The sequence below is a fragment of the Crassostrea angulata genome, chromosome 3 (genome assembly GCF_025612915.1).
Source record: "Crassostrea angulata isolate pt1a10 chromosome 3, ASM2561291v2, whole genome shotgun sequence".
Taxonomy (NCBI): Eukaryota; Metazoa; Mollusca; class Bivalvia; order Ostreida; family Ostreidae; genus Magallana; species Magallana angulata.
In genome coordinates, this window is record NC_069113.1 from 45,295,461 (window position 1) to 45,417,255 (window position 121,795).

General features: G+C 30.9%; 8 protein-coding genes and 3 pseudogenes across 11 annotated transcripts; 1 reads left to right on the plus strand and 10 right to left on the minus strand.

Moving 5' to 3' along the window:
- Positions 1–5,490: 5,490 nt before the first annotated feature.
- On the minus strand, positions 5,491–9,353 carry LOC128175982 (arylsulfatase J-like; annotated as a pseudogene).
- Positions 9,354–14,904: 5,551 nt separating this feature from the next.
- LOC128175980 (arylsulfatase B-like) lies at positions 14,905–34,893 on the minus strand. 2 transcript variants are annotated; one of them, XM_052841921.1, is made up of 18 exons: positions 34,604–34,893; positions 34,320–34,431; positions 34,086–34,137; positions 33,573–33,676; positions 33,236–33,342; positions 32,843–32,904; positions 31,785–31,886; positions 31,563–31,626; positions 29,809–29,906; positions 29,451–29,587; positions 29,020–29,078; positions 28,596–28,719; positions 28,256–28,404; positions 28,100–28,172; positions 21,771–21,775; positions 15,630–15,753; positions 15,324–15,472; positions 14,905–15,227 (listed from the first exon to the last, which is right to left on the minus strand). In XM_052841921.1, the coding sequence occupies exons 1-18, from the start codon at positions 34,707–34,709 to the stop codon at positions 15,055–15,057; spliced, it is 1,800 nt and encodes a 599-aa protein (XP_052697881.1). In that variant the 5' UTR covers positions 34,710–34,893; the 3' UTR covers positions 14,905–15,054. The 2 variants fall into 2 exon arrangements, with proteins under 2 accessions (XP_052697881.1, XP_052697880.1); XM_052841920.1 differs by lacking the exons at positions 21,771–21,775; positions 28,100–28,172; positions 28,256–28,404; ... (10 more) ...; positions 34,320–34,431; positions 34,604–34,893 and adding exons at positions 15,974–16,032; positions 17,813–17,949; positions 18,180–18,277; ... (6 more) ...; positions 20,617–20,728; positions 21,289–21,564.
- A 1,994-nt stretch (positions 34,894–36,887) lies between these two features.
- LOC128175981 (uncharacterized) lies at positions 36,888–39,613 on the minus strand. Its single transcript, XM_052841922.1, has 8 exons — positions 39,528–39,613; positions 39,309–39,398; positions 39,084–39,200; positions 38,816–38,948; positions 38,046–38,195; positions 37,858–37,925; positions 37,712–37,767; positions 36,888–37,613 (listed from the first exon to the last, which is right to left on the minus strand). The coding sequence occupies exons 1-8, from the start codon at positions 39,582–39,584 to the stop codon at positions 37,568–37,570; spliced, it is 717 nt and encodes a 238-aa protein (XP_052697882.1). The 5' UTR covers positions 39,585–39,613; the 3' UTR covers positions 36,888–37,567.
- A 2,026-nt stretch (positions 39,614–41,639) lies between these two features.
- Positions 41,640–45,407, minus strand: LOC128176343 (arylsulfatase B-like; annotated as a pseudogene).
- Positions 45,408–50,068: 4,661 nt separating this feature from the next.
- On the minus strand, positions 50,069–56,668 carry LOC128176338 (arylsulfatase B-like). The gene is made up of 14 exons (XM_052842589.1): positions 56,395–56,668; positions 55,720–55,831; positions 55,498–55,549; positions 55,041–55,144; positions 54,685–54,791; positions 54,464–54,525; positions 53,962–54,063; positions 53,734–53,797; positions 53,283–53,380; positions 52,915–53,051; positions 51,076–51,134; positions 50,758–50,881; positions 50,457–50,605; positions 50,069–50,358 (listed from the first exon to the last, which is right to left on the minus strand). The coding sequence occupies exons 1-14, from the start codon at positions 56,498–56,500 to the stop codon at positions 50,186–50,188; spliced, it is 1,449 nt and encodes a 482-aa protein (XP_052698549.1). The 5' UTR covers positions 56,501–56,668; the 3' UTR covers positions 50,069–50,185.
- Positions 56,669–61,691: 5,023 nt separating this feature from the next.
- On the minus strand, positions 61,692–71,183 carry LOC128176340 (arylsulfatase B-like). Of its 2 annotated transcripts, none has more exons than XM_052842593.1 (14): positions 70,653–71,183; positions 68,876–68,987; positions 68,642–68,693; positions 68,129–68,232; positions 67,792–67,898; positions 67,399–67,460; positions 66,341–66,442; positions 66,119–66,182; positions 64,379–64,476; positions 64,021–64,157; positions 63,587–63,645; positions 63,211–63,334; positions 62,872–63,020; positions 61,692–62,784 (listed from the first exon to the last, which is right to left on the minus strand). In XM_052842593.1, exons 1-14 carry the CDS (start codon positions 70,693–70,695, stop codon positions 62,612–62,614), a joined length of 1,386 nt encoding a protein of 461 aa, XP_052698553.1. In that variant the 5' UTR covers positions 70,696–71,183; the 3' UTR covers positions 61,692–62,611. The 2 variants fall into 2 exon arrangements, with proteins under 2 accessions (XP_052698553.1, XP_052698552.1); XM_052842592.1 differs by lacking the exon at positions 70,653–71,183 and adding an exon at positions 69,160–69,459.
- A 268-nt stretch (positions 71,184–71,451) lies between these two features.
- On the minus strand, positions 71,452–74,177 carry LOC128176341 (uncharacterized). Its single transcript, XM_052842594.1, has 8 exons — positions 74,092–74,177; positions 73,873–73,962; positions 73,648–73,764; positions 73,380–73,512; positions 72,610–72,759; positions 72,422–72,489; positions 72,276–72,331; positions 71,452–72,177 (listed from the first exon to the last, which is right to left on the minus strand). The coding sequence occupies exons 1-8, from the start codon at positions 74,146–74,148 to the stop codon at positions 72,132–72,134; spliced, it is 717 nt and encodes a 238-aa protein (XP_052698554.1). The 5' UTR covers positions 74,149–74,177; the 3' UTR covers positions 71,452–72,131.
- A 2,026-nt stretch (positions 74,178–76,203) lies between these two features.
- On the minus strand, positions 76,204–79,971 carry LOC128176342 (arylsulfatase B-like; annotated as a pseudogene).
- A 3,438-nt stretch (positions 79,972–83,409) lies between these two features.
- LOC128176339 (arylsulfatase B-like) lies at positions 83,410–103,855 on the minus strand. Of its 2 annotated transcripts, XM_052842591.1 has the most exons (18): positions 103,713–103,855; positions 103,429–103,540; positions 103,192–103,243; positions 102,688–102,791; positions 102,351–102,457; positions 101,958–102,019; positions 100,915–101,016; positions 100,693–100,756; positions 98,952–99,049; positions 98,594–98,730; positions 98,161–98,219; positions 97,777–97,900; positions 97,438–97,586; positions 97,278–97,350; positions 91,438–91,442; positions 85,322–85,445; positions 85,021–85,169; positions 83,410–84,922 (listed from the first exon to the last, which is right to left on the minus strand). In XM_052842591.1, exons 1-18 carry the CDS (start codon positions 103,816–103,818, stop codon positions 84,750–84,752), a joined length of 1,800 nt encoding a protein of 599 aa, XP_052698551.1. In that variant the 5' UTR covers positions 103,819–103,855; the 3' UTR covers positions 83,410–84,749. The 2 variants fall into 2 exon arrangements, with proteins under 2 accessions (XP_052698551.1, XP_052698550.1); XM_052842590.1 differs by lacking the exons at positions 91,438–91,442; positions 97,278–97,350; positions 97,438–97,586; ... (10 more) ...; positions 103,429–103,540; positions 103,713–103,855 and adding exons at positions 85,640–85,698; positions 87,479–87,615; positions 87,847–87,944; ... (6 more) ...; positions 90,284–90,395; positions 90,959–91,232 and having other exon boundaries at positions 84,633–84,922.
- A 2,206-nt stretch (positions 103,856–106,061) lies between these two features.
- LOC128176337 (uncharacterized) lies at positions 106,062–115,319 on the minus strand. Its single transcript, XM_052842588.1, has 17 exons — positions 115,230–115,319; positions 114,003–114,478; positions 112,938–113,733; positions 112,564–112,806; positions 110,457–110,666; positions 110,176–110,295; positions 109,747–109,869; positions 109,591–109,665; positions 108,916–109,040; positions 108,639–108,728; positions 108,411–108,500; positions 108,182–108,298; positions 107,914–108,046; positions 107,149–107,298; positions 106,961–107,028; positions 106,815–106,870; positions 106,062–106,716 (listed from the first exon to the last, which is right to left on the minus strand). Exons 1-17 carry the CDS (start codon positions 115,282–115,284, stop codon positions 106,671–106,673), a joined length of 2,973 nt encoding a protein of 990 aa, XP_052698548.1. The 5' UTR covers positions 115,285–115,319; the 3' UTR covers positions 106,062–106,670.
- Positions 115,320–117,091: 1,772 nt separating this feature from the next.
- Positions 117,092–120,321, plus strand: LOC128176792 (uncharacterized). Its single transcript, XM_052843331.1, has 6 exons — positions 117,092–117,239; positions 118,373–118,499; positions 118,666–118,773; positions 119,185–119,439; positions 119,579–119,659; positions 119,776–120,321. The coding sequence occupies exons 2-6, from the start codon at positions 118,400–118,402 to the stop codon at positions 119,808–119,810; spliced, it is 579 nt and encodes a 192-aa protein (XP_052699291.1). The 5' UTR covers positions 117,092–117,239; positions 118,373–118,399; the 3' UTR covers positions 119,811–120,321.
- Positions 120,322–121,795: the final 1,474 nt, after the last annotated feature.

Here is a 121,795-nt window from a genome sequence, read left to right on the forward strand (position 1 = left end):
ATGTAAATTAGGTTCAAGACTGTCGTTTTAGGCGCGTTTGATCGATACTATTATATATTCGGAAAACTTCATTTTTCATTCTTTTCAAAACAATATTTTGGGTTTGGTATACGGGACATACTAAAGACCTGAAATACTACAGACCTGAACGACATAGAATTTTGTATGAATGATATATTTGAATTTCTATGTTCTGCATCAAATAAAATGACTGTGTGTGTATTTATTTATTTAGATTCCCATGTGAAATGTGGTAGAAAAATATGAAAAGACAACCATATCAATATTATTTGCGCATAAATATGAAGGACCTGAAAATTTGAGCTGACCTGATTTGTTTTTAATACTTTTGAGAACCTCATGCAATTAAATAACAATGATTATATCTATATAAACTGAAGTGTAGATAAGATTTATAACTCCATTTAGGAAATCCATATAATAATCCATTTTAATTTTATAATGTGGTCCCTTGAAATTATATAAACTAATGCATTTTTATTCAATACAATGTAATAAAAAATAAAAATGGTTTGAAATACATAATCTCCAAGAGGATAATGATGATTTGAACTTTGTATTATGATGTACAAATTAATGCATGTGTTCTCAATTACTTTATACTATGGCAATGGTGATATAATTACCGTTAGAAATGCTTACAGTAACGAACCTATTCTTAAAAATAATAGAAAGTTGTTAAACTTCAAAACGAGTTGCTGAAAATATATTAAATTTACCTTAAGCTTTACATTAGTACAACCAACTCGTTACTTTCTTCGATGCGGTGTGTGTTTTTTATGTAAACAACCAATGATGATTCATACAACAATTATATTTTGGCGGCCCATTTGACGTTTGCGTCAATATGTTTTCTTGTCTGTATTTAGAATAGTTACGCACATTTGTATAATACAAATTATCGGACTTTTCCGACAATAATATGGAGAAAGCTCCATACAAATCATGAATTGTTATATTCAAAGATAGAATTAATTCCATCAAACTATGTATCAGTAATAGAAATATTTCTGAAAATTGTATGGATCCAAACAATATTAAACTCTATTTTCGTTCAACCAGATGCTCTGCTGCCACCGTTAATCTTCGACAAGCGAGAAAGACTTTCCGTTTGTCGGAAATTTACGGAGACAGCCAACCGTCTGGTTGAATGTAACTATATTGAACTCTGCCGTAGGAATAGATACGACTACAAAAATATCTAAATTGTTCGTACTATTTGAAATCTGACTATTTTCAAGGTAATCATAATTAGTTTCTTCGAAAAACAAAGCTTCATCATATATTACAGCAAATTTATTGGTTATCTTCAAGAACCACATGTAATTCTTGTTTGCGGTGATGATTTTTGTTAGGTCCAAACACTGTTTCACATCCGGTTTTCCAGAGTAACTGCATGATTAAAATCAACTCCAAAAAATGTTTTTCAACAAGCTACATTACTTTTAAACTTTCTACCGGTTTGTAAAAGTTTTGTATACTTTTTGGGGGTAGTTTTCATTTTGGTACGAACTGTAAACGTCTTCCAATTTGAAAAATTCAATATTACGTGATGTCGTAAGCTTTATCAGTATGAAAACAGAAAACAAAAAATAGCATTTATTTAGAAGTTAGATTGAGCCAGGACGTCGGAGAAATCTGCTAAAAAACAGATGGCATAATAACCCATATTTGTAGATAGAAATATGAAGAGAATGTGTCGAAGCTTACTAGTAGTTTATAACAGTTTTATTTCCACTGTGTTGTAAAAATCAATGCAGTGATACTTTAATATTTGTGTACCATGTACAGTTGTATGTCTTACTGTTTATTTAATATGTATATGTTCACACGTATAACCTATGAGATATTTGTCTCTTGGAATTAAGAACTTGAACTTGAATGTTTAATTATGGTCAATTTAGTTGCTTTCTTTGATTTGAGTTATATCTCATATAATTTTTTTGCAATGAATGCAACCTTAATTATTTATAATTACATACTAAACGCATTTTTCTAATTTGAAGGAACTGTTTAATATAAAATAAATATAAATTGTTCGTATGAATTTAGATTAGAGTTTGACAGTTTGTCTTACCAGTGAGAACAAATATGTAAAATGACTCTCGTTTCTGCAACAGTTCGTTTCGCATTATTTAATTTGATAGATGACAATAGCATGTCAATATGATGGTTTTTTCTTTATCTACATATATGTATATATTGTTGGTTATAATATTAATTTTTGATATCCTAAGAAGAAAATATATAAAACTAATGTATTAAAAATTGCTGCTGGTGAATATATTGGATAAAAATTATTATAAAAAAAAGAAAAGAAAAGAGAAATTCCTATTAAGAAAACTTTCCACTTTCCATTTTTCACAAAATAATATTACAAATGAGACGAATGAGTTGTTCTCACCTTACGATATAAGTATTTTCTACTATTTCATTAGTTTCCAAATAGAATCAAACATCTTCTTAATATACCAAAGCAGCGTTAGAGCTTATCTAAATAATTGATATAACCCTTTTTTATCAAAGTTCTTGTACCCAGTTGTACTTCGATAATTAAAAAAAAAATTCAAAAAATAATTAATTTACCATCTCGATTTCCTAGGTTGTTATCTCAAAATTGAAAATTATTTACTATAGGACCTTAAGAAAATTGGCTAAAAATGCGCTAAATTTTCACATTTTTCTGTATCGTTCTGTATTTCCGCCCTAGGAATTCCCTTTTCTTTCAAATATATGAAATTAGTATAATCAGACGTCTATAAGTGAAATTTAAAAATTGTTTATCTCTTAATTTGGTCCAAGGGGTTAAACCAAGGTTGATTTTTTTTTCACCTATAATGGTAATATTGCAGTATTTATTGACTCAGAAAATTTCATTTTTAACGAAATACGAGGGTCAATAATAATATCTAATTTTTTTTTTTCATAAAAATCAAACAGATTACAGATTATTGTATTGATATACGGTAATTCATTCCATTTGATGAAAAAATATTTTTGTTATCCGATTTTTAAAACAACATGATTTGTCACCATGGCGCACGGTAACGTTAAAAAAATGACGTCAAGATGACGCGCGTACAGTTTATAGAAATAGCCAATCTTTATATCACGCTGCGTCTTCTATGCTTTTCATCTTGCAACTTAAAACAGCAATATATTACTTGACATCTGATTTGTTCATATGTTTATGAGAATCTCTAGTCACTTACAATTTTTTTTCTAAATTTTGCAATTAGGTTTCTTCTTTCATTTAAAATTGTGTACATTGAGCGGATCAAAATCTTCACTGGGTGGATCAAAACTCTTAGCGTCTATTTCATCATCCGAATCGGCCTTCTTGGGCTCCTTGAGCTCGTAACATAAAGGGTACTCAAATCTAAGACAGTGCTTAAGTAGGACTATAGAACATTATCAGACATAAGTCCGTAACAAGAAAAGAGCTTAGCAATTTGCCCAAAACTTAGATAAAGGTGAGTTTAATTTTAACAATTTCACAATTTAGAAGTTTATTTGTTATCTATTTTAATTCAGCATTTAAATTCAGTGTATTAATCACATAACTTACCCAAAAATATTTTCTTGATATTCACCAATATCAAAGTTTTGGTTGAATTTTTATAGATATTAACAGTGTTGGTAATGAACTGTAACATTTTCTGTAGTATGCAAGTGACTTGCTGAACAGATTGTACATTGTGCATACGTAATAGCCAGTTTACAAGAAGTACATTTAATTTAACCTGTAAACTCGCAAATCTGTAAACTTGAGAAATTCAAAAAAGGACGTATGAAGACATAAAATTCCTCAATAATGTTAAAGACAACGATAGCCTCAATTCAATGTCGGCTTAATGAAGAAATTATACTCAGTGTATGTCTTCGAGAACGACTAAACTAGTGAATATTCATCAAAACAAAGAAGTAACAACAGTAGACTGAATGAATTGCCTAAGATCCACTGCTATGAGTCATGCAACCTTGAACCAAGCATTTGTATCTATAAATAAAAGCAGATATTAACATTTGATTTATCATCATTCGAATTCGATAAATGAAACGAACAGTTCGTTTTTACTTTTTAGAATAAGCATTGCTTAGCTAAGACAGTGCAAAGTTGGCTTTATATTACGGTATTAAGACATACCAAAGGTTCTCCTTTTAACCCTTCTTAAGTTCTTAAGTCTAAATCTTAGCATGCTTTATGTTACGAGCCCCTGGAGCCGGGATGATGGCGACCTGTACATACAATGTCAGTATCACCCTGTTCATAAGAACTTTTATCTTCCTATGGATCAGACAAAGCACTGCCGTTGTTATAACGATATTTCATATTAGTTCTCTTAGAGTCTTTGCTCTTATTTTCTTTTGTATACCATAACCACCCTATGATTATTTTGGGTTCGTCATCATGGCTGCACGTTTCATCTGCCTTGACAGAAATGTCATCTTGGCCTAAACTTGACCCTTCGGGGCTACATTCTGGACTATTCAAGTCCCAAAAGTATTTCGCCACATGATGCGAGTCTATTCTCGGGAGAAAACAGTTCAAATTCCAAGGATTTCGATTTATGGAAGAAGGAGAAGAAAAAAAAAACTTCCTCCGCTTGTCTTGAAGCCAAATGGACAGTAGACCAGGATTACCGGAAGAATACATTGTTATACCTTACTTTACTCTTATGTCAAATATCAGTTAACCACATTATTTTCCCTGATCATGTTTTATTTTTTTTAAATCAGTTGTCTATGATTTAAAACATCGAAAAATTAAAATTAGAAATCAAGGCTTTATTTATATTTTATTAACAATCAAAAGGAAACATGGCATATACTATTCTGGGTTTTATATATTGACCATACTAAATTGACGGTTCTTGGTTTTTACATGCATCTCTATCAATAATCTTTATAAAACGGCGATACATTCTCAAGATTTCTTTTAAAATGCAAACATATGAAAGAATGCAAACACCTGCAAGAGTGGGTTTTGAAAAGTCTAACATAATAAGGGTGACAACCTAGTAATTTACCAGAACTTGTGTTCTAACCTACTGATTATGTATACAATAAAATATGTTCAAGTCAGCATAAAAAAATCCACCACTTATTATGTTAGGAGATTTCAGAGTTGTAGTAAAAAAATTGTAAATCCTCAAATTTAAAAAGCAAGCGCCTTTATGTGTTTAATATGTGAAACCATTTTTTATGTTGTTGACTGATAATTTCTTATAATAAAGCCAATAATGTTTATCAGAAAACGAAAGGGACATTTGAGAACAAATGATTTTCCACTAATTCCTAGTGTCTTTACTAACCCAAACACACAAACACATTTCTGTAAAAAAACAATGTGGAACACTTGTTAACCTCACATGCCAAAAGATGTAATAAGAAAAAGTAAAAGTTATTTACTCTGCTTAAAATTTATGCTTAGGAAACATATGACCAATCAAACAATCCTTATGCCTTGTAAAGCTCCATAAACTAGTATTCATGATAAAATATGTAAAAGAACGAAGTCACAGTCACATCAATTAACACCAGCCTGGTGACCAAAATCCTCCGTATTTGCTCGGAGCTGAAAAAGGCGAAATATTTGGATAATTTGCAGTAACATTTTGCTTGTGAGAGTACTCGAGTCTCGACTTCAATTTTTTCACTATATCAGGGTACTTCTTGGACAAATCTACATGTTCGTTAGGATCATCTAAAACAAAAACAAAATATGTCATTTAACAAATCATTGTCTACTTAATAAAGATTTTTTAAAATGATTTTATTTACCCTTTACGTTGAGAAGCATTATTTCGTCGACAAATGGGCGAGTGTAGTTTATCGATACATCTTCATACAAGTCAGACACGACCTGGTGTGGCTTGTACCAGTCTTGGTAGGCCCCAGGATAACCATCGATCAACATAAAGACACCCATCCTACATCAAGGTACACTTAGAGTTTTAAAAAAATGTTTTCTTAGAATCTATCTAGTAATAAACATCAACCTTTAAAACTCAGACAATTACTTGTACGCTTTGCGTAAAAAACAATGTAAACAAATTAAAAAAAAAACAATTCTGTTAGAAATACAAACTGCAACGGGCATACCTAATAGCAGCGTGGCCACAATTCTCCAGCTTTAAATCATCGATGCTGTAAATAAACTCGGTTCGTTTCGATTCTCCTGCTTTTCGAAGACTATCCCTCTGATCAATACCATCCAATTTTGGGTCTGTTAAAAAATATATTTATTAACTCATGAAATTGTTTTACCAAATTTTTTATCAAATCAAATTATCTCTCTTTTTTTCATAAATACCCTTTACTTTCCACAACATTAAAAAATGTCGTTTTTAGGGGTTTCAGAACAATATAATGTAATAATCGATAATTCTTAATAAAAAATGAGATTTGGTTTCTGATGAAGTTTTACAAATGACAAATATCAAATCGTGTTCTTTTCATCATGTTTAACATGTAAATTACCTGGCGTTCCTACTGCGGCGCTTAGCACGGTTGGCATCCAATCTACTGCATGAATTATCCTATAGTGCAAACATTGTTAAGGAGGTTTATTCTTAACGTCAATTCATTCAAAAAATTTAAGTAAAAGCAACAAAATCCATCGCATTATAAGCAGTCCTAAAAAATATTAAAATATTCACTGGAAACGTTTATAGGTGAAATCATAGAATGCTTCATTTCATCAGACTCCTGGATAAATGTAAAATATTTACAAAGATTATACCTATACAAAAGTTGTGATTAGTTACGTGATCAGTTCCTTGATTATTTAATAGTGTGCCAACAATCTTTACATAAAAGTAAAGTTTTATCCATGATTTAAGCATTTAAGCATTTTAGACTTATTACATACAGTCTGAATTCGCACTGAATAATACTGAAGTCAGCCTGCGCAATAAACAATACAGTTTCCGATGAAAACAAAATTCGTCTCTCAATATAAATGAAAAGAGCAAAATTATACATGTATTTACAGCATTGTTTGTAAAAATAAAATTTTATGGAAATAAAAAGGGGTAACACTGATGCATTGCTATGTATTTATTGAATTAGGCAGCAAATCAATGTTAAATTATTCCTATTCGCCAACTTTTTGTGAAAAGGGCCGTTAAGAAGCCTTTGTTGGAGAAAAGTTGAATTATTGTCGTCTTGTACAAAAATCAACAATTTGTTTATTTTGCACTTATTATTTGAAAAGTAGCCCAATTCCTTTAATTCTCATGCCAAGAAGGAGCCTGTTTGATAAAAACCGAAACTGATTATTGAGCGCAGCGCATTTTGATATATATACCACAAATTAAACAAAAATGTCGACAAAACAGTAATCAACAATCAGTCGAAAATCTAGTCGATTAGATGACCACTACAGCCGATCTTGATCTATACCTGGTTATTGATAAAAAATTAAAAGTTTTAAAAACATACTTTGCTTATATGTTTATATTAAGTGATAATGTCATATATATATTATATTGATTTAATCTACCACCAAATTACCTACCCTGGGTCAGGGATGGGGTCAATTACAATGGAAAGTAATTAATTAAATTACAATTACTTACTTAAATTCTTCAATTAAATTAACATTACCATTACAGGAGTTTTCAAATGTAATTAATTAAATTACAATTACTTTGCAGATGTAATTAATTAAATTACAAATTACATTTTCATCAAAAATTTACTACAACCATGTTTTATCTACAACACATACGGTAAACATTTAAGGAGGTATGTGAATAAAATTTCGTTATAATCAAAAATACTTTCACTATTTGAGAATTTGCTTATAATCAGTACTCTGATAAGTAAGAGTTTTTGGAAAGAAAAAATATATTTGGTTTTATTGTTTATTTCAAAACGCAGGTACCGGTAGTGACAATATATATGAAGGTGTCACATATCACCTTGATATTCAATAAACATTTGAAAGTCATATCCCCTAACCTACACCTATCATGTCAACTAAAGTATTTCCTGCATGCAAAACTATTATATGAAAACTTTCTCCTTTGCTTTTTTATCCACTATTTTTTCCCTAAATTATGAAAACAATACCAAAATACAGTTTAATCTCAGGAAGAGGACAGACTATAATTGTTATCAAAACACAATTCATACCTGTTGTTCTGTACCTACTTGTAATTATCAAAGTATCATTAAGAGAACACACCCTGTGGACACGTTAGGCATCAAAAACTTAAAACCAATTTGAAGCCATGCATTCAGCTCTATCTATTTTAGACTATCAATTACAAAGCATGACTTGATAGGTTATATAATTTAGGTACCGGTAACACTGATATTGTTTGTAAATTAAACAATGATTCTTTAAACTAATTCAATGATAACTGTCCCACTAATTATTCTAATAAGAAGGGCAATAGGTATTTTATGAGAATAAAAAGAGATCAAGCTAATCATCAAATTCATGTATTTAATTAAATTTGGGAAACTTATGATTAAATATTGAATCACTACAAAAATTCATTTTGAAAAATATTTAGTATGATATATATATATATATATATATATATATATATAACAAAAGTTCAATGCTTTTTAGCTTTTTAGCTACTCTTCCTATCTTGACCTTATACCATTGATAGTGTGGGGAACAATGGGTAGTAAACAGCTTTATATTTATATGTACATCAGTGTGTAATTGAATTTAATTGAAAAGTAATTGGAATTATGTCTTTTTGAAAGTAATTAATTAAATTACCATTACATGTAATTGAAAATTTGACCAATTACACATTACCTTTAATTACATCAAAATTTGTAATTAATTACACTCAATTACCATTACAAATTACCATTACCCAATCCCTGCCCTGGGTATACATAGTCAGACTTTTGTACTCCTGGCCCGTCATAAAAGCAGTAGCTTTAGTTCCTCCTTCAAACAAGGTAGCCTTTCCTCCTCTCAAAGGGTAGTTATTTCCAGCGTAGGGAATCGAACCAGCATTCTATAGATAGCCGTAACATTTACAATTATATCAATCTTACCAAATTAAATAATTTTTAAAATCATAATAAATTCATTTACATTATTTGATCGTTTTCGGTAAGAATAAACAAGGAAAGATAATGTAAAATGTAAAATACATGTTGTTCAAAAAAACTTTGAGTAAAAATATTGTCATTAATTACCCTTTTACCAGAAAAGAAACTGTAAAATGGTGAGAAAATCTTCTCTTTAGAACACTCACATCAGTAGTAAAAATAATAAGAGTGTAATTAAACATTCCTTTGGTCTTTAGAGCTGTTGTAATATTGCCGATAGCTTCATCCATTGCAGTTACCATATATACCTGATGATGGAAAACACGGTCAGAATATGGTAATGTCAAGCAAACTAAAATATTGTGCAGTACTTAAATTCATTTTTCTGATTTCATTATTTGTAGAAGAATAGCGTGCTACAATTTGTTCACAACCTCGTAAAAAATATCAATACAATTGTTTGAAACAAATTTCAAAGAGGTTTTTGTTTTGTCAAATGCACATATCAGATAAAAAAACGTTATTTAGTAAACAATGGTTCAAAATAATTAGTTTCATGTCTTTATTTTAATAGGCGTCTTATTTTGCTGAGCCGCTCAAAAACAAATCTATACTTATAGATTGAGTTAACTGCAAGTCATGTGAGTATTAATAAACCAAAGTGGTCAAAAACTGGGGCACATTTTATCAAATATCTTTTAAATGTTTTGTACGGTCAAAAACTGGGTCTGTTTGACGTGATGTAAATAAATAAATTACCTATGCATCAGGCGTTTCGATAAATAATTTTTTTATCAAGTTTCCAGAAGAACTAGAATACACGTGTTATAAGATGATAGTTTGTTTATTTGCTTAAATCGATAAAAGTATTTAGTGTACAAAAGTCGTGCTTTTATCTACATGTTGAAGAAGATTTATTTGTTTATGTGTTTTGTATCATCAAAATCAGCCGTATTAGCTCGTGATGTATGATGCCATTTAGATATTCAAAGTTATGACAGTAAAATAGGATAGACAGTGATATTTATCAGCACACTAAGATACAGCTCTTTATCTATTTATCAAACGCTTGTATATTGCAAAATATATATAGTTTGATCCAAAGCAAATGATTATATAAAACCATACGTTGAACTAGTGTTGCGTAAAATCTTATTAATGAATGACATATATCAGTTTCACTTGGAAAGAACTCCTGATATATGGTAAAGAACTAAAAAAAAAAAAAAAAAAAAAAAACAGCGCTACATGAATTAAAATATTTTCATTTAAAGAAAATTGAAGCAGTATATGCTGTGTTCAAAGAATACATGAATTAAAAATATTTATTTTCAGCACGCAGCATCACGTTTAAACTTTCTGGATATTAATTCAACGCATAAAAAAAAAGTTTTGAGGTAGTTTACATTTCGGTACGGACTGTAAACTACTTATATTTATTTATTTATTTATTCTGCAGTTGCGTTCTTGCATGATAGAAGGTCATACCCACACAATCTGCAATATTCAACATCAATATTCTGCAATATTCAAAATCAACTATATCTGAAAACTTCTGAAGTTTTCATTTGACAAGCAGCTTGTCATATATGCTCAAAAGCACAATTTCATTATATCGGTTTAGCCAATAAGTACCTTATCAAGTACTGACTACCTCAACCATACACTTTCCCTTGCAAAGTTTGAACTCTGAAATGAATACTATCCGAACAAGACTGAACGACAGAACCTTAAGCCACACCCCCTACCCTTATTTGCGTTTCCACAAAAGAAAACAGTTTCATTCTAATTTACCGAGTTCAACCGAAATAAATTATATCTACATTGAGACCACGAACGGACTTAATCATACTCAGCTGCATTCAAGATAGTAGAAACTAGTCAGTCACAAGATTGCAATTGTCTAGGTAAATTGAATAGACAACTTGTTTAAATGCTAGGTCTCTGATTTGAGTTTGATAATATTCAACTAAAGATTTACTATATTCATAAAATTTGTTGACTTCGAGCAAAATATATATGTTAAAATTCATAGTAATTAATAAAGTAAGCAAAATGTCACTATAAATTTCATATTCGTTACAAAATGGCTACTAATAATAAGGTAGCCATCTTGAATTTGATACTTGGCATTCAAAATTTAGGCTTCGAATATGTACGTAGCGGCTAAATTAGCTGGTCGTATAACAGCGTAGGTAACAAGGGACAGTTTCAAATAAGATACACGTTAATTTTTTTGTAAAATTGAGAGTTGCTGTTCTTGAAGCAATTCAAATGATTTTTATTGATTATTAATACATGTAGTTAAAAGGATGTCTCTTGTTTAATTGGCATGCAATATGTAGGCCCTTACAGTTAATTACATGTACATGTAAATCAGAAGTAAAATGCAAAACTCGCAGCTATGAATGTTGTGTTGACTTTACACAGTAAATTTGCAAGTTACAGACGAAAGGTAAAATAACGCGAAAAGAAGGTGGATGGGGCATAGTAAACTATACACTGTTCCGTCTCCGACATGTGATGGTGCAGCATGCACACGGTGCGGAGTGTCAACATATTACAGGTAAATATCTGCGGGAGGTCTAAAATACTGAAACATCATGAAAATAGGTGAAATATGAAAGGGTCAAAATCTCATAAAAACCAGTATGTAGAAAATTTTACACGTTTTGACTAATAATTTTCTTCAGAAAATTGGTGATTGGCCTTACATAAATAAGGAGTAAATTAAAGGTATTTGTGTAGAATGGGACTGAGGAAATTCTAGCTACAGAGTTCCAAAGACTCACATCCCCTGGCTACAATGAATTGTAGCAAAAAACGGTCCCGTGTATAGAGTTGTACATGTATGTCCAGGTAAAATCCTTAAATCTGCAACAGAGACCTTTCTAAAATGGCGGCTTTTTCCCTTATGTTGTTTTAAATGTTTACTATGAAATTGGTTTCAAGAGATTGCTATAACACTATCCTATAACCACAAATGCTAAATCAGTGAAACTGTGTCCTTTTGAAATGAAATATAATGGTATTGTCACATTCATCTTATCTTAATTTAAAACAAATAAAACCTCATTATAATTCATGTATGTACTTAATCTTTTCGATATTAGATAAATGTAAGCATATGTAAAAGATTCATCTCGTTTTCTTTTGACGTTTACACATACTATAACACTTTATTGTATCATCTTTGACAAATGTGACCTAATCCATGTTATGTCTTTGCCTCGTGCCCGGGCGTGCCTAATCAACGATGAAAGAGAAATTGATATTTAAAAAATAAGATGATTATTGATATGATCAAATTCTTGATTAATCAAACATCTACCCCTATAGGTAACTAATTGGAAGACACAGTTTGTTCTCATTAAGTATATGTCCGCCTAGGTAGAAATAATGAAGAGAAGATGGAAGTGGATAGGGCATACACTACGCAAACCACAGGATAACATCACAAGGCAAGCCCTATCCTGGAACCCCCAAGGAAAACGAAAGAGGGACAGGCCAAGAAACACCTGGCGGAGAGATTTAGAGACGGATATAAAGAGAATGGGTAAAAACTGGAAAGAGGTAAAAAACATTGCACAGGATAGAGGGGCATGGAGAAATCTTGTCAGCGGACTATGCCCCAGAAGGGGTAGCAGGCATAAGTAAGTAAGTAATATGTCCGCCTATGTACTTCTATTCAAATCTATAATTTGATCTACAAAACCAAATGAGATCAATTATTGACCGCTCAAAATATACACTAGGGGCAAAATGGAATAGGGTGAAATTACGGATCAAACACTCCGTAAAAGTTAACTGTTATTTTCCTTCGTAGCATAAACACTTCCGCCTGAAGAAAAAATATTTAATGTGATAAAATATTTTTTTCTTTATAACAAGGATTGACTATGAAAAATTTAGTCGATGATTAGTTTAACCGAGCAATTGTCAAGTTCTCGTTGACATCCTAATCATATACAATTAAAGCATTTACAAAAAAAACAAAGCAGCTGTTTAATTTAAAGATAGTTTTCTTTTAAGCATACTTTGATGATAATAATCATCGTCATTTTGATAACTCACGGCAGGTTGTATGGATGAGTGACAAAAAGTACATGTTAATCAAACTATGAATCTGCAAATAAATAAATGTGAATAAATTCTGCATCATAATCTTAAAAGCTTTAAACTTTAGATTTCCGCGGTTTTGAGTAATGAATTATAAAACTGCTGCGTTTTCATTTTAAACATGCTGCGAAATTAGTTGATACAACATCGATTTTATTAGACACAGTTTGCAAAATCGAAAGGGAAACTTTGAGAAACCATTGCATATATCAATGACATGACTATTAAATTAAACATGTTTTGAATATCTAGTTCACACAACACATTCATACTCCACGGCTCTGACTCTTTTAGAAATTATAGAATATGCAATATATTTCATACATAATCGTCTGCACTATGATAACATAACTCATGTGGGTTTTTAAATAGTCAATACAGTGCAGATTTTTTTTTATACTTTTAAAATAATGAGTACATCTTTGTCCAAAATAACGTCGGGTATTATAAGATGTTTCTTTTTCATTGAACCAGCGAGTTCTCTGCTGTAAACAAACAATATCATTGGAAAACAAAATTTTATTAATAAAAGTTTACAATTACTATTGACAATTAAATCTAACTTTTCTTGAACAATAACGTCTCATTTCCTGTAAAAGTGATATGGTGTATTTTCTCTAAATTCACTATGATTTTTAATTTCATGTTTCATATCAAATACATCATCAATAATCTATAAGTTACAAAAACTTTACAGTAAAAAGAGCCTTAGGCCTATTTAGATTGAATTTGTTTAACAATCAAAACTGAGAAAACTGAAAATCATCGAAATTAAAAATCAAAGTACTGAAGTACTGACGAGAGTTGATTTTATCGATTGTCATTTATTGTAAAATCAACTTATCTTGCGTGGGAATTAATTTCTAGTCTGTATTTAAATTATGCATTAATATGAATTTTAATTAGACTTTTCAGACAAGAATTTAGAGAAACCCCATATGAATCGTGTTGTGTAATATTGATGATAGATTTCAAACTATGTATTTGTAATCGAAAATATTCTAAAAATTGTATGGATCCAAGCACTATTGATATTGAACTCCAGTCTCGTTAAACCAGACGCTCAGCTGTCTCCGCTAATCTCCGACAAGCAAGAGAGCCTCTATGTTTGTCGGAGATTTACGGAGATAGCCGAGCTTCTGGTATATTAAACTTTGGCGTAGGAATACATGAGACTACATAATTATCCAAATTGTTCGTATTATATAAAATCTTACTATTTTTAAAGTGTTTATAGATAAGTTTCCTTGAAAAACAATGCATATCGAATTTTTCTATTATATTCAAGAACCAAGACTTGTCAGCGGTGATGATTTGTGCTTAGATCCAAACACTGTTTCACTTTCGTTTTGCCAGAGTGACTGCATAGGAGAGTTGATGAAAATCAACTCCCCAAAATCAAGTGCTTTTATTTTTAAAAGAAAAAATGTGTACATATTACATTTGAAATGTGAGCTAAAGGCATAACCTTTACATGTATATAAAGCTTGAGGGGGTTTGTTTGTTTGCTATTTTTTATGTTTCGTTTTCGGTTTTTTTTCTTTTGAGTGATAGAGTTTCACACATTGAACATAAAAATATGTTTTTTAAATCGAACGAGTATTGAATTCAGGTATCAAACAATTATGATTAAATCACAACTGCTGGTGATTTGATAAACCAAAACACACATTTTTTCAACACCATAGTGATTTATTTGATTAAACAAATGTAATGAGAAATTAAAACGAAACATAAATACATATTGCATTTTACTTTATGATTAACAAATTTATGTATATGCCCAATCAAAAAAATTTTATTGTCTGTTTAAGCTTTATATTTTTAAAACAATTAAAATTATTCAAAAGAACAACACTAAAGACCTTTTTAGTCTACAACACATTAACACCATCCTGGAGACCAAAATCCTCCGTAACTGGTTGGGGCTGACGATGCCGAATTCTTAGGGAAATTTGCAGGAACAATTTGATTATGATAGTACTCGAGTCTCGACTTCAATTTTTTCACTATATCTGGGTGCTTCCTGGATAAATCGACATGTTCATTAGGGTCGTCTAAAATAAAAAAAAACCCACAGAAATATGTTATAAACCAGATAAAAATTATTATACTCTATAAAGACTGTTTATACGCAACAACAATTCACTTACCCTGCAAGTTAAAGAGCATCATTTTGTCGAAAAAAGGGCGCATGCAGTTTGTCGAAACATCTTCGTTCAGGTCATAGCCTACATGATCTGGCTTGTACCAACCTTGGTGGAGCCCAGGATAACCATCAATCAACTTATAGTCACCTATCCTACTCCAAGAAACAATTTTTTCTTAAAAACTTTGTTTTATGAACTCGACTTAATAATCATCAGCAAAATTACCGTCAAAAGCTAAATGTAATTAAAATCTAAATCAGCCTATTCTATTTAAAAGGTTCAGTGCCATACATCCGGAAGCCGGCATACCTTATGGCTGCATGGCCACCAATCTCTGGCCTAAAGTCGTCAATGTTGTAGATAAACTCGTTTCTTTTCGATTCTCGTGCTGTTCGAAGACTATCCCACTGATCAATACCATCTAATTTCGAGTCTTCAAATATATATATATATATATATATATATATATATATATATATATATATATTTCGTATATATTTACATTCCAAATGATTCTAAATATGCGTATTCGTATGCTTACTGACAATATTTGAAATGTTATATTTTGAATACAGATTTAGGCTTTGATACATTGTTGCGAATGACAAATATCAAAACGTGTTTTTTTTTCACCACCTGTACCATGCAATTACCTGCTGTTCCTCCTGCGGCGCTAAGCACAGTTGGCATCCAATCTACTGCATGAATTAATCTAGTAAAGAATAAAATTGTTTTAAAAATTTCCAACGTCTAATGATGGTTCATTAAAATAAAGAAAATAAAAAATTCTATTTTATAAAACCAGTATTTTTTCAGAAAATTCCGTCGATAAAAATGAAATGATTCATTATATCAAACTTCTTGAACTTATACCAAAATTGTAGTTACGAATGTTAAAATTCTACACGAGGCTGTGATGAACCTTTCACTATATTCAATCATGTTCCAAACTTGACATATAAGTGTTTAAACTATGAATTTTATTTTTTTACTAATATAAGCATTTTAGACATTTTCAATTTGTTTGACACAAGTATTAATCGCCATGTATACTGCTAAAATTGCAAAGAACAACACAAGTTCTGATGAAAACAAAACGCCCTCATATTAACATCTTAAGATTGTGAGACTGTGTGCGATATATTTCAATATAACATGGCTTTGATGAAAAAGTAGCGTGTTTCGAATATCACGAGCAGTTTTTAAGATGTTTTGAATTAAGAGGGGAAAAAATGCAAATCAAATAATTTTTAGGGTAAAAAATTAGATACAAGATATTAGACTACACTGTCAAGCATTTCTTAAAACTTTCAGCTTAATAATGTCAAATATTTTTGTTAAATGCTATGTGAACATATTTTGACTATACATATATACCAGTTAGCATTGCTTTAATCTCTCAGTGAAAATGTCATAATTTTTCCTACATTTGAGGAGTAGTTCGATTTCATTCAACCATATGTCAAGTAGGAGCTTGAACGGTAAAGAGTCATAACTGTCCAATGGAAATGGACGGCTTATTGTGTAGTTCGATAAGGCAGTGTTACTTATATTACGATTATAACTGACTACATAAATATATTGGATTGATCAATCTCATAGACGGCGAGTCGAAGTATTGATCAATGACTTATATGATGCATTTAATATTTATTTACTTTCTAGTTGAATAAGTGATGTATATATACATGTACTTTGTGGACTACTTACATAAGTAGTGAGAAATAATGAGGCGAGGTCGAGCCGTCTATGAGATTGATTAACTCGATTTATTTCTGTAGTTAGTCAGTAAAAAGCCCTATAAATGTTTGTTTTCCCGAAGATCAAATGAGACAGTTATTCACAAAATCGTTGATCTACGCAAGTTCATGTAAAAATGGTCCTACATCTCGTTTACTTTTTCAAAGTCAAATTCTTCAGAATTCTCATTCTCACTTAAAAATCTTCACTGCCCCTTAGTTTGCTTCATATGTTTGGTAGTGATTTAATTTGATCTCTTTTCTATGCAGAGGTTTGAGCAAATCTCGACGTCATTTTAGTTACTCCAAACACAACGAGACATCAAATTCAAAGGTCAACCACTCTTATCTAAAATTATTTTCTAAGGCAACTACTCCGAACATTTTAAGAAATGAAGAACGCAGTCTTTGTATTACTAGAAATTATATTGAGATTTCGAGATAAGTACATAAGCGTCGGCCATGTTGCCGAATATTATTTCTTCCTAGATGAGCATAGAGATATATACAGCAGTCAAGTGTCATTTTTAAACCAATGAAAGTGACATTTCAGTCCGAACTTTTAATTTCAGTCATGCAGCTATTAAATGACCATTATTGCCTTTCTGTGATACATGGCCAGTTACTTTATAAATATAATTTGGTAGCTATTTAATCATTTTTTAATTAAATAAATGTGAACTTCATTATTTTAATATTTTGTGCAAACATCGTGCATAATGTATTGGTTTACCCTAGAGCCAAATTACCTACCCTGAATATTCATAGTTAAACTTTTGTATTCCTGCCCCGGTCACAAAAGCAGTAGCTCTAGTTCCTCCCTCAAACAAGGTGGCCTTTCCACCCCTCAAAGGGTAGTTATTTCCAGCAAACTTAACAGCACCACCATTCTATAAATACCCGGAACATTTACACTGATATTATTATTATCAAATCAAAGAATTGAAAGCATTATAGATTCATTTACATTTGTTACCATTTTTTCAGTAAAGTGCACAGTGGAAGATAGCAACACAAAAGGAAATGACTAACACTACAGATAAGATTCAATTAATACCCCCTTTAACAGCTATAAGTTTTTTTCATTGATATTGGTGAATTTATTATGTGGACTACTTACATCAGTAGTAAAAATAATAAGAGTATCATTAAAAATTCCTTTGGTCTTTAGAGCTTTTGTAATGTTGCCGATAGCTTCATCCATTGCAGTTACCATACCTGATGATGAAAAACACGGTCAAAATATGGTAATGTCAAGAAAAGTAAAATATTGTGCAGTATTTAAATTCATTTTTCTTGTTTCATTATTTGTAGAAGAATAGCGTGTTACATTATGAAGACATGTTCACAACCTCGTAATAGTATCAATAAAATTGTTTGAATGAAATTTCAATGAGGTTTTTGTCAAATGCTCACATCAGATAAAAATACGTTATTTGATAAACAATGGTTGATTATGGTTCAAAATAATTAGATTCATATGTTTTCATTTTAATAGGCGTTTTATTTTGCTGATCCGCTCAAAAACAAATTTTCCAAAAAAAAAAGGAAACAACGGCAGAAGTAGTTACCCATGTAAGTCCGGCGGCTTTTGGTATGTACATTGGTGTACATGTCAGTATACCTATTAGGGACCTATGGAATGCATGAATAAAAATAATATTGATTTTAAAAGTTGGAAAAGTACATTAAGTAGATTTAATTATGGATTAAAAAGTATTAGTACGGTTCAATCAAACTTACGTGATGTGCAATTACGTTTAAGCTCATTCGACTCATTTGGACGATTAAAGACTCACCTGAAGGGGTGCGTGTACAGATTGGAAAGGTAAGTACATGTATATCGGTTTGGATGCATCATGCTCCTTAATAATTGACTCTGCTCTCCGGGAATACAAAAACTGGTTGGCAAATAAAGTTAAAGAAATTCATTTCCAATGAATTAATGTTTATTTATCACTGAGGCAAATTAAAGGATTTGCAAAAGTTATTTTTCATGACCAGATAAAAAGCTCTATATTTATACAACCAAGAGTGTTTAATTTCGTTTATTTTCTCAGGTATGAATTACTATTTCATCATACTGATTGTTTTTATCATATCCTGAATATTTGTTTTTCCTTGATCTGAGGATATGCATAAAAATTTATCAGTCCCATTGAAATGCGTATCAACCCGATGATACTAACTAAATATATTATAACGCTTTTGTTGATTTAAAAAGCCCAACAGTCTTTTTCTTAAACTATTTCTATTATCTATTGACAGTTTTCTTAAACGAAGAGTAAATAAAATACTTACTGTGGAGTATTCACCTGTTGCGTTTACAGGTACTTTATTGTCTCTGAAATCTTTACCTCCAGCTGTTAATGAAAGAAGATTTTTTGAAACCTTAACATGAATTAAAACTTAAGTTATTTCTTTGCTTATGAGCTATTGTCCGTTCACAACGTACATGGTATAGTTTAATTTGTTCAAAATTAAATTATGTTTTTATTTTGAATCCACATGATGTTCATTACCGACACTGAGAGTATAGTAGTCTTCTTGGCCATTGTAAAATCCAAAGAATGTGTCAAATCCTCGATATGTAGGGGTACACTCCCATTTACAAAATCCCAAATGCCACCTTCAAACAAACGTTTTCAATCTATGCAGTAATTTGCTTCATTTTATTGATATTCTTTTCACTAAAAATATTAAATCACTTGTGGTGATATGAAATGTATACATGTAACTTGTGAATTAGTAATTAATAATAAGTGTACATTTACGGAATCTTATTGAAGACGTCCATTTTTTAAGTTTAGGTATAAGCACAATTTTGTTAATCATTTTAGTTCGCAAAATGGTAAATTACATGTAAATAACTACTTACTTTCCAATTGCATGAGTAGCATAACCAAGTTCCTTCAACTTCTGAGGTAAAAATGTATAGTTTAGAGGGGCACAAGTGGCTTGTTGTGGATTAATCGCAAGATGCTGAAAAGTCGTTCGAATTAGTTCTTATTAAGATACATGAGTAAAATTGCTAAAGAAAATACATCATGATACTATTTCCAAATGTATTACGTTTTTAAAATTGATAAGTAAATAATTTAAACCATGATATGAATTAAGCTAAGGTATCTTTTAAAATGATATCTTTTTTTCCTGGCAGAGCAAAGAACAATAGAATATGCTATTGTGAATATTATTTTGAATTCCGCTATTTGAAATCGATTCTTTAAAAGTAAATTTGGTACAATACATTTTTCTTTACGTTTTTCTCTTAGTTACATTTAATATATTAACTCTTGTTTATACATGATGGTGTTACATTTGACAATTTATACCTGTAATCCAGATTTAAAGGCATAATGACCTGTCATGAATGAATTCCTTGATCTAAAATGCACAGAAACGTAAATAGATCCATAAATCCGTAGCGTTGAAGATATAAAATCATGATGAAATCTCCTCTTAAAATTCTATCTTTCGGATAAAAAGACTTACCCGGGCTATATTGTTGATGATTGTTGATTACTGGTACTAATTAATGAAGCATTAAAACTCACGGTGTGCAGACTGGCATTACGTAGGATGAATTCAGGATCATCCCACTGCGCGCCAATTTATCGATGTTTGGGGTGAGGACATCGGGGTTCCGAAATCCGACATCGTTCCAACCTTAAGAAAAACGTTTATATAATTTGCAATAAATTTAATTGTTATTCTGAATTTAAATAGTATTTTACATTTCCTGTATTTCCAAACAACATTATTTCTTTCCCTTAACCACACAAAAACTGATTTTAATCAACTTTCACACATCCAAAGCAAACTTTTTTATTATTATAAATTTGTTTCAAATTAAGTGGAGCACTATGTTCCTCTGTGTTCATGCGACCGCAGGGACATCGAAAACAATTTTGCTTTTTATATGATTAAATTACGTTTATGATACAATATTTTTATGCTATAAGTTTACAATTATCTTACGTTGTTAGACTAAATAACGATAAAAGGATATAAGCGACAACAACGGGTACTTGTCTTTACAGGGTTTATTTTAAATCAGAAGAAAGTCAACATTGATGAGAATGAATTAAAAAAAAACTTAATCAAGTTAAACAAATAAACAGTGCAAAAATTAGCAAGCATTGAAATATTTCAAAGAAATCTTACATGAAGAGGGTTAAAGGAGAGAACATGAATTTTTGGCAATAATGGGCAAAAAATATACTTACCAAGATCGTCTGCTACGATGAAAAGAATATGTGGTGGTTTGGCTGAGACACACAAAAGAAAATGGACGAAGATGCTACAGGTGATAAATGAGGCAAATGTCTCCATTGTTGTACATGAATTAATAAATCTGGTATCGAAATACCGACATTTTAAGTTAATTTCAAGTCATGTGAATTAACCAAGGGGGTCAAAACATAGAACACATTAAAGATCTCATGAATGTTTGAACGTTCAAAAACTGGGTCTGTTTGGCGTGGTGTTAATAAATAAATAAACAAACTGTGCATCAGGTATTTTGATAAATGATTTTTTATCAAGTGTCCATAAGACTAGAGTACTCGTGCTATAAATTGATAGTTTGTTATCTGCTTAAATCTATAATAGTATTTAGTGTACAAAGGTCGTGTCTTTATCTACCTGTTAAAGAAGATACCTTTATTTGGTTTAAGAAAATGATCATGTGTTTTTTTTATCAATAAACCCACACTCATGATGTATAGTGATATTAAGATATTTAAAGGTATGACAGTTGAATAGGATGGACATTAATATTTATTTTCACACTAAGATAGTGTTATGCATTTTTCAAACGCTTGTTCATTGCAAAATATATCCAAATTGATTTAAAGCAAATGAACATGTTAAACCGTACGTTGAGCGAAAACCTAAACCTATTTGTCAATTAAATTGTATTGATGAATAAATTTTCCAGTTTCACATGGATAAAAAACAAACAACAAAAAAACATCACAGTAAGGAACCTAAAAATGAAAAACTTACGAAGGTTAAGAAACAATATCAAAATATGAACTTTATTACTTCAAAAGAGATTTGAAGCAGTATATGTAATTTTTTATTAATGACTTTAAAATAAAAAAAAATGTTCATCCAGCTACATCATTCAGTAGAAAAAAACGCAGTTTGATAATTCATAAAAACTGCTAAAGATGCATTAGTTAGCTTTTGAATTTTACGATTTATTTATTTTAAATATAATCACTTTTACATCGTTGATTGTTGTATTTCCTACTTATTTTCGTGTTTTCATTGATCAAATGTATTTAAAAGCTAGTGTTTAGCCGGAAATTTTGACGAATGTCGAATTTTCTCGATCTTTATTAATCGCAAATAACTGAATACGCAAAAAATATATCCTGTATCATTTTATGTAAGAAAATTTTAAAATTGCAAAAAAATTCTACATGCATTAAGAGAACAAAAACAAATCAATAATGCATTACATTACAAATTTGTTCCAAAATTACAAATTTAGGAACACATGCTGCACGAGTCTATCGAGGATGCATCAAACAAAAAATGTTTTCTCTGTTGATATGAATTACCCACCATCTGGTTCACGCTGTTTAAAGATTTCTTTTGACAGAATTGTTATGCAGAAAATAAGATTTCAAATTACACAAATTAGATAATTATAAAGGTCAAACTTTCAAAATATTTAGTTTAATACTAAATTTGCATTGTTGTTAAAGCTGTAAAAATTTATATTTACTTGTTGCGAAAATCACCATCAGGTAATATATTCACAACAGGCTTTGGAGATGTGTCGAAAGGGCCGTCATTGTTCACTCACTCGCATTAGAACAGTGTCCACTCTAACAAAAATCCCCATGGAATAGAAACGGCTACTCAAAGGTTACACGAGCCCGTAATAATTCAGCACCCGAAAACTCTCCTTCCACGGGATGGAAAATTATAAAAAGCAAAAACAAGACTAAAGACCCTGATAAAATAATTATATATAATAAAGTGAAACATACTTCCACCCGAAAACTAACCAAACGCATTGCTTTTAAACTTAAATAAAAATGTGTTTTAAATACATGTATCTGGTGTTTTCTGAAACCAGGCCCCTGGAAGCAATAGATGGACTGACGACCATGTCTATCCGCTAAGATGTTATCCCGTAGTACCCTTTTCCGTCCCCATTCAAAGTGTTAAGGAGGGGCTTCCCGTAGAAGAAATGTCTTGAATAACCGGAATTATTCAAACAAAGGGCTTTCCACGGGTTTTATATAAAAATAACCGGAATTCTGTACCATGGGAATTATTAGGCAAAGTAACAACTAATTTCAGTTTTTACAATGTACTTTTTTATTCATTGATGATTGATTTAATGAGTCAAATGAATATAAACAAAGAACTGAATTAAAAAATGTTTACCGCGTGGTAAAACACAATGCTTTTTGTAGCAATGCTATTTACAAACATAACCTTATTAAGAATAAAAGAAAGCATATGATTTTTTTTAAAAAATAAATACTGTACAGTATAATTTTATACACTTACGAATATAAAACCAATTTACTTTGCGAAAGGTATGTATATTTATTATTAATCAGACCGATATCATGTAATATGTTCTTGCTCATTCTCCCGTTGCATTATAATGTATTAGATCATGTTCCACGCAAGCGGGGGAATAAACACTTCATATTTTTATATGATACAATGTCCTCTGTACAAGTGGCCTTAATTTTTATTTATTTATCATTTATTTTTTACGAAGCTTTTAATTTTAATTTTATTTAAAACCAGGGAGTGAGTGTATTTTGCGTCGTTTCTTTTTTTTTGTTACTTGGGTCTTCTTTTCACTTTTATCACTATGCCAAATAAGCAATTCATTGTGTAATTGGTAATGTATGTTGTTTGAAAACGCTAGCATTTATTTGCATATTTTAAAACAGAGTTTTAATAGATCCGCCAAAGCTGTCCAGCACCTTACTCACATTTTTGATACGTTAAATAGGGTGTAGTTGCATTAATTGGTCTGTTGGAAGCATTCATTTGCTGACAGTCACTTTTAAACATTTCAAACAAAATATTATGTCTATTTCTAAATGTCTTGCTTAATGAATTGGCGTTTGTTGAATATTGCATTTTTTAAGACATTGTATACTCTTTGTTAATGAACCTACGATTGTGATTTTCGAATGATTACAGATCAGGCAAGACAAAAATAGTACTGTACAAAGATTGGTCTATACATGTAATTATCTGTTTTAAAGAACTATACTTTTGGTAAGAGTTTTCTCTTTTTTCATGAAATCGATTCTGATTGGCTGATGGCGATCACAAGAAAACCATCTTTATCGTTTATGAAATTGATGTTTATATATTGTAAACCACCTTTATTCGCGTGCGAGAGTTTTTTGCGAGGTTCGCAAGGACATTGTCGTTCCAGAATATTTCTCACGCGAACCATTCGTTATCGTATAGTTGTTAAAACAAGACTGGTCTGGAGAAAGCTTGGTCGCGAACATTAGTCGTAGTGAACCACTATATCGGAAGTAAATCGCGAAATAAAGACTTGCGAATAAAAGTTGATTAACAGTATTAATCCAAACCTTCTTCGGAGAAAAAATCTGCCAACTGAAGTAACACTGAAAGAAAGTAATCGATCGAGTAAAAGGATTTATATATTGACATCCTTTCAGGAAAATTACAAAAGTGATTGTCAGCACTATAAATGTTTACATATCATTCTATATTTTAGAATATCATAACATCTTTAGTTTAAAGGGGCATGGTCACGATTTTGGTCAAAAATTATATTTTTAATTTTAATGTTAACACTGCTTCAGTAAGGCATTTTTAATAGGCATCCAAAATTTGGGTGTCATTTGAAGAGTTATAGGCGAGTTACAGAGCTTACAATTCTTCGCTATGTAAACAAAGACTTTGTTTACATTTTGAGTGTTGAAGTAAAAATTCCAGTTTTAGACCTAAAATGAATGTGATAATCGTAAGGAACTGTTTATTTATGCTTAGAATAAATAATAAGATAGACAAACCTGTTTAAAAAAGATTTTTTACTGGTATATTGAACCTATGTAAACAAAAAACAGGGCACGAGCCTTGTTTACATGACGAAGAATTGTACGCCCTGTATCTTGCTTAAAACTCAACGACTGGCACCCAAATTAGATTTGATCCTTAGAAATGCAATTCTAAAGCATTGCAAATAATAAAAACAGAAAAATAAAATTTGACCAAAATCGTGACCATGCCCCTTTAAATGGTTTAGCTTTAAAACTGAGCCATTGTAGTTTGCTCGTAAATAAATGCAATTCATATACCGGTATGCTATTATTTTCAAAACATATTCATCAAAGTCTTGCAAATATTAAACAAATAGAAAGAAACCATTTTAAATCGAGCTACTCTAATGGACGTTTGAAGAGGTTTTAGACGTAATTAAAAAAGAAAGACAATAGTCAAATCTAATACTTTAAAAACAAATATTAAATTTTACAATATGTCTTGAACCATAGTATGATATCCTTATTGATTTATTTTTTTCAAAAACATGAACTATAATACTTTTCCGTTACACGTCTTGAAAGTCAAAGGGACTAGAATCTTTTATTTAATAGGCTAGTACTGACATTCAGAGAAATGTTAAATGGCTGTAAAAACGATAACCACGAGCCGTCAGAAAGAGACTAAGGCAGAATGGCTTGAATATATTCTTTTTAAAGCACGAAGGGGAGGGGGTCATAGGAAACTTACATGTATGTTGATTCAAACTTTTTTAAGAAGCATTATTTGTAACAGAGCAATGTGCCCATAGTATCTGTATTAATCCTTAGTACTCTAACACAAATATTTGTAAAAGTATAAATAAATCAATAGTTGTTCATAATTTTATAACGTATTTTGTTTGCAAATATTAACAAAACTTTTTAAAAAACCCAAAACATTTATGATATTTAACAATTTAACCACTTTAAACAAGAAAAAAAGATTTTAGAGGAGAAATTCGAATTTAAAAAAGGTGTAGCGTTCCTTTTTAAGTGGAGTGTAATATAATATGTCTTCTTAACTTGTCATAGATTTTTCGTTGCATATAGATCAAAATAATTATATGTTTGCTTTAATAAAACGACACAATCTTATTTCGTTTAAAAGTGAAAAGGCATATTTTTTGTCCAATCATCATGAACTACACTTTTTCCTTATCGTGTTTCACTTTAAGGGCATGGTCATGATTTGGTCAAAAAATTAATTTTTCGATTTTGATGTTTACAATGCTTCAGTAAGTCATTTTTAATAGGCAACCAAAATTTGAGTGTCATTTGATGAGTTATTCGCTATGTAAACAAAGCGTTTGTTTACATTTCCAATGTTGAGGTGAAAATTCCAGTTTAAGAACTAAAATAAATGTGTTAATCGTTAGGAACCGTTTATTTATGCTTTAAATGAATAATAAGATAGACGAACCAGCTTTAAACAGATTTTTTACTGGTTTATTGAACCTATGTAAACAAAAACAGGTCACGAGCCTTGTTTACATGACGAAGAATTGTGAGCCATGTATCTTGCTTAAAACTCAACGACTGGCACCCAAATTTCATTTAATTATTAGAAATGCATTCCGAAAGCATTGAGAATAATAAAAACAGAAAAATAAAATTTGATCAAAATCGTGACAATGCCCCTTTAAGTAAATCAATCAGAAGTTTTGATTTAATACATCTGAAAAGTCAAATTACAAATTAAACCCTTATTTACATTTGATTAACAATCAGAATAAACTCAACAGATTTTTTTTATCTTGACCTTTACAAATGGACAGAAATATTTTTTTTCTATTAATAGCATTTGTAGGTCAAACGATATTCTTAGGATATCTTTCGTTAATGTAAAAACATGCAATAATGGAAAATCTGAAGTATAAAACATTGCCTTCTTTAATCAATCGCAACATTGAATTAAGGGATTTGATGTCAGAGAAAAGTGGATACCAACAAACTCAAATAACAAATGCCTTTATTGGAAATAAAATGTTAACATAGTATACATTTATTAGAAATGAGATCCAAACTGGAACCCCATATTTTGTACAGTTTTTTATTTACTGATACAATTTTTTAAAATGATGTTATTTGAGATCAAATAGTACTTTGAAAATTCAGGACTGCCAGTGACTTATGGTAAAACTCTTAAAATTATCTGATGAAAGTTGGAAAACCGGACTGATTTCAACTTAATAGACTTAAATTTCATCAATTGTAAGAAAAAATATACACGTCATCACACTTTTTGAGATGTCAGATAAACGTAAACTAAAGCATATTTTAGCATCAGAAAACCGTATTGTTTTGTTAAAAGTAAAAATTTTTAGGCAGAAATTTGTTTATCTTGTTTAATTTTATTGTCAACTTTATCAGAAAACAAAATCTACAAACACATTTTAAAATTAATTGTTGGGATAAGAAAAACTATAGCATTTAGACATACAACTGAGAAAAAAGTCAGAAAAAGAGTTTTCCCTTTAGCATAGATAAAATGTATTAAAAAAAATTGGAAATTTAGAATAAAATCAAACTGCGAAAATATCTTGAACTTAACAGTAATTCTAGTTACTTCCATGTGATTCTATTCACATAAAATATATTAAACTATCTTGTATAAATTTTAAAGAATTCAAAGTTTTACAAAAAAGTATGACATCATAAAACACTGGATCTACTTTTAATTAAAAGCTTTTAATTAAAAGCACCAAACAAATTTATCAAACAAACAAGTGCTTTACATGCATTCGAATGAAGATAAAGTAATATTTATTAACAGTGTAAACTATTTTTTGATAACCAAGATGAGACTAATCAAGTGAATATTCTGTGATGTAAAGTTTAGATGAAATATATAAAATAAGAAATTCACAGACTTATTCAGACTACATCACATTAACACCAGCCTGGTGTCCAAAATCCTCCGTAATTGGTAGGTGCTGACGATGCCGAATTTTTGGGAAAATTTGCAGGAACAATTTGTTTGTGATAGTACTCGAGTCTCGACTTCAGTTTTTTAACTATATCTGGGTGCTTCTTGGATAAATCGACATGTTCGTTAGGATCGTCTAAAATAAGAACAAATATATGTGATATAACAAATCTTGACCCGCTTCGTAAAGATTTTTACATGCACCAACAATTTACTTACCTTTAAGATTAAAAAGCATCATTTTGTCGAAAAAAGGACGCGTGTCGTTTAAAGATACATTTTCATACAAGTCAGACACGACTTGGTCTGGCTTGTACCAGTCTTGGTAGGCCCCAGGATAACCATCGATCAACTTGTAGTCACCAATCCTACATCAAGATACACTTATATCAAAAAAGAAATATTAATTTCATATAACCGACTCAAATATTCAGCAAGATTTCTTCGGAAAAGCGAGTGAAATTTCCAAAAACTTACGTACAAAACAATTCATAAAAATTAAAACAGTGAATTTTATTAAAAAAATCGTTTATTGTCACACAAGCTGAAACGAGCATACCTAATGGCAGCATGACCACAGATCTCCGGCCTTAAATCGTCGATGTTGTAGATAAACTCGGTTCGTTTTGATTCCCCTGCTGTTCGTAGACTATCCCACTGATCGATGCCATCCAATGTCGGGTCTAATATATATATATATATATATATATATATATATATATATATATATATATATATATATATATATATATATATATATATATATATATATATATATATATATATATATATATAAATATACATATATATATATATATATATATGTAATTCAAAGATAACGTTTACTTTATGCAGCATTCTGCATTAACATTAAAAACCAATACAACACAAACTTTATGCTTTGAATATAAAATTGAGGGTTTTGATTAATTTTTTCAAATGCCGGAAACATGGACATTTTAGCACGTGTTACATAGTATTACCTGGCGTTCCTCCTGCGGCGCTTAGCACTGTTGGCATCCAATCTACTGCATGAATCATTCTATAAATCAATATTTTTTTTTTAAAAACTAAAGTTCCATCATTAGAAAAAAAGATAAAGTAACAGCAAAATTATTATAAGTAGACTTGAAAAAAATTCAATGGCAAAGAAAAGATAAAAGAAATAATCAAAATGGTTCATGTCATCAAACTTCTCGAATTTATATCGAAACTTACAAGAAACCTAAATGATTGGTCAGTGATCAGATCCTTTTGATTATTTTTTTTATTACAGCCGAGTTGTGATTTATGCCTATTGATTTTTAAAGACTTTATGTGTAAAAAAAAAACCCATATATTTTTTATTTACATTTATTGATACCATGTTCAAATTTTTAATTGATGAATCCTAGAGTAAAATAAAATGACCTACCCTGGATAAACATAGTTTGACTTTTGAATCCCTGCCCCGGAAACAAAAGCAGTTGCTCTAGTTCCTCCTTCAAACACAGTGGTCTTTCCACCCCTTAAAGGGTAATTATTCCCAGCGTATGTAATCCAACCTCCATTCTAAAAATACCAGAAGATTCATTTACTTTAATTGCTTGTTTTCGGTAAGGATGATGAATATGAAAACAAGCCAACAACTATATGCTCTCTGAAACTGTAGGTATTGACAAACGTCTTATAACACTACAGATACGGTAAATCTATTGCCTTTTTAACAATTTTTAACTACATGTATTTATTCAGATTTATGGTGAAGTATATCTCCTTTCCAGAGAACTCACATCGGCAGTAAATACTATGAGAGTGTCGTCGAACATTCCCTTTGTCTTTAGAGCTTTTGTAATGTTGCCGATAGCTTCATCCATTGCAGTTACCATTCCTGATGATGGAAGACAAGGTAAAAAAAAAATGAAAGCTGGATAACTAAAAAAATATGTATAATGTATAATGATATTTTTTCTTGTTAAATCAAGCTATGCAACTTTTTGTCAAGCTCCGAAGGTTCAAGTGAGCTTTTCTGATCACCTGTTGTCCGTCGTCCGTCCGTCCGTCTGTAAACTGTAAACATTTTTTACTTCTTCTCTAGAACCACTGAGCCAAATTTAACCAAACTTGGTACAAAGCATCCTTATGGAAAGGGGATTCTAAATTGTTAAAATTGCACAACCCTTTTTAAAAAGGAGATAATTGCAAAACTGCGAAAATTGGGTGGGTGTCTTAAAAAATCTTCTTCTTAAGAACCATTGCACCAGATATGCCAATATTTACAACGAAGCTTGTATATATAGTGAAGATTCTAAATTGTAAAAATCGCGATCCCCGGGTCAATACTGGGGTCCCAAGAGGGGTTGTAAGTTGATTAAAAAAGACAAATTTAACATAGAAATATATGGGGGGAAATGATTTTAAAAATGTATTCTCAAGGACTACAGTGCTAAAATTAGTTAGATTACTATCATAGTACCCTAAGATAGTGAAGATTCTAAATTGTGAAAACCGTGATCCCCGGACTAATACTACTTTCGGCTCCAAAATATGTTTAAAGTTTAACATAGACTTATATAATGGAAAAATATTTTAAACTCTTAAGAATTACAATGCTACAGTTTGTGAGATTACTGTGCAATCATTCTAAGATAGTGCAGATTCTAAATTGTTTAAATCATTTTTTATTAAAAGAAGTATTAAAAAAAAGAAAAAAGAAATTTCCAGGATAAGTTTATCATAGTTAAATCATCTGTGAATGTTTATCGACTAGTTTTTTTGGGTTTTTTTGGAATTTCGATCCCGACATCAATTACTCACATATCGGGATCCAAGTGATCTGGATTAAAGATCATAAATTCAAACAACTTCAAAAAGGTGTGGATGTTAGTCTTCACGAAGTTTTGATTCACAAACACACAGTTAGGAAAGATAAAGGAACAAAAGATAAAAAATGGTTATGGAAAAAAGTAGGAATCATTGATAGACTTTATCAACTATATATATAGACTTTCCATGTTTTTTGAGTTTAGTCTATAAGACAGATGATCGATGAGAATGCAAAATCTAACATGCCTAATGTCCCCATCACACCTGCAATATTTTTATTTGATGAATCGATAGAGAAGCTTTTAATGATTGAAATACAAAACATATCATCTTTTAATTATTTAACGAATATATTTCAATTTTTTCAGTGAAATTGGATTTTTTTTTAACGCAAAATGGTATTTTAGAGCTTAAAATTCAGTCTCATTTGATGTGTAAAATAACTTTGAATAAAAACATGCCAAAGATAAAATTTTCTTCTTTTTATGTATTGTTTAATATATGGCAAAATCTTGAAATATATGAGTTTTACAATATTTATTCAGGGTTCACTTCATAATAAACCCTTTCGAAATAAAATGATACACGGACTATTGTTCAGGTGAGCGATTTGTGGCCCATGGGCCTCTTATTTCTTATTTCGATAGACATTTGATTTTGTGAACCCGTTCAATTACGATGTTTACATAATAAACATACGAAGACCCATATTCATAGTTACCTAGGTAGGTCCGGCGGGATTCTGTATGTACCTTAGAGTACATGTCGCTATACTTCTGAGGGACCTGCAAAAGGCATTCAATTCAGTTAAATAAAGTTAATTTCGAAACTCTGAAAAGTACAGTGATGGATTACAATAGATAAGTAAAGTTCAATCAATCGTATATTTGATGTGCATGTACTTTTACGCACTGTCGACTCACCTGGACGATTCAAGACTAACCTGAAGGGGTTCGTGTACTGATTGGAAAGGTAAATACATGTACATAGGTTTAGATGCATCGTGGTCTTTAATTATGGACTCTGCTCGCCTGGCATACAAAATCTGTTTGGCGAAATAAGTGCAAAACTTTAAATGAAAGAAAGTTTATGTTTCCCGGATAACTAACGGAAAGGCGAAAGGGAATTTAACAATTTAAAACACTTCTCTTCCTTTAATAGTGGTTTTATGTCTGTACGATTATTTTCTCCGAATCAGATGTAAAGAATATTTTCATAATGTTCGATACTTGCTATTTTTTTTTTACTTAAGGATGAAATACATATATGTCGCGGCTCTTGAGTTACGTACATTTACGTACATTTATGAACCTAAAGCTACCAACAGCCTCGTAAATTTAATTTTTCATCTGGTTTATGAAATAAAATCCAGACTGAAGAAAATTATTTAAAACAATTTAATTATCTTTTTTCTCATATGATCATTCAAAAATTGTTAATATTGATATAGACATAGAAAGGAACCTTCTTCAGGTGCAAGTCCAGTAGAAAAAAAATAATGGAACATTTCATTGAACTTTGATTCTAACATTACGTACATTTTTATTATTTTTGTACCAATCAATGTGCCTGCTACTTTTACAATTTCTACGGACATTGATTTAAGTTGGTATGGGACATTTCCATGTTTGGACGTACGTTCTATCGAAATTAACAATTAAGTATAATTTTAGAAATGTTCTCTTTCCCAATTTGGTTACATAGCAGCTTAGCATAATAGGTTAGTGCGTTACCTGCTGATTTGTAGGTCTTAAGTTCAAATCCCGCTTGGATTTTTATAATTTTTTACCTATCGATGAAAATTTAAAACATATTTTAGCCCAAATATTGTAAACTTTGAAACTTCTAAACCGGTAAAAGTATTAAGATAATCAAATAACCGAACAGGATTAAAAACAAAATGAATGGGTTTAAGATTGAAGCTAATCAAGTCTGCTGCTTCTTGTATAATTTACTTTTACCTACACTGATTTTCCCTGATGAAATACGAAGTTTACTTACCGTGGAGTATTCACCTGTTGCGTTAACAGGTGTTCTATTGTCTCTGAAGTCTTTACCTCCAGCTGTTAACGAAAATTAACTCCTTTGGAAACTTGTAGACACTTTTGAGTGAACGTTCTTTCTAAATAGCTTGTAAACTTTTGAAATTTTTTCAATATATAGGATCATATCTAATTTTTGGAAAACAAAAATGATATAGTTGTAAATTGGTTTGATGACGCATGATACTCAGTACCGATACTGAGAGAATAGTAATCCACCGTTTATGTTTATCTTTTTTGTATCATGATCTTTTTAAAAGTACCCAGAACATATGATAATATGGTTTAATATCTTTAGAATGATATAGTGTTATTAATTAAATACATGTACCATAATTATTATGGTTATTACCGATACTGAGATTGTAGTAGTCCTCTGCGCCGTTGTAATATCCGTAGAATGTGTCAAATCCTCGATACGTAGGGGTACACTCCCACTTACAAAATCCCAAATGCCACCTTAGAAGCAAACGTTTCATAAATATATATTTGTACGTTATATCTGACTAATAATTATTTCATTGACGAGAATGAGTTATTCGTGTTAATGCAAAATGCAAAGGTTAAAACAAACTGCACCTTAACTATAAGTAGATTCAATCCGTGGATGGTTTTGCTATCAATTGTGAATGTAAATGTTCTAAACCATATATCATTAGCAGAACGCAATCTAGTAGATTGTTACTTACTTTCCAATCGCATGAGTTGCGTACCCAAGTTCCTTCAACTTCTGAGGTAAAAATGTATTGTTAAGAGGGGCACAAGTGGCTTGTTGTGGTAAGATCACAATATGCTGCAATATAATTCATTGTAATTATTTTTGATATATTATTTATTCTAACCGTGAAATTGCTAAAAAAAAAATAACAATTTTTGTTTCAATTATATACCCTATAGGAATTGGGTTAAATGATGTTTTTTTAATAAAATTGAGGAGCGAATAATTCAAATTATATATAAAGTCGTAGTACATTTGAAAATAATGTTTGTGTATTACTGTATTTGCAAAACAAAACACAAATGATAATGTACATGCTTTATTTTAAAATCGTATATTTAAAATCGATTTTTAAAAAATTAAATTATGTAGTTGGTATACCATTTCTCTGATAATAATGTGTATTTCAATTTTTCTTCTACAATTTACAGTAATAACATTAACTCTGATTAATACATGATAGTTGTTAAAAATGTATGTATACCTGTAATCCTGATTTAAAGGCATATTGACCGGTCATAAATGAATTTCTTGATCTAAAAAGCAAAAAAATAAGTTATAAAACCAATATCTCTTAAGCTATAACTGGTTTAAAATGAATATGAAGATGAATGCTTAGGTAGGGTTACGATTTTGATAAATTACAGGTATTTGAATGATTTGAAAAGGACTAAATGCAAAAAGAATGTATTTTTTAAATTTATTTATTAAAACTCACGGTGTGCAGACTGGCATTACGTAAGATGAATTCAGGATCATCCCACTGCGAGCCAATTTATCGATATTTGGGGTGAGGACACTAGGGTTGCGAAATCCAACATCGTTCCAACCTGGAAGAAAACATTCATTTACTTTGCAATAAACTAAATTGTGATTTTTGTGTTGACAATTTTACACGCTTAGCTTTCTGTATGCTCTTCAATGTTATTCATATATTATACATCTAGGTGCATTACTAGAATCTGATATGATGCTTAATTAGTAATTAGAAAATCTACGTACCATAGTCGTCTGCCACGATGAAAAGAATATGTGGCGGTTTGGCCGAGACATACGGAAGAAAATGAATGAAGATGCAAAAGACGAATACTGAGACTGATGTCTCCATTGTTGATAATGTATTAATATATTTTGTCTCGGAATACTTATATATTGGCGTAAGTCATGTGAATAGCCAAAGGGATCAAAAAATGGGACACTGATTATTAAAAATGTCTTGAGTATGTACATACGTTCAATAACTGGGTCTGTTTGACGCAGTGAAGATAAAAAAAATAAACTGCGCATCGGGTATTTCGATGAATGATTTTTTTATGAAGTTTCTAGAGAAATTAGAATACTCATGCAATAAGTTAAGAGTACATATTTTTTTTCCAGTTGGTTAAAGTATTTAGTGTACAAAGGTAGTTTTTCTACCTAATTGTTGAATTAGATTTTTTTATCGTTATTTATCGATTTACCGCATATGATAATATAAAATCAATAAATAATGATCATATGTTGTTTTATCACTAAAATCAGCAGTTTTAACTCGTGATGTATGGTAAACTTTAGATTATTCAAAGTTATTATGAGCTTTGATATTTAATTTGCACACTTGAACACGTTATAATTGTTACTGCATTTCAAAACAGAATCAGTTTGATCCGAAACAAATCGGCAGGTAAAAGCGGACGTTGAGCCATTGTAGCCATAATGTTTAAGCTAATAATATAGCATTTAAAGAGAACAAACCAATTATTGAATGACAAGCCCCAGTTTCAAATTGACAAAATATGAAAGAAAATATCAAACTAACATTACAGTTAAAATATCTAAACATCAAATGGAGTAATTAAGGTTAAGAAACAGAATCACATTGTATAATGTGATGAAAATACTTGAATTCAATGAAGCTTGATGTATTCAATTTATAATACTTAGTAAAGAGTTATTGGACGATTTTGAATCATTCTAAATAAGTACGATATTTATCGCACAATAACGATGAAAGTAAAATGACTGATGACATATAAGAAGCCGACTATTTAGCAGTGAAAACTGTTTGAAGAGTTATCTTCCATTGATCAGAGGTATTTTTTCAAAATATATTTGTAGGTGAATGATCGCTTTATTCCATATTTGAAAAAGAGAGCGTTTATGAATGTATTCACTGAGTCATATGTATGGAATTCATGTTATTTCTTTTTACCAGATCTTGATAAAATATGCTTTGTCCATTGACTTTAATGAACAATTCAGTTATCGGATAACAAGAAGATGCTATGATTAAAAACATCAGAGCATTAATTTATACAGGTACAAAATCTGGTCCTCGTAGATTTAATGCTTTAAAGCTACATGTGCCTTATTCAATAACTGTTTAAATGGGTGAGCAATGTTTGTTCTTATTTTTCATCAAGCTTCATTCAGTTATAAACTCTTCATGCAATAAAATTTAATTTAGACGCATGTAAAGTATTGAATATAATTTTTCAAATATTTGATTTACATACCGGTACGGACTGTAACGCCCAAGATTGTTATATTCAACTTCATGTGATGTCGCAAGCTTTTGTGGTATGTAAACAGTTGACGCCTAAGCGTTGGTACGGTGTGGGCTTCCACATCAAAATAATAGACAAAAGAGACAAAATTAGCAATAAATATGTACGTACATTGTATTTAGCTTTAGTTACATAGAGCAAAATCCCATTCAACTGGATATTGGTGACATCTAAATAAAATATATGCTAGTGTTTCAATGACACCACAACATACACATGTAGAGAAAGAGATATGGAAAGAAAGTCCTCAAAGTCCTAAACATGTTTAGAATATTATTAGTTAATGACTGTGAGTTTAATTTCGTTATCCATCATGTTGGAATGATCAAATTCAGATTTACTCTTAAATTTGTTTTAATAACGTTACAAGCTGCTATCATATTGTTAGCATTATTCTCTTTTGAGCAGTGGACAGTCATAAACTTCATCCACTTTATTCGCAAGCCCTCAGATCTTGTCTCTGGAAAAGGTGCAAGTGTCGGAACTTCGGACGGTCTACGCTTCGACTCCAATTTCCTATATTTACTTAGCAGACGTATGATTTTTCACAATTTTAAATTTTAAAAATACTGCATATATATATATATATATATATATATATATATATATATATATATATATATATATATATATATATATATATATATATATATATATATATATATCACAAAAATTTCAACACCAACCCGCTGTCAAATCACCATCAAGTCACATAGAAAGTAATAAAAAAAACTGTGATCGATATTGTAAAAGGGTTTTTATGTAATTCAGGTAACGTGTATAATGTTAATATGTTTATATCCTTCTCATGAAAATGACATATGTATGATCAGCACTCGAAATCATTTTACAATATTTAATATAACGTCAGATTATTTGAACAAAGCTTGGCTCTAGAATTGAGTCACAGGTGTAGGTATTTATTAAGAAAACAAACACAAGTAATAGTTGTATATACATAAATGATTTTAATAAAAACGTCAGGAAACACCAGTCACACTGTCACTCCATTTTATCAAACTACACACAGACAGTAGTAACATTTACAACCAATGGACAGTAGTAACATTTACAACCAATGGTTATGAAAACAGTAAAGAGAGCAAAATACCAAAACAAGATGTTGCTTGTGGTCAGCTCTTAAAGATGGTAGGAAAGATATGACAAAATTTCATTTATTCATCTTACAACGTGTAATATTATTATGTTCTACACAATAAAATATGGTAATAGACGATATTATATAGACGAAATTATCATCAGCTGCTAAGAACAAAAGTTAGTTACAAACAAGTCATTTATGGTTTAAAATTTATAAATGAAGTTATACAAGTCATAGAATATTTTGAAATAAATTGTTATCTTTTAAATTTTATATAAAGTTTGGTTAAAAATACATATAATGAATCTTTCTTTTTCTTTATGTTTCTTTTACGTACATCGAATCAAACGATCGGTAACAATCACTACAAAGAAAAAAGAAAAATTATTAAATTAACTTTTACAGTCGATATAACCAATTTTTACTACGAAATTGCATGTGAAAAATTCATGGTTGACTTACTTTTTATATAGATCGTTAGCTTTTACTATGTCCTTTGAACCATCTTCCCATTTTACCTATCATGTGATAGAAACCAGTATTAGATAAAAACAAGTCACTACTTGATTTTTTACGCAAATCAACAATTTCAATTAATTAGCATTTACCTTTAAATATCCCGACTCTGTTCTGTCATACAAATACCCCCATCCTTTGATTTTGTTGAAACGATCATCTTAAATACAAAAAATGGCGTCATCATTTTCATTATCAAAATACCGGCAAATTTCATTTCTATGTTTATTATGCAACTGTTTGTCGTTTAAGATAAAAAACGATATTCATTTTAACTTACATTTGTATATAAGCAGTCCGACATATGCAGTAGAGCGAGTTTCCTGTCTTCGAGGGAGGTTTATTATTTGTAAACCATTATTATTAGCATTTGGTATGAAGTGAAAATACATTATTTCGTCATTTTCGTCAAAGTGTATTTTAATCCAATCTGAAAAAAAACAAGAGGCCAATAGGCCTTACTGGTCAACTGAGTACCATAGCCCATACACACGCTTGTCAAGGAGTCTTATATGTGCGTTTAATTAAGTTTCATTGTGGATAATCACATTTATACTCTGTTCCGAGTTTTTGCTTCCACCACTTATTGCATGATATTTCAATAATAGTAAATACCTTTGTGCTCAAACTACGTTCATCCACTAATATAAAAAATGTCCAGATTATCTGTTTTGAAACGCCCCCTCTACCGCTTCAGGTTTCAATAAACATCCCGAAATTGAAAGTCTACGGAGATTTTGCATTGCAACAGCCATTAATAAGCCCGGATGATAACGTTAAAAAATTGCGCGATGTATTCCGAGTGTATTCCGAATGGAGAAAAGATGTAAACATTCCCCATTATTAATCTCCGTAAGGAATCTGTTTTCGTTCGTGTGAATTTTTCTGAGTGGAAAGGGATAATCATTATTGTTCAATGAAGATATCTTGGATATATTCCCTTTTAACGATTTCAACTGTATTTCTTTCACAGGTATGTGTAATTTTATTAAAAATCATCAAAAAGCGATGGAAGCAATAACTTGGGACAGACTATAGTTAAATACGTACTTTGTTTTCTATGTCTTACTACAGTTCCACATCGGCCGTCCTTAGTTTGAACACGTGATCCAAGTTTTGGAAGCCCCGGGTACTCAGAATCAAACAACTCTTCTGACTGCAGTAAAAACTCTTCAATTCTTTCCTTAAAAATGATATGTTCTACTTGGTAACGTCTCATTAATTACAAATCATAAAAATACAAGATATTAATCTTATTTTATTTTTAATTTTGTTTAACATACTATTCATTTGTCAGAATCTGTTGTAATAAACATACTATATCTTCATTGTCAAGCCTAAAAGTGTTTGTGTTTAGAATTCTCTGTAACTCTGCCTTATAGTCTTCCTTCCATCCACTTTCTCTATGTTCATGTATCACTTTCCCAACAATGAACTTTAATCAAAAAACAAGTATTATTAATGATCTTACTTCACAAGTGTCAAGCGAGAGAATTCAATTTTTAGTTTGAACAAGTGTGAATGCACGAGTCAGTGTCATTACCTGGTCTCTGAAATATTTTGCAAGCATTGTAATGTTGTCCAATTCATGATATTGCCCACCTCCAAGATGTGCTAGTCTTTCTAAAAAGTCCTATGGTACAAAATAATTTGTCGTGGATTTGAATTCATTTTCAACTTGTTTTCCGATTTCGACGTAAGAACAATGAAATGCAATGTTGTACAGTTTTGTTTAATTTAAAATTTTGTTCGTTTTGTTCACCTTGTTTGTCTGTCTTCCTGTTCCTACAGTAAGTAGTTGGATTCCTTCTGATCCCATTTGTTGAACAAAAGACGATATATCGTCCAATGTCTAATATTTACTATTTTAATTCAGCATTTAAATTCAGTGTATTAATCACATAACTTACCCAAAAATATTTTCTTGATATTCACCAATATCAAAGTTTTGGTTGAATTTTTATAGATATTAACAGTGTTGGTAATGAAGTGTAACATTTTCTGTAGTATGCAAGTGACTTGCTGAAGAGATTGTACATTGTGCATACGTAATAGCCAGTTTACAAGAAGTACATTTCATTTAACCTGTAAACTTGCAAATCTGTAAACTTGAGAAATTCAAAAAAGGACGTATGAAGACATAAAATTCCTCAATAATGTTTAAGACAACGATAGCCTCAATTCAATGTCGGCTTAATGAAGAAATTATACTCAGTGTATGTCTTCGAGAACGACTAAACTAGTGAATATTCATCAAAACAAAGAAGTAACAACAGTAGACTAAATGAATTGCCTGAGATCCACTGCTATGACCCATGCAACCTTGAACCAAGCATTTGTATCTATAAATAAAAGCAGATATTAACAATTGATTTATCATCATTCGAATTCGATAAATGAAACGAACAGTTCGTTTTTACTTTTGAGAATAAGCATTGCTTAGCTAAGACAGTGCAAAGTTGGCTTTATATTACGGTATTAAGACATACCAAAGGTTCTCCTTTTAACCCTTCTTAAGTTCTTAAGTCTAAATCTTAGCATGCTTTATGTTACGAGCCCCTGGAGCCGGGATGATGGCGACCTGTACATACAATGTCTCACCCTGTTCATAAGAACTTTTATCTTCCTATGGATCAGACAAAGCACTGCCGTTGTTATAACGATATTTCATATTAGTTCTCTTAGAGTCTTTGCTCTTATTTTCTTTTGTATACCATAACCACCCTATGATTATTTTGGTTTCGTCATCATGGCTGCACGTTTCATCTGCCTTGACTGAAATGTCATCTTGGCCTAAACTTGACCCTTCGGGGCTACATTCTGGACTATTCAAGTCCCAAAAGTATTTCGCCACATGATGCGAGTCTATTCTCGGGAGAAAACAGTTCAAATTCTAAGGATTTCGATTTATGGAAGAAGGAGAAGAAAAAAAAAACTTCCTCCGCTTGTCTTGAAGCCAAATGGACAGTAGACCAGGATTACCGGAAGAATACATTGTTATACCTTACTTTACTCTTATGTCAAATATCAGTTAACCACATTATTTTCCCTGATCATGTTTTATTTTTTTTAAATCAGTTGTGTATGATTTAAAACATCGAAAAATTAAAATTAGAAATAAAGGCTTTATTTATATTTTATTAACAATCAGAAGGAAACATGGCATATACTATTCTGGGCTTTATATATTGACCATACTAAATTGACGGTTCTTGGTTTTTACATGCATCTCTATCAATAATCTTTATAAAACGGCGATACATTCTCAAGATTTCTTTTAAAATGCAAACACATGAAAGAATGCAAACACCTGCAAGAGTGGGTTTTGAAAAGTCTAACATAATAAGGGTGACAACCTAGTAATTTACCAGAACTTGTGTTCTAACCTACTGATTATGTATACAATAAAATATGTTCAAGTCAGCATAAAAAAATCCACCACTTATTATGTTAGGAGATTTCAGAGTTGTAGTAAAAAAATTGTAAATCCTCAAATTTAAAAAGCAAGCGCCTTTATGTGTTTAATATGTGAAACCCTTTTTTATGTTGTTGACTGATAATTTCTTATAATAAAGCCAATAATGTTTATCAGAAAACGAAAGGGACATTTGAGAACAAATGATTTTCCACTAATTCCTAGTGTCTTTACTAACCCAAACACACAAACACATTTCTGTAAAAAAAAAAAATGTGGAGCACTTGTAAACCTCACATGCCAAAAGATGTAATAAGAAAAAGTAAAAGTTATTTACTCTGCTTCAAATTTATGCTTAGGAAACAAATGACCAATCAAACAATCCTTATGCCTTGTAAAGCTCCATAAACTAGTATTCATGATAAAATATGTAAAAGAACGAAGTCACAGTCACATCAATTAACACCAGCCTGGTGACAAAAATCCTCCGTATTTGCTCGGAGCTGAAAAAGGCGAAATATTTGGATAATTTGCAGTAACATTTTGCTTGTGAGAGTACTCGAGTCTCGACTTCAATTTTTTCACTATATCAGGGTACTTCTTGGACAAATCTACATGTTCGTTAGGATCATCTAAAACAAAAACAAAATATGTCATTTAACAAATCATGGTCTACTTAATAAAGATTTTTTAAAATGATTTTATTTACCCTTTACGTTGAAAAGCATCATTTCGTCGACAAATGGGCGAGTGTAGTTTATCGATACATCTTCATACAAGTCAGACATGACCTGGTGTGGCTTGTACCAGTCTTGGTAGGCCCCAGGATAACCATCGATCAACATAAAGACACCCATCCTACATCAAGGTACACTTAGAGTTTTAAAAAAATGTTTTCTTAGAATCTATCTAGTAATAAACATCAACCTTTAAAACTCAGACAATTACTTGTACGCTTTGCGTAAAAAACAATGTAAACAAATTAAAAAAAAAATTCTGTTAGAAATACAAACTGCAACGGGCATACTTTATAGCAGCGTTGCCACAATTCTCCAGCTTTAAATCATCGATGCTGTAAATAAACTCGGTTCGTTTCGATTCTCCTGCTTTTCGAAGACTATCCCTCTGATCAATACCATCAAATTTTGGGTCTGTTAAAAAATATATTTATTAACTCATGAAATTGTTTTACCAAATTTTTTATCAAATCAAATTATCTCCCTTTTTTCCATAAATACCCTTTACTTTCCACAACATTAAAAAATGTCGTTTTTAGGGGTTTCAGAACAATATAATGTAATAATCGATAATTTTTAATAAAAAATGAGATTTGGTTTCTGATGAAGTTTTACAAATGACAAATATCAAATCGTGTTCTTTTTCATCATGTTTAACATGTAAATTACCTGGCGTTCCTACTGCGGCGCTTAGCACGGTTGGCATCCAATCTACAGCATGAATTATCCTATAGTGCAAACATTGTTAATGAGGTTTATTCTTAACGTCAATTCATTCAAAAAATTTAAGTAAAAGCAACAAAATCCATCGCATTATAAGCAGTCCTAAAAATATTAAAATATTCACTGGAAACGTTTATAGGTGAAATCATAGAATGCTTCATTTCATCAGACTCCTAGAATAAATGTAAAATATTTACAAAGATTATACCTATACAAAAGTTGTGATTAGTTACGTGATCAGTTCCTTGATTATTTAATAGTGTACCAACAATCTTTACATAAAAGTAAAGTTTTATCCATGATTTAAGCATTTAAGCATTTTAGACTTATTAGATACAGTTGGCACAAGTATAATTCGCACTGAATAATACTGAAGTCAGTCTGCGCAATAAACAATACAGTTTCCGATGAAAACAAAATTCGTCTCTCAATATAAATGAAAAGAGCAAAATTATACATGCATTTACAGCATTGTTTGTAAAAATAAAATTTTATGGAAATAAAAAGGGGTAACACTGATGCATTGCTATGTATTTATTGAATTAGGCAGCAAATCAATGTTAAATTATTCCTATTCGCCAACTTTTTGTGAAAAGGGCCGTTAAGAAGCCTTAGTTGGAGAAAAGTTGAATTATTGTCGTCCTGTACAAAAATCAACAATTTGTTTATTTTGCACTTAATATTTGAAAAGTAGCACAATTCCTTTAATTCTCATGCCAAGAAGGAGCCTGTTTGATAAAAACCGAAACTGATTATTGAGCGCAGCGCATTTTGATATATATACCACAAATTAAACAAAAATGTCGACAAAACAGTAATCAACAATCAGTCGAAAATCTAGTCGATTAGATGACCACTACAGCCGATCTTGATCTATACCTGGTTATTGATAAAAGATTAAAAGTTTTAAAAACATACTTTGGTTATATGTTTATATTAAGTGATAATGTCATATATATATTATATTGATTTAATCTACAGCCAAATTACCTACCCTGGGTCAGGGATGGGGTCAATTACAATGGAAAGTAATTAATTAAATTACAATTACTTACTTAAATTCTTCAATTAAATTACCATTACCATTACAGGAGTTTTCAAATGTAATTAATTAAATTACAATTACTTTGCAGATGTAATTAATTAAATTACAAATTACATTTTCATCAAAAATTTACTACAACCATGATTTATCTACAACACATACGGTAAACATTTAAGGAGGTATGTGAATAAAATTTCGTTATAATCAAAAATACTTTCAGTACTCTGATAAGTAAGAGTTTTTGGAAAGAAAAAATATATTTGGTTTTATTGTTTATTTCAAAACGCAGGTACCGGTAGTGACAATATATAAGAAGGTGTCACATATCACCTTGATATTCAATAAACATTTGAAAGTCATATCCCCTAACCTACACCTATCATGTCAACTAAAGTATTTCCTGCATGCAAAACTATTATATGAAAACTTTCTCCTTTGCTTTTTTATCCACTATTTTTTCCCCAAGTTATGAAAACAATACCAAAATACAGTTTAATCTCAGGAAGAGGACAGACTAAAATTGTTATCAAAACACAATTAATACCTGTTGTTCTGTACCTACTTGTAATTATCAAAGTATCATTAAGAGAACACACCCGGCCCTGTGGACACGTTAGGCATCAAAAACTTAAAACCAATTTGAAGCCATGCATTCAGCTCTATCTATTTTAGACTATCAATTACAAAGCATGAATTGATAGGTTATATAATTTAGGTACCGGTAACACTGATATTGTTTGTAAATTAAACAATGATTCTTTAAACTAATTCAATGATAACTGTCCCACTAATTATTCTAATAAGAAGGGCAATAAGTATTTTATAAGAATAAAAAGAGATCAAGATAATCATAAATTCATCTAGTTAATTAAATTTGGGAAACTTATGATTAAATATTGAATCACTACAAAAATTCATTTTGAAAAATATTTAGTTTGATATATATATATAACAAAAGTTCAATGCTTTTTAGCTTTTTAGCTACTCTTCCTATCTTGACCTTATACCATTGCTAGTGTGGGGAACAATGGGTAGTAGACAGCTTTATATTTATATGTACATCAGTGTGGAATTGAATTTAATTGAAAAGTAATTGGAATTATGTCTTTTTGAAAGTAATTAATTAAATTACCATTACATGTAATTGAACATTTGACCAATTACACATTACCTTTAATTACATCAAAATTTGTAATTAATTACACTCAATTACCATTACAAATTACCATTACCCAATCCCTGCCCTGGGTATACAAAGTCAGACTTTTGTACTCCTGGCCCGTCATAAAAGCAGTAGCTTTAGTTCCTCCTTCAAACAAGGTAGCCTTTCTTTCCTCCTCTCAAAGGGTAGTTATTTCCTGCGTAGGGAATCGAACCAGCATTCTATAGATAGCCGTAACATTTACAATTATATCAATCTCACCAAATTAAATAATTTTTAAAATCATAATAAATTCATTTACATTATTTGATCGTTTTCGGTAAGAATAAACAATGAAAGATAATGTAAAATGTAAAATACATGTTGTTCAAAAAAACTTTGAGTAAAAATATTGTCATTAATTACCCTTTTACCAGAAAAGAAACTGTAAAATGGTGAGAAAATCTTCTCTTTAGAACACTCACATCAGTAGTAAAAATAATAAGAGTGTAATTAAACATTCCTTTGGTCTTTAGAGCTGTTGTAATATTGCCGATAGCTTCATCCATTGCAGTTACCATATATACCTGATGATGGAAAACACGGTCAGAATATGGTAATGTCAAGCAAACTAAAATATTGTGCAGTACTTAAATTCATTTTTCTGATTTCATTATTTGTAGAAGAATAGCGTGCTACAATATGTTCACAACCTCGTAAAAAATATCAATACAATTGTTTGAAACAAATTTCAATGAGGTTTTTGTTTTGTCAAATGCACATATCAGATAAAAATACGTTATTTAGTAAACAATGGTTCAAAATAATTAGTTTCATGTCTTTATTTTAATAGGCGTCTTATTTTGCTGAGCCGTTCAAAAACAAATTTATACTTATAGATTGAGTTAACTGCAAGTCATGTGAGTATTAATAAACCAAAGTGGTCAAAAACTGGGGCACATTTTATCAAATATCTTTTAAATGTTTTGTACGGTCAAAAACTGGGTCTGTTTGACGTGATGTAAATAAATAAATTACCTATGCATCAGGCGTTTCGATAAATAATTTTTTTATCAAGTTTCCAGAAGAACTAGAATACACGTGTTATAAGATGATAGTTTGTTTATTTGCTTAAATCGATAAAAGTATTTAGTGTACAAAAGTCGTGCTTTTATCTACATGTTGAAGAAGATTCCTTTATTTGTTTATGTGTTTTGTATCATCAAAATCAGCCGTATTAGCTCGTGATGTATGATGCCATTTAGATATTCAAAGTTATGACAGTAAAATAGGATAGACAGTGATATTTATCTGCACACTAAGATACAGCTCTTTATCTATTTATCAAACGCTTGTATATTGCAAAATATATATAGTTTGATCCAAAGCAAATGATTATATAAAACCATACGTTCAACTAGTGTTGCGTAAAATCTTATTAATGAATGACACATATCAGTTTCACTTGGAAAGAACTCCTGATATATGGTAAAGAACTAAAAATTAAAAAAAAACAGCGTTACATGAATTAAGATATTTTCATTTAAAGAAAATTGAAGCAGTATATGCTGTGTTCAAAGAATACATGAATTAAAAATATTTATTTTCAGCACGCAACATCACGTTTAAACTTTTTGGATATTAATTCAACGCATAAAAAAAAAGTTTTGAGGTAGTTTACATTTCGGTACGGACTGTAAACTACTTATATTTATTTATTTATTTATTCTGCAGTTGCGTTCTTGCATGATAGAAGGTCATACCCACACAATCTGCAATATTCAACATCAATATTCTGCAATATTCAAAATCAACTATATCTGAAAACTTCTGAAGTTTTCATTTGACAAGCAGCTTGTCATATATGCTCAAAAGCACAATTTCATTATATCGGTTTAGCCAATAAGTACCTTATCAAGTACTGACTACCTCAACCATACACTTTCCCTTGCAAAGTTTGAACTCTGAAATGAATACTATCCAAACAAGACTGAACGACAGAACCTTAAGCCCCACCCCTACCCTTATTTGCGTTTCCACAAAAGAAAACAGTGTCATTCTAATTTACCGAGTTCAACCGAAATAAATTATATCTACATTGAGACCACGAACGGACTTAATCATACTTAGCTGCATTCAAGATAGTAGAAACTAGTCAGTCACAAGATTGCAATTGTCTAGGTAAATTGAATAGACAACTTGTTTAAATGCTAGGTCTCTGATTTGAGTTTGATAATATTCAACTAAAGATTTACTATATTCATAAAATTTGTTGACTTTGAGCAAAATATATATGTTAAAATTCATAGTTATTAATAAAGTAAGCAAAATGTCGCTATAAATTTCATATTCGTTACAAAATGGCTACTAATAATAAGGTAGCCATCTTGAACTTGATACTTGGCATTCAAAATTTAGGCTTCGAATATGTACGTAGCGGCTAAATTAGCTTGTCGTATAACAGCGTAGGTAACAAGGGACAGTTTCAAATAGGATACTATAACACTTTATTGTATCATCTTTGACAAATGTGACCTAATCCATGTTATGTCTTTGCCTCGTGCCCAGGCGTGCCTAATCAACGATGAAAGAGAAATTGATATTTAAAAATAAGATGATTATTGATATGATCAAATTCTTGATTAATCAAACATCTACCCCTATAGGTAACTAATTGGAAGACACAGTTTGTTCTCATTAAGTATATGTCCGCCTAGGTAGAAATAATGAAGAGAAGATGGAAGTGGATAGGGCATACACTACGCAAACCACAGGATAACATCACAAGGCAAGCCCTATCCTGGAACCCCAAAGGAAAACGAAAGAGGGACAGGCCAAGAAACATCTGGCAGAGAGATTTAGAGACGGATATAAAGAGAATGGGAAAAAACTGGAAAGAGGTAGAAAAGATTGCACAGGATAGAGGGGCATGGAGAAATGCCTATGCCCCAGAAGGGGTAGCAGGCATAAGTAAGTAAGTAATATGTCCGCCTATGTACTTCTATTTAAATCTATAATTTGATCTACAGAATCAAAAGAGATCAATTATTAAGTGCTCAAAATATACACTAGGGGCAAAATGGAATAGGGTGAAATTACAGATCAAACACTCCGTAAAAGTTAACTGTTATTTTCCTTCGTAACCTAAACACTTCCGCATAAAGAAAAAATATTTAATGTGATTTAATATTCTTTTTTTTTATAACATGGATTGACTATGAAAAATTTAGTCGATGATTAGTTTAACCGAGCAATTGTCAAGTTCTCGTTGACATCCTAATCATATACAATTAAAGCATTTACAAAAAAAAACAAAGCAGCTGTTTAATTTAAAGATAGTTTTCTTTTAAGCATACTTTTGATGATAATAATCATCGTCATTTTGATAACTCACGGCAGTTTGTATGGATGAGTGACAAAAAGTACATGTGTATTTATATAATAATCTTGGCTTCTCGATATGAACATGTTAATCAAAATATGAATCTGCAAATAAATAAATGTAAATAAATTCTGCATCATAATCTTAAAAGCTTTCTAAACATTAGATTTACGCGGTTCTGAGTAATGAATTATAAAACTGCTGCGTTTTCATTTTAAACATGCCGCGAAATTATTTGATACAACATCGATTTTATTAGACACAATTTGCAAAATCGAAAGGGAAACTTTGAGAAACCATTGCATATATCAATCACATGACAATCAAATTAAACATGTTTTGAATATCTAGTTCACACAACACATTCATACTCCATGGCTCTGACTCTTTTAGAAATTATAGAATATGGAACATATTTCATACATAATCGTCTGCACTATGACAACATAACTTATTTTGGTTTTTAAATAGTCAAAACAGTGCAGATTTTTTTTATACTTTAAATATAATGAGTACATTTTTGTCAAATATAACGTCGGGTATTATAAGATGTTTCTTTTTCATTGAACCAGCGAGTTCTCTGCTGTAAACAAACAATATCATTGGAAAACAAAATTTTATTAATAAAAGTTTACAATTACTATTGACAATTCAATCTAACTTTTCTGGAACAATAACGTCTCATTTCCTATAAAAGTGATATGGTGTATTTTCTCTAAAATCACTATGATATTTAATTTCATGTTTCATATCAAATACATCATCAATAATCTATAAGTTACAAAAACTTTACAGTAAAAAGAGCCTTAGGCCTATTTAGATTGAATTTGTTTAACAATCAAAACTGAGAAAACTGAAAATCATCGAAATTAAAAATCAAAGTACTGAAGTACTGACGGGAGTTGATTTTATCGATTGTCATTTATTGTAAAATCAACTTATCTTGCGTGGGAATTAATTTCTAGTCTGTATTTAAATTATGCATTATTATGAATTTTAATTAGACTTTTCAGACAAGAATTTAGAGAAACCCTGTATGAATCGTGTTGTGTAATATTGATGATAGATTTCAAACTATGTATTTGTAATCGAAAATATTCTAAAAATTGTATGGATCCAAGCACTATTGATATTGAACTCCAGTCTCGTTAAACCAGACGCTCAGCTGTCTCCGCTAGTCTCCGACAAGCAAGAGAGCCTCTATGTTTGTCGGAGATTTACGGAGACAGCCGAGCTTCTGGTATATTAAACTTTGGCGTAGGAATACATGAGACTACATAATTATCCAAATTGTTCGTATTATATAACATCTTACTATTTTCAAAGTGTTTATAGATAAGTTTCCTTGAAAAACAATGCATATCGAATTTTTCTATTATATTCAAGAACCAAGACTTGTCAGCGGTGATGATTTGTGCTTAGATCCAAACACTGTTTCACTTTCGTTTTGCCAGAGTGACTGCATAGGAGAGTTGATGAAAATCAACTCCCCAAAATCAAGTGCTTTTATTTTTAAAAGAAAAAATGTGTACATATTACATTTGAAATGTGAGCTAAAGGCATAACCTTTACATGTATATAAAGCTTGAGGGGGTTTGTTTGTTTGCTATTTTTTATGTTTCGTTTTCGGGTTTTTTTTCTTTTGAGTGATAGAGTTTCACACATTGAACATAAAAATATGTTTTTTAAATCGAACGAGTATTGAATTCAGATATCAAACAATTATGATTAAATCACAATTGCTGGTGATTTGATAAACCAAAACACACATTTTTTCAACACCATAGTGATTTATTTGATTAAACAAATGTAATAAGAAATTAAAACGAAACATAAATACATATTGCAATTTATGATTAACAAATTTATGTATATGCCCAATCAAAAAAATTTATTGTCTGTTTAAGCTTTATATTTTTAAAACAATTAAAATTATTCAAAAGAACAACACTAAAGACCTTTTTAGTCTACAACACATTAACACCATCCTGGAGACCAAAATCCTCCGTAACTGGTTGGGGCTGACGATGCCGAATTCTTAGGGAAATTTGCAGGAACAATTTGATTATGATAGTACTCGAGTCGCGACTTCAGTTTTTTAACTATATCTGGGTGCTTCCTGGATAAATCGACATGTTCATTAGGGTCGTCTAAAATAAAAAAAAAAACCCACAGAAATATGTTATAAACCAGATAAAAATTATTATACTCTATAAAGACTGTTTATACGCAACAACAATTCACTTACCCTGCAAGTTAAAGAGCATCATTTTGTCGAAAAAAGGGCGCATGCAGTTTGTCGAAACATCTTCGTTCAGGTCATAGCCTACATGATCTGGCTTGTACCAACCTTGGTGGAGCCCAGGATAACCATCAATCAACTTATAGTCACCTATCCTACTCCAAGAAACAATTTTCTCTTAAAAACTTTGTTTTATGAACTTAATAATCATCAGCAAAATTACCGTCAAAAGCTAAATGTAATTAAAATCTAAATCAGCCTATTCTATTTAAAAGGTTCAGTGCCATACATCCGGAAGCCGGCATACCTTATGGCTGCATGGCCACCAATCTCTGGCCTAAAGTCGTCAATGTTGTAGATAAACTCGTTTCTTTTCGATTCTCGTGCTGTTCGAAGACTATCCCACTGATCAATACCATCTAATTTCGAGTCTTCAAATATATATATATATATATATTTTTCGTATACATTTACATTCCAAATGATTCTAAATATGCGTATTCGTATGCTTACTGACAATATTTGAAATGTTATATTTTGAATACAGATTTAGGCTTTGATACATTGTTGCGAATGACAAATATCAAAACGTGTTTTTTTTTCACCACCTGTACCATGCAATTACCTGCTGTTCCTCCTGCGGCGCTAAGCACAGTTGGCATCCAATCTACTGCATGAATTAATCTAGTAAAGAATAAAATTGTTTTAAAAATTTCCAACGTCTCATGATGGTTCATTAAAATAAAGAAAATAAAAAATTCTATTTCATAAAACCAGTATTTTTTCAGAAAATTCCGTCGATAAAAATGAAATGATTCATTATATCAAACTTCTTGAACTTATACCAAAATTGTAGTTACGAATGTTAAAATTCTACACGAGGCTGTGATGAACCTTTCACTATATTCAATCATGTTCCAAACTTGACATATAAGTGTTTAAACTATGAATTTTATTTTTTTACTAATATAAGCATTTTAGACATTTTCAATTTGTTTGACACAAGTATTAATCGCCATGTATAATGCTAAAATTGCAAAGAACAACACAAGTTCTGATGAAAACAAAACGCCCTCATATTAACATCTTAGGATTGTGAGACTGTGTGCGATATATTTCAATATAACATGGCTTTGATGAAAAAGTAGCGTGTTTCGAATATCACGAGCAGTTTTTAAGATGTTTTGAATTAAGAGGGAAAAAAATGCAAATCAAATAATTTTTAGGGTAAAAAATTAGATACAAGATATTAGACTACACTGCCAAGCATTTCTTAAAACTTTCAGCTTAATAATGTCAAATAGTTTTGTTAAATGCTATGTGAACATATTTTGACTATACATATATACCAGTTAGCATTGCTTTAATCTCTCAGTGAAAATGTCATAATTTTTCCTACATTTGAGGAGTAGTTCGATTTCATTCAACCATATGTCAAGTAGGAGCTTGAACGGTAAAGAGTCATAACTGTCCAATGGAAATGGACGGCTTATTGTGTAGTTCGATAAGGCAGTGTTACTTATATTACGATTATAACTGACTACATAAATATATTGGATTGATCAATCCCATAGACGGCGAGTCGAAGTATTGATCAAAGACTTATATGATGCATTTAATATTTATTTACTTTCTAGTTGAATAAGTGACGTATATATACATGTACTTTGTGGACTACTTACATTAGTAGTGAGAAATAATGAGGCGAGGTCGAGCCGTCTATGAGATTGATTAACTCGATTTATTTCTGTAGTTAGTCAGTAAAAAGCCCTATAAATGTTTGTTTTCCCGAAGATCAAATGAGACAGTTATTCACAAAATCGTTGATCTACGCAAGTTCATGTAAAAATGGTCCTACATCTCGTTTACTTTTTCAAAGTCAAATTCTTCAGAATTCTCATTCTCACTTAAAAATCTTCACTGCCCCTTAGTTTGCTTCATATGTTTGGTAGTGATTTAATTTGATCTCTTTTCTATGCAGAGGTTTGAGCAAATCTCGACGTCATTTTAGTTACTCCAAACACAACGAGACATCAAATTCAAAGGTCAACCACTCTTATCTAAAATTATTTTCTAAGGCAACTACTCCGAACATTTTAAGAAATGAAGAACGCAGTCTTTGTATTACTAGAAATTATATTGAGATTTCGAGATAAGTACATAAGCGTCGGCCATGTTGCCGAATATTATTTCTTCCTAGATGAGCATAGAGATATATTCAGCAGTCAAGTGTCATTTTTAAACCAATGAAAGTGACATTTCAGTCCGAACTTTTAATTTCAGTCATGCAGCTATTAAATGACCATTATTGCCTTTCTGTGATACATGGCCAGTTACTTTATAAATATAATTTGGTAGCTATTTAATCATTTTTTAATTAAATAAATGTGAACTTCATTATTTTAATATTTTGTGCAAACATCGTGCATAATGTATTGGTTTACCCTAGAGCCTAATTACCTACCCTGAATATTCATAGTTAAACTTTTGTATTCCTGCCCCGGTCACAAAAGCAGTAGCTCTAGTTCCTCCCTCAAACAAGGTGGCCTTTCCACCCCTCAAAGGGTAGTTATTTCCAGCAAACTTAACAGCACCACCATTCTATAAATACCCGGAACATTTACACTGATATTATTATTATCAAATCAAAGAATTGAAAGCATTATAGATTCATTTACATTTGTTACCATTTTTTCAGTAAGGATGCACAGTGGAAGATAGCAACACAAAAGGAAATGACTAACACTACAGATAAGATTCAATTAATACCCCCTTTAACAGCTATAAGTTTTTTTCATTGATATTGGTGAATTTATTATGTGGACTACTTACATCAGTAGTAAAAATAATAAGAGTATCATTAAAAATTCCTTTGGTCTTTAGAGCTTTTGTAATGTTGCCGATAGCTTCATCCATTGCAGTTACCATACCTGATGATGAAAAACACGGTCAAAATATGGTAATGTCAAGAAAAGTAAAATATTGTGCAGTATTTAAATTCATTTTTCTTGTTTCATTATTTGTAGAAGAATAGCGTGTTACATTATGAAGACATGTTCACAACCTCGTAATAGTATCAATAAAATTGTTTGAATGAAATTTCAATGAGGTTTTTGTCAAATGCTCACATCAGATAAAAATACGTTATTTGATAAACAATGGTTGATTATGGTTAAAAATAATTAGATTCATATGTTTTCATTTTAATAGGCGTTTTATTTTGCTGATCCGCTCAAAAACAAATTTTCCAAAAAAAAAAGGAAACAACGGCAGAAGTAGTTACCCATGTAAGTCCGGCGGCTTTTGGTATGTACATTGGTGTACATGTCAGTATACCTATTAGGGACCTATGGAATGCATGAATAAAAATAATATTGATTTTAAAAGTTGGAAAAGTACATTAAGTAGATTTAATTATGGATTAAAAAGTATTAGTACGGTTCAATCAAACTTACGTGATGTGCAATTACGTTTAAGCTCATTCGACTCATTTGGACGATTAAAGACTCACCTGAAGGGGTGCGTGTACAGATTGGAAAGGTAAGTACATGTATATCGGTTTGGATGCATCATGCTCCTTAATAATTGACTCTGCTCTCCGGGAATACAAAAACTGGTTGGCAAATAAAGTTAAAGAAATTCATTTCCAATGAATTAATGTTTATTTATCACTGAGGCAAATAAAAGGATTTGCAGAAGTTATTTTTCATGACCAGATAAAAAGCTCTATATTTATACAACCAAGAGTGTTTAATTTCGTTTATTTTCTCAGGTATGAATTACTATTTCATCATACTGATTGTTTTTATCATATCCTGAATATTTGTTTTTCCTTGATCTGAGGATATGCATAAAAATTTATCAGTCCCATTGAAATGCGAATCAACCCGATAATACTAACTAAATATATTATAACGCTTTTGTTGATTTAAAAAGCCCAACAGTCTTTTTCTTAAACTATTTCTATTATCTATTGACAGTTTTCTTAAACGAAGAGTAAATAAAATACTTACTGTGGAGTATTCACCTGTTGCGTTTACAGGTACTTTATTGTCTCTGAAGTCTTTACCTCCAGCTGTTAATGAAAGAAGATTTTTTGAAACCTTTACATGAATTAAAACTTAAGTTATTTCTTTGCTTATGAGCTATTGTCCGTTCACAACGTACATGGTTTAGTTTAATTTGTTCAAAATTAAATTATGTTTTTATTTTGAATCCACATGATGTTCATTACCGACACTGAGAGTATAGTAGTCTTCTTGGCCATTGTAAAATCCAAAGAATGTGTCAAATCCTCGATATGTAGGGGTACACTCCCATTTACAAAATCCCAAATGCCACCTTCAAACAAACGTTTTCAATCTATGCAGTAATTTGCTTCATTTTATTGATATTCTTTTCACTAAAAATATTAAATCACTTGTGGTGATATGAAATGTATACATGTAACTTGTGAATTAGTAATTAATAATAAGTGTACATTTACGGAATCTTATTGAAGACGTCCATTTTTTAAGTTTAGGTATAAGCACAATTTTGTTAATCATTTTAGTTCGCAAAATGGTAAATTACATGTAAATAACTACTTACTTTCCAATTGCATGAGTAGCATAACCAAGTTCCTTCAACTTCTGAGGTAAAAATGTATAGTTTAGAGGGGCACAAGTGGCTTGTTGTGGATTAATCGCAAGATGCTGAAAAGTCGTTCGAATTAGTTCTTATTAAGATACATGAGTAAAATTGCTAAAGAAAATACATCATGATACTATTTCCAAATGTATTACGTTTTTAAAATTTATAAGTAAATAATTTAAACCATGATATGAATTAAGCTAAGGTATCTTTTAAAATGATATCTTTTTTTCCTGGCAGAGCAAAGAACAATAGAATATGCTATTGTGAATATTATTTTGAATTCCGCTATTTGAAATCGATTCTTTAAAAGTAAATTTGGTACAATACATTTTTCTTTACGTTTTTCTCTTAGTTACATTTAATATATTAACTCTTGTTTATACATGATGGTGTTACATTTGACAATTTATACCTGTAATCCAGATTTAAAGGCATAATGACCTGTCATGAATGAATTCCTTGATCTAAAATGCACAGAAACGTAAATAGATCCATAAATCCGTAGCGTTGAAGATATAAAATCATGATGAAATCTCCTCTTAAAATTCTATCTTTCGGATAAAAAGACTTACCCGGGCTATATTGTTGATGATTGTTGATTATTGGTACTAATTAATGAAGCATTAAAACTCACGGTGTGCAGACTGGCATTACGTAGGATGAATTCAGGATCATCCCACTGCGCGCCAATTTATCGATGTTTGGGGTGAGGACATCGGGGTTCCGAAATCCGACATCGTTCCAACCTTAAGAAAAACGTTTATATAATTTGCAATAAATTTAATTGTTATTCTGAATTTAAATAGTATTTTACATTTCCTGTATTTCCAAACAACATTATTTCTTTCCCTTAACCACACAAAAACTGATTTTAATCAACTTTCACACATCCAAGGCAAACTTTTTTATTATTATAAATTTGTTTCAAATTAAGTGGAGCACTATGTTCCTCTGTGTTCATGCGACCGCAGGGACATCGAAAACAATTTTGCTTTTTATATGATTAAATTACGTTTATGATACAATATTTATATGCTGCAATAAGTTTACAATTATCTTACGTTGTTAGACTAAATAACGATAAAAGGATATAAGCGACAACAACGGGTACTTGTCTTTACAGGGTTTATTTTAAATCAGAAGAAAGTCAACATTGATGAGAATGAATTTAAAAAAAACTTAATGAAGTTAAACAAATAAACAGTGCAAAAATTAGCAAGCATTGAAATATTTCAAAGAAATCTTACATGAAGAGGGTTAAAGGAGAGAACATGAATTTTTGGCAATAATGGGCAAAAAATATACTTACCAAGATCGTCTGCTACGATGAAAAGAATATGTGGTGGTTTGGCTGAGACACACAAAAGAAAATGGACGAAGATGCTACAGGTGATAAATGAGGCAAATGTCTCCATTGTTGTACATGAATTAATAAATCTGGTATCGAAATACCGACATTTTAAGTTAATTTCAAGTCATGTGAATTAACCAAGGGGGTCAAAACATAGAACACATTAAAGATCTCATGAATGTTTGAACGTTCAAAAACTGGGTCTGTTTGGCGTGGTGTTAATAAATAAATAAACAAACTGTGCATCAGGTATTTTGATAAATGATTTTTTATCAAGTGTCCATAAGACTAGAGTACTCGCTATAAATTGATAGTTTGTTATCTGCTTAAATCTATAATAGTATTTAGTGTACAAAGGTCGTGTCTTTATCTACCTGTTAAAGAAGATACCTTTATTTGGTTTAAGAAAATGATCATGTGTTTTTTTATCAATAAACCCACACTCATGATGTATAGTGATATTAAGATATTTAAAGGTATGACAGTTGAATAGGATGGACATTAATATTTATTTTCACACTAAGGTAGTGTTATGCATTTTTCAAACGCTTGTTCATTGCAAAATATATCCAAATTGATTTAAAGCAAATGAACATGTTAAACCGTACGTTGAGCGAAAACCTAAACCTATTTGTCAATTAAATTGTATTGATGAATAAATTTTCCAGTTTCACATGGATAAAAAACAAACAACAAAAAAACATCACAGTAAGGAACCTAAAAACTTACGAAGGTTAAGAAACAATATCAAAATATGAACTTTATTACTTCAAAAGAGATTTGAAGCAGTATATGTAATTTTTTATTAATGACTTTAAAATAAAAAAAAATGTTCATCCAGCTACATCATTCAGTAGAAAAAAACGCAGTTTGATAATTCATAAAAACTGCTAAAGATGCATTAGTTAGCTTTTGAATTTTACGATTTATTTAAGTTATTTTATTTATAATCACTTTTACATCGTTGATTGTTGTATTTACTACTTATTTTCGTGTTTTCATTGATCAAATGTCTTTAAAAGCTAGTGTTTAGCCGGAAATTTTGACGAATGTCGAATTTTCTCGATCTTTATTAATCGCAAATAACTGAATACGCAAAAAATATATCCTGTATCATTTTATGTAAGAAAATTTTAAAATTGCAAAAAAAATTCTACATGCATTAAGAGAACAAAAACAAATCAATAATGCATTACATTACAAATTTGTTCCAAAATTACAAATTTAGGAACACATGCTGCACGAGTCTATCGAGGATGCATCAAACAAAAAATGTTTTCTCTGTTGATATGAATTACCCACCATCTGGTTCACGCTGTTTAAAGATTTCTTTTGACAGAATTGTTATGCAGAAAATAAGATTTCAAATTACACAAATTAGATAATTATAAAGGTCAAACTTTCAAAATATTTAGTTTAATACTAAATTTGCATTGTTGTTAAAGCTGTAAAAATTTATATTTACTTGTTGCGAAAATCACCATCAGGTAATATATTCACAACAGGCTTTGGAGATGTGTCGAAAGGGTCGTCATTGTTCACTCACTCGCATTAGAACAGTGTCCACTCTAACAAAAATCCCCATGGAATAGAAACGGCTACTCAAAGGTTACACGAGCCCGTAATAATTCAGCACCCGAAAACTCTCCTTCCACGGGACGGAAAATTATAAAAAGCAAAAACAAGACTAAAGACCCTGATAAAATAATTATATATAATAAAGTGAAACATACTTCCACCCGAAAACTAACCAAACGCATTGCTTTTAAACTTAAATAAAAATGTGTTTTAAATACATGTATCTGGTGTTTTCTGAAACCAGGCCCCTGGAAGCAATAGATGGACTGACGACCATGTCTATCCGCTAAGATGTTATCCCGTAGTACCCTTTTCCGTCCCCATTCAAAGTGTAAAGGAGGGGCTTCCCGTAGAAGAAATGTCTTGAATAACCGGAATTATTCAAACAAAGGGCTTTCCACGGGTTTTATATAAAAATAATCGGAATGCTGTACCATGGGAATTATTAGGCAAAGTAACAACTAATTTCAGTTTTTACAATGTACTTTTTTATTCATTGATGATTGATTTAATGAGTCAAATGAATATAAACAAAGAACTGAATTAAAAAATGTTTACCGCGTGGTAAAACACAATGCTTTTTGTAGCAATGCTATTTACAAACATAACCTTATTAAGAATAAAAGAAAGCATATGATTTTTTTTAAAAAATAAATACTGTACAGTATAATTTTATACACTTACGAATATAAAACCAATTTACTTTGCGAAAGGTATGTATATTTATTATTCATCAGACCGATATCATGTAATATGTTCTTGCTCATTCTCCCGTTGCATTATAATGTATTAGATCATGTTCCACGCAAGCGGGGGAATAAACACTTCATATTTTTATATGATACAATGTCCTCTGTACAAGTGGCCTTAATTTTTATTTATTTATCATTTATTTTTTACGAAGCTTTTAATTTTAATTTTATTTAAAACCAGGGAGTGAGTGTATTTTGCGTCGTTTCTTTTTTTTTGTTACTTGGGTCTCACTTTCACTTTTATCACTATGCCAAATAAGCAATTCATTGTGTAATTGGTAATGTATGTTGTTTGAAAACGCTAGCATTTATTTACATATTTTAAAACAGAGTTTTAATAGATCCGCCAAAGCTGTCCAGCACCTTACTCACATTTTTGATACGTTAAATTGGGTGTAGTTGCATTAATTGGTCTGTTGGGAGCATTCATTTGCTGACAGTCACTTTTAAACATTTCAAACAAAATATTATGTCTATTTCTAAATGTCTTGCTTAATGAATTGGCGTTTGTTGAATATTGCATTTTTTAAGACATTGTATACTCTTTGTTAATGAACCTACGATTGTGATTTTCGAATGATTACAGATCAGGCAAGACAAAAAGAGTACTGTACAAAGATTGGTCTATACATGTAATTATCTGTTTTAAAGAACTATACTTTTGGTAAGAGTTTTCTCTTTTTTCATGAAATCGATTCTGATTGGCTGATGGCGATCACAAGAAAACCATCTTTATCGTTTATGAAACTGATGTTTATATATTGTAAACCACCTTTATTCGCGTGCGAGAGTTTTTTGCGAGGTTCGCAAGGACATTGTCGTTCCAGAATATTTCTCACGCGAACCATTCGTTATCGTATAGTTGTTAAAACAAGACTGGTCTGGAGAAAGCTTGGTCGCGAACATTAGTCGTAGTGAACCACTATATCGGAAGTAAATCGCGAAATAAAGACTTGCGAATAAAAGTTGATTAACAGTATTAATCCAAACCTTCTTCGGAGAAAAAATATGCCAACTGAAGTAACACTGAAAGAAAGTAATCGATCGAGTAAAAGGATTTATATATTGACATCCTTTCAGGAAAATTACAAAAGTGATTGTCAGCACTATAAATGTTTACATATCATTCTATATTTTAGAATATCATAACATCAGATTTAGTTTAAATGGTTTAGCTTTAAAACTGGGCCATTGTAGTTTGCTCGTAAATAAATGCAATTCATATACCGGAATGCTATTATTTTCAAAACATATTCATCAAAGTCTTGCAAATATTAAACAAATAGAAAGAAACCATTTTAAATCGAGCTGCTCTAATGGAGGTTTGAAGAGGTTTTAGACGTAATTAAAAAAAAAAAGACAATAGTCAAATCTAATACTTTAAAAACAAATATTAAATTTTACAATATGTCTTGCACCATAGTATGATATCCTTATTTATTTATTTTTTTCAAAAACATGAACTATAATGCTTTTCCGTTACACGTCTTGAAAGTCAAACGGACTAGAATCTTTTATTTAATAGGCTAGTACTAACATTCAGAGAAATGTTAAATGGCTGTAAAAACGATAACCACGGGCCGTCAGAAAGAGACTAAGGCAGAATGGCTTGAATATATTCTTTTTAAAGCAGGAAGGGGGGGGGGTCATAGGAAAATTACATGTATGTTGATTCAAACTTTTTAAGAAGCATTATTCGTAACAGAGCAATGTGCCCATATTATCTGTATTAATCCTTAGTACTCTAACACAAATATTTGTAAAAGTATACATAAATCAATATTTGTTCATAATTTTATAACGTATTTTGTTTGCAAATATTAACAAAACTTTTTAAAAAGCCAAACCATTTATGATATTTAATCATTTAACCACTTTAAACAAGAAAAAAAGATTTTAGAGGAGGAATTCGAATTTAAAAAAGTTGTAGCGTTCCTTTTTAAGTGGAGTGTAATATAATATGTCTTCTTAACTTGTCATAGATTTTTCATTGAATATAGATAAAAATAATTATATGTTTGCTTTAATAAAACGACACAATCTCATTTCGTTTAAAAGTGAAAAGGCATTATTTTGTCTAATCATCATGAACTACACTTTTTCCTTATCGTGTTTCACTTTAAAGGGCATGGTCACGATTTGGTAAAAAAATTATTTTTTGATTTTGATGTTTACAATGCCTCAGAAAGTCATTTTTAATTGGCAACCAAAATATGAGCGTCATTTGATGAGTTATAAGCGAGTTAAAGAGCTTACAATTATTCGCTATGTAAACAAAGCGTTTGTTTACATTTCGAATGTTGAGGTGAAAATTCCAGTTTAAGACCTAAAATAAATGTGTTAATCGTTAGGAACCGTTTATTTATGCTTTAAATGAATAATAAGATAGACGAACCAGCTTTAAACAGATTTTTTACTGGTTTATTGAACCTATGTAAACAAAAACAGGTCACGAGACTTGTTTACATGACGAAGAATTGTGAGCCATGTATCTTGCTTAAAACTCAACGACTGGCACCCAAATTTCATTTAATTATTAGAAATGCATTCCGAAAGCATAAAAACAGAAAAATAAAATTTGATCAAAATCGTGACCATGCCCCTTTAAATAAATCAATCAGAAGTTTGGATTTAATACATCTGAAATGTCAAATTACAAGTTAGACCCTTATTTACATTTGATTAACAATCAGAATAAACTCAACAGATTTTTTTTTATCTTGACCTTTACAAATGGACGGAAATGGTTTTTTTTCTATTAATAGCATTTGTAGGTCAAACGATATTCTTAGGATATCTTTCGTAATTGTAAAAACATGCAACGCAATAATGGAAAATCTAAAGTATAAAACATTGCCTTCTTTAATCAATCGCAACATTGAATTAAGGGATTTAATGTTCAGAGAAAAGTGGATACCAACAAACTCAAATAGCAAATGCCTTTATTGGAGATAAAATGTTAACATAGTATACATGTATTAGAAATGAGTTCCAAACTGGAACCCCATATTTTGTACAGTTTTTTATTTACTGATACAATTTTTTAAAATGATGTTATTTGAGATCAAATAGTACTTTAAAAATTCAGGACTGCCAGTGACTTAAGGTAAAACTCTTAAAATTATCTGATGAAAGTTGGAAAACCGGACTGATTTCAACTTAATAGACTTAAATTTCATCAATTGTAAGAAAAAATATACATGTCATCACACTTTTTGAGATGTCAGATAAACGTAAACTTAAGCATATTTTAGCATCAGAAAAACGTATTTTTTTGTTAAAAGTAAAATTTTTTAGGCAGAAATTTGTTTATCTTGTTTAATTTTATTGTCAACTTTATCAGAAAACAAAATCTACAAACATGTTTTAAAATTAATTGTTGGGATAAGAAAAACTATAGCATTTAGACATACAACTGAGAAAAAAGTCAGAAAAAGAGTTTTCCCTTTAGCATAGATAAAATGTGTAAAAAATTGGAAATTTAGAATAAAATCAAGCTGCGAAAATATTTGAACTTAACAGTAATTCTAGTTACTTCCATGTGATTCTATTCACATAAAATATATTAAACTATCTTGCACAAATTTTAAAGAATTCAAAGTTTTACAAAAAAGTATGACATCACAAAACACTGGATCTACTTTTAATTAAAAGCACCAAACAAGTTTATCAAACAAAGTGCTTTACATGCATTCGAATGTACTAAGATAAAGTAATATTAATTAACAGTGTAAACTATTTTATGATAACCAAGATGAGACTAATCAAGTGAATATTCTGTGATGTAAAGTTTAGATGAAATATATAAAATAAGAAATTCATAGACTTATTCAGACTACATCACATTAACACCAGCCTGGTGTCCAAAATCCTCCGTAATTGGTAGGTGCTGACGATGCCGAATTCTTGGGAAAATTTGCAGGAATAATTTGTTTGTGATAGTACTCGAGTCTCGACTTCAGTTTTTTAACTATATCTGGGTGCTTCTTGGATAAATCGACATGTTCGTTAGGATCGTCTAAAATAAGAACAAATATAATTATGTGATATAACAAATCTTGATCCGCTTCGTAAAGATTTTTACATGCACCAACAATTTACTTACCTTTAAGATTAAAAAGCATCATTTTGTCGAAAAAAGGACGTGTGTCGTTTAAAGATACATCTTCATACAAGTCAGACACGACCTGGTCTGGCTTGTACCAGTCTTGGTAGGCCCCAGGATAACCATCGATCAACTTATAGTCACCCATCCTACATCAAGATACACTTATATCAAAAAAGAAATATTAATTTCATATAACCGACTCAAATATTCAGCAAGATTTCTTCGGAAAAGCGAGTGAAATTTCCAAAAACTTACGTACAAAACAATTCATAAAAATTAAAACAGTGAATTTTATTAAAAAATCGTTTATTGTCACACAAGCTGAAACGAGCATACCTAATGGCAGCATGACCACAGATCTCCGGCCTTAAATCGTCGATGTTGTAGATAAACTCGGTTCGTTTTGATTCCCCTGCTGTTCGTAGACTATCCCACTGATCGATGCCATCCAATGTCGGGTCTAATATATATATATATATATATATATATATATATATATATATATATATATATATATATATATATATATATATATATGTAATTCAAAGATAACCAAGTAAACGTTTACTTTATGCAGCATTCTGCATTCACAAATAACATTAAAAACCAATACAACACAAACTTTATGCTTTGAATATAAAATTGAGGGTTTTGATTAATTTTTTCAAATGCCGGAAACATGGACATTTTAGCACGTGTTACATAGTATTACCTGGCGTTCCTCCTGCGGCGCTTAGCACTGTTGGCATCCAATCTACTGCATGAATCATTCTATAAATCAATATTATTTTTTTTTTTAAACTAAAGTTCCATCATTAGAAAAAAAAATAAAGTAACAGCAAAATTATTATAAGTAGACTTGAAAAAAATTCAATGGCAAAAAAAAGATAGAAGAAATAATCAAAATGGTTCATGTCATCAAACTTCTCGAATTTATATCGAAACTTACAAGAAACCTAAATGTTTGGTCAGTGATCAGATCCTTTTGATTATTTTTTTTATTACAGCCGAGTTGTGATTTATGCCTATTGATTTTTAAAGACTTTATGTGTAAAAAAAAAAAAACATATATTTTTTATTTACATTTATTGATACCATGTTCAAATATTTTATTGATGAATCCTAGAGTAAAATAAAATGACCTACCCTGGATAAACATAGTTTGACTTTTGAATCCCTGCCCCGGAAACAAAAGCAGTTGCTCTAGTTCCTCCTTCAAACACAGTGGTCTTTCCACCCCTTAAAGGGTAATTATTCCCAGCGTATGTAATCCAACCTCCATTCTAAAAATACCAGAAGATTCATTTACTTTAATTGCTTGTTTTCGGTAAGGATGATGAAGATGAAAACAAGCCAACAGCTATATGTTCTCTGAAACTGTAGGTATTGACAAACGTCTTATAACACTACAGATACGGTAAATCTATTGCTTTTTTAACAATTTTTAACTACATGTATTTATTCAGATTTATGGTGAAGTATATCTCCTTTCCAGAGAACTCACATCGGCAGTAAATACTATGAGAGTGTCGTTGAACATTCCCTTTGTCTTTAGAGCTTTTGTAATGTTGCCGATAGCTTCATCCATTGCAGTTACCATTCCTGATGATGGAAGACAAGGTAAAAAAATATGTATAATGTATAATGATATTTTTTCTTGTTAAATCAAGCTATGCAACTTTGTGTCAAGCTCCGAAGGTTCAAGTGAGCTTTTCTGATCACCTGTTGTCCGTCGTCCGTCCGTCCGTCCGTCTGTAAACTTTTCACATTTTTTACTTCTTCTCTAGAACCACTGAGCCAAATTTAACCAAACTTGGTACAAAGCATCCTTATGGAAAGGGGATTCTAAATTGTAAAAATAAAGGGCACAACCCTTTTTAAAAAGGAGATAATTGCAAAACTGCGAAAATTGGGTGGGTGTCTTAAAAAATCTTCTTCTTAAGAACCACTGCGCCAGATATGCCAATATTTACAACGAAGCTTGTATATATAGTGAAGATTCTAAATTGTAAAAATCGCGATCCCCGGGTCAATACTGGGGTCCCAAGAGGGGTTGTAAGTTGATTAAAAAAGACAAATTTAACATAGAAATATATGGGGGGAAATGTTTTTAAAAATGTATTCTCAAGGACTACAGTGCTAAAATTAGTTAGATTACTATAATAGTACCCTAAGATAGTGAAGATTCTAAATTGTGAAAACCGTGATCCCCGGACTAATACTACGTACGGCTCCAAAATATGTTTTAAGTTTAACATAGACTTATATAATGGAAAAATGTTTTAAACTCTTCTTTTTAAGAATTACAATGCTACAGTTTGTGAGATTACTGTGCAATCATTCTAAGATAGTGCAGATTCTAAATTGTTTAAATCATTTTTTATTAAAAGAAGTATTAAAAAAAAGAAAAAAGAAATTTCCAGGATAAGTTTATCATAGTTAAATCATCTGTGAATGTTTATCGACTATTTTTTTTGGTTTTTTTGGAATTTCGATCCCGACATCAATTACTCACATATCGGGATCCAAGTGATCTGGATTAAAGATCATAAATTCAAACAACTTCAAAAAGGTGTGGATGTTAGTCTTCACGAAGTTTTGATTCACAAACACACAGTTAGGAAAGATAAAGGAACAAAAGATAAAAAATGGTTATGGAAAAAAGTAGGAATCATTGATAGACTTTATCAACTATATATATAGACTTTCCATGTTTTTTGAGTTTAGTCTATAAGACAGATGATCGATGAGAATGCAAAATCTAACATGCCTAATGTCCCCATCACACCTGCAATATTTTTATTTGATGAATCGATAAAGAAGCTTTTAATGATTGAAATACAAAACATATCATCTTTTAATTATTTAACGAATATATTTCAATTTTTTCAGTGAAATTGGATTTTTTTTAACGCAAAAGGGTATTTTAGAGCTTAAAATTCAGTCTCATTTGATGTGTAAAATAACTTTGAATAAAAACATGCCAAAGATAAAATTTTCTTCTTTTTATGTATTGTTTAATATATGGCAAAATCTTGAAATATATGAGTTTTACAATATTTATTCAGGGTTCACTTCATAATAAACCCTTTTGAAATAAAATGATACATGGACTATTGTTCAGGTGAGCGATTTGTGGCCCATGGGCCTCTTATTTTTTATTTCGATAGACATTTGATTTTGTGAACCCGTTCAATAACGATGTTTACATAATAAACATACGTAGACCCATATTCATAGTTACCTAGGTAGGTCCGGCGGGATTCTGTATGTACCTTAGAGTACATGTCGCTATACTTCTGAGGGACCTGCAAAAGGCATTCAATTCAGTTAAATAAAGTTAATTTCGAAACTCTGAAAAGTACAGTGATGGATTACAATAGATAAGTAAAGTTCAATCAATCGTATATTTGATGTGCATGTACTTTTACGCACTGTCGACTCACCTGGACGATTCAAGACTAACCTGAAGGGGTTCGTGTACTGATTGGAAAGGTAAATACATGTACATAGGTTTAGATGCATCGTGGTCTTTAATTATGGACTCTGCTCGCCTGGCATACAAAATCTGTTTGGCGAAATAAGTGCAAAACTTTAAATGAAAGAAAGTTTATGTTTCCCGGATAACTAACGGAAAGGCGAAAGGGAATTTAACAATTTAAAACACTTCTCTTCCTTTAATAGTGGTTTTATGTCTGTACGATTATTTTCTCCGAATCAGATGTAAAGAATATTTTCATAATGTTCGATACTTGCTATTTTTTTTTTACTTAAGGATGAAATACATATATGTCGCGGCTCTTGAGTTACGTACATTTACGTACATTTATGAACCTAAAGCTACCAACAGCCTCGTAAATTTAATTTTTCATCTGGTTTATGAAATAAAATCCAGACTGAAGAAAATTATTTAAAACAATTTAATTATCTTTTTTCTCATATGATCATTCAAAAATTGTTAATATTGATATAGACATAGAAAGGAACCTTCTTCAGGTGCAAGTCCAGTAGAAAAAAAATAATGGAACATTTCATTGAACTTTGATTCTAACATTACGTACATTTTTATTATTTTTGTACCAATCAATGTGCCTGCTACTTTTACAATTTCTACGGACATTGATTTAAGTTGGTATGGGACATTTCCATGTTTGGACGTACGTTCTATCGAAATTAACAATTAAGTATAATTTTAGAAATGTTCTCTTTCCCAATTTGGTTACATAGCAGCTTAGCATAATAGGTTAGTGCGTTACCTGCTGATTTGTAGGTCTTAAGTTCAAATCCCGCTTGGATTTTTATAATTTTTTACCTATCGATGAAAATTTAAAACATATTTTAGCCCAAATATTGTAAACTTTGAAACTTCTAAACCGGTAAAAGTATTAAGATAATCAAATAACCGAACAGGATTAAAAACAAAATGAATGGGTTTAAGATTGAAGCTAATCAAGTCTGCTGCTTCTTGTATAATTTACTTTTACCTACACTGATTTTCCCTGATGAAATACGAAGTTTACTTACCGTGGAGTATTCACCTGTTGCGTTAACAGGTGTTCTATTGTCTCTGAAGTCTTTACCTCCAGCTGTTAACGAAAATTAACTCCTTTGGAAACTTGTAGACACTTTTGAGTGAACGTTCTTTCTAAATAGCTTGTAAACTTTTGAAATTTTTTCAATATATAGGATCATATCTAATTTTTGGAAAACAAAAATGATATAGTTGTAAATTGGTTTGATGACGCATGATACTCAGTACCGATACTGAGAGAATAGTAATCCACCGTTTATGTTTATCTTTTTTGTATCATGATCTTTTTAAAAGTACCCAGAACATATGATAATATGGTTTAATATCTTTAGAATGATATAGTGTTATTAATTAAATACATGTACCATAATTATTATGGTTATTACCGATACTGAGATTGTAGTAGTCCTCTGCGCCGTTGTAATATCCGTAGAATGTGTCAAATCCTCGATACGTAGGGGTACACTCCCACTTACAAAATCCCAAATGCCACCTTAGAAGCAAACGTTTCATAAATATATATTTGTACGTTATATCTGACTAATAATTATTTCATTGACGAGAATGAGTTATTCGTGTTAATGCAAAATGCAAAGGTTAAAACAAACTGCACCTTAACTATAAGTAGATTCAATCCGTGGATGGTTTTGCTATCAATTGTGAATGTAAATGTTCTAAACCATATATCATTAGCAGAACGCAATCTAGTAGATTGTTACTTACTTTCCAATCGCATGAGTTGCGTACCCAAGTTCCTTCAACTTCTGAGGTAAAAATGTATTGTTAAGAGGGGCACAAGTGGCTTGTTGTGGTAAGATCACAATATGCTGCAATATAATTCATTGTAATTATTTTTGATATATTATTTATTCTAACCGTGAAATTGCTAAAAAAAAAATAACAATTTTTGTTTCAATTATATACCCTATAGGAATTGGGTTAAATGATGTTTTTTTAATAAAATTGAGGAGCGAATAATTCAAATTATATATAAAGTCGTAGTACATTTGAAAATAATGTTTGTGTATTACTGTATTTGCAAAACAAAACACAAATGATAATGTACATGCTTTATTTTAAAATCGTATATTTAAAATCGATTTTTAAAAAATTAAATTATGTAGTTGGTATACCATTTCTCTGATAATAATGTGTATTTCAATTTTTCTTCTACAATTTACAGTAATAACATTAACTCTGATTAATACATGATAGTTGTTAAAAATGTATGTATACCTGTAATCCTGATTTAAAGGCATATTGACCGGTCATAAATGAATTTCTTGATCTAAAAAGCAAAAAAATAAGTTATAAAACCAATATCTCTTAAGCTATAACTGGTTTAAAATGAATATGAAGATGAATGCTTAGGTAGGGTTACGATTTTGATAAATTACAGGTATTTGAATGATTTGAAAAGGACTAAATGCAAAAAGAATGTATTTTTTAAATTTATTTATTAAAACTCACGGTGTGCAGACTGGCATTACGTAAGATGAATTCAGGATCATCCCACTGCGAGCCAATTTATCGATATTTGGGGTGAGGACACTAGGGTTGCGAAATCCAACATCGTTCCAACCTGGAAGAAAACATTCATTTACTTTGCAATAAACTAAATTGTGATTTTTGTGTTGACAATTTTACACGCTTAGCTTTCTGTATGCTCTTCAATGTTATTCATATATTATACATCTAGGTGCATTACTAGAATCTGATATGATGCTTAATTAGTAATTAGAAAATCTACGTACCATAGTCGTCTGCCACGATGAAAAGAATATGTGGCGGTTTGGCCGAGACATACGGAAGAAAATGAATGAAGATGCAAAAGACGAATACTGAGACTGATGTCTCCATTGTTGATAATGTATTAATATATTTTGTCTCGGAATACTTATATATTGGCGTAAGTCATGTGAATAGCCAAAGGGATCAAAAAATGGGACACTGATTATTAAAAATGTCTTGAGTATGTACATACGTTCAATAACTGGGTCTGTTTGACGCAGTGAAGATAAAAAAAATAAACTGCGCATCGGGTATTTCGATGAATGATTTTTTTATGAAGTTTCTAGAGAAATTAGAATACTCATGCAATAAGTTAAGAGTACATATTTTTTTTCCAGTTGGTTAAAGTATTTAGTGTACAAAGGTAGTTTTTCTACCTAATTGTTGAATTAGATTTTTTTATCGTTATTTATCGATTTACCGCATATGATAATATAAAATCAATAAATAATGATCATATGTTGTTTTATCACTAAAATCAGCAGTTTTAACTCGTGATGTATGGTAAACTTTAGATTATTCAAAGTTATTATGAGCTTTGATATTTAATTTGCACACTTGAACACGTTATAATTGTTACTGCATTTCAAAACAGAATCAGTTTGATCCGAAACAAATCGGCAGGTAAAAGCGGACGTTGAGCCATTGTAGCCATAATGTTTAAGCTAATAATATAGCATTTAAAGAGAACAAACCAATTATTGAATGACAAGCCCCAGTTTCAAATTGACAAAATATGAAAGAAAATATCAAACTAACATTACAGTTAAAATATCTAAACATCAAATGGAGTAATTAAGGTTAAGAAACAGAATCACATTGTATAATGTGATGAAAATACTTGAATTCAATGAAGCTTGATGTATTCAATTTATAATACTTAGTAAAGAGTTATTGGACGATTTTGAATCATTCTAAATAAGTACGATATTTATCGCACAATAACGATGAAAGTAAAATGACTGATGACATATAAGAAGCCGACTATTTAGCAGTGAAAACTGTTTGAAGAGTTATCTTCCATTGATCAGAGGTATTTTTTCAAAATATATTTGTAGGTGAATGATCGCTTTATTCCATATTTGAAAAAGAGAGCGTTTATGAATGTATTCACTGAGTCATATGTATGGAATTCATGTTATTTCTTTTTACCAGATCTTGATAAAATATGCTTTGTCCATTGACTTTAATGAACAATTCAGTTATCGGATAACAAGAAGATGCTATGATTAAAAACATCAGAGCATTAATTTATACAGGTACAAAATCTGGTCCTCGTAGATTTAATGCTTTAAAGCTACATGTGCCTTATTCAATAACTGTTTAAATGGGTGAGCAATGTTTGTTCTTATTTTTCATCAAGCTTCATTCAGTTATAAACTCTTCATGCAATAAAATTTAATTTAGACGCATGTAAAGTATTGAATATAATTTTTCAAATATTTGATTTACATACCGGTACGGACTGTAACGCCCAAGATTGTTATATTCAACTTCATGTGATGTCGCAAGCTTTTGTGGTATGTAAACAGTTGACGCCTAAGCGTTGGTACGGTGTGGGCTTCCACATCAAAATAATAGACAAAAGAGACAAAATTAGCAATAAATATGTACGTACATTGTATTTAGCTTTAGTTACATAGAGCAAAATCCCATTCAACTGGATATTGGTGACATCTAAATAAAATATATGCTAGTGTTTCAATGACACCACAACATACACATGTAGAGAAAGAGATATGGAAAGAAAGTCCTCAAAGTCCTAAACATGTTTAGAATATTATTAGTTAATGACTGTGAGTTTAATTTCGTTATCCATCATGTTGGAATGATCAAATTCAGATTTACTCTTAAATTTGTTTTAATAACGTTACAAGCTGCTATCATATTGTTAGCATTATTCTCTTTTGAGCAGTGGACAGTCATAAACTTCATCCACTTTATTCGCAAGCCCTCAGATCTTGTCTCTGGAAAAGGTGCAAGTGTCGGAACTTCGGACGGTCTACGCTTCGACTCCAATTTCCTATATTTACTTAGCAGACGTATGATTTTTCACAATTTTAAATTTTAAAAATACTGCATATATATATATATATATATATATATATATATATATATATATATATATATATATATATATATATATATATATATATATATATATATATATATATATATATCACAAAAATTTCAACACCAACCCGCTGTCAAATCACCATCAAGTCACATAGAAAGTAATAAAAAAAACTGTGATCGATATTGTAAAAGGGTTTTTATGTAATTCAGGTAACGTGTATAATGTTAATATGTTTATATCCTTCTCATGAAAATGACATATGTATGATCAGCACTCGAAATCATTTTACAATATTTAATATAACGTCAGATTATTTGAACAAAGCTTGGCTCTAGAATTGAGTCACAGGTGTAGGTATTTATTAAGAAAACAAACACAAGTAATAGTTGTATATACATAAATGATTTTAATAAAAACGTCAGGAAACACCAGTCACACTGTCACTCCATTTTATCAAACTACACACAGACAGTAGTAACATTTACAACCAATGGACAGTAGTAACATTTACAACCAATGGTTATGAAAACAGTAAAGAGAGCAAAATACCAAAACAAGATGTTGCTTGTGGTCAGCTCTTAAAGATGGTAGGAAAGATATGACAAAATTTCATTTATTCATCTTACAACGTGTAATATTATTATGTTCTACACAATAAAATATGGTAATAGACGATATTATATAGACGAAATTATCATCAGCTGCTAAGAACAAAAGTTAGTTACAAACAAGTCATTTATGGTTTAAAATTTATAAATGAAGTTATACAAGTCATAGAATATTTTGAAATAAATTGTTATCTTTTAAATTTTATATAAAGTTTGGTTAAAAATACATATAATGAATCTTTCTTTTTCTTTATGTTTCTTTTACGTACATCGAATCAAACGATCGGTAACAATCACTACAAAGAAAAAAGAAAAATTATTAAATTAACTTTTACAGTCGATATAACCAATTTTTACTACGAAATTGCATGTGAAAAATTCATGGTTGACTTACTTTTTATATAGATCGTTAGCTTTTACTATGTCCTTTGAACCATCTTCCCATTTTACCTATCATGTGATAGAAACCAGTATTAGATAAAAACAAGTCACTACTTGATTTTTTACGCAAATCAACAATTTCAATTAATTAGCATTTACCTTTAAATATCCCGACTCTGTTCTGTCATACAAATACCCCCATCCTTTGATTTTGTTGAAACGATCATCTTAAATACAAAAAATGGCGTCATCATTTTCATTATCAAAATACCGGCAAATTTCATTTCTATGTTTATTATGCAACTGTTTGTCGTTTAAGATAAAAAACGATATTCATTTTAACTTACATTTGTATATAAGCAGTCCGACATATGCAGTAGAGCGAGTTTCCTGTCTTCGAGGGAGGTTTATTATTTGTAAACCATTATTATTAGCATTTGGTATGAAGTGAAAATACATTATTTCGTCATTTTCGTCAAAGTGTATTTTAATCCAATCTGAAAAAAAACAAGAGGCCAATAGGCCTTACTGGTCAACTGAGTACCATAGCCCATACACACGCTTGTCAAGGAGTCTTATATGTGCGTTTAATTAAGTTTCATTGTGGATAATCACATTTATACTCTGTTCCGAGTTTTTGCTTCCACCACTTATTGCATGATATTTCAATAATAGTAAATACCTTTGTGCTCAAACTACGTTCATCCACTAATATAAAAAATGTCCAGATTATCTGTTTTGAAACGCCCCCTCTACCGCTTCAGGTTTCAATAAACATCCCGAAATTGAAAGTCTACGGAGATTTTGCATTGCAACAGCCATTAATAAGCCCGGATGATAACGTTAAAAAATTGCGCGATGTATTCCGAGTGTATTCCGAATGGAGAAAAGATGTAAACATTCCCCATTATTAATCTCCGTAAGGAATCTGTTTTCGTTCGTGTGAATTTTTCTGAGTGGAAAGGGATAATCATTATTGTTCAATGAAGATATCTTGGATATATTCCCTTTTAACGATTTCAACTGTATTTCTTTCACAGGTATGTGTAATTTTATTAAAAATCATCAAAAAGCGATGGAAGCAATAACTTGGGACAGACTATAGTTAAATACGTACTTTGTTTTCTATGTCTTACTACAGTTCCACATCGGCCGTCCTTAGTTTGAACACGTGATCCAAGTTTTGGAAGCCCCGGGTACTCAGAATCAAACAACTCTTCTGACTGCAGTAAAAACTCTTCAATTCTTTCCTTAAAAATGATATGTTCTACTTGGTAACGTCTCATTAATTACAAATCATAAAAATACAAGATATTAATCTTATTTTATTTTTAATTTTGTTTAACATACTATTCATTTGTCAGAATCTGTTGTAATAAACATACTATATCTTCATTGTCAAGCCTAAAAGTGTTTGTGTTTAGAATTCTCTGTAACTCTGCCTTATAGTCTTCCTTCCATCCACTTTCTCTATGTTCATGTATCACTTTCCCAACAATGAACTTTAATCAAAAAACAAGTATTATTAATGATCTTACTTCACAAGTGTCAAGCGAGAGAATTCAATTTTTAGTTTGAACAAGTGTGAATGCACGAGTCAGTGTCATTACCTGGTCTCTGAAATATTTTGCAAGCATTGTAATGTTGTCCAATTCATGATATTGCCCACCTCCAAGATGTGCTAGTCTTTCTAAAAAGTCCTATGGTACAAAATAATTTGTCGTGGATTTGAATTCATTTTCAACTTGTTTTCCGATTTCGACGTAAGAACAATGAAATGCAATGTTGTACAGTTTTGTTTAATTTAAAATTTTGTTCGTTTTGTTCACCTTGTTTGTCTGTCTTCCTGTTCCTACAGTAAGTAGTTGGATTCCTTCTGATCCCATTTGTTGAACAAAAGACGATATATCGTCCAATGTCTAATATTTACTATTTTAATTCAGCATTTAAATTCAGTGTATTAATCACATAACTTACCCAAAAATATTTTCTTGATATTCACCAATATCAAAGTTTTGGTTGAATTTTTATAGATATTAACAGTGTTGGTAATGAAGTGTAACATTTTCTGTAGTATGCAAGTGACTTGCTGAAGAGATTGTACATTGTGCATACGTAATAGCCAGTTTACAAGAAGTACATTTCATTTAACCTGTAAACTTGCAAATCTGTAAACTTGAGAAATTCAAAAAAGGACGTATGAAGACATAAAATTCCTCAATAATGTTTAAGACAACGATAGCCTCAATTCAATGTCGGCTTAATGAAGAAATTATACTCAGTGTATGTCTTCGAGAACGACTAAACTAGTGAATATTCATCAAAACAAAGAAGTAACAACAGTAGACTAAATGAATTGCCTGAGATCCACTGCTATGACCCATGCAACCTTGAACCAAGCATTTGTATCTATAAATAAAAGCAGATATTAACAATTGATTTATCATCATTCGAATTCGATAAATGAAACGAACAGTTCGTTTTTACTTTTGAGAATAAGCATTGCTTAGCTAAGACAGTGCAAAGTTGGCTTTATATTACGGTATTAAGACATACCAAAGGTTCTCCTTTTAACCCTTCTTAAGTTCTTAAGTCTAAATCTTAGCATGCTTTATGTTACGAGCCCCTGGAGCCGGGATGATGGCGACCTGTACATACAATGTCTCACCCTGTTCATAAGAACTTTTATCTTCCTATGGATCAGACAAAGCACTGCCGTTGTTATAACGATATTTCATATTAGTTCTCTTAGAGTCTTTGCTCTTATTTTCTTTTGTATACCATAACCACCCTATGATTATTTTGGTTTCGTCATCATGGCTGCACGTTTCATCTGCCTTGACTGAAATGTCATCTTGGCCTAAACTTGACCCTTCGGGGCTACATTCTGGACTATTCAAGTCCCAAAAGTATTTCGCCACATGATGCGAGTCTATTCTCGGGAGAAAACAGTTCAAATTCTAAGGATTTCGATTTATGGAAGAAGGAGAAGAAAAAAAAAACTTCCTCCGCTTGTCTTGAAGCCAAATGGACAGTAGACCAGGATTACCGGAAGAATACATTGTTATACCTTACTTTACTCTTATGTCAAATATCAGTTAACCACATTATTTTCCCTGATCATGTTTTATTTTTTTTAAATCAGTTGTGTATGATTTAAAACATCGAAAAATTAAAATTAGAAATAAAGGCTTTATTTATATTTTATTAACAATCAGAAGGAAACATGGCATATACTATTCTGGGCTTTATATATTGACCATACTAAATTGACGGTTCTTGGTTTTTACATGCATCTCTATCAATAATCTTTATAAAACGGCGATACATTCTCAAGATTTCTTTTAAAATGCAAACACATGAAAGAATGCAAACACCTGCAAGAGTGGGTTTTGAAAAGTCTAACATAATAAGGGTGACAACCTAGTAATTTACCAGAACTTGTGTTCTAACCTACTGATTATGTATACAATAAAATATGTTCAAGTCAGCATAAAAAAATCCACCACTTATTATGTTAGGAGATTTCAGAGTTGTAGTAAAAAAATTGTAAATCCTCAAATTTAAAAAGCAAGCGCCTTTATGTGTTTAATATGTGAAACCCTTTTTTATGTTGTTGACTGATAATTTCTTATAATAAAGCCAATAATGTTTATCAGAAAACGAAAGGGACATTTGAGAACAAATGATTTTCCACTAATTCCTAGTGTCTTTACTAACCCAAACACACAAACACATTTCTGTAAAAAAAAAAAATGTGGAGCACTTGTAAACCTCACATGCCAAAAGATGTAATAAGAAAAAGTAAAAGTTATTTACTCTGCTTCAAATTTATGCTTAGGAAACAAATGACCAATCAAACAATCCTTATGCCTTGTAAAGCTCCATAAACTAGTATTCATGATAAAATATGTAAAAGAACGAAGTCACAGTCACATCAATTAACACCAGCCTGGTGACAAAAATCCTCCGTATTTGCTCGGAGCTGAAAAAGGCGAAATATTTGGATAATTTGCAGTAACATTTTGCTTGTGAGAGTACTCGAGTCTCGACTTCAATTTTTTCACTATATCAGGGTACTTCTTGGACAAATCTACATGTTCGTTAGGATCATCTAAAACAAAAACAAAATATGTCATTTAACAAATCATGGTCTACTTAATAAAGATTTTTTAAAATGATTTTATTTACCCTTTACGTTGAAAAGCATCATTTCGTCGACAAATGGGCGAGTGTAGTTTATCGATACATCTTCATACAAGTCAGACATGACCTGGTGTGGCTTGTACCAGTCTTGGTAGGCCCCAGGATAACCATCGATCAACATAAAGACACCCATCCTACATCAAGGTACACTTAGAGTTTTAAAAAAATGTTTTCTTAGAATCTATCTAGTAATAAACATCAACCTTTAAAACTCAGACAATTACTTGTACGCTTTGCGTAAAAAACAATGTAAACAAATTAAAAAAAAAATTCTGTTAGAAATACAAACTGCAACGGGCATACTTTATAGCAGCGTTGCCACAATTCTCCAGCTTTAAATCATCGATGCTGTAAATAAACTCGGTTCGTTTCGATTCTCCTGCTTTTCGAAGACTATCCCTCTGATCAATACCATCAAATTTTGGGTCTGTTAAAAAATATATTTATTAACTCATGAAATTGTTTTACCAAATTTTTTATCAAATCAAATTATCTCCCTTTTTTCCATAAATACCCTTTACTTTCCACAACATTAAAAAATGTCGTTTTTAGGGGTTTCAGAACAATATAATGTAATAATCGATAATTTTTAATAAAAAATGAGATTTGGTTTCTGATGAAGTTTTACAAATGACAAATATCAAATCGTGTTCTTTTTCATCATGTTTAACATGTAAATTACCTGGCGTTCCTACTGCGGCGCTTAGCACGGTTGGCATCCAATCTACAGCATGAATTATCCTATAGTGCAAACATTGTTAATGAGGTTTATTCTTAACGTCAATTCATTCAAAAAATTTAAGTAAAAGCAACAAAATCCATCGCATTATAAGCAGTCCTAAAAATATTAAAATATTCACTGGAAACGTTTATAGGTGAAATCATAGAATGCTTCATTTCATCAGACTCCTAGAATAAATGTAAAATATTTACAAAGATTATACCTATACAAAAGTTGTGATTAGTTACGTGATCAGTTCCTTGATTATTTAATAGTGTACCAACAATCTTTACATAAAAGTAAAGTTTTATCCATGATTTAAGCATTTAAGCATTTTAGACTTATTAGATACAGTTGGCACAAGTATAATTCGCACTGAATAATACTGAAGTCAGTCTGCGCAATAAACAATACAGTTTCCGATGAAAACAAAATTCGTCTCTCAATATAAATGAAAAGAGCAAAATTATACATGCATTTACAGCATTGTTTGTAAAAATAAAATTTTATGGAAATAAAAAGGGGTAACACTGATGCATTGCTATGTATTTATTGAATTAGGCAGCAAATCAATGTTAAATTATTCCTATTCGCCAACTTTTTGTGAAAAGGGCCGTTAAGAAGCCTTAGTTGGAGAAAAGTTGAATTATTGTCGTCCTGTACAAAAATCAACAATTTGTTTATTTTGCACTTAATATTTGAAAAGTAGCACAATTCCTTTAATTCTCATGCCAAGAAGGAGCCTGTTTGATAAAAACCGAAACTGATTATTGAGCGCAGCGCATTTTGATATATATACCACAAATTAAACAAAAATGTCGACAAAACAGTAATCAACAATCAGTCGAAAATCTAGTCGATTAGATGACCACTACAGCCGATCTTGATCTATACCTGGTTATTGATAAAAGATTAAAAGTTTTAAAAACATACTTTGGTTATATGTTTATATTAAGTGATAATGTCATATATATATTATATTGATTTAATCTACAGCCAAATTACCTACCCTGGGTCAGGGATGGGGTCAATTACAATGGAAAGTAATTAATTAAATTACAATTACTTACTTAAATTCTTCAATTAAATTACCATTACCATTACAGGAGTTTTCAAATGTAATTAATTAAATTACAATTACTTTGCAGATGTAATTAATTAAATTACAAATTACATTTTCATCAAAAATTTACTACAACCATGATTTATCTACAACACATACGGTAAACATTTAAGGAGGTATGTGAATAAAATTTCGTTATAATCAAAAATACTTTCAGTACTCTGATAAGTAAGAGTTTTTGGAAAGAAAAAATATATTTGGTTTTATTGTTTATTTCAAAACGCAGGTACCGGTAGTGACAATATATAAGAAGGTGTCACATATCACCTTGATATTCAATAAACATTTGAAAGTCATATCCCCTAACCTACACCTATCATGTCAACTAAAGTATTTCCTGCATGCAAAACTATTATATGAAAACTTTCTCCTTTGCTTTTTTATCCACTATTTTTTCCCCAAGTTATGAAAACAATACCAAAATACAGTTTAATCTCAGGAAGAGGACAGACTAAAATTGTTATCAAAACACAATTAATACCTGTTGTTCTGTACCTACTTGTAATTATCAAAGTATCATTAAGAGAACACACCCGGCCCTGTGGACACGTTAGGCATCAAAAACTTAAAACCAATTTGAAGCCATGCATTCAGCTCTATCTATTTTAGACTATCAATTACAAAGCATGAATTGATAGGTTATATAATTTAGGTACCGGTAACACTGATATTGTTTGTAAATTAAACAATGATTCTTTAAACTAATTCAATGATAACTGTCCCACTAATTATTCTAATAAGAAGGGCAATAAGTATTTTATAAGAATAAAAAGAGATCAAGATAATCATAAATTCATCTAGTTAATTAAATTTGGGAAACTTATGATTAAATATTGAATCACTACAAAAATTCATTTTGAAAAATATTTAGTTTGATATATATATATAACAAAAGTTCAATGCTTTTTAGCTTTTTAGCTACTCTTCCTATCTTGACCTTATACCATTGCTAGTGTGGGGAACAATGGGTAGTAGACAGCTTTATATTTATATGTACATCAGTGTGGAATTGAATTTAATTGAAAAGTAATTGGAATTATGTCTTTTTGAAAGTAATTAATTAAATTACCATTACATGTAATTGAACATTTGACCAATTACACATTACCTTTAATTACATCAAAATTTGTAATTAATTACACTCAATTACCATTACAAATTACCATTACCCAATCCCTGCCCTGGGTATACAAAGTCAGACTTTTGTACTCCTGGCCCGTCATAAAAGCAGTAGCTTTAGTTCCTCCTTCAAACAAGGTAGCCTTTCTTTCCTCCTCTCAAAGGGTAGTTATTTCCTGCGTAGGGAATCGAACCAGCATTCTATAGATAGCCGTAACATTTACAATTATATCAATCTCACCAAATTAAATAATTTTTAAAATCATAATAAATTCATTTACATTATTTGATCGTTTTCGGTAAGAATAAACAATGAAAGATAATGTAAAATGTAAAATACATGTTGTTCAAAAAAACTTTGAGTAAAAATATTGTCATTAATTACCCTTTTACCAGAAAAGAAACTGTAAAATGGTGAGAAAATCTTCTCTTTAGAACACTCACATCAGTAGTAAAAATAATAAGAGTGTAATTAAACATTCCTTTGGTCTTTAGAGCTGTTGTAATATTGCCGATAGCTTCATCCATTGCAGTTACCATATATACCTGATGATGGAAAACACGGTCAGAATATGGTAATGTCAAGCAAACTAAAATATTGTGCAGTACTTAAATTCATTTTTCTGATTTCATTATTTGTAGAAGAATAGCGTGCTACAATATGTTCACAACCTCGTAAAAAATATCAATACAATTGTTTGAAACAAATTTCAATGAGGTTTTTGTTTTGTCAAATGCACATATCAGATAAAAATACGTTATTTAGTAAACAATGGTTCAAAATAATTAGTTTCATGTCTTTATTTTAATAGGCGTCTTATTTTGCTGAGCCGTTCAAAAACAAATTTATACTTATAGATTGAGTTAACTGCAAGTCATGTGAGTATTAATAAACCAAAGTGGTCAAAAACTGGGGCACATTTTATCAAATATCTTTTAAATGTTTTGTACGGTCAAAAACTGGGTCTGTTTGACGTGATGTAAATAAATAAATTACCTATGCATCAGGCGTTTCGATAAATAATTTTTTTATCAAGTTTCCAGAAGAACTAGAATACACGTGTTATAAGATGATAGTTTGTTTATTTGCTTAAATCGATAAAAGTATTTAGTGTACAAAAGTCGTGCTTTTATCTACATGTTGAAGAAGATTCCTTTATTTGTTTATGTGTTTTGTATCATCAAAATCAGCCGTATTAGCTCGTGATGTATGATGCCATTTAGATATTCAAAGTTATGACAGTAAAATAGGATAGACAGTGATATTTATCTGCACACTAAGATACAGCTCTTTATCTATTTATCAAACGCTTGTATATTGCAAAATATATATAGTTTGATCCAAAGCAAATGATTATATAAAACCATACGTTCAACTAGTGTTGCGTAAAATCTTATTAATGAATGACACATATCAGTTTCACTTGGAAAGAACTCCTGATATATGGTAAAGAACTAAAAATTAAAAAAAAACAGCGTTACATGAATTAAGATATTTTCATTTAAAGAAAATTGAAGCAGTATATGCTGTGTTCAAAGAATACATGAATTAAAAATATTTATTTTCAGCACGCAACATCACGTTTAAACTTTTTGGATATTAATTCAACGCATAAAAAAAAAGTTTTGAGGTAGTTTACATTTCGGTACGGACTGTAAACTACTTATATTTATTTATTTTTTTATTCTGCAGTTGCGTTCTTGCATGATAGAAGGTCATACCCACACAATCTGCAATATTCAACATCAATATTCTGCAATATTCAAAATCAACTATATCTGAAAACTTCTGAAGTTTTCATTTGACAAGCAGCTTGTCATATATGCTCAAAAGCACAATTTCATTATATCGGTTTAGCCAATAAGTACCTTATCAAGTACTGACTACCTCAACCATACACTTTCCCTTGCAAAGTTTGAACTCTGAAATGAATACTATCCAAACAAGACTGAACGACAGAACCTTAAGCCCCACCCCTACCCTTATTTGCGTTTCCACAAAAGAAAACAGTGTCATTCTAATTTACCGAGTTCAACCGAAATAAATTATATCTACATTGAGACCACGAACGGACTTAATCATACTTAGCTGCATTCAAGATAGTAGAAACTAGTCAGTCACAAGATTGCAATTGTCTAGGTAAATTGAATAGACAACTTGTTTAAATGCTAGGTCTCTGATTTGAGTTTGATAATATTCAACTAAAGATTTACTATATTCATAAAATTTGTTGACTTTGAGCAAAATATATATGTTAAAATTCATAGTTATTAATAAAGTAAGCAAAATGTCGCTATAAATTTCATATTCGTTACAAAATGGCTACTAATAATAAGGTAGCCATCTTGAACTTGATACTTGGCATTCAAAATTTAGGCTTCGAATATGTACGTAGCGGCTAAATTAGCTTGTCGTATAACAGCGTAGGTAACAAGGGACAGTTTCAAATAGGATACTATAACACTTTATTGTATCATCTTTGACAAATGTGACCTAATCCATGTTATGTCTTTGCCTCGTGCCCAGGCGTGCCTAATCAACGATGAAAGAGAAATTGATATTTAAAAATAAGATGATTATTGATATGATCAAATTCTTGATTAATCAAACATCTACCCCTATAGGTAACTAATTGGAAGACACAGTTTGTTCTCATTAAGTATATGTCCGCCTAGGTAGAAATAATGAAGAGAAGATGGAAGTGGATAGGGCATACACTACGCAAACCACAGGATAACATCACAAGGCAAGCCCTATCCTGGAACCCCAAAGGAAAACGAAAGAGGGACAGGCCAAGAAACATCTGGCAGAGAGATTTAGAGACGGATATAAAGAGAATGGGAAAAAACTGGAAAGAGGTAGAAAAGATTGCACAGGATAGAGGGGCATGGAGAAATGCCTATGCCCCAGAAGGGGTAGCAGGCATAAGTAAGTAAGTAATATGTCCGCCTATGTACTTCTATTTAAATCTATAATTTGATCTACAGAATCAAAAGAGATCAATTATTAAGTGCTCAAAATATACACTAGGGGCAAAATGGAATAGGGTGAAATTACAGATCAAACACTCCGTAAAAGTTAACTGTTATTTTCCTTCGTAACCTAAACACTTCCGCATAAAGAAAAAATATTTAATGTGATTTAATATTCTTTTTTTTTATAACATGGATTGACTATGAAAAATTTAGTCGATGATTAGTTTAACCGAGCAATTGTCAAGTTCTCGTTGACATCCTAATCATATACAATTAAAGCATTTACAAAAAAAAACAAAGCAGCTGTTTAATTTAAAGATAGTTTTCTTTTAAGCATACTTTTGATGATAATAATCATCGTCATTTTGATAACTCACGGCAGTTTGTATGGATGAGTGACAAAAAGTACATGTGTATTTATATAATAATCTTGGCTTCTCGATATGAACATGTTAATCAAAATATGAATCTGCAAATAAATAAATGTAAATAAATTCTGCATCATAATCTTAAAAGCTTTCTAAACATTAGATTTACGCGGTTCTGAGTAATGAATTATAAAACTGCTGCGTTTTCATTTTAAACATGCCGCGAAATTATTTGATACAACATCGATTTTATTAGACACAATTTGCAAAATCGAAAGGGAAACTTTGAGAAACCATTGCATATATCAATCACATGACAATCAAATTAAACATGTTTTGAATATCTAGTTCACACAACACATTCATACTCCATGGCTCTGACTCTTTTAGAAATTATAGAATATGGAACATATTTCATACATAATCGTCTGCACTATGACAACATAACTTATTTTGGTTTTTAAATAGTCAAAACAGTGCAGATTTTTTTTATACTTTAAATATAATGAGTACATTTTTGTCAAATATAACGTCGGGTATTATAAGATGTTTCTTTTTCATTGAACCAGCGAGTTCTCTGCTGTAAACAAACAATATCATTGGAAAACAAAATTTTATTAATAAAAGTTTACAATTACTATTGACAATTCAATCTAACTTTTCTGGAACAATAACGTCTCATTTCCTATAAAAGTGATATGGTGTATTTTCTCTAAAATCACTATGATATTTAATTTCATGTTTCATATCAAATACATCATCAATAATCTATAAGTTACAAAAACTTTACAGTAAAAAGAGCCTTAGGCCTATTTAGATTGAATTTGTTTAACAATCAAAACTGAGAAAACTGAAAATCATCGAAATTAAAAATCAAAGTACTGAAGTACTGACGGGAGTTGATTTTATCGATTGTCATTTATTGTAAAATCAACTTATCTTGCGTGGGAATTAATTTCTAGTCTGTATTTAAATTATGCATTATTATGAATTTTAATTAGACTTTTCAGACAAGAATTTAGAGAAACCCTGTATGAATCGTGTTGTGTAATATTGATGATAGATTTCAAACTATGTATTTGTAATCGAAAATATTCTAAAAATTGTATGGATCCAAGCACTATTGATATTGAACTCCAGTCTCGTTAAACCAGACGCTCAGCTGTCTCCGCTAGTCTCCGACAAGCAAGAGAGCCTCTATGTTTGTCGGAGATTTACGGAGACAGCCGAGCTTCTGGTATATTAAACTTTGGCGTAGGAATACATGAGACTACATAATTATCCAAATTGTTCGTATTATATAACATCTTACTATTTTCAAAGTGTTTATAGATAAGTTTCCTTGAAAAACAATGCATATCGAATTTTTCTATTATATTCAAGAACCAAGACTTGTCAGCGGTGATGATTTGTGCTTAGATCCAAACACTGTTTCACTTTCGTTTTGCCAGAGTGACTGCATAGGAGAGTTGATGAAAATCAACTCCCCAAAATCAAGTGCTTTTATTTTTAAAAGAAAAAATGTGTACATATTACATTTGAAATGTGAGCTAAAGGCATAACCTTTACATGTATATAAAGCTTGAGGGGGTTTGTTTGTTTGCTATTTTTTATGTTTCGTTTTCGGGTTTTTTTTCTTTTGAGTGATAGAGTTTCACACATTGAACATAAAAATATGTTTTTTAAATCGAACGAGTATTGAATTCAGATATCAAACAATTATGATTAAATCACAATTGCTGGTGATTTGATAAACCAAAACACACATTTTTTCAACACCATAGTGATTTATTTGATTAAACAAATGTAATAAGAAATTAAAACGAAACATAAATACATATTGCAATTTATGATTAACAAATTTATGTATATGCCCAATCAAAAAAATTTATTGTCTGTTTAAGCTTTATATTTTTAAAACAATTAAAATTATTCAAAAGAACAACACTAAAGACCTTTTTAGTCTACAACACATTAACACCATCCTGGAGACCAAAATCCTCCGTAACTGGTTGGGGCTGACGATGCCGAATTCTTAGGGAAATTTGCAGGAACAATTTGATTATGATAGTACTCGAGTCGCGACTTCAGTTTTTTAACTATATCTGGGTGCTTCCTGGATAAATCGACATGTTCATTAGGGTCGTCTAAAATAAAAAAAAAAACCCACAGAAATATGTTATAAACCAGATAAAAATTATTATACTCTATAAAGACTGTTTATACGCAACAACAATTCACTTACCCTGCAAGTTAAAGAGCATCATTTTGTCGAAAAAAGGGCGCATGCAGTTTGTCGAAACATCTTCGTTCAGGTCATAGCCTACATGATCTGGCTTGTACCAACCTTGGTGGAGCCCAGGATAACCATCAATCAACTTATAGTCACCTATCCTACTCCAAGAAACAATTTTCTCTTAAAAACTTTGTTTTATGAACTTAATAATCATCAGCAAAATTACCGTCAAAAGCTAAATGTAATTAAAATCTAAATCAGCCTATTCTATTTAAAAGGTTCAGTGCCATACATCCGGAAGCCGGCATACCTTATGGCTGCATGGCCACCAATCTCTGGCCTAAAGTCGTCAATGTTGTAGATAAACTCGTTTCTTTTCGATTCTCGTGCTGTTCGAAGACTATCCCACTGATCAATACCATCTAATTTCGAGTCTTCAAATATATATATATATATATATTTTTCGTATACATTTACATTCCAAATGATTCTAAATATGCGTATTCGTATGCTTACTGACAATATTTGAAATGTTATATTTTGAATACAGATTTAGGCTTTGATACATTGTTGCGAATGACAAATATCAAAACGTGTTTTTTTTTCACCACCTGTACCATGCAATTACCTGCTGTTCCTCCTGCGGCGCTAAGCACAGTTGGCATCCAATCTACTGCATGAATTAATCTAGTAAAGAATAAAATTGTTTTAAAAATTTCCAACGTCTCATGATGGTTCATTAAAATAAAGAAAATAAAAAATTCTATTTCATAAAACCAGTATTTTTTCAGAAAATTCCGTCGATAAAAATGAAATGATTCATTATATCAAACTTCTTGAACTTATACCAAAATTGTAGTTACGAATGTTAAAATTCTACACGAGGCTGTGATGAACCTTTCACTATATTCAATCATGTTCCAAACTTGACATATAAGTGTTTAAACTATGAATTTTATTTTTTTACTAATATAAGCATTTTAGACATTTTCAATTTGTTTGACACAAGTATTAATCGCCATGTATAATGCTAAAATTGCAAAGAACAACACAAGTTCTGATGAAAACAAAACGCCCTCATATTAACATCTTAGGATTGTGAGACTGTGTGCGATATATTTCAATATAACATGGCTTTGATGAAAAAGTAGCGTGTTTCGAATATCACGAGCAGTTTTTAAGATGTTTTGAATTAAGAGGGAAAAAAATGCAAATCAAATAATTTTTAGGGTAAAAAATTAGATACAAGATATTAGACTACACTGCCAAGCATTTCTTAAAACTTTCAGCTTAATAATGTCAAATAGTTTTGTTAAATGCTATGTGAACATATTTTGACTATACATATATACCAGTTAGCATTGCTTTAATCTCTCAGTGAAAATGTCATAATTTTTCCTACATTTGAGGAGTAGTTCGATTTCATTCAACCATATGTCAAGTAGGAGCTTGAACGGTAAAGAGTCATAACTGTCCAATGGAAATGGACGGCTTATTGTGTAGTTCGATAAGGCAGTGTTACTTATATTACGATTATAACTGACTACATAAATATATTGGATTGATCAATCCCATAGACGGCGAGTCGAAGTATTGATCAAAGACTTATATGATGCATTTAATATTTATTTACTTTCTAGTTGAATAAGTGACGTATATATACATGTACTTTGTGGACTACTTACATTAGTAGTGAGAAATAATGAGGCGAGGTCGAGCCGTCTATGAGATTGATTAACTCGATTTATTTCTGTAGTTAGTCAGTAAAAAGCCCTATAAATGTTTGTTTTCCCGAAGATCAAATGAGACAGTTATTCACAAAATCGTTGATCTACGCAAGTTCATGTAAAAATGGTCCTACATCTCGTTTACTTTTTCAAAGTCAAATTCTTCAGAATTCTCATTCTCACTTAAAAATCTTCACTGCCCCTTAGTTTGCTTCATATGTTTGGTAGTGATTTAATTTGATCTCTTTTCTATGCAGAGGTTTGAGCAAATCTCGACGTCATTTTAGTTACTCCAAACACAACGAGACATCAAATTCAAAGGTCAACCACTCTTATCTAAAATTATTTTCTAAGGCAACTACTCCGAAGATTTTAAGAAATGAAGAACGCAGTCTTTGTATTACTAGAAATTATATTGAGATTTCGAGATAAGTACATAAGCGTCGGCCATGTTGCCGAATATTATTTCTTCCTAGATGAGCATAGAGATATATTCAGCAGTCAAGTGTCATTTTTAAACCAATGAAAGTGACATTTCAGTCCGAACTTTTAATTTCAGTCATGCAGCTATTAAATGACCATTATTGCCTTTCTGTGATACATGGCCAGTTACTTTATAAATATAATTTGGTAGCTATTTAATCATTTTTTAATTAAATAAATGTGAACTTCATTATTTTAATATTTTGTGCAAACATCGTGCATAATGTATTGGTTTACCCTAGAGCCTAATTACCTACCCTGAATATTCATAGTTAAACTTTTGTATTCCTGCCCCGGTCACAAAAGCAGTAGCTCTAGTTCCTCCCTCAAACAAGGTGGCCTTTCCACCCCTCAAAGGGTAGTTATTTCCAGCAAACTTAACAGCACCACCATTCTATAAATACCCGGAACATTTACACTGATATTATTATTATCAAATCAAAGAATTGAAAGCATTATAGATTCATTTACATTTGTTACCATTTTTTCAGTAAGGATGCACAGTGGAAGATAGCAACACAAAAGGAAATGACTAACACTACAGATAAGATTCAATTAATACCCCCTTTAACAGCTATAAGTTTTTTTCATTGATATTGGTGAATTTATTATGTGGACTACTTACATCAGTAGTAAAAATAATAAGAGTATCATTAAAAATTCCTTTGGTCTTTAGAGCTTTTGTAATGTTGCCGATAGCTTCATCCATTGCAGTTACCATACCTGATGATGAAAAACACGGTCAAAATATGGTAATGTCAAGAAAAGTAAAATATTGTGCAGTATTTAAATTCATTTTTCTTGTTTCATTATTTGTAGAAGAATAGCGTGTTACATTATGAAGACATGTTCACAACCTCGTAATAGTATCAATAAAATTGTTTGAATGAAATTTCAATGAGGTTTTTGTCAAATGCTCACATCAGATAAAAATACGTTATTTGATAAACAATGGTTGATTATGGTTAAAAATAATTAGATTCATATGTTTTCATTTTAATAGGCGTTTTATTTTGCTGATCCGCTCAAAAACAAATTTTCCAAAAAAAAAAGGAAACAACGGCAGAAGTAGTTACCCATGTAAGTCCGGCGGCTTTTGGTATGTACATTGGTGTACATGTCAGTATACCTATTAGGGACCTATGGAATGCATGAATAAAAATAATATTGATTTTAAAAGTTGGAAAAGTACATTAAGTAGATTTAATTATGGATTAAAAAGTATTAGTACGGTTCAATCAAACTTACGTGATGTGCAATTACGTTTAAGCTCATTCGACTCATTTGGACGATTAAAGACTCACCTGAAGGGGTGCGTGTACAGATTGGAAAGGTAAGTACATGTATATCGGTTTGGATGCATCATGCTCCTTAATAATTGACTCTGCTCTCCGGGAATACAAAAACTGGTTGGCAAATAAAGTTAAAGAAATTCATTTCCAATGAATTAATGTTTATTTATCACTGAGGCAAATAAAAGGATTTGCAGAAGTTATTTTTCATGACCAGATAAAAAGCTCTATATTTATACAACCAAGAGTGTTTAATTTCGTTTATTTTCTCAGGTATGAATTACTATTTCATCATACTGATTGTTTTTATCATATCCTGAATATTTGTTTTTCCTTGATCTGAGGATATGCATAAAAATTTATCAGTCCCATTGAAATGCGAATCAACCCGATAATACTAACTAAATATATTATAACGCTTTTGTTGATTTAAAAAGCCCAACAGTCTTTTTCTTAAACTATTTCTATTATCTATTGACAGTTTTCTTAAACGAAGAGTAAATAAAATACTTACTGTGGAGTATTCACCTGTTGCGTTTACAGGTACTTTATTGTCTCTGAAGTCTTTACCTCCAGCTGTTAATGAAAGAAGATTTTTTGAAACCTTTACATGAATTAAAACTTAAGTTATTTCTTTGCTTATGAGCTATTGTCCGTTCACAACGTACATGGTTTAGTTTAATTTGTTCAAAATTAAATTATGTTTTTATTTTGAATCCACATGATGTTCATTACCGACACTGAGAGTATAGTAGTCTTCTTGGCCATTGTAAAATCCAAAGAATGTGTCAAATCCTCGATATGTAGGGGTACACTCCCATTTACAAAATCCCAAATGCCACCTTCAAACAAACGTTTTCAATCTATGCAGTAATTTGCTTCATTTTATTGATATTCTTTTCACTAAAAATATTAAATCACTTGTGGTGATATGAAATGTATACATGTAACTTGTGAATTAGTAATTAATAATAAGTGTACATTTACGGAATCTTATTGAAGACGTCCATTTTTTAAGTTTAGGTATAAGCACAATTTTGTTAATCATTTTAGTTCGCAAAATGGTAAATTACATGTAAATAACTACTTACTTTCCAATTGCATGAGTAGCATAACCAAGTTCCTTCAACTTCTGAGGTAAAAATGTATAGTTTAGAGGGGCACAAGTGGCTTGTTGTGGATTAATCGCAAGATGCTGAAAAGTCGTTCGAATTAGTTCTTATTAAGATACATGAGTAAAATTGCTAAAGAAAATACATCATGATACTATTTCCAAATGTATTACGTTTTTAAAATTTATAAGTAAATAATTTAAACCATGATATGAATTAAGCTAAGGTATCTTTTAAAATGATATCTTTTTTTCCTGGCAGAGCAAAGAACAATAGAATATGCTATTGTGAATATTATTTTGAATTCCGCTATTTGAAATCGATTCTTTAAAAGTAAATTTGGTACAATACATTTTTCTTTACGTTTTTCTCTTAGTTACATTTAATATATTAACTCTTGTTTATACATGATGGTGTTACATTTGACAATTTATACCTGTAATCCAGATTTAAAGGCATAATGACCTGTCATGAATGAATTCCTTGATCTAAAATGCACAGAAACGTAAATAGATCCATAAATCCGTAGCGTTGAAGATATAAAATCATGATGAAATCTCCTCTTAAAATTCTATCTTTCGGATAAAAAGACTTACCCGGGCTATATTGTTGATGATTGTTGATTATTGGTACTAATTAATGAAGCATTAAAACTCACGGTGTGCAGACTGGCATTACGTAGGATGAATTCAGGATCATCCCACTGCGCGCCAATTTATCGATGTTTGGGGTGAGGACATCGGGGTTCCGAAATCCGACATCGTTCCAACCTTAAGAAAAACGTTTATATAATTTGCAATAAATTTAATTGTTATTCTGAATTTAAATAGTATTTTACATTTCCTGTATTTCCAAACAACATTATTTCTTTCCCTTAACCACACAAAAACTGATTTTAATCAACTTTCACACATCCAAGGCAAACTTTTTTATTATTATAAATTTGTTTCAAATTAAGTGGAGCACTATGTTCCTCTGTGTTCATGCGACCGCAGGGACATCGAAAACAATTTTGCTTTTTATATGATTAAATTACGTTTATGATACAATATTTATATGCTGCAATAAGTTTACAATTATCTTACGTTGTTAGACTAAATAACGATAAAAGGATATAAGCGACAACAACGGGTACTTGTCTTTACAGGGTTTATTTTAAATCAGAAGAAAGTCAACATTGATGAGAATGAATTTAAAAAAAACTTAATGAAGTTAAACAAATAAACAGTGCAAAAATTAGCAAGCATTGAAATATTTCAAAGAAATCTTACATGAAGAGGGTTAAAGGAGAGAACATGAATTTTTGGCAATAATGGGCAAAAAATATACTTACCAAGATCGTCTGCTACGATGAAAAGAATATGTGGTGGTTTGGCTGAGACACACAAAAGAAAATGGACGAAGATGCTACAGGTGATAAATGAGGCAAATGTCTCCATTGTTGTACATGAATTAATAAATCTGGTATCGAAATACCGACATTTTAAGTTAATTTCAAGTCATGTGAATTAACCAAGGGGGTCAAAACATAGAACACATTAAAGATCTCATGAATGTTTGAACGTTCAAAAACTGGGTCTGTTTGGCGTGGTGTTAATAAATAAATAAACAAACTGTGCATCAGGTATTTTGATAAATGATTTTTTATCAAGTGTCCATAAGACTAGAGTACTCGCTATAAATTGATAGTTTGTTATCTGCTTAAATCTATAATAGTATTTAGTGTACAAAGGTCGTGTCTTTATCTACCTGTTAAAGAAGATACCTTTATTTGGTTTAAGAAAATGATCATGTGTTTTTTTATCAATAAACCCACACTCATGATGTATAGTGATATTAAGATATTTAAAGGTATGACAGTTGAATAGGATGGACATTAATATTTATTTTCACACTAAGGTAGTGTTATGCATTTTTCAAACGCTTGTTCATTGCAAAATATATCCAAATTGATTTAAAGCAAATGAACATGTTAAACCGTACGTTGAGCGAAAACCTAAACCTATTTGTCAATTAAATTGTATTGATGAATAAATTTTCCAGTTTCACATGGATAAAAAACAAACAACAAAAAAACATCACAGTAAGGAACCTAAAAACTTACGAAGGTTAAGAAACAATATCAAAATATGAACTTTATTACTTCAAAAGAGATTTGAAGCAGTATATGTAATTTTTTATTAATGACTTTAAAATAAAAAAAAATGTTCATCCAGCTACATCATTCAGTAGAAAAAAACGCAGTTTGATAATTCATAAAAACTGCTAAAGATGCATTAGTTAGCTTTTGAATTTTACGATTTATTTAAGTTATTTTATTTATAATCACTTTTACATCGTTGATTGTTGTATTTACTACTTATTTTCGTGTTTTCATTGATCAAATGTCTTTAAAAGCTAGTGTTTAGCCGGAAATTTTGACGAATGTCGAATTTTCTCGATCTTTATTAATCGCAAATAACTGAATACGCAAAAAATATATCCTGTATCATTTTATGTAAGAAAATTTTAAAATTGCAAAAAAAATTCTACATGCATTAAGAGAACAAAAACAAATCAATAATGCATTACATTACAAATTTGTTCCAAAATTACAAATTTAGGAACACATGCTGCACGAGTCTATCGAGGATGCATCAAACAAAAAATGTTTTCTCTGTTGATATGAATTACCCACCATCTGGTTCACGCTGTTTAAAGATTTCTTTTGACAGAATTGTTATGCAGAAAATAAGATTTCAAATTACACAAATTAGATAATTATAAAGGTCAAACTTTCAAAATATTTAGTTTAATACTAAATTTGCATTGTTGTTAAAGCTGTAAAAATTTATATTTACTTGTTGCGAAAATCACCATCAGGTAATATATTCACAACAGGCTTTGGAGATGTGTCGAAAGGGTCGTCATTGTTCACTCACTCGCATTAGAACAGTGTCCACTCTAACAAAAATCCCCATGGAATAGAAACGGCTACTCAAAGGTTACACGAGCCCGTAATAATTCAGCACCCGAAAACTCTCCTTCCACGGGACGGAAAATTATAAAAAGCAAAAACAAGACTAAAGACCCTGATAAAATAATTATATATAATAAAGTGAAACATACTTCCACCCGAAAACTAACCAAACGCATTGCTTTTAAACTTAAATAAAAATGTGTTTTAAATACATGTATCTGGTGTTTTCTGAAACCAGGCCCCTGGAAGCAATAGATGGACTGACGACCATGTCTATCCGCTAAGATGTTATCCCGTAGTACCCTTTTCCGTCCCCATTCAAAGTGTAAAGGAGGGGCTTCCCGTAGAAGAAATGTCTTGAATAACCGGAATTATTCAAACAAAGGGCTTTCCACGGGTTTTATATAAAAATAATCGGAATGCTGTACCATGGGAATTATTAGGCAAAGTAACAACTAATTTCAGTTTTTACAATGTACTTTTTTATTCATTGATGATTGATTTAATGAGTCAAATGAATATAAACAAAGAACTGAATTAAAAAATGTTTACCGCGTGGTAAAACACAATGCTTTTTGTAGCAATGCTATTTACAAACATAACCTTATTAAGAATAAAAGAAAGCATATGATTTTTTTTAAAAAATAAATACTGTACAGTATAATTTTATACACTTACGAATATAAAACCAATTTACTTTGCGAAAGGTATGTATATTTATTATTCATCAGACCGATATCATGTAATATGTTCTTGCTCATTCTCCCGTTGCATTATAATGTATTAGATCATGTTCCACGCAAGCGGGGGAATAAACACTTCATATTTTTATATGATACAATGTCCTCTGTACAAGTGGCCTTAATTTTTATTTATTTATCATTTATTTTTTACGAAGCTTTTAATTTTAATTTTATTTAAAACCAGGGAGTGAGTGTATTTTGCGTCGTTTCTTTTTTTTTGTTACTTGGGTCTCACTTTCACTTTTATCACTATGCCAAATAAGCAATTCATTGTGTAATTGGTAATGTATGTTGTTTGAAAACGCTAGCATTTATTTACATATTTTAAAACAGAGTTTTAATAGATCCGCCAAAGCTGTCCAGCACCTTACTCACATTTTTGATACGTTAAATTGGGTGTAGTTGCATTAATTGGTCTGTTGGGAGCATTCATTTGCTGACAGTCACTTTTAAACATTTCAAACAAAATATTATGTCTATTTCTAAATGTCTTGCTTAATGAATTGGCGTTTGTTGAATATTGCATTTTTTAAGACATTGTATACTCTTTGTTAATGAACCTACGATTGTGATTTTCGAATGATTACAGATCAGGCAAGACAAAAAGAGTACTGTACAAAGATTGGTCTATACATGTAATTATCTGTTTTAAAGAACTATACTTTTGGTAAGAGTTTTCTCTTTTTTCATGAAATCGATTCTGATTGGCTGATGGCGATCACAAGAAAACCATCTTTATCGTTTATGAAATTGATGTTTATATATTGTAAACCACCTTTATTCGCGTGCGAGAGTTTTTTGCGAGGTTCGCAAGGACATTGTCGTTCCAGAATATTTCTCACGCGAACCATTCGTTATCGTATAGTTGTTAAAACAAGACTGGTCTGGAGAAAGCTTGGTCGCGAACATTAGTCGTAGTGAACCACTATATCGGAAGTAAATCGCGAAATAAAGACTTGCGAATAAAAGTTGATTAACAGTATTAATCCAAACCTTCTTCGGAGAAAAAATATGCCAACTGAAGTAACACTGAAAGAAAGTAATCGATCGAGTAAAAGGATTTATATATTGACATCCTTTCAGGAAAATTACAAAAGTGATTGTCAGCACTATAAATGTTTACATATCATTCTATATTTTAGAATATCATAACATCAGATTTAGTTTAAATGGTTTAGCTTTAAAACTGGGCCATTGTAGTTTGCTCGTAAATAAATGCAATTCATATACCGGAATGCTATTATTTTCAAAACATATTCATCAAAGTCTTGCAAATATTAAACAAATAGAAAGAAACCATTTTAAATCGAGCTGCTCTAATGGAGGTTTGAAGAGGTTTTAGACGTAATTAAAAAAAAAAAGACAATAGTCAAATCTAATACTTTAAAAACAAATATTAAATTTTACAATATGTCTTGCACCATAGTATGATATCCTTATTTATTTATTTTTTTCAAAAACATGAACTATAATGCTTTTCCGTTACACGTCTTGAAAGTCAAACGGACTAGAATCTTTTATTTAATAGGCTAGTACTAACATTCAGAGAAATGTTAAATGGCTGTAAAAACGATAACCACGGGCCGTCAGAAAGAGACTAAGGCAGAATGGCTTGAATATATTCTTTTTAAAGCAGGAAGGGGGGGGGGGGTCATAGGAAAATTACATGTATGTTGATTCAAACTTTTTAAGAAGCATTATTCGTAACAGAGCAATGTGCCCATATTATCTGTATTAATCCTTAGTACTCTAACACAAATATTTGTAAAAGTATACATAAATCAATATTTGTTCATAATTTTATAACGTATTTTGTTTGCAAATATTAACAAAACTTTTTAAAAAACCAAACCATTTATGATATTTAATCATTTAACCACTTTAAACAAGAAAAAAAGATTTTAGAGGAGGAATTCGAATTTAAAAAAGTTGTAGCGTTCCTTTTTAAGTGGAGTGTAATATAATATGTCTTCTTAACTTGTCATAGATTTTTCATTGAATATAGATAAAAATAATTATATGTTTGCTTTAATAAAACGACACAATCTCATTTCGTTTAAAAGTGAAAAGGCATTATTTTGTCTAATCATCATGAACTACACTTTTTCCTTATCGTGTTTCACTTTAAAGGGCATGGTCACGATTTGGTAAAAAAATTATTTTTTGATTTTGATGTTTACAATGCCTCAGAAAGTCATTTTTAATTGGCAACCAAAATATGAGCGTCATTTGATGAGTTATAAGCGAGTTAAAGAGCTTACAATTATTCGCTATGTAAACAAAGCGTTTGTTTACATTTCGAATGTTGAGGTGAAAATTCCAGTTTAAGACCTAAAATAAATGTGTTAATCGTTAGGAACCGTTTATTTATGCTTTAAATGAATAATAAGATAGACGAACCAGCTTTAAACAGATTTTTTACTGGTTTATTGAACCTATGTAAACAAAAACAGGTCACGAGACTTGTTTACATGACGAAGAATTGTGAGCCATGTATCTTGCTTAAAACTCAACGACTGGCACCCAAATTTCATTTAATTATTAGAAATGCATTCCGAAAGCATAAAAACAGAAAAATAAAATTTGATCAAAATCGTGACCATGCCCCTTTAAATAAATCAATCAGAAGTTTGGATTTAATACATCTGAAATGTCAAATTACAAGTTAGACCCTTATTTACATTTGATTAACAATCAGAATAAACTCAACAGATTTTTTTTTATCTTGACCTTTACAAATGGACGGAAATGGTTTTTTTTCTATTAATAGCATTTGTAGGTCAAACGATATTCTTAGGATATCTTTCGTAATTGTAAAAACATGCAACGCAATAATGGAAAATCTAAAGTATAAAACATTGCCTTCTTTAATCAATCGCAACATTGAATTAAGGGATTTAATGTTCAGAGAAAAGTGGATACCAACAAACTCAAATAGCAAATGCCTTTATTGGAGATAAAATGTTAACATAGTATACATGTATTAGAAATGAGTTCCAAACTGGAACCCCATATTTTGTACAGTTTTTTATTTACTGATACAATTTTTTAAAATGATGTTATTTGAGATCAAATAGTACTTTAAAAATTCAGGACTGCCAGTGACTTAAGGTAAAACTCTTAAAATTATCTGATGAAAGTTGGAAAACCGGACTGATTTCAACTTAATAGACTTAAATTTCATCAATTGTAAGAAAAAATATACATGTCATCACACTTTTTGAGATGTCAGATAAACGTAAACTTAAGCATATTTTAGCATCAGAAAAACGTATTTTTTTGTTAAAAGTAAAATTTTTTAGGCAGAAATTTGTTTATCTTGTTTAATTTTATTGTCAACTTTATCAGAAAACAAAATCTACAAACATGTTTTAAAATTAATTGTTGGGATAAGAAAAACTATAGCATTTAGACATACAACTGAGAAAAAAGTCAGAAAAAGAGTTTTCCCTTTAGCATAGATAAAATGTGTAAAAAATTGGAAATTTAGAATAAAATCAAGCTGCGAAAATATTTGAACTTAACAGTAATTCTAGTTACTTCCATGTGATTCTATTCACATAAAATATATTAAACTATCTTGCACAAATTTTAAAGAATTCAAAGTTTTACAAAAAAGTATGACATCACAAAACACTGGATCTACTTTTAATTAAAAGCACCAAACAAGTTTATCAAACAAAGTGCTTTACATGCATTCGAATGTACTAAGATAAAGTAATATTAATTAACAGTGTAAACTATTTTATGATAACCAAGATGAGACTAATCAAGTGAATATTCTGTGATGTAAAGTTTAGATGAAATATATAAAATAAGAAATTCATAGACTTATTCAGACTACATCACATTAACACCAGCCTGGTGTCCAAAATCCTCCGTAATTGGTAGGTGCTGACGATGCCGAATTCTTGGGAAAATTTGCAGGAATAATTTGTTTGTGATAGTACTCGAGTCTCGACTTCAGTTTTTTAACTATATCTGGGTGCTTCTTGGATAAATCGACATGTTCGTTAGGATCGTCTAAAATAAGAACAAATATAATTATGTGATATAACAAATCTTGATCCGCTTCGTAAAGATTTTTACATGCACCAACAATTTACTTACCTTTAAGATTAAAAAGCATCATTTTGTTGAAAAAAGGACGTGTGTCGTTTAAAGATACATCTTCATACAAGTCAGACACGACCTGGTCTGGCTTGTACCAGTCTTGGTAGGCCCCAGGATAACCATCGATCAACTTATAGTCACCCATCCTACATCAAGATACACTTATATCAAAAAAGAAATATTAATTTCATATAACCGACTCAAATATTCAGCAAGATTTCTTCGGAAAAGCGAGTGAAATTTCCAAAAACTTACGTACAAAACAATTCATAAAAATTAAAACAGTGAATTTTATTAAAAAATCGTTTATTGTCACACAAGCTGAAACGAGCATACCTAATGGCAGCATGACCACAGATCTCCGGCCTTAAATCGTCGATGTTGTAGATAAACTCGGTTCGTTTTGATTCCCCTGCTGTTCGTAGACTATCCCACTGATCGATGCCATCCAATGTCGGGTCTAATATATATATATATATATATATATATATATATATATATATATATATATATATATATATATATATATATATATATATATATATGTAATTCAAAGATAACCAAGTAAACGTTTACTTTATGCAGCATTCTGCATTCACAAATAACATTAAAAACCAATACAACACAAACTTTATGCTTTGAATATAAAATTGAGGGTTTTGATTAATTTTTTCAAATGCCGGAAACATGGACATTTTAGCACGTGTTACATAGTATTACCTGGCGTTCCTCCTGCGGCGCTTAGCACTGTTGGCATCCAATCTACTGCATGAATCATTCTATAAATCAATATTATTTTTTTTTTAAACTAAAGTTCCATCATTAGAAAAAAAAATAAAGTAACAGCAAAATTATTATAAGTAGACTTGAAAAAAATTCAATGGCAAAAAAAAGATAGAAGAAATAATCAAAATGGTTCATGTCATCAAACTTCTCGAATTTATATCGAAACTTACAAGAAACCTAAATGTTTGGTCAGTGATCAGATCCTTTTGATTATTTTTTTTATTACAGCCGAGTTGTGATTTATGCCTATTGATTTTTAAAGACTTTATGTGTAAAAAAAAAAAAACATATATTTTTTATTTACATTTATTGATACCATGTTCAAATATTTTATTGATGAATCCTAGAGTAAAATAAAATGACCTACCCTGGATAAACATAGTTTGACTTTTGAATCCCTGCCCCGGAAACAAAAGCAGTTGCTCTAGTTCCTCCTTCAAACACAGTGGTCTTTCCACCCCTTAAAGGGTAATTATTCCCAGCGTATGTAATCCAACCTCCATTCTAAAAATACCAGAAGATTCATTTACTTTAATTGCTTGTTTTCGGTAAGGATGATGAAGATGAAAACAAGCCAACAGCTATATGTTCTCTGAAACTGTAGGTATTGACAAACGTCTTATAACACTACAGATACGGTAAATCTATTGCTTTTTTAACAATTTTTAACTACATGTATTTATTCAGATTTATGGTGAAGTATATCTCCTTTCCAGAGAACTCACATCGGCAGTAAATACTATGAGAGTGTCGTTGAACATTCCCTTTGTCTTTAGAGCTTTTGTAATGTTGCCGATAGCTTCATCCATTGCAGTTACCATTCCTGATGATGGAAGACAAGGTAAAAAAATATGTATAATGTATAATGATATTTTTTCTTGTTAAATCAAGCTATGCAACTTTGTGTCAAGCTCCGAAGGTTCAAGTGAGCTTTTCTGATCACCTGTTGTCCGTCGTCCGTCCGTCCGTCCGTCTGTAAACTTTTCACATTTTTTACTTCTTCTCTAGAACCACTGAGCCAAATTTAACCAAACTTGGTACAAAGCATCCTTATGGAAAGGGGATTCTAAATTGTAAAAATAAAGGGCACAACCCTTTTTAAAAAGGAGATAATTGCAAAACTGCGAAAATTGGGTGGGTGTCTTAAAAAATCTTCTTCTTAAGAACCACTGCGCCAGATATGCCAATATTTACAACGAAGCTTGTATATATAGTGAAGATTCTAAATTGTAAAAATCGCGATCCCCGGGTCAATACTGGGGTCCCAAGAGGGGTTGTAAGTTGATTAAAAAAGACAAATTTAACATAGAAATATATGGGGGGAAATGTTTTTAAAAATGTATTCTCAAGGACTACAGTGCTAAAATTAGTTAGATTACTATAATAGTACCCTAAGATAGTGAAGATTCTAAATTGTGAAAACCGTGATCCCCGGACTAATACTACGTACGGCTCCAAAATATGTTTTAAGTTTAACATAGACTTATATAATGGAAAAATGTTTTAAACTCTTCTTTTTAAGAATTACAATGCTACAGTTTGTGAGATTACTGTGCAATCATTCTAAGATAGTGCAGATTCTAAATTGTTTAAATCATTTTTTATTAAAAGAAGTATTAAAAAAAAGAAAAAAGAAATTTCCAGGATAAGTTTATCATAGTTAAATCATCTGTGAATGTTTATCGACTATTTTTTTTGGTTTTTTTTGGAATTTCGATCCCGACATCAATTACTCACATATCGGGATCCAAGTGATCTGGATTAAAGATCATAAATTCAAACAACTTCAAAAAGGTGTGGATGTTAGTCTTCACGAAGTTTTGATTCACAAACACACAGTTAGGAAAGATAAAGGAACAAAAGATAAAAAATGGTTATGGAAAAAAGTAGGAATCATTGATAGACTTTATCAACTATATATATAGACTTTCCATGTTTTTTGAGTTTAGTCTATAAGACAGATGATCGATGAGAATGCAAAATCTAACATGCCTAATGTCCCCATCACACCTGCAATATTTTTATTTGATGAATCGATAAAGAAGCTTTTAATGATTGAAATACAAAACATATCATCTTTTAATTATTTAACGAATATATTTCAATTTTTTCAGTGAAATTGGATTTTTTTTAACGCAAAAGGGTATTTTAGAGCTTAAAATTCAGTCTCATTTGATGTGTAAAATAACTTTGAATAAAAACATGCCAAAGATAAAATTTTCTTCTTTTTATGTATTGTTTAATATATGGCAAAATCTTGAAATATATGAGTTTTACAATATTTATTCAGGGTTCACTTCATAATAAACCCTTTTGAAATAAAATGATACATGGACTATTGTTCAGGTGAGCGATTTGTGGCCCATGGGCCTCTTATTTTTTATTTCGATAGACATTTGATTTTGTGAACCCGTTCAATAACGATGTTTACATAATAAACATACGTAGACCCATATTCATAGTTACCTAGGTAGGTCCGGCGGGATTCTGTATGTACCTTAGAGTACATGTCGCTATACTTCTGAGGGACCTGCAAAAGGCATTCAATTCAGTTAAATAAAGTTAATTTCGAAACTCTGAAAAGTACAGTGATGGATTACAATAGATAAGTAAAGTTCAATCAATCGTTTATGTGATGTGCATGTACTTTTACGCACTGTCGACTCACCTGGACGATTCAAGACTAACCTGAAGGGGTTCGTGTACTGATTGGAAAGGTAAATACATGTACATAGGTTTAGATGCATCGTGGTCTTTAATTATGGACTCTGCTCGCCTGGCATACAAAATCTGTTTGGCGAAATAAGTGCAAAACTTTAAATGAAAGAAAGTTTATGTTTCCCGGATAACTAACGGAAAGGCGAAAGGGAATTTAACAATTTAAAACACTTCTCTTCCTTTAATAGTGGTTTTATGTCTGTACGATTATTTTCTCTGAATCAGATGTAAAGAATATTTTCATAATGTTCGATACTTGCTATTTTTTTTTACTTAAGGATGAAATACATATATGTCGCGGCTCTTGAGTTACGTACATTTACGTACATTTATGAACCTAAAGCTATCAACAGCCTCGTAAATTTAAGTTTTCATCTGGTTTATGAAATAAAATCCAGACTGAAGAAAATTATTTAAAACAATTTAATTATCTTTTTTCTCATATGATCATTCAAAAATTGTTAATATTGATATAGACATAGAAAGGAACCTTCTTCAGGTGCAAGTCCAGTAGAAAAAAATTAATGGAACATTTCATTGAACTTTGATTCTAACATTACGTACATTTTTATTATTTTTGTACCAATCGATGTGCCTGCTACTTTTACAATTTCTACGGACATTGATTTAAGTTGGTATGGGACATTTCCATGTTTGGACGTACGTTCTATCGAAATTAACAATTAAGTATACTCTTTCCCAATTTGGTTACATAGCAGCTTAGCATAATAGGTTAGTGCGTTACCTGCTGATTTGTAGGTCTTAAGTTCAAATCCCGCTTGGATTTTTATAATTTTTTACCTATCGATGAAAATTTAAAACATATTTTAGCCCAAATATTGTAAACTTTGAAACTTCTAAACCGGTAAAAGTATTAAGATAATCAAATAACCGAACAGGATTAAAAACAAAATGAATGGGTTTAAGATTGAAGCTAATCAAGTCTGCTGCTTCTTGTATAATTTACTTTTACCTACACTGATTTTCCCTGATGAAATACGAAGTTTACTTACCGTGGAGTATTCACCTGTTGCGTTAACAGGTGTTCTATTGTCTCTGAAGTCTTTACCTCCAGCTGTTAACGAAAATTAACTCCTTTGGAAACTTGTAGACACTTTTGAGTGAACGTTCTTTCTAAATAGCTTGTAAACTTTTGAAATTTTTTCAATATATAGGATCATATCTAATTTTTGGAAAACAAAAATGATATAGTTGTAAATTGGTTTGATGACGCATGATACTCAGTACCGATACTGAGAGAATAGTAATCCACCGTTTATGTTTATCTTTTTTGTATCATGATCTTTTTAAAAGTACCCAGAACATATGATAATATGGTTTAATATCTTTAGAATGATATAGTGTTATTAATTAAATACATGTACCATAATTATTATGGTTATTACCGATACTGAGATTGTAGTAGTCCTCTGCGCCATTGTAATATCCGTAGAATGTGTCAAATCCTCGATACGTAGGGGTACACTCCCACTTACAAAATCCCAAATGCCACCTTAGAAGCAAACGTTTCATAAATATATATTTGTACGTTATATCTGACTAATAATTATTTCATTGACGAGAATGAGTTATTCGTGGTAATGCAAAATGCAAAGGTTAAAACAAACTGCACCTTAACTATAAGTAGATTCAATCCGTGGATGGTTTTGTTATCAATTGTGAATGTAAATGTTCTAAACCATATATCATTGGCAGAACGCAATCTAGTAGATTGTTACTTACTTTCCAATCGCATGAGTTGCGTACCCAAGTTCCTTCAACTTCTTTGGTAAAAATGTATTGTTAAGAGGGGCACAAGTGGCTTGTTGTGGTAAGATCACAATATGCTGCAATATAATTCATTGTCATTATTTTTGATATATTATTTATTCTAACCGTGAAATTGCTAAAAAAAAATAACAATTTTTGTTTCAATTATATACCCTATAGGAATTGGGTTTAATGATGTTTTTTTAATGAAATTGAGGAGCGAATAATTTAAATTATATATAAAGTCGTAGTACATTTGAAAATAATGTTTGTGTATTTGCAAAACAAAACACAAATGATAATGTACATGCTTTATTTTAAAATCGTATATTTAAAATCGATTTTTTAAAAATTAAATTATGTAGTTGGTATACCATTTCTCTGATAATAATGTGTATTTCAATTTTTCTTCTACAATTTACAGTAATAACATTAACTCTGATTAATACATGATAGTTGTTAAAAATGTATGTATACCTGTAATCCTGATTTAAAGGCATATTGACCGGTCATAAATGAATTTCTTGATCTAAAAAGCAAAAAAAAAAGTTATAAAACCAATATCTCTCTTAAGCTATAACTGGTTTAAAATGAATATGAAGATGAATGCTTAGGTAGGGTTACGATTTTGATAAATTACAGGTATTTGAATGATTTGAACAGGACTAAATGCAAAAAGAATGTATTTTTTTTAATTTATTTATTAAAACTCACGGTGTGCAGACTGGCATTACGTAAGATGAATTCAGGATCATCCCACTGCGAGCCAATTTATCGATATTTGGGGTGAGGACACTAGGGTTGCGAAATCCAACATCGTTCCAACCTGGAAGAAAACATTCATTTACTTTGCAATAAACTAAATTGTGATTTTTGTGTTGACAATTTTACACGCTTAGCTTTCTGTATGCTCTTCAATGTTATTCATATATTATACATCTAGGTGCATTACTAGAATCTGATATGATGCTTAATTAGTAATTAGAAAATCTACGTACCATAGTCGTCTGCCACGATGAAAAGAATATGTGGCGGTTTGGCCGAGACATACGGAAGAAAATGAATGAAGATGCAAAAGACGAATACTGAGACTGATGTCTCCATTGTTGATAATGTATTAATATATTTTGTCTCGGAATACTTATATATTGGCGTAAGTCATGTGAATAGCCAAAGGGGTCAAAAAATGGGACACTGATTATTAAAAATGTCTTGAGTATGTACATACGTTCAATAACTGGGTCTGTTTGACGCAGTGAAGATAAAAAAAATAAACTGCGCATCGGGTATTTCGATGAATGATTTTTTTATGAAGTTTCTAGAGAAATTAGAATACTCATGCAATAAGTTAAGAGTACATATTTTTTCCAGTTGGTTAAAGTATTTAGTGTACAACGGTAGTTTTTCTACCTTATTGTTGAATTAGATTTTTTTTATCGTTATTTATCGATTTACCGCATATGATAATATAAAATCAATAAATAATGATCATATGTTGTTTTTATCACTAAAATCAGCAGTTTTAACTCGTGATGTATGGTAAACTTTAGATTATTCAAAGTTATTATGAGCTTTGATATTTAATTTGCACACTTGAACACGTTATAATTGTTACTGCATTTCAAAACAGAATCAGTTTGATCCGAAACAAATCGGCAGGTAAAACCGGACGTTGAGCCATTGTAGCCATAATGTTTAAGCTAATAATATAGCATTTAAAGAGAACAAACCAATTATTGAATGACAAGCCCCAGTTTCAAATTGACAAAATATGAAAGAAAATATCAAACTAACATTACAGTTAAAATATCTAAACATCAAATGGAGTAATTAAGGTTAAGAAACAGAATCACATTGTATAATGTGATGAAAATACTTGAATTCAATGAAGCTTGATGTATTCAATTTATAATACTTAGTAAAGAGTTATTGGACGATTTTGAATCATTCTAAATAAGTACGATATTTATCGCACAATAACGATGAAAGTAAAATGACTGATGACATATAAGAAGCCGACTATTTAGCAATGAAAACTGTTGGAGAGTTATCTTCCATTGATCAGAGGTATTTTTTCAAAATATATTTGTAGATGAATGATCGCTTTATTCCATATTTGAAAAAGAGAGCGTTTATGAATGTATTCACTGAGTCATATGTATGGAATTCATGTTATTTCTTTTTACCAGATCTTGATAAAATATGCTTTGTCCATTGACTTTAATGAACAATTCAATTATCGGATAACAAGAAGATACTATGATTAAAAACATCAGAGCATTCATTTATACAGGTACAAAATCTGGTCCTCGTAGATTTAATGCTTTAAAGCTACATGTGCCTAATTCAATAACTGTTTAAATGGGTGAGCAATGTTTGTTCTTATTTTTCATCAAGCTTCATTCAGTTATAAACTCTTCATGCAATAAAATTTAATTTAGACGCATGTAAAGTATTGAATATAATTTTTCAAATATTTGATTTACATCCCGGTACGGACTGTAACGCCCAAGCTTGTTAAATTCAACTTCATGTGATGTCGCAAGCTTTTGTGGTATGTAAACAGTTGACGCCTAAGCGTTGGTACGGTGTGGGCTTCCACATCAAAATAAAAGACAAAAGAGACAAAATTAGCAATAAATATGTACGTACATTGTATTTAGCTTTAGTTACATAGAGCAAAATCCCATTCAACTGGATATTGGTGACATCTAAATAAAACATATGCTAATGTTTCAATGACACCACAACATACACATGTAGAGAAACAGATATGGAAAGAAAGTCCTCAAAGTCGTAAACATGTTTAGAATATTATTGGTTAATGACTGAGTTTAATTTCGTTATCCATCATGTTGGAATGATCAAATTTAGATTTACTCTTAAATTTGTTTTAATAACGTTACAAGCTACTATCATATTGTTAGCATTATTCTCTTTTGAGCAGTGGACAGTCATAAACTTCATCCACTTTATTCGCAAGCCCTCAGATCTTGTCTCTGGAAAAGGTGCAAGTGTCGGAACTTCGGGTGGTCTACGCTTCGACTCCAATTTCCTATATTTAGTTAGCAGACGTATGATTTTTCACAATTTTAAAAATACTGCATATATATATATATATATATATATATATATATATATATATATATATATATATATATATATATATATATATATATATATATATATCATAAAAATATCAACACCAACCCGCTGTCAAATCACCACCATCATCATCATCATCATCAGAGAATATTTCAGCCTAAGTCAACATAGAAAGTAATAAAAAAAACTCTGTGATCGATATTGTAAAAGGGTTTTTATGTAACTCAGGTAACGTGTATAATGTTAATATGTTTATATCCTTCTCATGAAAATGACATATGTATGATCAGCACTCGAAATCATTTTACAATATTTAATATAACGTCAGATTATTTGAACAAAGCTTGGCTCTAGAATTGAGTCAGAGGTGTAGGTATTTATTAAGAAAACAAACACAAGTAATAGTTGTATATACATAAATGATTTTAATATAAACGTCAGGAAACACCAGTCACACTGTCACTCCATTTTATCAAACTACACACAGACAGTAGTCACATTTACAACCAATGGTTATGAAAACAGTAAAGAGAGCAAAATACCAAAACAAGATGTTGCTTGTGGTCAGCTCTTAAAGATGGTAGGAAAGATATGACAAAATTTCATTGATTCATCTTACAACGTGTAATATTATTATGTTCTACACAATAAAATATGGTAATAGATGATATTATATAGACGAAATTATCATCAGCTGCTAAGAACAAAAGTTAGTTACAAACAAGTCATTTATGGTTTAAAATTTATAAATGAAGTTATACAAGTCATAGAATATTTTGAAATAAATTATTATCTTTTAAATTTTATACCAAGTTTGGTTAAAAATACATATAATGAATCTTTCTTTTTCTTTATGTTTCTTTTACGTACATCGAATCAAACGATCGGTAACCATCACTACAAAGAAAAAAGAAAAATTATTAAATTAACTTCTACAGTCGATATAACCAATTTTTACTACGAAATTGCATGTGAAAAATTCATGGTTGACTTACTTTTTATATAGATCGTTAGCTTTTACTATGTCCTTTGGACCATCTTCCCATTTTACCTATCATGTGATAGAAACCAGTATTAGATAAAAACAAGTCACTACTTGATTTTTTACGCAAATCAACAATTTCAATTAATTAGCATTTACCTTTAAATATCCCGACTCTGTTCTGTCATACAAATACCCCCATCCTTTGATTTTGTTGAAACGATCATCTTAAATACAAAATATGGCGTCATCATTTTCATTATCAAAATACCGGCAAATTTCATTTCTATTTTTATTATGCAACTGTTTGTCGTTTAAGATAAAAAACGATATTCATTTTAACTTACATTTGTATATAAGCAGTCCGACATATGCAGTAGAGCGAGTTTCCTGTCTTCGAGGGAGGTTTATTATTTGTAAACCATTATTATTAGCATTTGGTATGAAGTGAAAATACATTATTTCGTCATTTTCGTCAAAGTGTATTTTAATCCAATCTGAAAAAAAACAAGAGGCCAATAGACCTTACTGGTCACCTGAGTATCATAGCCCATACACACGCTTGTCAAGGAGTCTTATATGTCCGTTTAATTAAGTTTCATTGTGGATAATCACATATATACTCTGTCCCGAGTTTTTGCTTCCACCACTTATTGCATGATATTTCAATAATAGTAAATACCTTTGTGCTCAAACTACGTTCATCCACTAATATAAAAAAATGTCCAGATTATCTGTTTTGAAAAGCCCCCTCTACCGCTTCAGGTTTCAATAAACATCCCGAAATTGAAAGTCTACGGAGATTTTGCATTGCAACAGCCATTAATAAGCCCGGATGATAACGTTAAAAAATTGCGCGATGTATTCCGAGTGTATACCGAATGGAGAAAAGATGTAAACATTCCCCATTATAAATCTCCGTAAGGAATCTGTTTTCGTTCCTGTGAATTTTTCTGAGTGGAAAGGGATAATTGTTCAATGAAGATATCTTGGATATATTCCCTTTTAACGATTTCAACTGTATTTCTTTCACAGGTATGTGTAATTTTATTAAAAATCATCAAAAAGCGATGGAAGCAATAACTTGGGACAGACTATAGTTAAATACGTACTTTGTTTTCTATGTCTTACTACAGTTCCACATCGGCCGTCCTTAGTTTGAACACGTGATCCAAGTTTTGGAAGCCCCGGATACTCAGAATCAAACAACTCTTCCGACTGCAGTAAAAACTCTTCAATTCTTTCCTTAAAAATGATATGTTCTACTTGGTAACGTCTAATTAATTACAAATCATAAAAATACAAGATATTAATCTTATTTTATTTTTAATTTTGTTTAACATACTATTCATTTGTCAGAATCTGTTGTAATAAACATACTATATCTTCATTGTCAAGCCTAAAAGTGTTTGTGTTTAGAATTCTCTGTAACTCTGCCTTATAGTCTTCCTTCCATCCACTTTCTCTATGTTCATGTATCACTTTCCCAACGATGAACTTTAATGAAAAAAAAAACAAGTATTATTAATGATCTTACTTCACAAGTGTCAAGCGAGAGAATTCAATTTTTAGTTTGAACAAGTGTGAATGCACGAGTCAGTGCCGTTACCTGGTCTCTAAAATATTTTGCAAGCATTGTAATGTTGTCCAATTCATGATATTGCCCACCTCCAAGATGTGCTAGTCTTTCTAAAAAGTCCTATGGTACAAAATAATTTGTCGTGGATTTGAATTCATTTTCAACTTGTTTTTCATTCATATTAAGTGGTCGATTTCGACGTAAGAACAATGAAATGTACAGTTTTGTTTAATTTAAAATTTTGTTCGTTTTGTTCACCTTGTTTGTCTGTCTTCCTGTTCCTACAGTAAGTAGTTGGATTCCTTCAGATCCCATTTGTTGAACAAAAGACGATATATCGTCCAACGTCTAATAATAAAATAAATTATTTTTGTTACAGTTAACAGGAAGATTTAATGCTTTGACTTTATACATTTTCGATTATTAGACTGTTTAAAAGTTACAATTCACATTTTGTTGGGAACAAAGCAGAAGAATATGGAATAAGAATGCATTATATCCGCTTTGTTGATTTTCTTGTTGGTCGTTTCAATACCTGTTGATCTTTTGGTGCAAACTCGGAGTCCGAATCATCCATTTGTAAATCTCTGGTTGGTCGTCCGTCAGTGAACAATATGATACGTGGTGCTATGCAGTGTTCGTGTATACATGTAGCATGTCCTACATTAAAACACACAAAACGCAAAAAAACTTACTAGATTCTCGCTTTTTTTTTGGCGATAAATATATTTGTTTGTGTTCAAGGGCAATGTAAGATGATAACAAAAACACAATTAAATTAAATATTACCCCCCAAAAAAACATATTTATTCAAAACCTTGACAAACAAATTCAAACAAGTTCATCAACAAAATATTTTACATTATGAAATAATAAAACAATATGTAGTTCATACATGTATCTGTTAAAAAGAGGCAACTAGTTTGTTCGCATTTTTGAAAACTTTTGTGTGATATTCCATTTTGATTTTAAATTCATACAATTATATTCCCAATATTACATACATGTACATTAATTGATTTCACGACTTCGAAAACAAAATCAGAATACATATTTATCTGACTAGCTTTGATATTTAACCTCTGCTTACTCAGTTATCTTTTCACTAGTATTAGATCGTGAAAAAGAGAGAAAAAGATATCTTGTTGTCTTAGAAATAATTTTTATTCACTGTATACTGATATTTTAAGTAGAAAGACCAGATCTTTACCATTGCGTTCCAGTTCCAGTCGACAAAGAGATAACGCTGTGTGCAAAGGAGATGTTCCACTGGGTTTTAGGTTTTCTGGAAGAAACAAGAATTTTCATTTACTCGATTATATTTATTGTAGGAGAAAGAAATAAGACCCTCCATGTGACACCTTACCGATTGCGCCTCTGATTTTGCCGTAGTCGTTTGTTAGTTGAACGCATATTTGCGTTTCTTTGCTGAAAGTGACTAATCCCAAATTCTCTTCCAAACCAACATCAATCGCAATATCCTCCACAACTAAAAGACAGTACCATCAAAGACATCGCATTAGTGGTGTTAAAAAATTTGATTTTGCATACATTAGTCATAACTAAAAGACAGTATCACCATATACATCGTATTAGTGGTGAAAATAATATTGTTTTTGTTTACATTCTCACAAACGTAACGATTGTATTCTTTACAATATTTGACAAGAAATTGATACAATCTGAGTAAGCTCCAACTCTTTTTAACCGCAATTAGGGAAGGCAATAAGGGATGATCATTAGGAAGAAAGGTGCTATTAAATCGAGAGGCTTATCATAAGTTAGTTTTACTCACTGTCCAGAAAGCAGCATATGGTCGCCTGTATTTGTTCCAACACTTTGTTCGGCATGCTGGCCGATATGTCAACACAGATTATGGTATCGAGTCCATGCAGCCGAGTCTCTGGTGAGTCCGCTTTAATAACAATATTTATAATCAAATCTTTTAAAAACAATCCTAGGCAAAATTGTAACCTATTTGTTTATCAATATGGAAACTTGAAAATATAAACGTCTCTAATTTTTTTTTAAAAAAGTTATTTCTGCGCCTGAAATATGTCTAGGCTTACAGTGTACCTTTCAGAGCTTTCTCTACAGTTCTTATAACTGGTTTAGATTTCTGGAGACCAGATGCTTTCAAAGTAATTTCAACATCAGTATCACATTCGCTGGAGCAATTCTCTCTATCAGGTCGCCTATTCATTGCCATAACATTGTCAAACGTTTCCTCTTCTTCTTTGGGATGTTTTAGAAACTGTGTGACCTCTTCTGACGAGTAACATTTTTCTGAAGAAAAAAAATATGTGAAAAATTCATACCTTATTCAACCTTTCAATATAAAGCTCATTTTGGTCTTACCGAATGTAAAATGATTTTTTTTTTGGTTTTGCTACCGGTATATGCGCTTCTATTCAATTTTAATCATCAAATGTATTGAACATGATTATTTTCAATTTGACTTATATTTTTTGCAATTTGCACGTTATACGTGATATTTGTTCAGTGCATAGCAATGTTTCATATCGGAAACATCGTTATCTACCTGATGGCATTTAATACAAAAGTTACAAAATAAGAACTACATGTAGTTATCTAATCACTTTGCAATTTATGTATGCACAGTATACTGCCAATTGGTAAAAAGAAATAAGAAAATACAGGATGAGTAAGGTAAAAGTACTGTAAAGAACTATATATAATATGAGTTAAATTTGGCCCCCATAATTTGTCACTTTTTAAAGTGTTTCTGGTACAATAAAATGTTATGTTATATTTTAGAAGAGTTGATGTAAAATATTTGTTTCACCTATTTATTTGATTTACTTGCACTCACTGGCAGTATATGACGTCAGAAGTGACGCTATTTCTATAATTCAATCAAAATCAGTCAAAAATTGACATTAATTTTTTATGAATGGTATAGAGAGCATGCTTAAACAAGGAAAAGATTTTTTTCACTTTTTAGCCTTGGCTTGATACATCTCTGATTAAAATATTTTGTTTGTTCAAGCATGCCATTTTAGGCCCATATCATATATAGTTCTTAAATTCGAATGCATGTGGTCAAATGCATAGTAGAATTTTATGAATCGAAATCAATAAAACGTTAAGCAATTAATATTTTCATAATTTACAATCAACAAACAATCATAGCGAAATGTACATTGGGTGTTTTGTTTGTTTATAAGGCATGTTTTACAATTGAAATGACCATATTTTCCTCTTTTTTCCAACTCAACCAGACATTGATTCAAATGATTGTTCAAATGCAAGTAATCAAATTCTGCCAGATGATTGTCAGACTTATCTTCTTCCAAAAAAAAAATCAAACTATTTTCTATTGGGTTTTTTTACAGGCTTACAATTTAAAAAATCAAAGTTTTACGTTAATGCACAAAAACGGAACTTAGTCAAATATTTCAATCCTTCACATGTAAAATTCTAGTTATCCTGTTTTAATAAACATTCAAGAAATGCAACTTTTCATATTGGTTGTTGAATTTTATAAACTGATTTTTTTTCCAAGTTGCAAAGCTTACAAATACAAAATAAGAATAACAGACAATAAAAGTTGGTAATCTTGGCATAAGAAGGTAAATACTTGGTTCAATAATATTTTTTCAGTGTTTAAATACATCCAGTACTTAGTCTAGCGTTTACTCCAATACATGTCCTTTTTATGCATGCAATTTCAATTGAAGTACATGTACAGTAACTTTGCTCAGATGCTATATTTTGTAATATTTTTGAAAAAACAAAAGCAAAAATGTTTAGGTCAGTATTTCTTAAGCTAACTGGTCTATCAATAAAAAAATATTTTTAGCCTTTAAACTGATAAAAGAACAGTGACCGCCTGTTTCCCACCTACATTTTACATCCAAATAGTTTGGAATTTCTGTTTTCAGATATTCAAAAACAAAGTTATGTACTGAAAAGTATAATCAAATCCTAATTAATTTATAAGAAAATAAAATTTACATATAAGACCATTCAATTCACTTATAATTGTTTCGTGTTATCTACAGCTTATTTACTATCGTCACAGGTAGGAAACATGCATGTATCTGATAGCTTTCTGTCTTTGTTTTCCAGATTTGGAAATTTCTCTAAATTCAGGTAAAAAAAAATCTGCTTTTTTGGTAAATATTATATATAAGACATATTTTTTTTTAATCTGAAATACCTGTAAAGGGAATCTTCATTGTTTTAATCTCTGGTTTTGTAGTTTTCTGGCTAGGTTCTTTTTTGGCCTCGGCATAATTTAGCTTACATTCATTGGTGTAACCCTGAAGCTCTCCGTCGTCTTCATGATCAACGGAATTGTTACAAGTATTTGTCTTCTGGATGTTACATGTTAATACACCATTCGTTCCTCTACAGCTTGACTCTGGGTTCATTTCAACGTCTCGTTCCAAAGTTTCATCATCTAAAAAAATCAATATTTAAGATAGATTATACTTTCTAAATCAAAAAAATCACAATTCATTCAAGATCATTTACAAAAAGCAAAAACAAAGTATCCCAAACACAATTTCTTTAAACAGTGAGATCCTCTACCGGAGGTCAAGATGTCGCTTTCGTATTTCGACAGTGCATTTTGAAGGGTTGGGGATAATGGTCTATTCGGATCTAGGTTTCTAAAACTGTCATTTTGGCCCCGTTGATTCTCATATTCTCCAATACCAAGTGAATTTTCCACATCTTTTAACTGACTAGGTGACGGATAATTCCTGGTGTCTTCATGCACTGAAACATTGTTCCGTGTGTGAGACAAATCCATTGGGACATTGTCCGTCATCTCCGTTCCTTCTGGGTCTACATCTGATAAATTTGAAACAAGGTCCTTATCACTCGACCCACTACGTAGTTGTTCATCCTTACTTGATAAACACGATGGCATTTTTAATGTTTTTATTAATTCTAATAATTCTTGATATTCCGGAGTATCAATTTCTCCTTTCATTAGATTCAAAAGTTCCTTTATTTTCACATCATTAGATGGCACATCCTTCTTTTCCTTTCTTTGATTACGATATGATTGCTGAACTGTTCTTCCCAGTGTGTCCACTTTCTGATGAAGTTCATATACTAAAGCGTTTGATTCTGTCACTGTGCTGTCTAGTTGTACAAGCTTAGAAAAGGTTTCTTCGTGGAGTTGTTTTATCATTTCTATTTTTTGAAACAAATGCCGAAATCTGCCACTTAGCATTGTCTCTTGGTGAGCCTCAATGCCCTTTATACTTTCATTTAAGTTTTCAAATTTTGTTGCCACTAGTTTGTTTTCTTTTTGTAGACACTCTGTTTCGGTTCTTATTATTTGTTCTAAGTTTTCCATAAGTTCGTCTTTGACTTCCTTTTAAAAGTAAAAGAAAAACACATAAATGTTTCCATAGATTTATCGGTATTTGGTCCTTTAAACGTTTATGTGTGTACGTACACGGAAAAGAAAAAAAATAATTTGCTATTCAAAGAATCAAATCTTGTTTATAATTTTATGTAAATTAAAATGCACCTAAAATGCCAGAGAAAAATTAATCGAAAATGAAAAGGCAGTTTAAAATGCGAGATGAAATTACAATTGATAGTTGATAGATTTATGTCTAGGATTAAATATACATGTACCTGACTCAAAGGTTTATAGGATTGAATTTGATGACTGGAACTAGAAAACGCCGAGTCATCACTTTCGCACCCATCCTCGGCTTCGTAGGGAGTCGCTCCCTTGTGTTGTTTGGACATTTCATATTGCATAAATCTAATGCTAAACCTATCTGCAAATCTATTTCCAGGAACTAACAATTCCTTATCCAATAGAATGCACTGTAACTTATACTGGGCTTCATTTTTCGCCCATGACTTACAAAACTTCAAATGCATTTGTTTTGAAAATATCCGAATCTCAAATTTCAAGCACTCGTTTTCTTCTGTAACTGAATTCAATATTCCATCGTACGAACTGTTAATCCACTCACATACGGCAGCTAACGTTACGGAGTCGTGCTTACGTAACTTGGCGGCAATTTCATGATTATAGAGCACGTGGTTCGAGCAAATCTGCAGTGCCCACTTACAGGTCCAGTATTGACGGACATGTTCGCCTAAAATACATACATTTATTATCATTATTTTATACAATTAATCTCAATGATAAGCAGTTACCCAAATGTTATATATATACCATTATCAGTTGGTACATGTAAGTGACATATAGTCTAAAAATAAACATATGTATACGGGTGTTAAATTTAGGCTAGCGTCGATATTAATTTAAGCCATGTCAAGATGTGGTTTAAACCTTCAAAGATTTTTCACAATCTGATAGAAAAATGATTAAACTGAGATAAAAAGCTCAATTAATTTACATACCCCTTGTACAAGACTCATTTCAAGTTTACGTCACGTGGTAGTATAGAATATTTCTAACAAAGTGGGGAGTGTAGGAGCCAGTCAATCCCAAAAATATACAAGCAACGAAAAAAAAATAATTTGGGAAATGCCTTTTTATGAAGTATAATTGTTATATCATAAATCATTACTCTTTACCCCCCCCCCCCCCAATTTTTAAAATGCCACGTCATTGTCAGATGTATAAGAAGTATTTTAGATCGTTGATTTTAGATCGTGATCTTTAGTCATTAAGGTATTCTATAAAAGTTTCGACTTGAAATTAGAAAAAATATTTCAAATTAAAAACGAAAGTTAAAATATATCATCTTCCACCTAATACATGTAGCAAGAACCGTTCTTTTGAAATAACATAATCGATTATTCTCGATGTGGTTATGTATATTTAAATATTTTAATTTTGTGGAAGTGATTTAACATTACTTCCTATTTAAAGAAACTCACCATTGTTGATTTTAATCGGGTAAGGATAATATTGTCCAAAGAGTTCAACAAACATCGTAGTCAAGAAATAAGGCAATCAGGTAATTCCCATTTCTATTTTTAAACGACACCTGACTGTCTACCATCTATTCATAAGAAAACGTTTTGTTTACCGCGCGCCACTTCCGCGTATTTTGAATCACTTCTTAATTATAATGTATAGTTTTCCAACAATTTTCAGAAAGTAAAACTTACAGAGTACATTTGTAATTTGTAATTTTTTTTAAATTCGTCTCCAGCTGTATGGTGATAACACCTTTTTACACACACTAATACCATCATTTTTTTAAAGTGGCAGACCTATCCTAAGATCTTGACAAACATAATTCTTTTTCAGGCACGCAGTAGCCCCCCCCCCCCCCCCCCCCCCAACTTTTTCTTGCAGCAGACATTTTTCTTAAATTTACGTATAAAAAACTGAATTATCATGGAGTCTCCCCCCCCCCCTCATATTTTTTTGTAATAAATTAAAAAGTCTGTTTCTCGAAGCTCTCCGAAATATAGGAACCGCCACAACTTTGTCCTAACTTTAGGACGTCACCCACCATGTCCTTAGACTAGCCCATGTATCCTAGGCTAAGGTTGTAAAATCACGTTTTTGAAATAGTCGGACTTTTGTGAAGCTTTTTCTTAAGACTAATAGAATAAGGCAATCTTTTCTCAGTTCCAGCATATCCGACAACCTCAAATGTCTAATCCGTGAGGGACATACTCATTTATTCTATCATGTACGTTTATTTGGACACAATTATGTGAAGAGGGACCCCGACAGCCGCCGCCCCCCTCCCCCAACCGGCCGCTTCTCTTTTGCTACATGCAAAATTTATATTTTCTTCACAAATACTGTCTCTATTTAGTGAAAGAATTTCTATGAAAAGCGCGTTATTTGAATGACAAGAGTATCAAATGTAAATTTATACTCAAAGAATGTAAATGTTTTGTTTAAAAATTATTTGCTTTGCTTGTAAGCCAAAAGCTGCATGTCTTGATACATATTTTCTTTAGACGAAATAGAGGTTATTTTGAATAATTATTTTCTGGAATTTGCTTCATTGAACGAAATTGCTATTGGTCACTGAAATATATCTTTGTACATGTATTGTAAATGTACATTTTAGAAAATGTATACAAATTAAAATTACTGGTTTTAGGCATATCGTGTAACCGACACATATTATATTCTCTGGCAAAACTTATCCCTGCATAGGTCTCTCAAATTCTATCTGTATGAACTGGTGTTCAAAATACGAATGATTTTAGTAGGTAAGGAAACCCTACTTAAGATGTTCCTAAGTTACCGTCTTAAGATGTGTCCCTAGGTGATCTTAGGATGTTTTTAACTCTTTTCCTAAGTTATCTCTTAGGAATACACTCAGGGTCATATCTTAGGAAAGTTTCGGAAATATGCCTGCTGATCAAGTCAGTTTTAAGAATATTTCAAAAAAGGAATCCGCTTAAATGAAACTGATCAAGGAGGTTTTAAAAATTTATATTGAAAAAAAACCCACATCTTTTGAAATTTCACCGCAATTTCAGTCCTGAATAAATTTAAACCAGATAATCGACCAGCCATTGACACAGTTTTTACGCTTAAATGCTTTTTTAATGTAACCACAAACAATAAAAAAGAAACTATAAACCTATATTGATGCACATGTTGCACGGAGCATAGAAAAAAAGATAAAATTATATGCATTATATATACTATAAAGGACTATAATCCAGTTATAATTATTGGTTTCACTAATTTGGTTTTTTTTTTTTAGATTTTCTTTTGATGTACCGGCCATGTGGTATGCTCGTGATCATGAAGAAAGGTCGTTTAAATCTATAAATAGAGAGGAAAAAAACTGTTACGTACAAAGCACTTCTTGTTTATACTGGCTGGATGTTACACGTGCGCCCCGGCAACAGTTATATTTCTTTGATTCGGAACTCTTTTGTACATCGAAGGGGTAAACAGGGGCCGGGGTAAGTGTTTATATAGGCTAGCAAATGCATTTTAAAAATATCTCAGGTTTTAATAATTTCAACAACTTCAAAAATTTCATCAAAAGAAAACAAAAAGATGCCTGTTAGTGATTAAGAAAAATCATAGTTGTTATTATATATGGAGGAAACTGTCCACTCTTACTAACTTAAGAAAGTAAAGTAGTGTTTTTCATCGGCTTCTGATATTCTTTCAGTGCATATGTAAAATGCATAACATTTATAGGGGCCTACAACTGACGACCGTGAAAGAAGAAAAAAATAGGTCACCCTACATGCCATGCAATGAATTCATGACAATGACAACCGTTATAAATAAACACTTTATTCACAGTGCCAAATGTCTGTAGTTTATGTTACAGACGTCAGTAGTATAATACTCTGTTCCCACAAGATATTGGTTTTAGAACATTCTTTGAATGACAAACACATGTTCACTATAAACTAGCCGAAACTAGATTTTTCTAAATTTCCATTTACCACAGAAACACTTTTAAGTTGACACAACACATACACACGTTTACATATGCTTCTCACATATTATGAATATTGTATATCACGTAAAAATGTAATTTGACTTGAACATGTTTTTTTTTTATCTAGAACAGTTAGGAACTGAATATCGCAGTCCTTTCCTATGTAAAAATTTACATATTTTCCGAACTTGCAGTGCCCCCCCCCCCCCCGCCCGCCCCCGAATTGTTTATTTATTTTAAAATATTTGCAATAATGGTTTGCAATTGTCAAAAGGCTTAAACGTTTATAAAGACTTTAAACTTCATAAGCAACAGACACCTTTTTTTAAAATGTTGTAAAAAAATCAGAGGTTACAATAAACATTTAAAGAGATCGTATTACTATTTTAGTTCGAGGATATGCAGACACAGAGCATCTGGTTAAACAAACCCATTTTAAATATATAATTTTTCCACGTTACCTCAGTTTAGTTGGATGATCTAGGTCTCCTTTTAACGAGGCCTTTGGAGTTAGTAACAGTTGTTTAAAGAGAGAATTTTCAACATCATACAACATTGATAAATTAAAAAAAATACCAACAAAGCACTAAATCATGTTAGTTTATCAATATTATATGTACTGTGATTGTTTTGTACTAGGTATTAAAATACAATTTTTTCCCGAAAATGGATGCCAGAAACGTAAGATGTTGTCTGTGCTGGTTTACCTGCCTGGCTGCTTTAAATTTCCTGGTCGCCCTTTTGATTGCATACAGAACTCTTACCGGTAAGCCTCGTCAAGTTCAAAGCAATGTTTTATTGTTAAATAAATGACGAATTCAATAAAAGCTATGTGAAGTTCAAAGGTTTAATTCTTCAAAATAAATGACTAGTTTAATCACTGCGCGATCAAATTAAAGTTGCTTGATCGTTCTTTCGACTTGAACCTGTAGGCGAGTGTGAACGAGAGGTGTGCCATGAACACGGAACATGCCTGACGAACAAAGACGGTTACCGATGCCAGTGTGACCCCGGCTTTGGAGGGGACCAGTGCGAGTTCAGTGAGTAGTAGCAGTAGTAGAAGTCTGTAAAAATTACAAAAGATACATTGACAGTCAATGGATCTTCTGTAATGTTTACTGCTGGTCCGGTGTAGACATCAACAGAGAGTGCATCAAAGCACTGTGGGTTTTTGTTGATGTTTTATTATATAATTATATTACATGCACATGTTTGTATGGCCTGTTCTTATGCATCATCAGTGACAATGAATATTTGTATTACACGCACGCGTTTACTTTCCTCTCAGAGATGGAGTGTGCTTGTAATAAACACAACATTTTCTGCTTACTTAAAGTTGTTTTGTGCTTTTATGTTGTGAAATTTCAGCCATGTTGAAAATATTGAAGGGTGGCAATAAATTATACAAACAACTATAGTTGAAATAATTTTACATTTTTTTTTTAAATCAGACATGACGTTAGCTTATGTACCACCTGTGATGAATCCGGATGAAACCTTAAATGTGGTGACCTATGACCCCAAGTCAAATGGCTCAGCGGTTGTCATACAAACGACGCCCTCCAAAACCACAGACTCACCGGAAGTTCAACAAAAGAGTATGAGGGACCCTGGTTTCACTTCCGCTTATTGGACCTTTATCATTCTCTATGCAATCATTAGTACATCGATTTTCCTGCTAGCATTCCTCGCTCTCAATTACTTCAGTAAGTTGAAACATCAATGAATTTGACATATTTAGAATATGAACCTCTCACAGAGAGAGAGAGAGAGAGAGAGAGAGAGAGAGAGAGAGAGAGAGAGATATTTACATGACACGTAATAACTACAAGTATTACCATTCAGAGAGAAAATTGTCAAAGGACTTCAAAGGAAAGGAGTACTACGGAATTCAGTTCAAACCTGAGGCAGATGAGGATTTGGAAGGTAATAACGACAGCATTGTTAAGTTGATGTTTTGATCTAAATGTCTGTAGGTTTAATTTCCTTCAATATAAACTTAATGCAATTTTTTATCTTATTTTATTCGTTATATTTTAAAGGTCAGAGGGAACTGGTGGCTGGTGTAATCGGCTAGGATGCTTTGACTTACAATCTGACTCGCCAAACTTCAAACCAAGTCGCACCTGTTGCAAATGTGCCATTTTAACTGCGTCATAATATTGATTTCTCTTGAATGTTCCTAGGTTTTTTCAAGTTTAAACGTTTACTTGTACATGGATGGTGTGTTGTATAGAAATTATTAGTATTCAGTGATTTTTTGTGTGTTAAAACATGCAATCAAGCATGAGTACAATGTTTTAAATGTTGAATGAGATTCCAGTTTGTGCCATATACATGCATGTATGATATAAGTTACATTCACGTTGTGTTTCTAAGATATTACAACGGTGAATAGTTTGTATCATTGTCTTTGTTTCAGTTTGAAGTGGATTATATTTCAAGTACATGAACAAACATGCGCACAATTTGGATTTTTTTCCAAACATTTGTGATGTGTCAGTGCATTCCTTTTCACAACGAAGTTAAGCTTCATTCACGCGAAAATAACGCGATTGATAAACTAAGTTGACATATTATTTGATATATTACACATGTAGACTAAACTTTTCTAAATAACATTTCTTAAATTATTTTTGCTGAGTGAGCTTGCAGTATGTGATTTGTATGAAGATATTGGCTACTGAATATATAAAGTAAAATCTATGCATGCAATTTACAGCAAATGTGCATAATTATACTTGTATCAGCATTTTTAGCAAACTTAGTGTAACTAGTTTGTTAGAATTAAGGTAGATTTTTTACGATTTACATGTGAAAAGAATCTCACGATGAACTGTATATAATGCTCACTACTGAAAATGTTTCCAACCATTGAAACAATGTAGGGCAGATATTCTAATCAGGGGAGGCAACTGACAGAAGTCTCAACCGTTTGCGTTCTTTACAAATTGTATGTATTTCACTTTATGCTTTTTTTTCAATTTAATAAACTGATTTATCAAAGACATTTACTTTTTTTATTAAATACGGAATACTATATTTCATGTTTTGCTGAAAACATGCACATTTGCCCTCAAAAGAAAGAAGGGGTTGAAACTTTATGCTTTCTCTTGCACCTGCATTACTCTACTCAAAGGTATGTTTATTTATTACCATTCATCAAAACTAAACTAGGTGAATTAGTCCGAAAAAGAATCGTCGTTTCTTGTGTCTATCAAAACCAACACGGTGAATTATCCATTAAATAAGCTCGATATTATTGCAAGCATTCGACCACTGGACAATAAGATATTTCACTTAATATAATGAATTTGTATTCCTTTATTACCTGTTAATTATACGTCGGAGGTAACTCGTCTTACACTTTTTTTCTAATATAGAACTGATGCTTGACCCTTGACGTTGTTTACAAATATTCAATTTAATTATTAAAATTCACAGTAATCAACATGCCTGATTTTAAGAGGAAATAAGCAATTATAGTTGAGTACCTACCGGTGCTTTAAATGTTATGTGCGAAAAAAGTTACAAGATAGTTTCGAAACGGTGAATATTTCTTCTTGTTTGGTTGTATACGGCAGGATTGCAGGATTTTTAAGTTGATTTGAGTCTTCAAAGGTTAAAATTGCCTTGGTGGTTCTGAAGTCAAAAGAAGAGAATGTGAATAAAAAATGCTAACTTTTTTAAAAAGTAAATAAAACAAGAAACGCACCTTTGGTCATATTAAAACGCAACAAATTACTACAAGAGGAATGTGAGCTGATGTGGTTCACCTGAATAGAAGACCACACGAGCATTTTTTTATTTATTTTTTTATTTTAAGATGTCTGATTAGAAGAAAGGCTACGTGTACACGATTTGATTAAAATAATACTTAGAATTCAGATCGGGATGATTCTTGCATAATTATATCACAAGTTTTAACATTTGTCATCTTCATATAATTTTTTTAATTCTTGTCCTTCACCATATCTAGCTGTAGTAACCTTTTCCCCTACTGATGCTTACTATTCAATGTTTCCTCAGTTTGAACAATTGGGAATTTAAATGTACGCTAAA

Coding starts and splice junctions, on each gene's coding strand:
- LOC128176337 (XM_052842588.1), bottom strand. CDS start 115,284: ATGTTTGTTGAACTCTTTGGACAATATTATCCTTACCCGATTAAAATC. Junction 108,047..108,181: donor GGCTTGACAATGAAGATATA/GTATGTTTATTA, acceptor ATCATTTTTAAG/GAAAGAATTGAAGAGTTTTT. Junction 106,717..106,814: donor GCTAACGATCTATATAAAAA/GTAAGTCAACCA, acceptor TTTTCTTTGTAG/TGATGGTTACCGATCGTTTG.
- LOC128176338 (XM_052842589.1), bottom strand. CDS start 56,500: ATGGAGACATTTGCCTCATTTATCACCTGTAGCATCTTCGTCCATTTT. Junction 53,798..53,961: donor CTGTACACGCACCCCTTCAG/GTGAGTCTTTAA, acceptor TGCATTCCATAG/GTCCCTAATAGGTATACTGA. Junction 53,052..53,282: donor TTATTATTTTTACTACTGAT/GTAAGTAGTCCA, acceptor GGGTATTTATAG/AATGGTGGTGCTGTTAAGTT.
- LOC128176341 (XM_052842594.1), bottom strand. CDS start 74,148: ATGGGATCAGAAGGAATCCAACTACTTACTGTAGGAACAGGAAGACAG. Junction 72,760..73,379: donor AGTAAGACATAGAAAACAAA/GTACGTATTTAA, acceptor GTTTTTTTTCAG/ATTGGATTAAAATACACTTT. Junction 72,178..72,275: donor GCTAACGATCTATATAAAAA/GTAAGTCAACCA, acceptor TTTTCTTTGTAG/TGATTGTTACCGATCGTTTG.
- LOC128175980 (XM_052841921.1), bottom strand. CDS start 34,709: ATGGAGACATCAGTCTCAGTATTCGTCTTTTGCATCTTCATTCATTTT. Junction 31,887..32,842: donor CAACAGGTGAATACTCCACG/GTAAGTAAACTT, acceptor TTCGCCAAACAG/ATTTTGTATGCCAGGCGAGC. Junction 15,228..15,323: donor GATGCTCTTTAACTTGCAGG/GTAAGTGAATTG, acceptor TTTTTATTTTAG/ACGACCCTAATGAACATGTC.
- LOC128175981 (XM_052841922.1), bottom strand. CDS start 39,584: ATGGGATCAGAAGGAATCCAACTACTTACTGTAGGAACAGGAAGACAG. Junction 39,201..39,308: donor CAAAATATTTCAGAGACCAG/GTAATGACACTG, acceptor TTTTGATTAAAG/TTCATTGTTGGGAAAGTGAT. Junction 38,949..39,083: donor GGCTTGACAATGAAGATATA/GTATGTTTATTA, acceptor ATCATTTTTAAG/GAAAGAATTGAAGAGTTTTT.
- LOC128176339 (XM_052842591.1), bottom strand. CDS start 103,818: ATGGAGACATCAGTCTCAGTATTCGTCTTTTGCATCTTCATTCATTTT. Junction 101,017..101,957: donor CAACAGGTGAATACTCCACG/GTAAGTAAACTT, acceptor TTCGCCAAACAG/ATTTTGTATGCCAGGCGAGC. Junction 98,731..98,951: donor TCATAGTATTTACTGCCGAT/GTGAGTTCTCTG, acceptor TGGTATTTTTAG/AATGGAGGTTGGATTACATA.
- LOC128176340 (XM_052842592.1), bottom strand. CDS start 69,265: ATGGAGACATCAGTCTCAGTATTCGTCTTTTGCATCTTCATTCATTTT. Junction 66,183..66,340: donor CAGTACACGAACCCCTTCAG/GTTAGTCTTGAA, acceptor TGCCTTTTGCAG/GTCCCTCAGAAGTATAGCGA. Junction 64,158..64,378: donor TCATAGTATTTACTGCCGAT/GTGAGTTCTCTG, acceptor TGGTATTTTTAG/AATGGAGGTTGGATTACATA.
- LOC128176792 (XM_052843331.1), top strand. CDS start 118,400: ATGGATGCCAGAAACGTAAGATGTTGTCTGTGCTGGTTTACCTGCCTG. Junction 118,500..118,665: donor TGCATACAGAACTCTTACCG/GTAAGCCTCGTC, acceptor TTGAACCTGTAG/GCGAGTGTGAACGAGAGGTG. Junction 119,660..119,775: donor GGCAGATGAGGATTTGGAAG/GTAATAACGACA, acceptor TATATTTTAAAG/GTCAGAGGGAACTGGTGGCT.